General features: G+C 63.5%; 5 protein-coding genes and 1 long non-coding RNA gene across 19 annotated transcripts in view; 4 read left to right on the forward strand and 2 right to left on the reverse strand.

The window, feature by feature from the left end:
- SRMS (src-related kinase lacking C-terminal regulatory tyrosine and N-terminal myristylation sites) overlaps nt 1-5,560 on the forward strand; it is an 8,467-nt gene extending 2,907 nt beyond the window's left edge. Inside the window, exons 2-8 of one of the 5 annotated variants that reach the window (XM_030309184.1) lie at nt 913-1,034; nt 1,503-1,666; nt 2,302-2,485; nt 2,593-2,751; nt 3,211-3,392; nt 3,483-3,639; nt 3,765-5,560. In XM_030309184.1, coding sequence (XP_030165044.1) covers nt 913-1,034; nt 1,503-1,666; nt 2,302-2,485; nt 2,593-2,751; nt 3,211-3,392; nt 3,483-3,639; nt 3,765-3,958 — 1,162 coding nt within the window. In that variant the 3' untranslated portion in view covers nt 3,959-5,560. The remainder of the gene's footprint in view (nt 1-912; nt 1,035-1,502; nt 1,667-2,301; nt 2,486-2,592; nt 2,752-3,210; nt 3,393-3,482; nt 3,640-3,764) is intronic. The other 4 variants (XM_030309187.1, XM_030309189.1, XM_030309186.1 and 1 more) reach the window with 4 other exon arrangements.
- A 367-nt stretch (nt 5,561-5,927) lies between these two features.
- On the forward strand, nt 5,928-16,280 carry PTK6 (protein tyrosine kinase 6). 3 transcript variants are annotated; one of them, XM_030309190.1, is made up of 8 exons: nt 5,928-7,508; nt 8,961-9,082; nt 9,392-9,552; nt 10,025-10,178; nt 11,217-11,378; nt 12,481-12,662; nt 13,916-14,069; nt 14,302-16,280. In XM_030309190.1, exons 1-8 carry the CDS (start codon nt 7,279-7,281, stop codon nt 14,487-14,489), a joined length of 1,353 nt encoding a protein of 450 aa, XP_030165050.1. In that variant the 5' UTR covers nt 5,928-7,278; the 3' UTR covers nt 14,490-16,280. The 3 variants fall into 3 exon arrangements, with proteins under 3 accessions (XP_030165050.1, XP_030165051.1, XP_030165052.1); XM_030309191.1 differs by having other exon boundaries at nt 12,481-12,787; nt 14,302-14,417; XM_030309192.1 differs by lacking the exon at nt 11,217-11,378.
- PPDPF (pancreatic progenitor cell differentiation and proliferation factor) lies at nt 16,168-17,702 on the reverse strand. Its single transcript, XM_030309193.1, is given in 7 exon segments — nt 16,168-16,576; nt 16,653-16,749; nt 16,849-16,875; nt 16,878-16,914; nt 16,916-16,926; nt 17,094-17,175; nt 17,595-17,702. Coding segments are annotated over 6 exon segments (342 nt in total). The 5' UTR covers nt 17,149-17,175; nt 17,595-17,702; the 3' UTR covers nt 16,168-16,461.
- An 11,801-nt stretch (nt 17,703-29,503) lies between these two features.
- LOC115509873 lies at nt 29,504-32,943 on the reverse strand. Its single transcript, XR_003967510.1, has 2 exons — nt 32,287-32,943; nt 29,504-29,797 (listed from the first exon to the last, which is right to left on the reverse strand). It is a non-coding gene; the product is annotated as an uncharacterized LOC115509873 (long non-coding RNA).
- A 2,472-nt stretch (nt 32,944-35,415) lies between these two features.
- Nucleotides 35,416-44,397, forward strand: EEF1A2 (eukaryotic translation elongation factor 1 alpha 2). The gene is made up of 8 exons (XM_030309195.2): nt 35,416-35,502; nt 36,840-37,061; nt 38,733-38,912; nt 39,328-39,624; nt 41,074-41,224; nt 42,476-42,732; nt 43,372-43,606; nt 44,229-44,397. The coding sequence occupies exons 2-8, from the start codon at nt 36,918-36,920 to the stop codon at nt 44,354-44,356; spliced, it is 1,392 nt and encodes a 463-aa protein (XP_030165055.1). The 5' UTR covers nt 35,416-35,502; nt 36,840-36,917; the 3' UTR covers nt 44,357-44,397.
- An 11,828-nt stretch (nt 44,398-56,225) lies between these two features.
- KCNQ2 (potassium voltage-gated channel subfamily Q member 2) lies at nt 56,226-110,504 on the forward strand. Of its 8 annotated transcripts, none has more exons than XM_030309196.1 (17): nt 56,226-56,521; nt 72,927-73,017; nt 73,679-73,805; nt 74,198-74,373; nt 75,118-75,243; nt 78,110-78,220; nt 78,911-79,006; nt 83,658-83,752; nt 84,888-84,917; nt 87,732-87,800; nt 90,976-91,004; nt 98,235-98,423; nt 98,968-99,076; nt 99,410-99,541; nt 101,267-101,374; nt 103,925-104,048; nt 104,306-110,504. In XM_030309196.1, the coding sequence occupies exons 1-17, from the start codon at nt 56,226-56,228 to the stop codon at nt 104,996-104,998; spliced, it is 2,601 nt and encodes an 866-aa protein (XP_030165056.1). In that variant the 3' UTR covers nt 104,999-110,504. The 8 variants fall into 8 exon arrangements, with proteins under 8 accessions (XP_030165056.1, XP_030165057.1, XP_030165059.1 ...); XM_030309197.1 differs by having other exon boundaries at nt 98,971-99,076; XM_030309199.1 differs by lacking the exon at nt 101,267-101,374.
- Nucleotides 110,505-120,710: the final 10,206 nt, after the last annotated feature.

Here is a 120,710-nt window from a genome sequence, read left to right on the forward strand (position 1 = left end):
CTTACAGGAGGCAGGCCTCCTGCCACGGGGTCCCCAGAATCTCCGGGAAGCAGCAGCCTCCAGGGTGGGAACCTGACTCAGGCGTAGGGCTCCCCGACCTGGGCCTTGGGAGGCAGACACAGGCAATGGGGTGGGGCCTGGTGCCTTTCCATTTTCCTTCCAAGGATGTGGAGCAGGGAGCTGCACCTGGTGTGGCCCAGGTGGGTTACGGCCCAAACGGGTGTCAGATGGGGGAGCCCCGGGCAAGCCCTCACCCCCTGCCCCGCTCCACACTCGGGTGCATAGGCTCCTGGTATCTGGGCACCCGGTGCTCGGAGCATCTCAGCGTGTGGAGGGCCGGGGGCTGGGGCCCCTCAGAGGCAGAGGTGTTTTGAGCCCCTCCCGCCTCTGCAGGCCTGCCCAGCCTGGCTCAGCGGCCTCCTCCAGGGCCTTCCCGGCCAAGCTACCGTCAGCCGCGCCGTCCTCCCCTTGGGCGGGTGGGCTCTGCCTGGCCCGGCTGCTCGTGGTCCTCCATACACCCCTGCAGCCCGGCTGGGACCGCTCCCCGGGGGCCCTGGTTCCTGGTGCCCCCCTCCCCCGGGCAGGTTGGGCCGGGGCCAGGGCCGGTGGTCATTTTACGAGCAGGGCTAGTGGAGAACCTGAGGCTGAGGAGTGTGGACAGTGTCTCCCGACTCAGGTCCCTGCTGGTGGCCGGCCCAAGTGGTCCCCCTGTCCCCTCCCCGACGGCTCCAGAGGCTGGGCACCAAGGGCTGGGACAGATGCAGACCTTGGGCCGGGACCCTGCACTGGGCCCTGGGTGCACCTTGTGCCTGGGAAGACGGTGGGAGCCGGGCATCGGGGCCTCTGACCGGTGTGGGGGCAGGGGTCACTCAGGTCTGGGCCTGCTGGTGACCACCCACCTGCCCTTCGCAGCTGGTACTTCAGCGGCATCAGCCGTGCCCAGGCCCAGCAGATGCTCCTGTCTCCGGCCAACGGGCCTGGGGCCTTCCTCATCCGACCCAGCGAGAGCAGCCACGGCCACTACTCACTGTCAGGTAACGTGGCGGCCGCTTGCGCCTGTCCCCGGGCTGAGCCTGCGCCAGAACGCCCCTGACCTTGGGGCAGGTGCTCCCCAGGCCTCGCTGGCCGCACGTCGAGCTCGAAGGCACCTGCAGCTGGTCACCTCTCAGCTCACCAACCTGCTGGTTACCTTCCCTCCTGTGCCTCTGAGCTGCCCGGCCTGCACGGCCGCCCGGCCATCACTCACCCTCCCTCCCTTCTTCCGCTCATTCTCGGACTCTCCACGTGCCCTGGGCTCTGTGCCCTGTGGCCAGGAGCCCCCAGTGCCCCTCTTACTGCGCCTCTGGCTTGCGGCTGTCCACGCTCCCTCCTTTTCCGTGAGGCCCCTGAGGCGGGCTCCGAGCCCGGCCCGTGGAAGGTTGTGGTGGCCATCTGGTTGGGCTGGCGGGAGGGTCTGGGGCAGGCAGCAGCCGGAGGAGGCCTCCATCTCTGTGCGCTCACAGTCCGGGCCCAGGCCAGCGTTCGCCACTACCGCATCTGCACGGCGGCTAACGGCCTCTACCTGCAGAAGGGCCGGCTCTTCCCCAGCCTGGAGGAGCTGCTCGCCTACTACAAGGCCAACTGGAAGCTGACCCACAGCCCGCTGCTGCAGCCCTGTGTGCCCCAGGTGGGTGGGCCAGTCCCGCCCCCGCCCCCTGCCCAGCACACGTGGGGAGGGGCAGAGGGGGGTGCGAGCCAGGCAGCAGGCCCAGGCCAGTCTCTGAGCGCGGCTGCAGGGGTCTGACACGGCCCGGAGCACTGGGGGCCCTGCCTGGGGTCGGGTTTGCTCTCACAGGTACTGCGTCTCTATCTCCGAGGACTTCTGGTGCCCGCCCCCCCCATCCCCAGTTCTGTGGGGGGCAGGTGAGGGCCGGGACAAGTGTGGGGAGGCGTCTGGGGCAGGTGCCCACAGCAGCTGTGCGCCCCAGGAGGAAGCTGTAGGAGGAGACGCCGGGACCGGCTGCACACCCGTGCCAGAGCTGGGGCCCCCGGGCCACCACGCACCAGCCGTCCTGCCAGGGGCCAGGCAGCCATCCAGTTGCTCTGGTTTCTAATGACAGTCTGGCCAGGCACAGTAATGAGTGCGCGTGGGTGGGCGTCCACCTCCCGCAAAGGGGCCACTTAGAGCCCGGAGCCACCGGGGCTAGACTCCTGGAGCTCAGCACCTGGCTCCCCAGGCCTCCACCAGGCCGGCGTAGGGCGAGCGCCGCGGCACAGGTGCTGGAGGCCGGCGCTCCAGGGGGAACTGTCCCCTCTGTCCAGGGTGCAGCAGGCGGAGGCCCCGAGTGCCCCCCACCCCCTCAGCAGCCTCTCCTGCGGGACGGGTGGGAGCGGCCTCGCTCCGAGTTTGCCTTGCGGAGGAAGCTGGGTGAAGGCTACTTCGGGGAGGTGTGGGAAGGTCTGTGGCTCGACTCCACACCGGTGGCAGTCAAGGTCATCAAGTCAGGTGGGTGAGGCCTGCCCACCCCTGTCCGCCCCGCCCTCTGACCCCTCTCGCCCCGGGGCAGCGGCAGGGTGGCACGGGCGGGGCCTGGAGCGGTGCCTCTCCTGCAGCCTACGTGAAGCTGGCAGACCTCACCAAGGAGATCCAGACTCTCAAGAGCCTGAGGCACGAGCGTCTCATCCGGCTGCATGCCGTGTGCTCTGCCGGCGAGCCCGTGTACATCGTCACCGAGCTCATGCGCAAGGGCAATCTGCAGGCCTTCCTGGGCAGTGAGTTCCGCCCCCGACCAGGGGCCGCGGGTGACCCAGGTCTCCCTGCGCAGCCACGACCGTCGGCCCCCTTCTCGGCTTGGGCCTTTCACGGCGTGCCAGGCTCGACTGTCAGGGCTCTGGCCCACAGCGGGTTCGGGCCCCGGGCCCGTGCTGTGCCTTGTGGGGGCACTCGGAGCGTCGAGGTTCCAGGCTGAGCGGGTGCACAAGGGGTGGGGCCCGCCCGTGTCACCAGCCCTGCGCGCCTTCCCTGCCTTGGCCCCCCTCTGTGTCTGGTCTCTCCCGGGGGCCCGGGTGGGTTGCCTCACTGAGCGGTCCCTGCACAGCACAGTGACCCTGCAGCCTTGATGGGTAGCCCTGCCCTCAGCCCCTCTTCAGGGTGAGGAGGCTGAGGCACAGGCGGAAGTGACCGGTGAAGACGCCCGCCCCCCTGATGGCCCATCCCGCCCCGTCCCACAGGCCCCGAGGGACGGGCCCTGGGCCCGTCCCTCCTGCTGGGTTTTGCCTGCCACGTGGCCGAGGGCATGAGCTACCTGGAGGAGAGGCGCATCGTGCACCGCGACCTGGCCGCCAGGAACGTGCTTGTGGGTGATGACCTGGGGTGCAAGGTGGCCGACTTTGGCCTGGCCCGGCTGCTCAAGGTCAGTTCAGCTTGAGACCACCAACCCCGCCGTGGCTGGGAGGCGAGGGGGCCGCTCCGCCCCGCCCACCACCGGTGTCCCCTCACCCAGGAGGACATCTACTCCCCAAGCAGCGGCTCCAAGATCCCCGTCAAATGGACGGCGCCCGAGGCAGCCAACTACCGCGTCTACTCCCAGAAGTCGGACGTCTGGTCCTTCGGAGTCCTGCTCTATGAGGTCTTTACCTACGGCCAGTGTCCCTATGAAGGTGGGCCGCAGGGGGGGCCTGATGCTGGCCGGGCAGGGTCTGGCCAAGAGCTGGGGGGAGGCGCCCACGCGGAGCCCTCAGCAGAAGAGAGCCCCCCCCCCAGCCCTCTCGTTGCCCCTCGCCAGGACTGAGCAACCACGAGACCCTGCAGCAGGTCACCTGGGGGTACCGGCTGCCGCGCCCGGCGTCCTGCCCCGCCGAGGTCTATGCGCTCATGCTGGAGTGCTGGCGGAGCAGCCCGGAGGAGAGGCCCGCCTTCGCTGCGCTGCAGGAGATGCTGGACGCAGCCCGCAGGCGCCTCCACCCCGCCCTCACGTGACCTGGGGCGCTGGACGCAGGGGCTGGGGCCACTCCTCCCCGCCCGCGTGTCCCCGCAGGACAGCACTGGCCGCCAACACACACGGGTGCCGGCGGCCTGGAACCGACTCTGACCGAGGGCCGAGGGCCCTGACACACACACTGACCCACACTGTGCGTGTGGACGGCTGACACACGCAGACACCCGCTGACACAGGAGGGCATGATGGCCTTTGCCCTGCGTGACCCGGTGTCCCTGCCGAGGGAAGAACTCGGCATAGAAGTCCAGGTGGGGGGATGCGCTGGGCCTGCCGCCCTGGACGCCCTCCACCCCCTCCCGGGTCGAGAGCCAGAGGCCGGACTTCCCAGGGTTCTGCAGGGCCCCCCTGTGGCCGATGTCGGGCTGGCGGGCAGACCCCAGGCGCTGGGCACACACGGCCCAGGAACAGACCCCGGACACACAGGAAGGCAGCAGGCACGCGATAAATGCACACCGAGCTGACTCAGACACACGCACAGACACGCGTCACCCACAGGCCGCAGCCCCAGCCCCGGAACAGACCCGGAGCTGTCATGGCCCACCAGCTGGTTCATCGTGGCAGACAGACAGCTGGCCCCATGAGGCCCAGGCCCCCGGCCCAGGATCCTAGCGCCCAGACCGGGGACCCAGAGGAAGCATGACTTCTGGGCCACTGGCAGGACTCTGTGCCGGCCGCGGGAGCTGTGTGATAGCCCCTTCCATCTCCCTGGGGCCAGAATTGAAGGGGCAGAGGGAGGGACTGGGTCAGGCCTTGGGAAGGTCTGGCTGGCTGGCTCTTTCTGGGGACGGGGCAAAGGTCAGGGAGGCAGAGTCTGGGCCTCAGCGGCTCAGGGTCCCGGGTGCTGGCCTGCCCGTGCAGGGTCAGGCAGGGGTGGGGTTGGATGCCACGGTGTTCAGGCAACTGGGTCACAACCAGGTCTCTGGGGAAAAGGAAACGGGCGGTTTCCAGCGTGTGACTGCTCCCCCAGCGGCTGATTTCAAGCCACTGTTGATGTCACTGAATGAGGAGCTGGGTGCTGGGAGGGGAGGGGGGACGAACAGCATTGCTTCTCAATCATCCTGCCCAGCTCTGGTCACTAAGAGACGGACAGACGGAGGGCCGGGGGCCGGGCAGGGGAGATCTACGCTCAGGGTCTTTACCCTCCACTCCTGTGCCCCCCATGATGACAGCTGCGCCCCGAAGGCCTGTGGGACGGAAGGACAGAGGCGGCTGAGTCTGCTTACCGTCCCCTGGAGAGAACCGCCCATGTGCACAGTTCGAGGCAGGGGTGCGCCTGCTGAGGCCAGTTAGCCCCACCCCGCTTGACGTGAAGTGTTGGGGTTTGGAGCCGACGGCTAAGAAAGAACTCTTGAGGTGTTTTTGGTGCAAAAGGTGGTTTTATTAAAGCGTGAGGACAGGACCTGTGGGCAGCAAGAGCCGCACTGGGGTTGTGGGGGGTGATGGGTTATATAAAATGTTCTATTCTATGGAGGGGAACGTGACGTTAGGGCTTCAGGAAATTGAATCCGTAGGTTCCTGGGAATTTGGCTGTTGATAAAATGGCTTTTTTCCTTGTAAATCATTAAGACGGTTGTAGACTGACAGACTCGTGTCCTGCGTGACCGTGATCTCTACCAGTTATCTGTTTGTTTGCTCCTTTTCCTTTGTTCTGGGGGCATGGGGGAGGGGCCCGAGGCGGGGGAGGGGGTAGCTTGTGCTCAGCCCTCAGCTGGCCTTTGTTTCCCACATCACCACTGATGACAGGCCCTGCCCTCGGGCTGGCAGGAGGCTGCGCAGGGCTGGATGGTGGGGGGCTTCCCAGAGGGGAGGGTGCTGAGGTCACCAAGGGGAGGGCCGCACAGAGGGAGGAGGGAGGACACGGCAGGGCCCGGGTGTGAGTCAGGGCTGAGCGGGGAGAGGACGGGGGCTCCTTACATTGGGTGCCGGCAGTGGGCCAGCCCTCACGGGGGGGGGGGGGGGAGGGGGGGCGGGAGGAATGGGTGGGCTTGGCGGCAGCCCCAGGTTCCCCCACCCCCCACCCCCCGGTCCTGCCCGCGACAGACGGAGGAGCAGGTGAGTGTGGCGTGGGGCCGGGCCGTGGCCTCTGAGGGAAGGAAGGGAGGGAACAGCTGGGCTTGGACCAGACGCAGGTGTGCGTGGGGGTCACCGGTGCGTGCCTGGCGTGTGTCATCAGCCACAAGCTGGACGGGTTTGGTGCTCAGGGGCTTCCAGGTGTGGCCCGGGCAGAACCGGGACGTCCGTGCCCAGGAGCCGACTGGAGCAAATGGCCCCACAATGAGGGAGGCCTCGTGGCTGGTTGGGGGGGGGCCTGCCTTGGAGCCCTGGGCGCGGGAGATGCCTCGCAGGCCCCGCCCAGCCGGGCCCCCTCCCCACCCTGCTCTGCCAGTAGGACTGTGACCTTACTGAGTGACCACACTCCTGTTCTTGACCCTTCCCTTTCCGAAAGAGGGAAGTGCCAAGAAATCAGGCTTAGTATCTGGTTTTCCCTGGTCGTTGTCCTCCCGGACCTCCCATCAAGGGGGCAGGCTGGGGCAGGCCGACCACGGATGGACGGCGCACCCGGAGCCCTCCCCGCGCCCTGGCTGCCGGCTCCCCTTGGGGGCTGGGCCCCGCCTGCCCCCACCCCGAGGCCTCGGTGCCTCTCCCTCTTTCCGGCGCCTGCCCACCCTGTCCTGTGTCTTGGAGGCCAGCGCAGCTCCCCTGGGTGGTCGGACGTCTGGGGAAGGGAGTGTGTGGTGGGCCCCCAGGGGTCAGCCTTCAGGGAGGGGATGGAAGGCCACACCCACCGGGGCTCCAGGGGTGACTCTGGAGAGCTCAGCCCCAGCGGCCCCGGGGGTCGGGCAGCGCTGATGTGCCCACGGGTCTCCAACCCCCCTCTCGCTCACTCCCACCTAGGTTCCACTCACACCGGAGCCCCGGTTGCTAAACCGGACCCCAGGGAGACCCTGTCTGACCCGTTACTCGTCCCCCCCCCCCCCCGGGAGGGCGGGGGCTCAGGTCCAGCCACGCGACCATGTGGTGGGCACGCTTTCCAGGGCAGGGGGGCGGGAGCAGTACCCAGACTGACTTGGCCTCAGTGGGCAGGAGGACAGGTGGAGCCCAGGGCAGAGGCCCATCCGGGCTGCGGGTGCGGCCCGCCTGGCTTAGCCGCCTCGGCACCAGGAAGTGGGCTGGCTTTTCGGCCGGGCGGAGGTGGCCTGGCAGGGCGGGCCCCACCCGCCGTTCCTAGCCACAGGTGGTGCCGCCACCAGCCCGGTGACAGGTGTTGAGGCCAGGAAGCCAGTCCTGCCGCTGACCCGCCATGGTGTCCCGGGACCAGCCTCACCCGGGCCCCCGGTACGTGGGCCTGTGGGACTTCGAGGCCCGGACGGACAAAGAGCTGAGCTTCCGGGCCGGGGACCTGCTCCACGTGGCCAGGAAGGGGGAGGAGTGGTGCTGGGCTGTGCGGCTGGACGAGGCGGGCAGGGCCCTGGCTGAGGGCTACGTGCCCCACAGCTACCTGGCCGAGAAGGAGACGGTGGAGTCTGAACCGTGAGTGTCCCCATGGCCCTCGTGGGTCACCCCAAGGCCTCCCCCACTGTGGGCCCTGTGGCCCCTCGGGAGCTCAGGGTAGGGCAGCCCTCAGGACAGAGCTCTGCACTGCTGCGGCTGGGATCTGGGGAGGCCGGTGAGGATAGGGGACATGGGACTCCATTTCCCTAGTCGGGGCCAGACCCCACCACGCTGGTCCCGGGAGAGCTGACGAGGCTTTCTCTGTGCCACATCTGGGGATACAGAGCCTCAGAGGCAGGCGGCCCCTTCCCTGGGCTCCCCCACGGTCACTTGGAGGTGCCAGGACCCAAACAGGACAGAAGGGTCCACGGTGGGCTTCCGGGCCGGCCGACAGGGATGTGGTCTGCGTAGGCATCCGAGGCAGGGACTGAGCCTTTTGGGGAGCAAAGCTTCGCTCACCCTCCAAACAACCCAAACCAGATGCATGACCTAGTTAGAGGGAGCAGGAAGGTAATTGCGACATGCCGGGTCTGGGCGTGGGCCGCGGGCTTTCCCATCACCGGCAGGGGGGCTCCCGGAGGTGGTGGTTGGTCCCAAGGGGCTGCCCAGGAAACTTGGGCCACAAGGGCAGCCTGGGGCGGGCGTCCGCACAGCCCCCCGAGCTCTGGGCCCGGACGGTCCAGCGTGAGAGGCCCCAGGAGCTGCTGCGAGCCGGTGCTGTCGCACGGTGAACGGGCGTGGGGGTTTCCTCCTGCTGAAGAGGGACGAGCAACAGGGTCGTAAACCGCACAGCTTCAGAAGGCAGGGTCCGGCCACGGGGATCGTGCGGAGGTGGGCGTGATTGGTGCTAAGGCCCCGAGGTCCTGAGAACCTAGTGCATTTGTAAAGCAGGAAGGAAGCAGGGTGGTTGCAGGGGTGAGCCAACGAGAGAGACTCCAGAGGTGCTACCTCGGCCAGGCTCAGGGTGGGGCGTGGCCCTCACGGGGCTCCCCGCGGGGGCTTCCTGTTCCAGGGACCCCTGCAGGAAAAGGGGGAGCTGAGGGCCGAGCAGCCGGCAGCAGAAGTCACCTAGGTAATTCTGCAGACCCCACCCTGCAGCCCAGAGTCCGGGGCTCGCCCGTGCCTGGGCACCGGTGTGTATGAGCAGGCGTGAGTGTGGTATGCGTGTGTGAGGGCACGCGTGCAGAGCCTTGCCGCTCAGACGCCGACCCCAGGCCCCACAGTCCCACAGCAGAGCGTCTGTGGCCAAGGTCACGGAACGTGGTCCCTCTCACGGGACAAGATGGCACATCTCTGGGACAGGAGTGGCTCTGAGCCCACAGACAGGGGACTCCCCGGGCAGGCCTTTCCTTGGTGTCCGGACGGGCCATTTGGGGGCTGGGATTCAGCGTGGGCAGGGTGGGAGGAAGCGGGGGCAGAGAGGGCAGGGGACGAAGGTCAGTGTGGGCTCAGGACTGCCCCCCCCCCCCGCCCCCGCAACCTGCCCTGCAGGTGGTTTTTTGGCCGCATCTCCCGCTCCGAAGCACTGCACAGGCTGCAGGCAGAGGGCAACACGGCCGGGGCCTTCCTGGTCAGGGTCAGCGAAAAGCCGGGCGCCGACTATGTTCTCTCAGGTACAGCCTCCCTGGCCCTTCTCCCCCCTCTGTGTCCCCCGTGCAGTTGACCCTGGGGCCGCTTGCCCCCAAACCCCGCCCCGCTGGCCTATGCCTCTCTGCCACAGCCAGGACCTCCCTCCGGCGGGCGGACACTCGGCCGTCCAGGGCGGCTCGTCCCATTGGTCCTGGGTCTGGGTTTTCTCCCAGCGCCGCTGGGCGTGCCGGGGGCGGGACGCGGGGCCCGCGAGCGCTTCTCGAGAGGGGACCGTGATGGTGGGCGCGTGTCAACGCGCGTCCCTGCCTCGGCCCACCCTCCCCGCACCCCAGTGCGTGACGGCCAGGTCGTGCGACACTACAGGATCTGGAGGCGTGCTGGCCGGCTGCACCTCAGCGAGGCCGTGTCCTTCCCCAGCCTGTCCGAGCTCGTGGACCACCACAAAGCCCAGAGCCTGTCCCACGGCCTGCGGCTCACTGTGCCCTGCTGGAAGGTAGGGCCGCCTGCACCTGCTGCCCCCACTCGTCGCCCGACTCCCTCTCTCCTGACGTGGGTGGGGGGGGCACGGGGACACCTGGCCGCAGGGACTCTGGCCGTCTCCAGCCATGTTCCCACAGAGCGGGGTGTGGGGGCAGGGCCGTGCCTTCCTTTGCTGGGTCACCCTTGCCCCTGGGCCAGGGAGAGGCCTGTGCTCCTGCCAGTCCCGAGTCTCTCTGGGGCAGTGGGAGCCTGGGGACAAGAGCTCTGTGGGACTGGCACTCAGGTGGATGTCACTGGCCTAGAGTGGGCAGGTGAGGGTGTCTGCAGCACATGGCTGGGGTCACCAGGGCAGTTCCTGGGAAAGCCTGGCTGCGTGCTGGGCCCTGGGGCGTTGCCCTGAATCCGAGGATAGATCAGGGGCTCCCATCCTGGGGTCAGAGTGGGTGGGCTGGGTGATGGGCACGGCACCCTGCCTGTCCCTCCAGCATGAGCCCAAGCCCCTGCCCCACTGCGACGACTGGGAGATGCCACGGGAGGAGTTCACACTCTGCAGGAAGCTGGGGTCTGGCTGCTTCGGGGAGGTCTTTGAAGGGCTCTGGAAAGACCAGGTCCGAGTGGCTATTAAGGTGATTGCTCGAGGTGAGTGGGCCCCAGGCCAGGCGCCCCAGCAGGGACTTCGGGCCTTGCTCCCTGGGGACGGGCGGGGTGGCCAAGCGTCCCCGGCATCCCCCGCTCCACCTGCGGCTGTGTGTGCATCGCATGCGTGGTCTCCAACAGTGTCCACGTGGCGTCTTCCTTTCAATGAGCATGTTTTTACCGAAAATGCGTTTATTTTATGAAAAAAAATTTTTTATGTATATTAATTTTTGAGAGAGAGCGAGAGCGTGCATGAGCAGGGGAGGGGCAGAGAGAGACACAGAATCGGAAGCAGGCTCCAGGCTCCGAGCTGTCAGCACAGAGCCCGACTTGGGGCTCGAACTTGTGAACCGGGAGATCCTGACCTGAGCCGCAGTCAGTCGCTTAACCGACCGAGCCACCCAGGCATCCCTAAAGGCATTTGTTTTAAAAGGGAATTTTAAATTCTTTTCTTTTTAAGTTTAGTTTTATTTATTTTGATAGAGATATAGACAGCAAGCACGAGTGGGGAGGGGCAGAGAGAGAGAGAGAGAGAGAATCCCAAGCAGGCTCCATGCTGTCGGCACTGAGCCCGATGCGGGGCTCGAACTCATGAACCCTAAGATCATGGCCTGAGCCAAAATCAAGAGTTGGACACTTAACCGACTGAGCCCCCCGGGCACCCAGGCAATTTTAAATTCATAACGTACATGGAAAGCTATTAAAATAAATAGATCACTAGACATCTGAAAGGGTTCGTCTAAAGTCTCCTGTGAACCCACTAGAGGTTTGGACCCCCCGCTTCAGGAATTGGGGCGGGGCACGTGGGGACACACCCGGGGGGTGAGCCACTCCACATCAGGCTGGGGACAGGGCATCAATGCGGAGCCCGGTGTGTGGCCAGCGGGTGGTGGGTCCGGCACAGCCTTCACGTGGACGATGTGGGGCGGTGCTGGGGCGCCCCGGGGAGGGCACCCACGTGTCCCGAGCCGCTGCCGCGAGCGGGCGGGCGGGAGGAGGCCGGGACTGGGCCGCACCCACGGAGGCCGCCTGCCCCCGCAGATGACCTCCCGCACCAGCACACCTTCCAGGCGGAGATTCAGGCCATGAAGAAGCTTCGGCACAAACACATTCTGCCGCTGTATGCCGTGGTGTCCGTGGGGGACCCCGTGTACATCATCACAGAGCTCATGCCAAGGGGAGCCCTGCTGGAGCTGCTGCGGGGTGAGCTGGCCGCGGGGCCGCACTCGGGGCTCCTTTCCTGGGGATGAAAGTGACATGTGCTTGAGGGCGTGGGAAACTTGCACAAAGAAAGAGGAAATCCACGTGGGCTCAGTCGGTTGAGCGTCCGACTTCGGCTCTGGTCACGATCTCGCGGTTCGTGGGTTCGAGCCCCGCGTCGGGCTTTGTGCTGACAGCTCGGATTCTGCGTCTCCCTCTCTCTCTCTGCCCCTGCCCTGCTCAACTCTCTGTCTCTCTCAGGAATAAACATTTACAAATTTTTAATAAAAAAAGAAAGAGAAAACCCAAATTGCGCCCGTACCAGGGACAGGACAGCCCGGGGGCTCCTTGACAGCCTTGCCTGCTTAAGAAATGATTTCAAATATCCTGTGGTAAATGCACCATCCGTTCATCTATGGAGGTCAAGTGAGATAAGACTAGACAGCCAGCCCTCCATCCCCATTAACTGAGACCATTGTGTTCAAATGCCAGGCGTGGCCGGCCCACCTCTTAGCCTGGGGGACACGCCGGCCTGGTTCTTACGGCTTTTCTTTCTAGAAGGTGCTGACCTTCTTCTGGTGTCCGAATGTGCACGTACACTTGCACACGCATGTGCACAGACACCCTCATGTACTACAGACACACACAGACACGCACACACTTCAACATGCGCGGACTCACAGACCTCGTCATCTGTACCTCATCGAACACCCAAAGCGAACGCGGCCACTGCCCATTAGCTGGGGCGCCGTTGCCAAGAGCCCTTCTCCAGAAGGCGGCCCCACCGACGGCACGCTACCGCACCCACGAGCTGTGCCTGTTTGGCGAGTCCCCTCTCGTTGAAGCTTTCTGAGGTTTTTAGTCATGTGAATAACGTTGTGATGAGCTTCTCTGCACCGACACTTCCGTGTGGATTCCCAGGAAGGGAACCGGGGAGTGGGGCAAAGGGCACACGCGTGGACCGCATCTGGCCTTCCAGAAGGGCCATGACAGGTGCACTGTTCAAGTCAGGCAGCCACCCTCTGTCCCAGCGGCACACAGGGCCGGTGGAGGGGAGGACATGGCCCCCTGCCACTCTGACCGTGGCCTCCCCTGGCCTCTGCAGGCTCTGACGAGAAAACCCTGCCCGTCTCGGAGCTGGTGGACCTCGCATCACAGGTAGCCGAGGGCATGTGCTACCTGGAATCGCAGAATTACATCCACCGGGACCTGGCGGCCAGGAACATCCTTGTGGGGGAAAACAACATCTGCAAAGTCGGGGACTTTGGGCTAGCCAGGCTCATCAAGGTAGGGCCCGGGGAGCACGCAGGACTCCCTCTGCGCATGGAGCTGGGGCTCAAGGGAGGCCGGCTGAGCAGCCACGGGGCGGGACGCCGGAGTAGCGTCCAGCGTCCAGTAGCGGCAGCTCCCAGGTGAGGCCCAGGGCGCAGCCCTGATGGGGTGGGCAGGCCTCTCCGGGGACTGAGAGCTGGAGGGGCAGGGGGACCCCCGGAGGAGAGAGAAGCCACACGGGGGCCGGTGGGGCGCTCCTGGGCGGGTGGGCACCTGCTCACTCTTTCATGGTGTCTTGCGTTCAGCGCTCAGCGAGGGGGAGAGGGTGGGAGTGGCTTGTGAGCTTAGGGCAAACGTCCCCCCCACAGAAGACGCTTTTATCGTGGAGGGTTCTGAAGACAAACGTGGACAAACGGTGTAACAAAGCCCCCTCCCCAGCCCCATCCGTGTCCCCTCCTTCCACGTTAGACCCAGGTCGACACGTGCACACTGAGACTCCAGACAGAAACAGACACAGACACATTTCTGACAATTAACGGGACTCCTTAAGGTCATCACATGCCCCCTCGGAGCTACGTTTCCAAATTCCCGAGAGCCAAGAATTCATTTGTTTGCTCCCACTGCCTGACCCCTTCAGTCTGTGCTCCCCTGCGGCTCCTTCGGTGCTGGGCCTGGCTCTCTGGCTCCCTCTTCCCAGAAACCCCCCTCGTGGCAGGGCCTTCCACTCAGGGTGGGGTCTGTCAGTGGGCGAGTGGGTTCTGCCTCAGTTCCCCTGGCATGGTGGGGCACTGATGGCCAGAGTCCAGGGCCCTCCACTCAGGGGCTGATATCCTGATGCTGTAGTCCTTGACTGTAGGCTGGGTACTTCTAGAAAGGCATTTCCCTCATTCGCTTGGTGGCCAGCCCATCCGGGCTGTCTCTATGAGCCCATGGTTTGAACACACTGGCAGGCTCCAGCGTGGCAGGCACTGTCCCTGCTCGTGCTCACGCTGGCCGACCTCTGGGACACGGATACCACCTGGGAGGGCCACGTGTATCCCAGTGCTTCCTGCACACCCCCCGCCCCCAGCCCCTGAATCTGGTGGCCCAGGGCCTGTCTCCCAGTGCCAGCACCACCTCCCTCTAGTGGCAACCGTCCATCAGTGCCCAGTCTGCTCTGGCCCACCGCGAACCCTAGCTCCCCACGTGCGTCCCCACGTGCGTCCGTGCTGCGGGGCCAGAGCCTGCAGGCTGCCCCGTGGCCTGCCCCAGCACGTCTCCGCTCGCAGGAGGACATCTACCTTTCCCACGGCCGCAACATCCCCTACAAGTGGACCGCTCCGGAGGCCCTGTCAAGAGGGCTTTACTCCATCAAGTCGGACGTCTGGTCCTTCGGGATTCTCCTCCACGAGATTCTCAGCAGGGGTCAGATGCCCTATGCAGGTACTGGCCCCCAACAACGTCCCAGCTGTGGGCAGGTGGGAGGGTGCCGCCACCTGGACTCGGGGCGTGCGCCACACAGAGCGCCAGGCTGCCTCCCTGGGGCGGCCTCCAGACGGCGTCGGGAGGGTGCAGGGGATGCAGAGGGCAGGAGAGCGGCCCAGGGTTCCCCGGGAGGGTGGAAGACGGTGGTGAGGGGACAGCCCCTGCAGCCCCTGCTACCGGCCCGCCACAGGCATGTCCAACCACGAGGCCTTCCTGAGGGTGGACTCGGGCTACCGAATGCCCTGTCCCCCGGAGAGCCCACCCGCTGCGTACAAGCTGATGCTGTCGTGCTGGAACAGGGACCCGGAGCAGAGACCCTGCTTCAAAGCCCTGCGGGAGAAGCTCTCCAGTGTCAGCAGGTACGAGAACCCGCTCTGAAAGGGACACCCCTCTGGTGCTGCCTCTGAGGCCACGAGGCCCTGTGAAGGGGGGCCCGGGTGCCGCCCTGGACCTCAGATCAAGGGTACGGGCGGACGAAGGTGTGGACAAGTTCGCAGGACCGGGCTGAACGCTTGGGGGATGGAGATCCTCCAGCCAGGGGCCCACCCTGCCCCGGGGCTGGGGGAAGCAGTCCCCTTGAAGTCGGGGGGCTGAGGCTGCCCATTCCTCCTGTCTGCTCCTTCAAAGACACCAGCTCCTGGGAAGTGCCGGGACTCTCCACAGCCAGCTCTAACCCTCCAGGAGCCTGGCCACTCTTTTTTCCAAAGGGAGTGGACCTGTCCCTGGTCCTGACTCAAAGCCCATCAGCTGTCAGGACCAGGGCGCAGCTCCCCCCGGTGGGGCATGGGGAGGGGCCTGGATTTGGGGCGGGCTCACCCTGGGTCACCTGGCCTGTGTGCAGCTCCTGATATGGGGCGACATGGCCTTCTCAGTACTCTGTGAAAACGGGCTATTTGCTGGTGGGGCACTGCGGTCTGCTACCCAGGGCCGTGGCCATCAGCAGCCGCCACCAGGAGTCCTGAGGGCCTCATCTGGACGCTGTAGCCAGGAGACTGGGCACCTGCCCCCACCCTGGGTCCGTGTGAGGTGGGAATGAAGGCCTCCCCTACAGGCCTCAGCACGGACTACTGGCTTTGGGAGCACAGGGGGCCTGGGTAAGACTGCACCGACCCTGCAGCCTGCCTTGACACGATGAGGGCAGACACGACAGAGGCCCTTGAGGGCCATCAGCTACACGGGATGCCCTGGATTGGACTGAACCGTTTCTAGCACAGAGTGGGGGCGGAGTGGCCAAAGAGGAGGCTGGGCTCCCTCAGTGGCCCGTGGGGCCCCTAACTTCATACCAAGCCCCCATCCACGCCCTCCCTAAGCTGCCCCCTCCTGCCCAACAGACCCGGGCCAATCTCTGCTGGCCACTGAAGGTGTGTGGACACACAGTCCACCAATCACGCCCGCCCGTGGAGGCTGGCGGAGGATGACACAGCCACACCCTCCCAAGGCTGGAGTTCGTCCAGAGCCGGGTCACCAGTGGTGGGAAGGTCCCTTGGGAACGCCCCCCGTACCACTTACGACTCAGTCTTAATTTTGGGTCCCCGCCCCCAGAGTTGGGGGACCCTACCCAGAGCGCGTCCTGCAACAGGCTAGAAGAGACGACACCCTCACAGGAAGGCTCCGGGAGATATAGTCCGGCCCCGTGAGCTGCACACCAGTTGGGACAGCTCTGGTACCGGCCCCTCACTGCCCTCCAGGGTGTCAAGGGCAGGGGCCCTTGCCAAGGTCCTTCCAGGGGGCACCAGGTTCCCTCCAGCCGACGGCCCCTAAACCCACAAGCAGAGGCCCAGGACCCCAGTGGCTGCCCCGGAGCTTCTTGTCCAACCTCTGAACTGCCTGCTTCTTCCAGGCCCCCCACCCCTTCTCAGGTGCCAAGGCTCCACACTCTCTGCGGTGGCTTGCCGCTGTGAACCTGGGCCAGACCCAGGAGGTGGCTCCCCAGTGAGGGAACCCAGGAAGGCCCAGGGAACAGGCCAACTCTCCACCTCTGCCAGGAAGTGAGGTTGAGAAACATCAGCTTCTCCCACGGGCCCCGGGGGCACATGGTCACACACACCATCAGGGCTACTGGCTGCTCGGTTTATTTTCCACTTGGTGCAAGGCACACGGTTACAGGGTGTCGGGAAGGCTTGCGTGTGGCTTGGATAGTAAAGAGTGGGGTTCTCTCGACTTCCTTTTGGTGTTTTGTTATTTTGATATAAAAGAACCCAAGTGCTTCTCCCGCAGCCCGCCTAGTCTATGGGGGGGGGGGAGGGGAGGAGGGAAGGGAAGGAGGGAGGGGGGGAGGGAGGGGTAGGGGGGGCGGGCAGGGGACGGGCGCTGATGAGCCTAGCGCCTCCCGCAGCCTGGCACAGGCCGCTCAGGACTGGGGCCTGGTGTTGGCTTTGCCAGGCTGGCCACCAGGCTGCTTCCTCATGGCTTCCAGAGCCAGGTCGCAGGCGATGGAGCCGCTGGACGCCTGGGGAGGTTCCGAGCTGGGGGAGAGCTTGGGGTCAGGGGGGTTCCACCTGCCCCCACCTCCCATGCTGGCCCCCAGGAATGTGGACTCACCGCTCTGGGGACTCCAACACTGTAGCCATGAACGGGAGAGTGGACTTCCCGAAAAAGAAGCTTGCCCACCAGTGACCTGGGTCAGCCTTGGGGAGACCTGAGACAGGCAAAGTAGGGTGGTGGGTGCCCCTGCGTACTCCTGGTGGGATCCCTCCACATAGCGCCGCCCACCGAAGGGGAGTGGCCCTGCGCTCACCGGGGTGGTGAGGGATGGCTTCCCCAGATACTCCGCACTTCCGCAGGAGCTGTTACTGGAAGTGGAAACCCAGGCGGCCTGGAGAAGAGAGGCCTGGTCAGCTCTGCAGGCACCGAGTCCCCTGCCCTGTCCACCAGGCCAAGCGCTGGCTTTGCTGGCAGCACAGCGGCAGAGCCAGCGCTTCTAGCGGCCCACCCCCCGCCCCGACGGGACCTGTAGGGCAGAGGACGAGGGGGCTGACTTACGCCGGTAATAGTCGTGGGTGGCCACGAGCGAGCCGCTGGAGGGGATGGCTGCCATGCTGTCGCTTCTATGGCCGGTGGAAGCCTGCGCACACAGGGGTCGGGGAGCCCCCCTGGTCACCCGCCGGCCCTCGGGAGGGGCGTTCCCCACTCGGGTACCCGCCCCCACCCAGACTCCGGAGTCCGCCACGCTGAGTTTATTTCCCGAGCGGAGGCGGAGCCCGAGCCCGGAACTCCCCGCCGCCTTCATCGCGCAGGGCGCGGGCGGCTCCAACCGGCCCGAACCGGCCGCGCGGAAGCAACAAAGGCGCTTTGTGCGCGGGGCCGCGGGCCCGGGGCTCCGGGCACCTGCCCAGCCCGCCCGGCCCGTCCGGCCCTAGCCCAGCCCGCGCCCCCGGCCGTCCGGCCTTCCGTCCGCCAGTCTGTCTGTCCCGCCAGCCGTGGCGCACGGGGGGCGCCCCTTCGGATCGCTCGACCCCACTCACGCGCCGCCCGGGTCCTCACCTAGGCGGCGACCCCTCGCGGGCCTCGGCGCGCGATCACGGGTGGCGGGGACGGGGACGCTAGGCCACGGAGCCCATTTGCAGACGAGACCGCCTAAGGCCGCTCCACGACCGAAGCGCGCGCGGAGTGCGCACGCGCGGCCGCGCCCGCTTATATAGCGGCTCCGCGCTCGCGTCACGGGGGCGAGGCCAGACGAGGCCCCGCCCCGAGACTGGCCCCGCCCCGCTCGTCCAAGACACCCCCCCCACTCCCGACCCCCGCCTCTGCGAGGCCCCGCCCCGAGCCCGGCCCCGGGCCGCTCCAGTCCCATTGGGCCCCGCCCCTGGGTCCGTCCGAACCCCGCCCTTAGTGGCCTGGCTCCCGCAGGCTGGCCAGGGTTGCAAGTGCCGACCTGCGGCATCGGTCCGGTCTGGGGCCACCTGGGAAGCCCGTCTCGGCCTGGCCTGGGATTGGGATGGTTAAATGACCTCCCTACCCCGTCCCGGAGCAGTGCCTGTCCGGCCACCTCCCCTGTCCTAAAGAGACCCTCTCTCCTGTCCCAGAGCAAGGCTTGTCCACCCTTCCTGAAGCCCCGGGACCCCAGGTGGTCCAACCTGTCTCGACCTCTCCAGCCCTTCAGAGGCGGTGGGGGCGCTGGACGTGGCCACGCAGGCCCAGCCCCTGCGGTGCCTTTCTCCTTCAGCCTTCTCCACTGGGGACAGAGCCAGTCCCACTGTCACCCAGGACAGACTGGGGCCTCTGCTCTGCGTGCCCAGCCCTCCAACCAGATGTGGGTCCCCAGCAGCTCCCTTCTCTGCCTCCGTGGGCTCGGAGTGGTGCCTGGAGCCCTCCAGCTGGGCTGTGGCAGACGAGGCCCTTCCGGGGTGTCCCTCTCCCAGTTCTGGTGGCTCTGGGACCCACACCCCAGGCCTCCAGCTTCAGCCAGCATCCCCCTGCTTGTGAGCACAGCTTGCAGGGGAGGGTGGGGGTGGGAGGGCAGCGGGCCAGGGAGGGGGCCTCATTTGAATGAGGGGAGGTAAAGAACTGCCATCTGGGGATGTCTCCCCCAGCGGGAAACAGAGGCCCCCTTTTTGGGGCAACCACAGAATGTTCCCTGAAGTGTCTGGGGCCTTGCCACACCCCGGTTGGTCAACCAGGACGACAACTTCCTCTTCTGTTGTGGAAATCAGCCCTCCCCCCAGCCCCTCAGCTCCTTGTCAAAGGCCCCCGAGCCCCAACCTCCCTCTGCAGGGAAAGGCAAACTTGGCTTTTTGCATTCTAGGCCCTGGCTGGGTGTCTCTTCCCTGATGGTTGGGAGGGTCTTGAGAAGTCCCTGCGGGCATCAGGGAGAAGCCAGGGAGATCTCATAATGCCTTCTGCCAGGCCCTCCCCATCTTCAGACCCCGGCAAGGACCCCTCCAGGATTCCTGGACCTCAGTCCAACTTCTCACCCAGCAGACAGGAAGTCAAGGCCTCAGGAGGGGAGGGACCTGGCAGCCCCTGGATGTGACCCTTTATCTGGCTGGGTGGGGGGTCGAGGCTTCGGACATTCTGACCAGGACCTGGCTTGGGCAGCGGTGTGGCCCAGGGCACTGTAAGAGGAGCTCAGTCTGGGTAATGCCCACTCCTTCTCCACCTTCACCCTCTCTTCCCCGTGGGCGAGTCCCCTGCTGGCAGTTCCGGGGGGCTCTCACGCAGGGGGTCAACCAGGCCACACGCATGGAGGAGACAGCCTGGCCCCCGCCAGCTTGCTCTCATTTCACCACAACCCCAAGCCACCTTCACAGCCGACGACCTTCCCCTCTCGTCGACTCCCACTGTCTCCAGTTTCCTGTCCCTGCGTCAGGCTGATTCTGGATCATAAACTAGGTGTGACTTGGTGCGAATCACATTTAATTGTTAAAAGACATTTGTCATCCTCTACCTCACCCTCACACTCACCACACCTCGAGCCCCTCCGTCAGGTTAGTGGGTCAGTGGCTGTCTGGGGTCCGTGCTGGGGTGCTGCCATGGGCTTCAGTGCCAGCCCCTGATGCTGGCCTGGAATGGGCCAGGCCCATGTGCACCCCCCCCAACTCACGGGGTGCCTGTGCCTTTGCCTGACTCTTCCTCCCCTGAGAAGCACCGGACCCCCCTCCCAAGCTAGGGGCAGCTCCTAGGAGGCTTGGAGCATGACTAGATTTGGTGTTTTGTGGTCCACAAAGGCGGCTGGGGTGGCTGGGTGCCAGCTCTGTGCTGGGTGCTGTGGGGGAAACCGAGGCCAATAGCACCTGCACTCACTGCACAGTAAAGACACAGAGAGCGAGGCAGGGATGCTGGGGAGGGGTTTCTCATGCCCCCAGGAACACAGAGATGGGCCTGACTCAGACCTTGCACCGTTCTGGTATTAGTACGTGGGTTTGTTGAATATCTACTATGAGCAAATGGCTGAGCCGGACAGGAGTGGAAAGGCCAGTCCAGAGTGCGGGGGGACCCAATGCGGTGAGGCAAGACAGCAGAGGGGGTGTCAGCTTTAAGCTGAGATCTGAGGAAGGTGGAGATGGGGGCAGGGACCAGCAGGGACACCCTGAGACCCAGCTCTCAGTGCTGCCGGGCAAGAGCAGGGAGGCTGGTAGACCCTGGGATGGGGAGGGGCCAGGCCGGCCCACTGGGGCCACCGAGGGTCACTCGTAAGGCAGATTGGTCAATGTACTGACCAGGAGGGAGCAACGTTCTAGTAAGACCCACAGACCTGTGGTCTGTGGCTGAGTGTGTGACTGTCTTGTGGTATGTCTCACACACGCCTCCAACAGGACTGTGGTTTCAGGGCTTGAGGACCTTGGACAGCGCTTATGGCCAGAAAATGGGGTCTGGGCTTGGAGGTCAGGCCACAGTCTCTGAAGCAGTGGGGTGTCTGCTCTGAATCCTGGGCATGGTGGTCACTCAAAAGGGGCGCAGCTGGGGTTGGGGGGGTGGCAAAGGCTGATGCTACTCCGGGGGGCCTGGGTGGGTCAGAGAGAGTGTCCTGGGGGTGGGGAGACACCAGTGTGAGCAGGAGGAGGGCAGGCTGGGATCCCTGGGGCAGACCCATCCTGTGGGGGGGGGGGGTCTGAGCGGAGACAGCTGGGATTGGGGGCCACCTGGAAGGATGGGGCCAGCTTGGGGCTCCCAGGGACAGAAGGGCTGCCCAGCCTCTGCTGGGAGGGGCTTGGTGCTGGAGGCCGGTGTTGACGTTGCTTTCCCGGCTGAGGCTCGTCTGTCTGTTCTTCCAGAGAGTACTGGAAGCCTACTGTGTGCCTGGCAGTGCAAGGCCTGTGTGTGCAGAGCTGGATGAGTGGGAGCCCCTGCTCTCCCAGGGCTCAGTCCCAGGCTCAGTCCCCAGAGCTTGAGAACGTGCTGTCACAGCCCCCAGGGCAGGGAGGTACACAGGCCCTGGACCCAGAACCCCTCGCACACTGGGCTCAAGGTGCGTGGAGGTTGAAGCTATGTCCTGCCTCCTGGTGGGGAGCAGCGGGCGAGGCGTCCTTCTGCCTCCCCCCAAGTGGGCACACCAGGCACGGCCCTGCAGGCTGGGCAGTCCTGCCCTGAGGCCTCAAAGCTCCTCCTTCAGCTGTGCTCACAACAGTGAGGGCCCTGACGCAGCTGCTCCCCAGGGACCCAGGCCTGTGCCTCTTGGGGGCTTCTCGGGCCTTCTTAGGCCTGGGCATCTGGGGCAGAGGGTTCTGGGAGAAGTGTAGAGGGGCCAGGCAGTTGGGGTCCTGACCCCCTCCTGCAGAACCTCCAACCCCAGGCACGGCTGCCTCCATCGCATGGACAGAAGCTTCAGACTCTCACAGGAGAGACCCGGAGTGGTCAGGCCGGCCTCTGTGGCTTGGAGCTGTGACTTCTTGACATTTTGTCCCTCTTTCACATGTGAGCACTGGTTCTATGACTTTTTATGACTTGGTGCTTTTCACTTCAATTTGACTAGATTTGCTTCCGTTCACACTGACCCTCTAGCTCCAGCCAGCCAGGCCCTTCCTCAGGCCACAATGACGCCCCACCTGGCTGGGTGCAGACATGTGCTGGGTGTGGATGCCAGGCAGAGCCTGTGAGCCCCCCTCTAGGGCTGAGGGCAAAGCCAGCCATGCCCAAGAGTCACTTACCTCAGGGTCGGGGACCCTGTCTGGGGGCCCGGGCAGGCGGGGCACTTGGCCGCCACCTGGCTGTGGTCACCTCCCCTCTGGGGCCCCCCCTTGTAGAAGTGTCACAGGCCAGGCTCTCGGGAACAGAAGTGAGATGGAGACTGAGAGGCAGGGCGCATGTTGGGTGGGGGGCCGCGGGGCCAGTGGGGGTCCTTGGCGTGAGAAGGGACAGTCAGGGGTAACCTGCATTGGCCCCCACCCCACTCAGACCAGCCTGGGGAGGAGTCCTGAGGCGAGGCAGCTCTGTGGCCTGTGACCGAGGCCAGCCCTGCGGGAGCTGTCAGCAGGGACTGTGTGCTGACCACCCCAGCTGCGCAGCGAGGCCTTCCCTGGAGGAGTGCGTCTCCCGTCTCCCCAGGCCACCCTCCAGCTGTCCGCTGGGCCAGCTGACACATCCCCAGCCTCACCGGCATCTTCAAGAACAGAAAATCTGAAAGGAGGCGGGGTTTTTTTTTTTTTCTTTAAAGTGTAAACAGAAAAGCTACATTTACTGAGCCAGGAGGGTGGAGGCTCTGCCAGTCCCCCCACTTACTAAGTGTCAGGGACCCAGAAGGGGGCTTGTGGGACAACCTGGTTACAGTGGGGGCCCATCGCCACTGGTGCATCCCCAGCCCGTGTGCGGACTGCGTGGCATGGCCTGAGGTGGGCGATGCTCCTGTCTGGTGTCCACCGAGGCACCGAGAGGAGGAGTCAGGGCCGCTGTCCTGCCGGCCGGCCCCCAGGTGTGGCTCCGACATGGCGGGGGGGGGCGTCCCCAGCTCTGGGGCCATGAATCTGCCTCCACCTGCTGCTGGCAGCAGGACCCCCACCCAGCCAGCCGCTCAGTATCTGGGCCGGGCGGTCGGAGCTTGGACAGGTCAGCCCTTCCCTTCCGCTGGCTCTGCGGGGAGTGTGGCCGTGTGCCTGGAGGGTGATCGCGTGCTCAGGGTGCACAGGGCTGGGTTCTGTGTCGGGAAACACCCGAGCTTCCAGCCACTGGGGAAACGGTGACAGAATAATCACTCAGTGGGGCAGAGACGTGCGTGCTGCCTCGGGCTGGTCGCACAAGGTGGGCGGACATCTCTGCTGAACACCAAGTGGCCGTCCCTCTCGTGGCCATAGGCTCCCGCAGGGTGGCAGGGAAAGGCTCAGGCCCCAGGGGTTGCTGGGACTGGGGCTCGAGTCCCAACTGTGTCACAGCCGCGTGACATCTGGAGCCTCCACTCCCTTCTGGGGAGATGAGAGGTCAGGGTAACGACCGTGCGGTCCTAACAGGTGTTCCGTGGAGACGGGCTGGGAGAGGCAAGGCTCACAGCAGCCCCTCACAACCGGGCACTGTGGCTGTGCGAGCGTGTGGATTGTCACCCTGGCCGCAGGTGTTTGCCCTGAGGTGAGACCTGTGCTGAAGCCAGAGGCCAGGGCTGGGGCCCTCAGGGCTCAGCCTACTCCTGGGGAATGAGGGTCCCCCCGGGAGCACAGCAGCCCAGCCCCAGCCCCTGGTGCCCCAGGCAGCAGCTTCTGCAGGCTTCTCCAGCACACGCACTGGCACCTCTGTAGATGGAGTCACCATTTGCAGAAGAAAATAAAACAGCTGACTGATATTTGGTGAACAATGTGGGGGCACTTTGTGTGGCCGGACGATGTCCTCGGGGGCCGCAAGCCCCACCGCTGTTCCCGTTTTCCTACCTGTAAGATGTAAACGCTTAGACCAGCACTGAGCACGTAGTGGTGAAAGTTAGACATGATCTTTATTAACAGTGCTTTTCACTGCTGGGAATAGCCTAATTTGTTTACTTGTTGGTTAAACAAAATCTACAGGAAGAGAGTTTGTGTCTGTCGTGCGCCCAACGGCTAAGAAAGAATCGGCCATGTAGTAGACATTCAGTAAATACAGCTGATGAAAGGATGAATTGAGTAATGAAAGACATTACAGATTTCGGGCGTGAAGGAGTGAGGAGGTCAACAAACGTTCTCCCCAGAATGCGACTATACACCTGGAAAAAACTGTCAGAAACAACCGTTTTAGTGCTCAAGGCACACAACAAACTGAAAAGAGTTCATTCATCAAGAATTCTGAGTTTCAGGACAAAACCCAAAATTACTTGGCATAAAAGCCCCAGGAAAATCTCAACTGGTGTGGAAAACAATAAACAGGCCTGGGAGGCCCAGATGCTGGATGATCGGACTCAGGCTCGAAAGCACCTGTTACCAGCAACCGGGAGCATTCATACCGTATGCTGGGGACCCAGCATCCGTCCATGACGACAGCTCGGAAACGAGGATCAGAAAGGTTTTCAATCTAATACAGAGCACTGGCGAAGAACTCATGCCAAGTACGTTCAGCATTGTGCACGTTGGAGAAGGTCTGCACCCCCCGTCCAGGACTGGGATGAGGCAAGGACATCCACTCTCGCTACAACTCCTCCACACCTCCTGGGAGTCTTGGCCGGTACGATAAGGCAAGGAAAAGAAACACAAAGCCTATGGGTTGAGACTGAGAAATACAACTATCCCTGCTCACCGACAACATGATGCTCTGTGGTCACGGAAAATACGCCAAGCAGATAGAGCAAACGTGACCGGCACGAGGCGGGGTCAGCCATATTGTGACACGCTAGCAATTTACAACTGGAAGCAGACATTTTTTTATTTTTATTTTTTTAAAGTTTATTAACCCATTTTGAGAGAGAGAGAGAGAGCGCGCGCGCGTGTGTGTGAGTGGCGGAGGGGCAGAGAGAGGGAGAGAGAATCCCAAGCAGGCTCCACGCTCTCAGGGCAGAGCCTGATGCGGGGCTCAATCCCATGACCCTAGGATCATGACCTGGGCCAAAATCAGGAGCCTGACACTCAAACGACTGAGCCATCCAGGCGCCCCCAAAACATACCATTTTTCATAGTTACCCTCTGTCCGTGAAGCACTTAAGTATAAACCTAGCAAGACGTGTGTGCCCAAAGCGAAATGCCAAAGGAAGATGTCAAGCCAGACCTAGTAAACGGAGACTCAACACAGCGAAGACCAGCTTCCTCCAAACTGATACACAGACCTAGGGCAATGCAAGCCAAGTCCCTGCGAGATCAGTGAAAACAGACAAGCAGGTCCTAGAATTGGTGTGAAAAGACAAATAAGCTACACTAACCGAAACATGTTTGAAGCCTAAGAACAAGGAAAGATCGCGGTACCCAGATCCTTTCATGGAGGGTAAGTTCTAAGTTCCCAGAACATGGACGTCACCGTTTTAGAGCGCGCATTTTCGCACATTCGCAATGTTGTGCAGCCATCACCTCTGTCTAGTTCCAAAGCATTTTCATCTCCCCAAAAGGAAACCTTGTGCCCACCAAGCAGTCCCTCCCCCAGCCCCGGGAACCACCAATCTGTGTCTGTCTCCGTGCAATCAGTGTCTGGCTTCTTTCCCTCAGCCTAGTGCTGTCCAGGTTCATCCACACTGCAGCACGGATCAGTACTTTCTTTCCTCAAAACAACGTCTATTGTGGTAAAATACGCGTAACAACATTTACCACCTCAGCCGTTTTCAGTGTGCGGTTCAGTGGCGTTAAATGTACTCCCAATGTTGTGCGGCCTCAGAGCCACCTGCATCGTGGTGGATTCATCCGCTGAAGCTGCGACTCTGTCCCCACTGACCCCCGTCCCGTGACCTGTCTCCCGGCGGCCACCTCTCGGCCCTTTGTCCCCGGGACTTTGGCGTCGGCATCTCCTGTCTGGCTGTGACGGGGGCTCCCTCCCGTCTTTATTTCCTCTGGTTTAACTTGTTCTCCTCCTCCTAGTTCCCTAAGTCTGAACGTTACATTGTTGACACGAGACCTTTCTTGTGTTTTCACGTGTGTTTATCGCCATAAATGTCTTCCTTCCGGTATTTTAGCGAGTCTCTTGTGTTCTGATACCTTATGTTTTCCTTTCCTCTCCTCTCCGAGTATCTTTGGAGTTTCCTAGTGGTGTCTTCTTCTGGAGTGTGTTGTTTAGTTTCTACAAACCTGTAGATTTTCTACTTCATCCTATTGTGGTTCAAGGAGCTATTTTGTGGATCTATCTTTTAAAATCCAGCAAGATGCAGCCTGGGGCCTGTCGTCGGCTCTCCGCTGGAGACCGTGCTGCTGGAGACTGTCCTGCTGATGCGTGCTCTGTGTGTGTGTCTTAGACCTGCTTGGTTCATCATGTTAAGTCCTGTTTCCTTACCTTCCATCTGATTGTTTGCTCGTTATGGACAGTGGGGTACCGATGTCTCCAACAATTGTTGTAGGAATGCCTGTTTCTCCCTTCAGTTATGTCAGTTTGGGTTCATGTATTTTTTTTTTTTAAGTACAAGATCTTTTTTTTTTTAATGTTTATTTATTTTTGAGACAGAGAGAGACAGAGCATGAATGGGGGAGGGTCAGAGAGGGGGAGACACAGAATCTGAAACAGGCTCCAGGCTCTGAGCTGTCAGCACAGAGCCCGACGCGGGGCTCGAACTCACGGACCGCGAGATCATGACCTGAGCCAAAGTTCGTCCGCTCAACCGACTGAGCCACCCAGGCGCCCCTGGGTTCATGTATTTTGATGATCTGTTATATAGGTTCACAGTGCCTAATAATGTTCAGTATCTTTTCGTGTGCCCATTGACCATCTGCAGATCTCCTTTGGATAAATGTATATTCATATACCTTGCCCATTTTTTTAAAGTTTATTTATTTATTTTTGAGAGAGAGGGAGAGAGAGAGAGACAGAATGTGAGCAGGGGAGGAGCAGAGAGAGAGGGAGACACAGAATCCGAAGCAGGCTCCAGGCTCTGAGCTGTCAGCACGGAGCCCGAGGCGGGGCTCGGACTCAACAACCATGAGATCGTGACCTGAGCTGAAGAGGGACACTTGACCGACTGAGCCACCCAGGTGCCCCTCCCCCTGCCACCCATTTTTAAATTGAGTTGTAAGAGTTCCTTATATATTCCGGACACTGGACCCTTACCCAACATGATCTGTAAATATTTTCTCCCATTCTGTAGGTTGCATTTTCACCGTCTTCATAGTGTCCTTTTTTGCACAGAAGCTAAACATTTTCAAGTCCGGTTTACTTATTGTTTCTTTTGTTGCCCATGTATTTGGTGCCACATCTTAGAAACCACTGCCAAATCCAAGGTCATGAAGGTTTACACCTGTGTTTTCTTCTAACAGTTTTACAGTTTTATCGGGCTTTTGATCCATTTTGAATTAATTTTTGTATATGGCACGAGGTAGGGGTCCAAATTCATTCTTTCATGTGTGTTTATCCAGTTACCACAGCGCTACTTGTTGAAGAGACCATGCTTTCCACACGCTGCCTGAGTCTGACAGTTGCTATAAGACTATAGTAATCAGGTCAGCATGGCCTTGGCAAAGACACGGACATAAATCACTGTGACAGAAGAGCGTCCGGAAACAGCCCTCCCACACACATGCCCGACGGTGTTTTGAGAAGATGTGAAAGCAATTCGACAGAGAAAGTATAATTTTTTCAATAGGTGGTACTGGGAGAACTGTACATCCTTATGCAAGAAAAGTAACACTTGACCTAAATCCCACACCTTCTATAAAAATTAACTCAAAAATGGGTAATGTCTCCAGGTGGGGCACATAGAACTTCACGGCTTTGGAGGAAAGTATGGGAGAAAATCTTTGTGATCTGGGGTTAGCCAATGTCAAAAGCATGAAAAGCATGATCCGTATAAGAAAAATATTGATGAATGGACTTTATCAAAATGGAAAATTTTGTGCTGTGGATACAAGTACAAAAAGAGAAGCCACCGGTGGGGAGGAAATATTTGCAAATCAAATATCTAACAAAGATTTAAAAACATTTTTTAACATTTATTTATTGCTGAGCGACAGAGCATGAGCTCTGGGGAGGGGCAGAGAGAGGGAGACACTGAATCCGAAGCAGACTCTGGGCTCTGGGCTGACAGCTCAGATCCTGTAATGGGGCTCGAACCCACACACCGTGAGATCACGACCTGAGCCGAAGTCGGACACTTAACCGACGGAGCCCCCCAGGCGCCCCTAGTTTGGCAGTTTCTTAACAGGTTAAACACACACCTGTCACACGACCCAGCAGCCCCTACTTCTGGCATTTGCCCGAGAGAAACCCAAATGTGTTCACACAAAAACTTGCGTGCAAATGTTGCTGCATTCATGACTGCCCGAACTGGAGACAACTCAAATGTGATTCAGGGGAGAAGCGGGTAGATAACCTGTGTTCTCGCTGTATATGGAATTTTATCCATCGATAAAAAGGAACAGAGGGTTGCGACACAGCGACCTGGATGAATCTCCAAGGTGTTATGCTAAGGGAAAGAAACCCGCCCCAAAAGGGACATGGTGTAAGCTTCCGTTCACATGATGCTCCCAAGACGACGCCACAGTAATGGAGAACAGCTCAGCAGCTGCCGGGGCAAGAGGACCATCTAAGCATAAAGCGAGAGCGTGGAGGAGAGTTTTGGGGGATGGGACAGTCTGTGTCCTGATCAACGTGGCTACAGTCATCTGTGCGTGTGTTAACATTCATCCAACTGGGTACTCCCCAGAGAGTCCCTTTTCTGTGTGACAACTTAAAAAGATAAAAACAAAAAATAATTCAAAAAGCACAGCCACCATAGTAAAAATGGATTCAGGCAAGAATCATCAATGAGTGTTGGGTTGAAAGAGGATTTCGATGAGGAACAGGGTATCTACAGAATCCAAGGTGCATCCTCATTAATTAGCTCATACTTACGAGGGGAAAATAAAACTTTGCTACAGGAAAAGCTAGCGGCCACCACCGTCACTGGGTCGTCGGGGGTGACGTCCCCGTCAGGGAACTAACCGACGTGAGGCACCTCCCCTTCGGATGCGTTGAGGGGAATACGTGTTGCTCGGCGGGGATTCCCACCAGGAAAATAAAACTTGAACTCATTCGTGCAGAAACATCAGAAGCTCCAGAAGACGGAACTCTTCAAAGCAACTGGCCTCAACTCTTAAAAAACGTCAGTGTCATAAAAGACACAAATGGCAGAGGAACTATTTCCAATTAGACGAGATCGGGACATGTGACTTGGGAAGCCAGCGTTCGGTCCCAGACCGGGAAAAGCTGCCGGGGCGGCTGGCGCCATGGGAACAGGGCTTGTAGACCGAAGTGTTGTGTCAGTTGGAAGGACGCAGTCGAGTGCTGAGGGCAATGATTTACGCAGCCCTTTCGCAAGTGGCTTGGAAAAAAGAATATGCGTAGACACACACACGGAGAGTTGCATAGACGCACACAGAGAGGATTGCATGGACACACACACAGAATTGCATGGACACACACAGAGAACGAGAACGCCGATGGGCAGGCATTGACAATAGGGTACCGGCGAAGGGCGCCCGACGCTGGGGGCACCTACTCTTGCAACATTTCTCTAAGTTTGCAATGATTTCAGAATAAAAAAATGTACATGTGTGGAATCTACTGCCTCCGGCCACGGTGAAGTGGCAGGTGGCAGGCCAGCCCTGTGTCCACGAGGAAGCGTGGAGCTAGACCCCATTGCGGCAGCCGCCCCAGGCGGTGGGGGGCCCAGGGAGTAGGGCTGCGGGTGGAGGGAGGTGGGTTCAGCGGACCTACACTCGCAGGGTCACCCAAGTGGGCTCAGGCTGAGGCTGGGGCGCAGGCCGGCTGAAGCGCGGGGAGCGGCTCGGGTCTGTGCCTTCTGGCTGGGAGAGCCTGGGGGGTCACGGAGAGCAGACACCACGGTCTGTGTCCTCGTGTACTAGTTATCTATTGCTGCATAACAAATGATCACAGGTTAGTGGCTTTACAAAACATGCGTTTATTGTGCACACCCAGCTCCCTGGGTCAGGGGTCCAGGCACGGCTTACTGGGTCCTCTGCTCAGGGCTTCAGACGGGTGCCACCAAGCCATCAGTTTCCTTACGAAGCTCGCGGTCCTCTTCTAAGGTCACATGGCTGCTTTCTTTGGCTGGACAGCTGGAGGCCACTCACAGGTCTTAGGGGTTCCTTGACCTGTGGCCCCTTACAGGCCTTCTCGCATCTTGGTAGTTCTCTTCTTCAAGGGCAAGAGGAGAATCCCTCGTTCCGGTCTGTCTGCCGAGACAAGGTCTTAAATAACGTAGGCCAAGTAAGGGAGTTATAGCTCACCCCCTCTGTCATGTTCTGTTGGCTGGATGCAAGCCACAGGCTCTTTCTGCCCTCAGGGGGAAGAAGTTACTCCAGGGCATGAATCCTGGGGAGGGGGGGTGAGTTGAGATCAGAGCCAGAATGTCAGCAGACATCCCATGCTGGGCACCACTGGTATCTGGACCTGGCTGGGGTGGAGAGACCTTCTGACTTGTTTCTTTAAGAGATAAGACTACAGGGGCACCGGGCTGGCTCAGTCGGAGGAGCACACAACTCTTGATCTCATGGTCATGAGTTTGGGCCCTACGTTGGGGGTAGAGATTACTTAAATAAATAAAATAAAAAAAAAAAAAGAGAGAGATGGGGTGCCTGGGTGGCTCAGTCAACTTTGGCTCAGGTCATGATCTCACGGTTTGTGGGTTCGAGCCCCGTGTCGGGCTCTGTGCTGAGAGCTCAGAGCCCGGAGCCTGCTTTGGATTCCGTGTCTCCCTCTCTCTCTGCCCCTCCCCCACTCACACTCTGTCTTTCTCTCTCCCAAATAAATAAACATTAAAAGAGAGAGAAGAGTACCACCTACAGTAATGTCTACTCTAGGACCAATCTAAGAAAAGTTAAAGCTGAGCCTCGTGAAAGGCTGGGGGACCAAGACTGAAAGTTGAATCTTATCCATCTGAGGAAAGTTATGTTGGGTGTTCCACAAATCAACACCAAAAAGCATGAGAACAAGCCCCTACAGGCCCAGCGATTGAATGGCCACTAAAATAAGAACCCACAGTCTCCAGAGGAAGATAACAGAATCCAGAGTCTTCACAGAACGTTCAGCATTCAGCCAAAAATTACTAGATGTGCAAAGAAATAGGAGAATTTCCTCATACCAGCAAGGAAAAAAGCCAGCGATCAATTAATTTTCTCTCAGCGGTGAATTTATCCTTCAGTGCCTGCCCTATGGAATGATCTGCTCACCGTAAAGCAGAAATGCTTCAGGTAAGTCTGTCCGTCATCACAGAGCAGGTCTTGAAGCGGGAGTTTCGAGCCAAGAGGCGGTGAACAGATGACGGTGCACACCTGTGGCTCCGAACCCCATCCCCGTGGCGTCCTCGCACAAGTTCACACACAGCGGCACACGGCAACCTTATCGTAGAGCGACACTGAACGCGGAACCCCGTACGGCAGTGAGAACAAACAACTACCGTGTAGACTGTGTATGTGAAGTCTGAGAGTAGACAACATGATGCACGGTCTAAGAAGTCAGGACAGTGGTCACCTCTGAGGGCACGAGGGAGTGTTGTGTTTCTTGATCTGGGTGGCCAGGTACCTTTGTCATTTGTGCACTTTTCTCTAAGCATTTCCAAGGACAGTCCCCGCACCCCCCCAACCTTTTCTCTAACCAAGGACCAGCTTCCTCAGTCTTGCCAGCAGGGAGGGGGTCTCCCCTGGGGCAGGGCAGGCTCTGGACCTCCACCATTGATGGATGCCGCCAACAGCCTCCTGCGCCCGTCACCCTAAGACACCCACGAGGCCTCCTGCTCTGGAGGCAGGTTATTCCCAATTGGCCTGCCGAGGGTTTGCTCTACCTACGAGGTGAAAACATGGGCCCAGGGTTGCTAAGGAGCCTCAGGATCCCCAGGGTTGTCTGCCTGGAGACACTCCTCCTTGAACTGAGCACTGAGGCCTCTCCCTGCAGCACCTGAGGAGTGGGCAGTGGGTCTGTAGACCCTCCCCAGGGGCTCCCTCCGTCTCTGGGCCCCACCATAGGGGCTGCCCCTTCTTGGCCAGAGAGGCTGACCCATCCCCTGGGCTCTCCAGTGGCCCCCCAGCCTGCCATGGACCACATGGGGGGGGGGGCTGGGCCCCCCCTCCTCCTGGTGCTAGGCCGGAGCCCTGGACTCTGGGGGGCTCAGAGGGCAAAGCTCGCCAGACCCCTTCCCCGGTGCTGGCGCTGGGCTTAGGCCCGGCAGGGGTGGAGCTCTGGTGGCGGCAGGAAGCTGCCCTCCCAAGCACTGGTGACACTAACCCGGGCTCTGGGTGGAGCTCTGCTCCTTCGCCATGGCAACAGCGCCCCGCTGTGTTGCTGGGGGATCGGCGGCCCCAAGTGCTGGTGGCTGGTAGGGCAGGCCCGGCTGACCTTCCCTTCCCTGAGGGGCTGCGTCCCCCTCTTCGGGGCCTCCCACCCTCCAGACACGCTGGGTTTCTTAAGGTGGGCCGTTTGGGGGCCTAGACTGTCTAGTAAGTCACGCCCTGCACCCAGTTCCACTCGGCCCAGGGACCGAGCCCAGGGCTGGACGTTCGGTGGGGCCCCTGCCTAGCCTTGGGGTCTAGTTGGGGTGCAAGCGGCCGGCCCGCCACCCCCCCTCCAGCCCCGCCCCGGCCCTGCCACCAGGCCGCGGCCCCCAGGCCCCGCCCACCGCCCCGCCCCCTCTGGCCCCTACTTCTCTGATTTGGGGCCAGGATCTCACTTTTCCGAGGGGAGCGCAGCAGCCGACAGTTCCTCCTCCATGGACACCACCTAATGTGCGGACTCATGGGCAGCTCAGTTCCCTGGTTGTCCAGCCTGGGGAGCTGGGGGAGGGAGGACCTTGACCCCAAGGCCGTCCAGGGTCCTGCTGCCCAGGTAGGCTGGGAGATGAGATGTGACTGACCCCGCACGTGAGGGTGAACACCGGAAGTCCTGGGGACAGACAGGAGCCTGTGGCCCAAGGCCAGGAGTTGAGGTCATTCTGAGACACCCCAAGGCTGGAGGGTGTGCTCAGCCCTGACCCCCATCCTGCCCCCAAGTCACTGCCCGGGCAGCAGCTCCCAGGGTGACCACTGGCCTTGGCCCCGCAGGAAGGCACATGCCCAGCTGGTCAGTTATGCATTCGCAGGTTATTATTAACCCAGCAGTGACATCACCAGCAGCCAATAGGAGGAGGGTTTATTTCCAGGCTGACAGCTTGATAACGGTTAATTTTAGCTGGGTCTTCTTTCCACGGGCTCATGAAACCTCAGCCCGTCAAAGTGGGGGCTGCCTGTGTCTCCCCAAACAGCTCCCAGCTGGGGGTAGCTGGGGGCCACCGGAGGGGACAGAAGGTGTGCCGTGAGGCGGTGGCCCCTTCTTTGCTCCCCCTCCCCCGCCCTAACCACCCCCTTGGCTGCTCTGGGGGCCGTTGTGACTAGAGGCTCGGATTTGGGAGGGGGGGGTTGGGGGGAGTTGGAGGGGGAGGCGTGGCAAGCCTGACCTGGGAGGAGGGGAGGAGCGCAGGCGGGAACCGGTTGGCCTCTGTCCAGGAGTGACACTGGCCGGACTCAGGCCTTCCAAGCTGCCGGCAGGTTCCGCTCTCCTTGCTGTGTGACCTTGGGCACTGTGGCTTGTCTGTCTGTGCCCAGCTGACTCTCGGTCAGTGGGTGCCCCGCCGCCTGGTGGGCCCACCCAGCACTTGATGAACTCGCAAGGCCTGGAGGCGGGTTATTTAGTATTTGGTGTTTGGTTCTGTTCGGTGACCTGTAGTTATTAAATGCTGTGCAATGGTGAGGAGGTGTTAGTTAGTTTGGGGACTCTGCAGTCGTACGGGCTTGTTCAGCACTGTCGGTGTCTTATTATGCAGTCTCACCGTCCAAGAGAGCTTGAGTGTCGCCACCTCACCCAGCCTCCCAGGGCCCTGCAGGCTGCCCCGCTGCAGGTGCACGGGGCGCCTCCTGGGGACACAGAGGCACCTTGGAGAAACCACCTGGGACCCCTCGGGGTCAGCGTGTAGGGCCTTCAGGGGGGATGCTGCATCCCACCGGCAGTGGCTGCTCCCCCGAGCAGCACCTCCCGGCACCGGCCTGCCCCTGGCAGGGGTGTCGCAACGTGATTCGGTCCCCACCAGGCTGACGGCCGTGGGCAAGCCCAGAGTAGGTGCGCAGTCCAGACCTGTTGACGGGGAGCGGTCTGCAGGCAGCCCGGGGTCCTGGGCGCTGGGGGTGCCTCTGGGGAAATGGGGGTGGGCGTCTCCAGGGACCTGGGCCTCCCTCAGCCTTGGTTTGGCCCATCCCAGCCTCAGCCAATCCCGATGTCTCCCAGACCCCTGCTAACCTTCAGGCGGGAGGGACGCATTAAATATAGAGGGCAGCTGGGCGGGGGGGGGGGGGGGGGGTGGGTCTCCGTTTCTTGCCAGGAGTTTATTTTTAATTCCTGGCTCCTGCGTGATAGTATCAGCAGCACTTGGAGGTGCCCGGAGTCATCTGTGAGCCCCTCCCTGCCTGAAAGGGCCAGGAGTCCGTCTGTCTGTGGGTGCAGACCTTGGTCCTGTGGGGCAGGTCCCCCGTCCTCACAGCCCAATGGGACAGCCTGTCCCTCCCTCAGAGACCTCTCCCTGAGCAGGGGAGACCTGCTTGCTCCCCCCACCCCCACTGTGCTGGGCCCCTTTCCCCCCTGACCTCTGAGGGTCCCATCTCTGAGGGCTCTCTCAGCCACTGCCCCCGTGCAAGGAGCTGGGCACTAGGCCTCTGCTCTCACCCACTGAACACACATTTCTAAAGACCCTGCAGTCACTAAGAAGAATAAGACAGGAGCGGTGGCCGGACGATGGCAGATGAGGCCACGGGGAGAGGTGCCAACGGCGGAGAGGCCTGTAGACTTGGTTTTCACACAACACAGCGCTTCCCCGTCCCTCCCCTGAAAACCCATTTTGGCCATTGCCCTGGTCTGCCCAGGACCCTCAGAGGTCCCCCATCTGTGGCCTGGGACTCTGCTTCCCTGGGGGCTCCTGCCCGTCGTGCACACCAGGGCAGCCCAGGAGGCACCAGTGGGCTCTGGGAACAGACCTGGGTGCTCCCTGCACGGAGAGAGGCCCAGGGTGAAAACAGTCCTTTCCAGAAGCCTCGGAGGGACGGTGGTGGAGGTGGATCGCCTCAGGCCTCAGGTCACTCTGCCGGACCGAGGGGACCCTGGACACACCATTTTCAGTCTGTCCCACGCGGCTGGACTGGGGGCACGCCAGGGTGAGGCCACGTGGCAGGCACCCAGGCACAGGAAGCAAGCAGATTCCAGGGTCTCGGGGAAAGGACCCATTCCGCAGAGGCCACACTGAGGAGGCAGAACAGAGGCTTGTTAGTGCGTCGGGCACCAACCACGTGGAGGGCCAGGCCAGGGCTCAGTCCCTGACCTCAGTCCCTGCCCCCTCCTGGCCGAGGCCTTACCTGCTGCTACCCTGGCCCCACCTGTGTTTTCCGCTACCTGGGGCTGACCCCTGGCCTGAGACCTCCCTCGGCATCTGCAGTGCCCTCTCGCTCTCTCCAGGAGCGCCTGAGCCTGGCCACTCCGGCTCTGCCTCATCTGCCCTCCATCTCTGGCGGTTTCTCGCCCGCCGCCTCCCTCCTCTCCGGCTCCCTCCCCCCGTCCCCCTCTCTTCTCTCCGCGCCTCCCTGCCTGCACTCCCTCCGGTGCGTCCGCGCCTTTGTCGCTCGCTCCCTCGCCGCATCTTTCTGTCGCGTCCCTGCCGCGCCCGCGCGCGTCCGCCGTCCCCGCATCCCCGCATCCCTCGCGTCCCCGCCCCGGCCCCGCCCGCCCCCCTCCCCCGCCGGTACCGCATTGCCGTACTGCAGGGGCGCGGTGCATTGCGCCCGCTCCGTCAATAGGTGGACCCCCTCCCGGAGAGATAAAACCGCCGCGCCGGCGCCGCTAGTCCCTCTGGCTGAGATCTCGGCTCTGGGTAAGGACGCTCGGCCTCCGGGTCTCCGGCTCCATCCCCAGCTTTCCGCAGAGGGCCCTCTCTCGGGGCACCGGACCTGGAGGCAGAGAGGGGCCAGGGAGGCGCCTGGCCAGGCTGCGCTGCTCGCCCCGGGCTTCGGCCAGCCATCCCACGCGCCCGGACCGGCACCAGGGTTCGGTCCCCGCGGGCGACAGGGGCTGGGGTGGGGGCACCGCGGTGGCGCTTGTTTATGCGGTGGCGGCGGCGGGGGGAGCGGTCTTCTGGGCGGCGGCGATCGCCCTGCTGCCGCGACCTTGGAACCGGCTGGGGCCCTGCGGGGTTGGGGCAGGGTCGTCCTCGCTGGGGGCTGCTGGAGATGCCCGCGGAGGGGGAGGCCGTGAGAGCCCGGAGGCACTCGCCACCCTGCCCCCACCGGGTGGGCCTAGGGGTGTCCGCTTGGTGTCTGCACCCTAGGGCGCACTGTTTCCCTCCCCCAGGCACCTGTCCCCTCCCTGGCTGCCCGGATTTCTTCACTGACCTCCAGGATGGGGCAGGGGCTGTGACCTGGGTTCTGACCAGAGGGAGAGGGGGAGGGGGTGCCCCCCTGCCCCCACCAGGCTGCAGGCACCGCTGTCTGGCTCTTGCTGAGCTTGGCTGCGGGGCCAGATTCTTCTCTCCTCTTTCAAAGCCGGCACCCCACTCCCTTGCCCTACCGTCTGCCCCCTGTCCGGGTCCGGGGAGGGCCCAAGCTATTCTAGGCCCCCTGTCTGGGCACCACCGCCTTGCCGGAGCTCTGGCCCAGCCTGTCTCCCCTGGTGCCAGCCTGCCTGGCAGGGATGAGGGGAAGATGGCTCCCTCTCTGCTGGAGGAGAGGAGTGGGGAGCACTGACCGTCTCTCCACCAGGCGACAGCTACGCTGGTGGGGGTGGGGCACAGCAGTGGGCCTGGGACTCCTGGGAGGGGAGAAGCATCAGGGACAGAGCCCCGGAGAGCGGAGAGCGGAGAGCGGGGCAGGGTGACTCATCACCGGGCTCCTGGCTGGTCATGGGGCTCGCCCAGCTTGGCGCTCCTCCCCCGCCTTCAGGGGGGGTTAGCCTCCTTCATGGGGGTGCCCTGTGGGCACAGCACCCCGATATTTACTGCAGATTGGACTGCTGGGGCTTGCCACCTGACCCGAAAGGGCCAGGCCCAGGCTGGGGGGTGGTCTTCCCTCCCTACTAAATGTGGGAATGCGGCCCCTGCCTCGGGGCCAGGTGTGTGGGCAGGGGTGGGGGTGTGCTGGCAACCTGTGCAGGGCAGTGTCTCTGCTGGCCTCCGTCTGAGGCTCTCTGTGGCCTGTCCCCCACCCCACCCCACAGAATCACTGCCCGACAGCCCCCTCATCCTGAGCCACAGCGCTCCAGCTCGGTCCGGCCCCTCCCCCCACCCCGGGCAGAATGGGCAAGGAGAAGACCCACATCAACATCGTGGTCATAGGCCACGTGGACTCCGGCAAGTCCACCACGACGGGCCACCTCATCTACAAGTGCGGAGGCATCGACAAGAGGACCATCGAGAAGTTTGAGAAGGAGGCGGCGGAGGTGAGCCTGGGGGCCCCTGCCTTTTTCGCCACACTGAGGGGACAGCTTCCCGCCTCGGAGGCCGGGCTGGCGCGTCCCTGACTCCAGGCACAGCTGATCTCCTCCAGGGCACGAGGGCGTGAGCCCTAAAGGAAGCCGCGTGGGGGACAAATATCTGAGAGAGTCCAGGTGGAGTGGCACGGGGGGGGGGTTGCCTCCCTCTGAGGATGTGCTTGGTGTTGGCGGGGGAGGGGTGGCCCGCTGGCTCTGCCCCTGGGGCAGGGGAGGTGGCCTGGACGCAGCATTTCTGCTGCCCCCCGCCACAGCAGGCTCCGGAACTCTCTGCCACACTGGACTTGAGAACCTGGAACGGGTGGGGTTCCCGTGTCCCCACGGCCGAGTGCTGGGGCTGCAGGCACTGCTGCCCTCACTTGTCCCGGGGCTGGGCCACGACTCAGGGTGGCTATTAATAGCTCACCGATGGGCACCCGGCCCCGGCCCGGCAGCTCCCCTTTCTCATGCTGGGCTGGGCTGGGCTGGGCTGGGGAGGGCTGCTTGTCCAGGGCGGCACTCTTTGCGGGGGGGGGGGGGTCCTGGTTGCTTGGTGAGGATGAGAGGGGCCCCGGTGACTGAGCTTTCTCTCAAGTGGCAGAGACCCCCGAGTGGGAAGTGGTCACGGAGTGTGGGGGTCTGCTCTTTGCGGCCCCTGCCCCCACCCCTGGGCTCTGGGAGAAGCCCCCGTGTGGGGGGCTGTAAGGGTCCTCTCCTGGATGACAGAGGGGTGGGGGCCAGGGCCCAGGAGGAGTCAGTTGCTGGCCTGGGGTGACCTCGCTCGGAGTGTGTGTGTGTGTGTGTGGGGGGGGTGCTGGGCCGCCTCCCTCCGCGCCTGGGCCCAAACGCTGCGTCACTCCCTCCTTCCCTGCGGGTTTGGCGCTGGGGGGAGGCCGTGGGTGTTTGCAGGATGTCTGATTCAGGTCTAGCTGGGTCCCATCTGGGTCCTGGCAGGGCGGCCCTCCTGGCCGGGCAGCCTCACATCAGCCCAGCCGGGCGGCAGTAACCACAGCTCTGGGCCCGGCACGGGAGGCCTCGCTGGGCTGGGCACAGGTGTTTGCAGGTGGGGCGAGGAAGGGGAGGAGGGGCCTCAGAGCTACTAGGAAGCCTTGGCTGTCTGTAGAAAGAGCTGGAAAGCCCGGCCCTGCCACGCAACCTCATCCAATTTCCTTTTTATTTTTTGTCTTAAAAAAAATCACAGAGGGGTTTTGGGCTTGACACGTCGACAGTGGTGTTGCAGGCCTGTGGCTGACGCAGCGATCTGCGCCTGCGGGTGCGGGGGTCGCCAGCTTCAGATAAAGGGGAGCCCCCAGCCAGGGGAGGGGTTTAAATCGCCTGGGGGCTTCTCCGCAGGCCTGACTCCCAGGCCCTTGCGCCACCTACTGGTGGACATTCAAATGGCAAGCATCGAGGTGGCAAAGGCCAGACCTGGGGCCACAGGATGGCAGGGCTGAGGTCGAGGTGTCCCTCAGAGGTCCTTGCATCTGACTCCCTCGCTCCGGAGATGGGATCGGGGTCCTGGGGTTCCAGTGGGGAGCGAGGGAGGCTGTCACCCAGGTCTCTCCGCTGTGACATGCTGCCGTGGTCCAGGGGCTGAGTCCCAAGCCCCTCCCTGAACCATCCCCCCACCCCGCCCCCCAGATGGGGAAGGGCTCCTTCAAGTACGCCTGGGTGCTGGACAAACTGAAGGCGGAGCGGGAGCGCGGCATCACCATCGACATCTCCCTCTGGAAGTTCGAGACCACCAAGTACTACATCACCATCATCGATGCCCCCGGCCACCGCGACTTCATCAAGAACATGATCACTGGCACGTCCCAGGTGGGCAGGGCTGCAGGGGGCCGAGGGGGCACCCGTTCAGTACACACCTGGGGACCCGGGAGCCTTGAGGGGTAGCTGGGTTTCCTCTGCTCCCTTGCCAGGGCACAAGGAGAGAGAGGGAGAGGAGAGGGAGAGCGAGATAACCTCATCACACCTGGACAGAGTCCCCCACAGAGCTGACCAAGGGCCCCATCATCTCAGCTAGGCAGAGGTGCCCACAGGGACCGCTGGCCACTGTCAGGGCCGCCTTTGCAGACAGACAGACCCAGACACCGTCAGGCCATTCACACGGACAGACGAGCCCCTGCTGCTGCCCCTAAGGCCCAGAGCCCGAGGGCCCGTCCCGGGGCACCTGCCTGGCGGGGCCCGGTGCGAGGCGGGGCCCGGGGCTCACTGCACCTGACCTGCCGGGCAGGCGGACTGCGCGGTGCTCATAGTGGCTGCAGGAGTGGGCGAGTTCGAGGCGGGCATCTCCAAGAACGGGCAGACCCGTGAGCACGCGCTGCTGGCCTACACGCTGGGCGTGAAGCAGCTCATCGTGGGGGTCAACAAGATGGACTCCACGGAGCCCGCCTACAGCGAGAAGCGCTACGACGAGATTGTCAAGGAGGTCAGCGCCTACATCAAGAAGATCGGCTACAACCCCGCCACTGTGCCCTTCGTGCCCATCTCCGGCTGGCACGGCGACAACATGCTGGAGCCCTCCCCCAACGTGAGTTGCCCGGGGCTGGGCGGGGGGGGGGGGGGGTTGACGGGGCCGCTCGGAACCCTGCCCGGGAGCCCAGGGCACTGGGTCAGAAGGCCTGTCCGCAGGCTCCCCTCAGCCACACTGTGTTCCCTTAACCTGCATGACCCTGGGCACCTGGCCCCGTGGGTGTCTGCCCGGCGGGCCGCCGCCTCCTCGGGGCCTAGGCGCCGTGCCCATGAGGCCAGCAGAGGCCCCTTCTCTGGCCAGGGGTACCGGCTCTGGGCAGGCAGTGTGGGAGCAGCGGCCGCCACGGCCTAGGCCCAAGCGCTCTGTCGCAGGAGGCTCTGCCCTCATGGGGTTAGTTGTCGTCTCCCCAGGGTGTGGAGCGGGCTGGGCTCTGGGAAGGGCCGAGGCCCGGCTCTCCGCTGGCCAGATGGGAAGTTTCTGGCTCCCGCAGCCGGCATCTCAGGGACTCTGACTCAGCGGGAGGTGACGAGGTGGGGCCCGAAGTGGTTTTCAGAACGTGAGAACAAGGGCCTGGACGCAGCGAAGGCAGAGGACGGCGCTGGCCTAGAAGGGTGGCCATTTGCTCCAGCCAGTGCTGCAGCCACCCACACTGAGCTGGGCGGGCGTGGAGGGGGCCCTGGGCCGAAGCTGGGGACCCTGCCCCCGTCCCGCTAGGTCCCGCACAGGATGTCACGGAGCAACCAGTGAGCCGCCACTCCCCACCCTCCTGGCAGGGCCGACAGAACACCCTAGCCCTGAACTTCCCGCTCCTGACCTGCTGCTCAGGGAGCCGTCTGTTGATCTGTGCTGCCGGGAGGACACAGTCCCTGGGAGCGGACTGGGCAGCACTTCCGGCCCCCTCCCCTTCTCCCTGCCTGTGGCCAGCGGGTCGGGGGGCTCCAGGCAGGAGAAGCCCTGGGCAATGCCGGGTCAGCCGTGCCTGGAGACAGGTGGCATAGCGGTTGGGGGCCGAGGCTGGACCCTCTGCCTCTAGCCTGGCCGCCCCGGACTCTGGCCCCTCCCGCTCCGGTGCCGGCCCTGCCCAGGGATCTGAGGGCTGCCAGAAAGAGGGGCTGAGCTGGGCTGGGCTCCATGCTGGACGCTTATTCAGGGGTGCCAGAACCCGCCTCCGTCTGAGTGCGGTGTGAGCAGTCTGGGCTGGGGAAGGGGCGCCCCTGTTTTTTCGCCAGACCTCCTTTCCCAAGGCTTCTGTGATGTTGGGAGTGTGGACCGGGGCTGGGGAGGGTGCAGGGCTGCGCAGCGTCTCGATGGCATGAACAGGCTTAGGGTGAACCGTTGGCCATTAGGTAGCGGCGAGTCCCGTGCTCCCCTGCTCCCCAGGCCCTCTCAGGTCACATGCCTCCACCGGGATTTCCGGAAAGTCCTGGGGAGGCCCTGGGGCTGTGGGGCAGGGCGGGGCAGGTGGAGGCGGTCTCTGCCTCCAACGGACACCTTCTTCCTGTCCAGATGCCGTGGTTCAAGGGCTGGAAAGTGGAGCGTAAGGAGGGGAACGCCAGCGGCGTGTCCCTGCTGGAGGCCCTGGACACCATCCTGCCCCCTACACGCCCCACAGATAAGCCCCTGCGCCTGCCACTGCAGGACGTGTACAAGATCGGCGGTGAGTGACGGTTCAGTGCTGGACGCCCCACCTCAGGCAGCTGGCCCAGCCCACCCTGGCCGGGTCTCCCCCTCACACCCAGCTCCTGAGACCAGGGCCCCTGACAAGGAGGGTTCGAGGCCAAGTTATCTGCCTGTCCCTCAGTGCTGCACACTTTCTGGGGGCCATCCATCCACCTGTCCATCTCCCATCCATGCTCCATCCATCCATCCACCCCATCCATCCACCCATCCATCCACCCCATCTATCCATCCATCTGTCCATCCACCATCCATCCATCCATCCATCCATCTCTATCCAGACGACTGTTTACCCCACACATTCATCTGTCCATCCATCCATCTACCCACCCATCTGCCTATCTGTCCATCCAGACATCCACCCACCCCTCCCATCCATCTATCCATTTATCTGCCCATCCATCCATCCATCCATCCATCCATCCACACACCTACCCACCCTTACCCGTTCATCCATCTGTCCAGGGTCTTTCTCTCTTCAAGTAAGCACTGAGCCCTGTGCCAGGAGTTGGTGGCATAAGGGTAACTCACATGTCCCCTTCCCCCATGGCCGTCCCAGTCCTGTGGGAGACATGACCTACCCCAGGCATGAGAAAGGCTATTCGTGAGATGACAGAGAAACCACAAGCAAACATGAGGCCCACAAGGGGCACCGTGGAGACCCCCAGCCAGGGGGCTCGTGCAGAACGGGGGTGTCACACTCACCTAGCACAGAAAACCGCCACCAGCCTCAGTGTCTGTCATACCACAGCCAGGGATATGGGAGTAGGGTCTCCCTGCACGCACGCTGGGGGACCCCGCATAGCCACTGAGCAGGCACACAGGCGTCAGCGGATCCGTGAGAAGCGCTGGTGCCACAGTGTCCCTCTGGGGGTGGCTCCCTGAGACAGGCAGGCAGTCCTGGGTGGATGACCTTGACCCGCGCTGCTGCTGCTGCCTCGCCAGGAGGGGCCTCAGAGAAGGGAGGGGTCCCCACAGTACCGCCCCCGGTCGAGATGGGCCTCCCTCTGCCCATGCTCCACACCCCCCCCCCCACTTTGCTCCTGCCCAACACCACTAGGGGTTCTTTCTTGTTCAGTCCTTTCTGTTCCCGACAGAATGGGCCAGGGGAGCCTCCACTTCTGTCTGAACCTCAGTGTCTGCCTTGTCTGGGGTCTCCCCCGTCTCTGCACTCTGCCCATGTGGCCACACCTCTCCCCCACCCCTCACAGCCCTCTTTCCCTCCACCCAGGCATTGGCACCGTGCCCGTGGGCCGAGTGGAGACGGGCATCCTTCGGCCGGGCATGGTGGTGACCTTTGCACCCGTCAACATCACCACGGAGGTGAAGTCAGTGGAAATGCACCATGAGGCCCTGAGCGAGGCCCTGCCTGGCGACAACGTCGGCTTCAATGTGAAGAACGTGTCGGTCAAGGACATCCGCCGAGGCAACGTGTGTGGGGACAGCAAGTCCGACCCACCCCAGGAGGCTGCCCAGTTCACCTCCCAGGTGCGCGGCTGCAGGGGCCGGTGTGGCCCGTTCCCTCAAGGGTGGTGGGGCTGTCATCGCACGGTGCTGGGCGCCTGGGAAAACGTAGACCCCCGCTTTACAAACGAGGCCACCCAGGCCTGGAGAGGCTGGATCAGGGCTGAGGGCACTCACGGGAAGAGCGGACACTAGAGGGGCCCGGCCTCTGAACCTCACTGAGGTCCCGCTTGAGTCCTGAACACGTTTTTAGTAGTTTATTGCTGGAGACATCTCTACATTTTTCTTTTCTTCTCGACATTTTCACGGCACCCTCTTGATCACCTCTTCGTGTGACAACGGGTGTAAAAATTGGCTTCCTTGACATATAACCGAAGTGTAATAACTGAGGTCCGCCTTTCTCATCCCCCCGCCTCAGCTCTGGCCAGTGCAGACAGTATGAGTCCTGCCCAGTGGCCCTTCATGCAGTGCACTTGCTGGCTGTTTCCTGTGCTTTGCCAAATGCTTGACGAGGACCCTGGGGTCCATGTCAGGGGTGTGGGTCCCTGACCTTTCCCCACGGCCAGCACCTGGGCCCCTGGGCCTAAAGCTTCGCTCCGATGCCGTCTCACCCCCTCTGGGCACGCCTGACGGCCTTGTGCCCTTGTGCACCTCTCCCTCCAGGTTATCATCCTGAACCACCCAGGGCAGATCAGTGCCGGCTACTCACCGGTCATCGACTGCCACACAGCACACATCGCCTGCAAGTTTGCCGAGCTGAAGGAGAAGATTGACCGGCGCTCAGGCAAGAAGCTGGAGGACAACCCCAAAGCCCTGAAGTCCGGTGACGCAGCCATCGTGGAGATGGTCCCTGGGAAGCCCATGTGTGTGGAGAGCTTCTCACAGTACCCACCTCTCGGTGAGCTGGGCAGGTGGTGGAGGGAGCTGCGGCCTGGGTGGGGCTGGTCCGGCTGCCAGAGGACCACTTCCGGGTGGGGGGTTTGGCGGGGGGGGGGGGGGGTCCTTCAGTTTGCTCCTCTTAGAGTTTAGCAGGAGACCTGCGGCCTCCGTCCCATGAAGCAGCCCTGCCGGCCAGCTCTGGGATGGTGTCCTCCTCTGTAGATGAAGGCCCCGGGCCCCGTAGCCAGTCTAGTGGCAGCATTAGGGCTGACTGCCGGAGCTGGACAGCAGCTGGCTGGCCGCACACACGTCCCTGGGACAACCCACCGGCCTCCGTGCGAGAGCTGCCTCGTGCAGGCTGCCGGCCGGCTTCGTCGTAGCTGTGCCTCGCCAGGCGCGCTCCAAGAGCGTCGGCGCGTCCTTGGACCCCCACACGCCCGGGGCGGGTCCTGCAGTCGTTCCTGCCACCCGAGAACCTGATAGCGCTAGCGTCCCACACTCCTCGGGCCGCGGCCGCACCGCGCCACCTGCGGCCCCGCTGGGCAGGGAGCGGCGGGCGCGAGTGCGCCTGCGCCCGGCGTGTCCCGGCCGGGGCGGGGCCAGGCCGGCCCTCGCCCACCCCTCACGCCCTCTCCCCGCAGGCCGCTTCGCCGTGCGCGACATGCGGCAGACGGTGGCCGTGGGCGTCATCAAGAACGTGGAAAAGAAGAGCGGCGGCGCCGGCAAGGTCACCAAGTCCGCGCAGAAGGCTCAGAAGGCGGGCAAGTGAAGCACGGGCGCCCGCGGCGCGACCCTCCCCGGCGGCGCCGCGTACCGGCCCCGCCCCCGGCCCCGCCCCCGGCCCCGCCCCCGGCCCGGCGCCCCGCCCCCCGCCAGGCGCATGTCTGCACCTCCGCTTGTAAGAGGCTCTCGGTCAGCGACTGGATGCTCGCCATCAAGGTCCAGTGGAAGTTCTTTAAGAGGAAAAGCGCCCCCGCCGCCCCCGCTTCCGCGCCCAGACTTCGCCGCGCTCAGTGCCCGTTTTACCAATAAACTGAGCGACCCCAGAGCCGTGTGCGCCTGCTTCTGGGTGGGGTGGGGTGGGGTGGGGTGGGGTGGGGTGGGCGGGGGCCGCCCTGCGCTCTCCCCTAGCCCCTTCCTTCCGGCCCGGATGGCCTCCCGCGTTTACCCAGGGTGGGTGGTGGGGCGGAGGTCCCCACACACACGCTGTGGCCCAGTACTGGAGGCCCGATCCGAAGTGCAGCTGGTCTGGCTGGCTACGGAGGGGGCGAGTTTTGGAATGCCCTCCTGGAGGCATCCAGCACAATCAGTCACTCCGGATCCACAGAAGGGGGCTGACTGTTTTGAGGGTCTCTCTGAGAGCTAAGCGCTCCTCCCCCACCAGTGATTGTCAGGCACACTGGCCCCCGCGTCTCACTCCCCTCCCCAGCCAGTCGCCTGTGGCTGGAAGGCCACCACCACCTACATCCGGCTCCCGGCTCCTCAGCTGAGCCCTCCCCTCGCCCAGGAGCTCCAGCCGCACAAAACCCTAGAGAAAGCCCTGACTTTGGTCATCGAGGTTGGGGGCGGGGGGCATGGCAGGCCCGCCCCTGCCCCGCCATCCCTGCTCCAGGAAAGCAGTCCCAGCCTGTGCCCGGTGTTGGTGTTGCAGAAGGAGCTCGGGGTGGGGGTGGGGGTGGGGGTGGGCAGCTGGGTCACCCAGGCTCACAGGGCAGACGCCGGTGCCTGTGGTGGGGAATGGGCTGGGGGCTTCCCCTCCAGGGTGGGCAGCAGGCCAACCACGTGAGTCTCCTAGGGTCACTGCAACAGATCACCTCAAACCGGTGGCTTAAAATGACAGAGGTGTCCTCTCTTACCGGCCAAAGTCACCACCGGTGGGACAAAATTCAGGCCTTGGCAGGGCTGTGTTCGCCCCAGAGGCTCTAAGGGAGGGTCTGTTCCTCACCTCTCGCAGCTTCCGGTGGCTCCAAAAGTGGCTTGGCTTGTGGCTGCGTCCCTCCAATGTCTGCCCCATGGTCACGCGGCATCCCTTCTGTGTGTCAGATCTCTCTCCGTCTCCTCTTATAAGGATGCATATAGTTGGCTTACATGATAGTCCGGGCTAGTCTCCTCATCTTGAGGTCCAGGATTTAGTCACTTCCGCAGGACCCTTTCTGGCCACACAGGCCCCATCAAGGTTCCCGGGATTGGGAAACCTGCGGGGGCACAGGCAGGCCACCACACTGGGTGAGGCTGCCAGCCAGGAGAGATGGGCCGCGGAGGGGCCGCTGTGTGTCCCCACCTGTCCCAAAGTGAGCATGGGTCTCAGGAAGGCGCATGAACAGCGTGTGATGAGAAGGAAGGGCCGAGTAGCCAGGCAGAGAGCGGTTCCCAGTCTGTGTCCCGGGCAGTGGCACTGGGGGGGCAGAACCACGTGGGAAGGGTCTGGGTTGATCCGTGGAGGCCGCCAAGGGAGATGGCCTGAGCAGGAAAACACAGACACAGGAAACCCAGTCAAATTTGGATCTCAGATGAACAGTGGATAATTCTTTAATATGTCGTATACAGTATTCACACCAGAAAAGTACTTGTTCTTTATCTGAGATTCAAACTGGACTGTCTGTTTTGTCTGCCACCTTGGGAGACCAGGTGCCTCCTGGTGCAGGCTACCGCCACCGGTGGGGGACCCGCTGACCCTGCAATGTGTCTGCTCCAGGAGGCTGTCAAGTCGAAGAAAGCTGTGAGCCGGGGACAGGGTACGAGTGAAAGAAAGCCCCGCTGGGGCGAAAGCACTTCGTGGTCTGTAGTGGTCCCTGTCCTCCTGTCCCAAGCTGTCGCCACCTGGCTCCCTCTGGGAGTCCTGGTCACCTAGACACTTCAGGTGGGACGAGGTCAGGTCCTGCCCACCAGAGGTCTGTGCTCGCAGCCCCTCTGCGGGCCCCGGGTGAGGTGATGGAGGCAGGCCCAGGAAGGTCCAAGCGCCCAGATCTGGAGCCTGGCAGGGCTCCGGGCCTTGAAGCACCCCTGCCTGGTACCAGGCTCAGCGTATGGCCCACGGGACGGGCAGGGGATCGTGGCTGGAGGAGCCAGAAACCTGGGGCCTCAGCCCGGCGGGGTGCGGTGGCTCTGGGCCTCCACAGGGGCAGCACGCCTCCCCGGGATTTTCCCCAGGGTCCAGCCAGGGGGCCCCCCTGCCTCCAGCACCCTGCCAGCAGGACGGCGGGAAGTGCCCAGGCTGTTCCTGGAGCCGCCCACACTCGGAAGGTGGGTTTCTGGGGTCCGGTGGGCACTGGCCACACCTCGGGCTTGAGACACTGCAGGGAGATGAGCCCCCGTCACAGGGGAGGGCTGGGGTGGGGGAACTCGCACAGCCTCTCGTGTGACACTCTGGCCCTCGGTTCTCACCCCGTCACACAGTGACAAACGTGTGGCGTCATCACACGTCACGGCCTCCGGAAAACTCCACATATAAGAGAGAACAGTAGTGACAGAGACAAGGTCTTGGTAGGACTATGGAAGCAGTTTCGACCTCTAGGGCCTTCTAGAAGGTTCTTGGGACCTGAGGGGCCCGGACCGAGCTTTGACAGCCCCTGGTCTCAGTAGCATTGCAGGTGGCAAGGCGCCAGGGACAGAGCAGGTGTCTGAATGAGCGGCACTAAGTGCGTGCTCGCAGGTGCGGCGGGTGGGCTCCCCTCCTGTCTCTGCCGCTGTCCAGCTCCGGAGTGGCCACTGGAGCCCTGGCGGTGGCCTGCAGGAGTCAGGTGGGGGTGCAGGCTTGGGGTGTGGAGGGAGCTGGGGGGCCCTCCTTTGCCCCAGTGGCGGGGGGGCCCTTTCCTACCGCAAGCAGGGGCTGCCGAGCAGGGTAAGGGGCAGGGTCCACCAGGTTTGGGGGGTAGGGTGTCAGCTTGAGGAGCCCCGGGGGCGGCTGGGCGGGGTTGTGGGTGGGGGAGGGTGGGCACCACAGCGCTACGGTGCCGCCCGGGGTGGGGGGGGGGCACAACCGGAGGCCTGGGGGACCAAGCCGGGGACACGGAGTGGCACTCACAAAGGGCTCGTGTGCCTGGGCTGCCGAGGAAGATGTGGAGGCCCAGGGAGGTGCCCTGCCTGCCGGCCACAGGGCTGGCTCCGGCCGGGGCTCAGGGAGGCTACCCCTGAAGTCGGGGCCTTGGGGCCAGATGCTACCACCCTTGCTCGGCTGTGAATAATTTAAAGCAGGACCCCCGGGACCCCATTGGCAGCTTCGCTCTTCACTTTGGGTGCCTCTGAAAAATTCATGAGTCTGTGGGGTCCTGCTGAGCTGGCCAGATCTGATCTGTCTCCTGCCCTTGTCTGCCCGGGGCTCCTGGCGCCCTCCCCTCAAAGCAGAAAGCGTGTTCTCACCGTCCCCCAGGGTCCAGGGTAGCCCTGGCAGTGACAGTTTTGGGTCTGAGCAGCAGTTTCAGACCCCAACAATGGGATTTTGGGGTTTCTCACAAGAGAGCCACCGTCTTGTGGGTGGCCGTGGGTGAGTCCCCTCCTGGGTGCCCTAGTGTGGCTCAGAGTGGGACCACGGGAGTGCCCCTGGTGCGTTCCCAGTGTGGGCTCTGCGTTCCTGTGCGTGACCCGGATGTGGAACTCTGCGCATCCGTGTGTGGCTCCGTGGGGTGTGGGGAGAACTCGGTGGGCGTCGCGGAGCCCTCGGGAGCTGGTGCGGTGTGCGTGTGCACGTGTGTGTGCAAGTGCCTGAGGGTGTAGGTGATGTGCGTGCACACACGAGCACGTGTCCTGGCCCTTCCCGTGCCGCTGGCAGGCTGCCGAGTCAGAGCTGAGCTCCTGGGAGGCATCTGTGGGAGGCCGGGTCCAGGCCTTGCTGGCAGTCCTCTCTGTCCCATAGCCCTGCGGGGAGAAGCTAGCGGGGGCGGGCGCGCCGTCAGGGGTACGATGTCTCGGTTGCTCCCAACGCCGCTGGGGTGAGTCCGTGGGAGCGGAGCACGGTGTCAGTAGGAGATTCAGGGTGCCGGCTCCTTTCCTGGCCTCACTTGCTGCTCCTGGTGTCTCACCGTGGGGGTCAGCGGGGGAGGAGGTGAAAGAGGGTGGAGGGGGCCTCGAGTCAAGACCAGCCCAGACACGGGCTCGTGGGCCGGGAGTCGGGCCGTGGTGGCGGCCAGCAAGGAGGCCCAATCAGCCTCATCACAGCAGGGTCTGGGCCCGGACTGGGTCTGAGCGGGGGCCAAAGCAAGGGTTGGGGGAGGTGACGGCATCTGGGTTCTCCTTATCCCGTGTCCGCCTTGGGCAGAGTGGGTGGGCCCGGAGGGGTCAGTGAGGGCGAGTGCCAGTCAGTCTCTGGGCTGTGGCCCTGAAGAGACTCGGAGGGGTCGATGCTGGCAGCTCTGGTTGGAAGGGGAGCTTTGTTCCCCCAGGCTCCCAGGAGGGGGCTTGGGGGCTGTGGGCTGGCACACAGTGCCCGATGGCCCTGGTGGGGTGCCTGGCCCGGAGAGCCCACCCTGGGATCTGGCGACTGCCAGCCGCCACTCGAAACTGCGCCTGTCAGGCGGGCCGGGGCCCCTGGGTTCCAGGGCTCAGCCGCCTGCACGGTGTAGGGCAGCGCTGAACCAAACGGGGAGCCGGGGGCACGCGGAGGGAGGGGAGGTGGCGCAGAGGGGTCCCGTGGTGGGGGGTTGTAAAATGTCTCCGTTCACGTCCTGGCCTTTGAGCAAACCTCTTGCTCCCCAGAGCGGGTGGGGCCCGCACGGCAGCTGTCTGCACCCTTAGGGCTGCCGTCTGGGTAAAATGGCTCTCCCGTGTCCCCCAGCTTTCCCGGAAGGCTGCGGCCGTCTCTGCTGGGGTGGGGGTGCTCCCGGGACGTTGGGTGCCTTGGGTGCCCTCTCTCCTCCCTGTCTTCACTCTGTGTGTCTCCCGACACCCACGGTCTTCATCTTGGTGGAGGAAGGCAGTACACGCTGTAGATTCAATGCACTCAGAGCCCGCCCTGGGACGGATTCATTTGTGTTTCCTTTGATGCTGATAGAAGTCTCCCTCGTGCCAGGCACGGTCTAAATGCTTTACAAACCTTAACTCATCTCACTGTCGTAACAACCCTGTGATGTATGTACTGTTATTAGGCCCCATTTACAGGCTGAGGAACCGTGGTACAGAGAGGTTCAGCAACTTGCCCAAAGTCACACATGTAAATTAAGCCTCCGAACTGTGAAACTGCAAAGACTCCATTGTTCTGTGATGGGGTGAGAGTAGTGTTTTGTCATCAAGCTAGAAAAAAGCATCGTGGAAGGTGCGGGGCTACTGTGTTATGTTCTGACCACGAGCTGATGATGAGCCCGACCTGTGTGGACCCTCACACAGATGCTCGCCTGCCCAAAGCCCTTGGCGGGGCGCCCTCCTTTCCAACCCCTCCCAGATTCCTGCCTCCTTTCCCATGAAGATGCTCGTCGCTTGGCTTGGGTATTGTTAGGAGCCTTAGGGAGAAAAATCCACGTATTTGCACTATTTTATGTTAAGGTGTGGATGGTTAACTTACCAGAAATATTTGCATTTTAAGAGAAGACCTTGTTAACCTAAATCATGGTGTCTTAACCTCTGCCCTATTGACATCCGGGGATAGATAATTCTCTGTTGTGGCAGTGGGAGGGCTTTTCTGTGCCTTGTAGGAGGGGCCAGTAACACCTGCCCCAGGCATGTTAGACAAAGATGTCTCTGGGGAACGAGACCACCCCCCCCTAGGGGAGAGCGACTGGCCTGATGGATCTCATCCCTGTGGGTAGGACGTCAGGAAGGGATGGGGTCAGCACACCGGAGCTGGGAGGAAGGATGGGGCACTTTCTTCAACTGCAGCCTGTGTGTGGAGGTCTGTAAGAAATGAGGGGAGAGGGAGCCTCCAAGTGGGGAACCGGGGCTGCTGGGGCACCTCCTGCCCCCCCCCCCCAGACCCCGGACACCACTCAGCCGACGCTGCTCAGGGCACTGTGCTGCTCTGCTCCATTCAGTGCCCCCGCAGCCCCACCAGGTGGGAGCCATTTCTCTCCGCCTGACCAGTGAGGGAGCCAGGGCCCTGCCAGCTCGCTTACCTGGTCTGCCCAAGGTCTCAGAGCTCAGATGAGCTCACCAGGCCATCTCAGTGCTGTACTCTGCAGCAACAACACCCTGCCTCTCGTGATGCTATGGGGCGCAGCCTGGTGTCGGGGCGCAGCCTGGTGCTGCTGGCAGAGTGGGTCATCAGGGGCCACCCCAGCAGAGCCCTTGGTGCTGGCCAAGGACTCCAGCTCTGTCTGGGCCGACATGTCACCGGTCTGCTGGCTGGAGAGTCCAGTCTTTCTGTCCCTTCCTCCTAGCTTGGCTCGGTGGTGACCTTGTGCTGGGTGAAGGGGTGGGTGAAGGCCTCTGACAGCCCATGGGTTCTGCCCCAGGTTAGATGGCTCTGTCCAAAGCCTACTGGACATCTGGCCAAGCAGGCAGGGCACTCAAACGAGCCCAGGCCAGCGGTGGGCGGGCAGCCAGGGCCCGGATGCTGACAGCCTGCGTGTGGGGGAGCTGACCACTCTGCTGGCAGGGAGCCAGTCTCCATGGCATTGAGCTCCAGCTGCCCATGTCCTCCATGGTCTACCCCAGCAGCCCCTGAGCCACGCAAGCCCCAGGCTGCAGTCATCAAGGGCACATCCTGGCTCGAGGCTCCAAGCGATGTCCAGCCCTAGAACAAAGTGACTGTCATTCACAGAATGTCGATGAACGGCTTCTGTGGGCTGTGGGTGTGTGCAGGGGGCTGTGAGTGTGTGCAGGGGGCTGTGAGTGTGTGTACTGCCTGTCCGGTGGGGAGATGAACAGGAGGCAGCAAACACGTGACACGGCTCCCTACCACGCTGGGGAACCAGAGCTGAGAAGGAGGGCGGGGGTCCACTTCGGGGAAGGCCCGTAAGCAGGGCCTCCCAGAGAAGATGCCCAGAGACCTCCCTGTGCCGGCGGCTGCGGCAGAGGTCAGGCCAGGGGTTACCCCTCCCAACCGCCAACCTGTGTGTTCCGTGTTCCCTCCTGGAGGGGGCGGCAAGGGGGTGGGAGGGCGTGGGGCCGCGAGCAGGGGGTTCCCTTGAAGGCCCAAAGCCTTGTCCAGATCCACCTCTACTCCCCAGCCCGTTTCCACTGTCACAGGCGACCACAGGCTCCTGGCGCAAGGAAGGGCCTGTGGCTGATAAACACAAATCAGCCCTCATATGATTAGCTGTTCTGCTGGGGGCTGGGGAAGCTTGTTGGGGGCTCTGATCCTTGAAAAAAAACCTATACGTTAGATTTTCATTGACTTTAGCGTGAGATGTTTCAAAAAAATCAATGCTTTTGTATTGAATCTTTTCCTTATTGTCCTGCTCCCCCATGAACTGGATAAATTCAGCCCTTCCTCCTCCTAATGATGGAAAATTCCCCGGAGGGGAGGGCTGGGACTTTCTGTCGGGCAGGCACTTCCTGTTGTCCAAATTACAGAATTAAGACAACAGCTCCGACCCAGGTTAGGAGATTGAGAGCCTGTCTCTTCTCATTTCCCCAAATTAAGTCTTGTTCCTTGGCCTGGTGGAGTGTCCTCTCTGGGCCTCCGCCAGGATCATCTGTTTTCCTGAAGGCACCGCGATTGGGGAAGGAGCTTGGTCCTCCTCTAGTGGGAGGAGGCGGGTGGGTACAGGGAAGTCTGATTTTCAGTGTCTGTCCCCAGTGTCCCCATGGTCACTGGCCCACGGAACTCAAGTGTCTCCAGACACCTGGGCATAAATATCTTCTCTGTCAACAGAGCATCAGGCTGGGGCTGTGCTAGAAGGGCCCCCACGGGCAGGGTGACAGGGCAGCCCCTACTCTACCACGGAAGGGCCAGTGCAGCCTCACCGCTGACCTCCCTCGGCCAGGACAAGCAGCCAGTGGAAGCCTGTTCCTTCTAGACTCACTTCCCCTGCACTCTGATGTCTTCTGGACCCGCCGTCACGTGTCGTCTGTGAGACTAGGGTCGTGACTTCCCAGGACTGCATTCCAGGAGATGCCAAGCCCACTCCCTGGCCTGACCACTGTGGGAAGAGTCACCGTGTAGCTTCTCCACGCTGGCCTGCACCAGCGGCAGCCGTGATATCTACCGTCCACACATTGTGGACCCTGTGCCAGGCTCTGGGGGACACGGAAGGACACACACAAAGGCAGGGGTGCCAGGCTGGGAAGCGGGCTCACAGCCCCGTGTGGTGAGTCCCTGATCGGAAGGGAACATGCAGGAGCGCTTTGGGGGCAGGTGGGGACTTGTGAGAACTCGGAGCTGTCCTTCCGTAAGACGGCAACGGTGGCCAACGTTCGTTTCTCAGCTCAGGAGTCCGATCTCGGCTGCTTGGTGTAGCCAGCGATGTGGGGACGGGAGGAGGAACCGAGAGGAGAGCCAGGAGCAGGGTGCTAGGCCCTAGGTTCTGGGGGGAGTGACCGGAGCTGGAGGTGCTGAAAAGACAGCGCACAGCCCAGCCTGCCCGCCCGCGTCCCGGTGAAAGGTCCCTCCGGACCCGAGCTGGGTGCCGCGTGCATCTGGATTTTTCCACTTCTCTTTCCTGGATCCCACAGTGCAGTTTTGGCAAAGATGGCTTGAGCCTGAAAGTCTTTCCCATCTATTTAAAAAAATTTTTTTTTTTCAACGTTTATTTATTTTTGGGACAGAGAGAGACAGAGCATGAATGGGGGAGGGGCAGAGAGAGAGGGAGACACAGAATCGGAAACAGGCTCCAGGCTCTGAGCCATCAGCCCAGAGCCCGACGCGGGGCTCGAACTCACGGACCGCGAGATCGTGACCTGGTTGAAGTCGGACGCTTAACCGACTGCGCCACCCAGGCGCCCCATCCCATCTATTTTTAAATAAATGAAATTCCTGTCTCTTGTATGGAATTCACCCCAACTGAGCATTTTCAACGAACTGCTTCCCTGGGCTGCAGGGGTGGAGGGCACTGTCGACCAGGTTGCCGACAATGCAGTCCTTGTACGTGGCACAACACTGAAAGCATACATGTTCAATGAGCCAGCTCACTGAAAGGACGTCCTAGACAGAGGAAGCAAAGATCTTCACGCCTTGAGGTGGGCTTCGCGCGCCACAGCCCTTGAGGGTCGAGGCAAAGCTGCGTGTGCAAGAGAACAGCGGCCTTGCGCGTCCCCGGCAGCCTCCCCTCCAGCCTGGCTGTCGGTGCTCCTGCTGGAGGGGCCTCCCCCAGGGGACTGTGAAGGCAACCTGGGGCATGTGGGTCCCCTTGGGGTCCCCGCGGAATCCTGGTCCCCTCCCACCTTCGGGGCACCCTACACTCTGGGATGAGAACAAATGTCACGTTGACGCCTGACTCTGGTCTCGGCGAGCACACAACTCTCCCTGTGGGCCTCCCTGATCTCTCCCGCCTTAGCCTTCCGGAACTTACCACGAAGACAATGGAGACCAAGTTGGTGATGTAGGCTGGGAACCGATGTCTCCAGGTCAGCTTCACCGAGTCCACCTACAACAGGGAACAACGTCGGGTCACCTGGTGGGAACCGTCACGGAGGAGAGAAGTCTGTGCGCACGCGGTGGGGTATGGGTGAACAACTTGGACAAACAGAAATACTAGGAACACCTTTTTAAAAAAATGCTTGCAGGTGATGAGTAAAGCAGACACCTAGCGTCCAAGGAGGGGTCTGGGGTCTCACCGCTATCAAACGATGTCACGCAACAGTAGAAATAGCGTTTAAAAATGTGGTTCGCCTGTGTCCAGGGTGTAACAGCACCAAACACCTTTCTAAAGTAGACGCTTAGACCCACGTCTTGTCCTGGACGCCAGACGGCACAGACTTCGCTCCCACTCAATGCTCATGCGTCTGCAAAAATGATACCTGGGAGTCACTCCTTCATCCTCTGCGAAACGACCCTAACCACGGATCCACTTCACTCTCACATTGAACCCTGACAAGGGGCTCCCCGAGGAAAGGCCATGCCCAGCATACGTGGCACCCCACAAACCAGGGCTTCCTCTTAACAGGATGAGGGGGAACGAGGGCTGCTCAGAGTCCGAGCAGCAGGGCCAGTCTCGGCAGCTTCTTTCCTTTTGCGATCTAGGCCATTGTCTTCCCCTTGAAGTGACCAGGTGGGTCCCCCTTCCTGCGCTTGACCTCAGCGATGGTACACATACTCAAGAAAACTGCAGCCATTTGGGGACATGCTGGCTGATCGCAGCTAATGACCGAGGGGCAGGGAGGTAGGGGTCAAGAGTGTGGTCCCTGGGACACACCTGTGTGCACAGGTGTATGTGGGGCCTAAGTGGCACTCCGTCCCCAACATTCTAGATGACTTACAAATGAGCACTGTGCCTGCATCGACCATTCTGTTTTCCGCTGAATATAGAAAGCTATAGAAAGAAAGGGGCAAACGACACAGCGGACCCAGTGCGGTAGAGCGTGCTGGCTTGTGAGCCTAGTGGCTGGAGAGGACGGTTCAGCACAGGGCCTCTCTCAGTGGACCCCTCGGTGCCGGGCAAATGTGGGGAGAGGCTGGTTGCAGTCGGGAGAGGCACCTGCGGCCAACACCATCCACGGGGGACAGAGGGAGGCTCCGGGGGGGGGGACACGGTGGGGACTGTCAGCATGGAGTGCACGGGGCCTCTAAGTGGCTGAGGCATGGGTCCTTTGGCTTCCCAGAAGCAGGTTCTAGAAAGACCCCTCCCCCCCAGGACACCCTGGCTCCCTGGCTGTAGGAGGCAACCTCTGCCAACTGCCCTCAGGAGGACTCCGTGCCATCTGTGTCCAGAACCTTCCCTCCTGGACTGTGGCATCGGTTTCCCCATTGGCCTCCGGCCTGTGTCTTGCCCTGGGGCCCACCGGCCACCCCCCTGCCGCGGGCCCTTTCTGGGGTCTGCCTTAGAAAGCCCAGGCCCCCCAGGGGCAAGTGTCTCAGGTCTCACCTCTCTGACCACCTTTGCCCCTCTTCCTGCCGCAGGGGCCTCTGCAAACCCTCCTCGCCTTTCCCCTGCTGCCTCCCTTCAGGACTCCTTCTCCAAAGCCCAGTTCAGGTAACCTCTTGGGAAGTGTCTCCAGATGTCTCCCTGTACACTCAGGGGGGACCTGCGTCGAAGGGGTCTTCATGCCTGGCCCACCTAGAGGCCAAGAGCGTAAGTTCCTAGTGGGCTGGGCCTTCACGGAGGGTCCGGCAAGAGCCGGTGCCTGTCTCTCCGTCCTGGGCGTCCCTCCGTCCTGCTCCCAGGCGTCCAGTCCAGGGGCCCAGCTGGTAAGAATCCGACTGGGGCCAGGCGCTCCGATCCACGGAGAGCTGGGGGCCGCTCAGGCGGCGCGCTTGTCCGGCCAGGGGACGACCAGGGGGCCCGATTCCCTCGTCAGGGCACACCGGGCCGCGGGAGCGGGGCCAGGCGGCCCGGGGCGGCCGGACGCCTGGAGCAGCCGGGTCCCCTCCCCCCTCCCCTCCCGCGGCCGGCGCGGCGTCGCTGGGGTTAACGGGGGCGGGGCGAGGCGGCGGGCGGAGCCAGGCGGCCGCAGCGTCCCCGGCGCGCGGCCCGGGCCGGCAGGAGCGCGGAGCCGCCGCCGCCGCCGCCTCGGCCATGCGGCTCCGGGCCGGGGGCCTGGGCTCGGGCCCGCGCCGCCCCCCGCGCGCCTCGCCCGCTGAGCCCGCGCCCGCCGGGGCGCCGCCCGGCACCATGGTGCAGAAGTCGCGCAACGGCGGCGTGTACCCCGGCCCGAGCGGGGAGAAGAAGCTCAAGGTGGGCTTCGTGGGGTTGGACCCCGGCGCGCCCGACTCCACCCGGGACGGCGCGCTGCTCATCGCCGGCTCCGAGGCCCCCAAGCGCGGCAGCATCCTGAGCAAGCCGCGCGCGGGAGGCGCGGGCGCCGGGAAGCCCCCCAAGCGCAACGCCTTCTACCGCAAGCTGCAGAATTTCCTCTACAACGTGCTGGAGCGGCCGCGCGGCTGGGCGTTCGTCTACCACGCCTACGTGTGAGTGCGCGCCGGCGGGGGGCGCGAGGGGCGGTGGGGGGGGGGGGTCTACGGGTGAGTGCGCGCCGACGGGGGGCGCGAGGGGCGGTGGGGGGGCCCACGGGTGAGTGCGCACCCGCGGAGGGTGGTGGGGGGCCTACGGGTGAGTGCGCGCCGGCGGGGGGGCGGCGGGGGGTCTGCAGGTGAGCGCGCGCCAGCGGGGGGCTCGGGCGGTGGGGGGGCCCACGGGTGAGTGCGCGCCGGCGGGGGTCTCGGGGGACGCGGACGCGGGGTCGCTGGGCAGCGTGGGGGGCCTATGTGTGAGTGAGCGCCGGCGGGGTCGCGGGGCGCACGGCGGTGGGGGGGGCTCTATGAGTGCACGCCGGCGGGGGGGCGCGGGGCGGTGGGGGGGGGTCTACGGGTGAGTGCACGCCGGCGGGGGGGCGCGGGGCGGTGGGGGGGGGCCTCTGTGTGTCCGAGCGCCCGTGTCGGTCACGCCGGTGCCGTGCTCTGAGCCGGGGGACCGCGTTCCCTGGCTAAAGCGAAGGGCGGAGACGGTAGTGCGATTCGGAAGGAGTTCTGGGGCCCGGGCGTTCAGGCGGGTGTGGGGGAGCCATCCCCCTACCGCCAGCGGCCTGGTTGGGTTTCATCAGCCCCTCCCCCGCAGGATGGGGAGATGTGCGGCGCCCCAGCCTCCCTTCCTCGGCCCGAGGCCCCTCCCCACGGCCGCTGCGCTGAACAAAGGGCCAGCCGGGAGGGAGGGTGGCGCTGCGGGTCCTGCCACTGGATCTGGACTCCTGGAGGCCCCCTGTAGCCTAGACTCCCCCAAGGAAGGGGGCAAGGCGCTGGGGGAAGGGGCTGGCCCGCTGTTCCTCAACCCCCAAGCCGCTCACTCTCCAGCTAGGGTGAGCCTCAGGGCTGCTGAAATGGGGAGGAGGGGTGTCCAAATATTACCTCCCTCTCCCAGCTCTAGGCTGAGGGTTGTGGTCTGCCTTGCTCCGCGGTTCCTGCCCTTCTCCTTGGCCCGGCCTGGACACCGCCCCCCCCCCTGCACACAGCAGCCCTGACCCCTGTCAGCTGGAGGGGCAGGTATGTGTCTAACGCAGTGCACATTCTGGGCTCTGGAGCCCCTCCTTGGTAGAGTGGTCACCCAGGAGGAGCGGTGCTGCTGGCCCAGGAACGGGCTCTTGGTTTCCCAGGCCCTGTTCAGGGAACTCCTGGCTCCTGGGGCAGGTCCGGTGGTCTCGGACCGGCCTTGTGCGCACGTGAGTGTTCACGTGTGTGGTGTTGCGGGAGCTGCTGCGTGTGGACTGGGCCATTGGCATGCACAGTCTCTGAGCAGGCAGGCGCTCTCTGCCATCCCAGTTAGACTGGGACCGGGACTCGGCCATTTTGTACGAAAGAGGCATTTTGGGATGGGATCGAGGGACGGATTCTGGGAAGGCACCTCCATGTGCCCCCTCGGGACGGGAGGCGTGTGTGCCCCATGCATGTGCCCGTGTGCCTGTGAGTGTGTGCCCTGGACAGATCCTCCGTGGGATGGGGGAGAACACCCCGGGAGGGAAGTGCTGGAGGGGCTGGAGGGGAGGGTGTCTTGGGGAGGGACCCGCGGCCCTGGCAGTTGCCTCGGGCCGTCTCCAGGCCCAGCGCCGAACCACCCGGGAGTCCAGACGGGCGGGGCTGCTCTGGCAACATGAGTGTCCCCCCCCCACCGGCCCCAGTGAGGGGACTGGCTCTTCCCACGTAGGCGTGCTCAGGTATGCCGTTCAGCCTGGGAAGAGCCCTGTGTCTCCTCAGCAGCGGCCCTCCTATCACCACCTCCCTCCCCGCCGGGTGGGGCCAGCTCTGGTCATCCGGGTCGCGGCCCAAGGTGGCCTCCAGTACGTGGCCCGAGCCCGCCCCCAGCCCCTGGGTGCCTCTGCCAGACCCGTGGTGCGGCTGCACGTCCCTGGCTGGCAGGACGCCCTGGGGGGGGTCCCGTCTGTGTGGCCCCGTCTCCAGCCCTGAGTGTCTCCTCCCCGCCGGGGCCTGAAGCAGCCAGCCCCTCCTGCCCCCTAAAAGCTGCAGCACCCAGAACGGGGAGCAGAGCAAAGCAGAGCGTGAGGGACGCCCGAGTCTGGTGGCGGCTCTCGTGTCTGTGGGGTCTGTGCCGGGGTCCACCTCAGGTGTCTGTGAGCCTGGATGTCCAGACCTGCGGCGTGTGGGGGCATGGGGGACAGTGGTCCTCGCTGCCCAGGCGGCCTGCTCAGCCCCTTCCTGCTTCTCTACCGAGGGCACAGAGCTCTCTCCGCACCCCTCCCCCCCACCCCCCCCCCCCCCCCGCCACGCTCACTGGCAGGAGGGGAGCAGAGGTCTCGGCAGCTGCTGGGTTCGACACTTGAGTGCAGTCACGGAATGTGCAGGCCTCAGTCTTCCCACAGTGAAATGGGCATCATACTCCCTGTTCCCAGGGCCCCGGGGACCTGAGCTGCTCTCTCAGGGTGGCCCGGTGGCTCTCCCCGGATGGTGACGTGTCTCCTGCCTGCTTTTGTAGCTCCTACTCAGCCCCCAGGCCCCCAGGTGTGGAGTTCTCCCCCGTCCCTGTGCCCGTGCTTGGGGTCCAGCCCCACCCTGGTGCTGGTCTCCTGCTCGAGGCCCAAGTTACTCGACGGTGCGGCAACCCTCGCGTCCCCTTGCCCGGCACAAGGACTGGCCCGTATCTGAGTGTCATTTGGTTTGTTGATTCATTAATTAAATGAAGTCCAAGCCCCTCTTCCCTGCCTGGCACTGAGTGGGCCTGGGGAAGCCAGTGGAGGGCAGGCACAAGGCCTATACGGTCTGTCCCGGCCAGAAAGGAGTCCTCGGGCCTGGGGCAGCCCTGAGCCCCCTGGGACCACGTTTCTTCTCCTTTTGCCACCACAGCCTGGCTTCTGGAAGATGGAGGTGTGCCAGCCCCTCTGGGTGTCCCAGGGGATCCTGGGGGCAGTGGTTCTCAGAGGTGAGGAGGGAGGGTGGCCGCCCTGTGGCCTCCCGGCTTGGTGGGCCTCAGGCAGGTTCCCCCTCTTCGGTCTGTGGAAGGGGCTTTCTCCGAAGACACGCCTCTGGGACCAGAGCTGTGGCCATCACTCCTTCCTGGTGTGAGCTTTTTGAGACCTGCTTCTGGAGACAGGAGCCTTCCCTGCGTCAGGGGGGATCCGACACCGGCTGAGGTGTGGGCCCTCCTGGGCAGAAACAGCTGGCACTCCCCCCGCCCCCAGCCCTGACGCCCCTGGAGGGTCCCTTCCTCTGCTCGTAGCGAGATAGACAGCCGGCCCCGGCTGACCTGCCCCATGTGACGGCCCACCCAGATTCGGGTGAGCAGCCCAGGCTGCACGTGGGTCCGGGGTGAGGTTGCCGGGGACCTGACCGTGTTGTCAGCACTGGGTGGGGCCCTGTGTTGAGGACCTGGGCGTGTGGGGTGGGAAAGGGGCCAGACTCAGCTGCAGGAGGCCCACAGATTTTCCCCACCCCCCTCCTCTCCTCCCCACTGCCTGCCCCTCCTCACTCCTCAGGCTGGAGCCTCAGGGTTCGGACGTTCTGTGCACCCTGACAGCGGGGGCGTTTTTGTGTGAGAGGGTTTTCGAGATAGAAGGTCTGGAGTTTCCATGACTTTCTCAAAGCGGTTGTGAGCCACAGAAAAGGCCTAGGCCACCTTTCAGGGGTGTGTCCCCCACGCTCGATGGGAGTCCTTCAGGGGGATCTCCTTAGGGTGGTCTCTCTGGCTGCAGCTGGGGGTGGGGTTTATTTTGTGTCTACAGTGTGCGGGTCTCGGATGTGTCCCTGGGAGCCTGGGAGGTGCCCATTCTCACTGGTGGGGAGACTGAGGCCAGGCCAGGTTGAGAGGGTCCCGGAGCTGCCCCACTCAGGCCGAAAGGGGTCTCTTCCTTGGAGATGAGAGTTTGGGGGTACGGATTGCTTAACCTTTCCAACATCTGAAAGCCACTTTAAGTTGCCAGGATGAAATTGCATTTAAAATAGGCCGGGTGGAAAATGCCGGTGACGGCCACGGGGCTGAGCCCGTGAAGTCTGGGCTCACTTGACTGGCTCACTTTTTGTGAGCTGTTTTCTCTTGGGCTCGACTGCCAAGCCCTCTGTGTCCTCAGATGGCATCTGCTGTGGGGCCGGTGCTGGGGGCTGTGGGGCCCCGTGTGACCTCTTGCCCCCCCCAGCAGCAGGCTGGGGTCCGGGGCCTCATGGCCTTGCTCCAGTCCCCTGCGTGGCCTTGGCTAACCCAAGTGGGGTCACACTGTTGGCCCGCACAGGCCGCCTGCTGTCCCCTCCCGCTCATCTGCCACCGGTGGGCCACCTGGGTGGGAGGTGGAGCCTTGGCCCTCAGCCTTGACCCTGAGTGTTGGCCACTCTGTTCCTTGGTCTGACCGAATTTGGGGGTTGAGTGTGGCCCCGGGGCGGTGGCAGGGTCCCTCCTCTGCTGACGGAGCATTCTGTGTTTCCGGAAGAAGGCTGTATTCTCAACTGCTTTCCAGTTGCAGACCTCTCTATAGGCCTGGGGAGAAAGTGTCCACTGGGACTTGGAGAATCTTATGGAAATTTCCACAAAGGTGGGAATGCCAGGAGAGTTGTGGTTTCCAGGGAAACCAGGGCTTAGCAGACCATCCTCGCTGGCCTGGAGACCTCGGGCGTCTTTGCAGAACTTCCCACCCTCCGTTGAAAGTGAGATCACTCTGTACCAGTATAACATTTTTTGATCACTGTCCACTGTCACACGGGGTCAGTCTCCACACACATTCTTGGGTCTGCAAGGCGATAGGGTAGGTGGGAGGCTCAGTGCTGGACAGCTTCACAGATTCAAGCAGAAGAAATATCTCGGTTTTATTAGAAATCCGTACAAGTCAAATATTCCAAGTCCGAAGTCTCAGAAGGAGGGAGGCTCGGCTTGGCTAGTGACGTGGGCACCACTGTGTGTTGGGGACCCTGAGACCCCAGATGCTCACCATGTGGTGGGAGGGCCACCCTGCTTCTAACAAAGCTTAAACCCCAGAAGGTCAGGTTACTGAGCCAGATTACTTCCAGGAGGCATAGGCTGAGTCCGGATGGAGTTCCTTTTTCTTCCTTTTTTAAAGTTTATTTTTATTTATTTTGAGAGAGAGAGAGAGAGAGAGAGAGAGAGAGGGAGAGAGGGAGAGAGGAAGAGGAACAAGTCGGGGAGGGGCAGAGAGACAGGGAGAGAGAGAATCCCAAGCAGGCTCTGTGCTGACAGCACAGAGCTTGACATGGGGCTTGAACCCATGAATTTCGAGATCATGACCTGAGCTGAAATCAAGAGTCGGATGCTTAACTGACTGAGTCCCCCAGGCGCCCCTGGATGGAGTGCTTCCAGGTTGGGTTTTACCAGTTTATTTTAGTTAACACGTTAATCCGCAGATCTTTGTTAACACGTGCGCTCCTGCCTGACCGAGGCAGGCCCCGTGGGTCTCTGCATGAGCGTTACTCGGCAGATGTTCTGGGTCCTTGTTAGTGGAGCCACAGGGCTGCCTTTGGGAGCTGGCTTTCTACCCGTCCCGTAGAAGGTATAAGGTCCAGAGGACTGAGCTTTTGGGACATTTCACGGGAGGCACTGACAACGGGGTCTTGGCTGAGGGGAGGGGAGACCCCTCAGAGGCTTGAACCTTCGTGCGGGACAGGGAAGCCCACGGAGTGCGTGTTCTGTGCCCCCTGAGCGTCTGCCCGAGGCTGGACAGGGCGGGTGGGGCCAGAGGCAGGTCTGGGCGTCAGGACCCGTCCTGTTAGAAGGCTCATGATGGCGGATGGGCCCTGGGCTGTAGGCTGTTCCCCTTCGGGGGCAGAGCTTATAAGGGACATCGGTGACTGGTGTGTGCCCGATGTCTTGTTACCGTGATGGTGCTGGGATACCTCTCAGGTGGCTCTTTTTAAGTATTCTCAAGTACAAATGTTGGGTCGTTCCTGGATGGACGTTGCAGGGGGCGCGTTGGTAGCGGATGTCACCACGTTCGCCCTCGCTGAGGTCATGCTGTCTCAATTCCTCCTATTGGGTGTGTCACTTAACCGCTCACTATTCATGGCGTGACGTTGTAGCCAGTGGAGATGGTCCAGAGGGCACGTTCCTGTGAAAGATGGCGAGTGGTGGGGACCCCTAGCTCTAGGCTCACCTGACTGGGGTCCTGCCTCTACTGACGTCCCGGGACCGAGTCTTCTTGTCTGTAACGGGGGCTAAGAGCTCCGTGTCCATCTCCTGCAAATCATTCGGCGTGGTGTTTGACGTGTGTGGCGCTCACGAAGCTCGTGGCCGTTGTTGCCAGGTCTCCGTGGTTGTGGCTTAGCAAAATGAAAAGCGTCGTCCTGCATAGAGACTGGTCAGACAGGTGGACGACGGTTAGCAAGCATGTCCTGGACAGCGCCCTCAGCCATCTGCCCCTCGGCCCAGCCACGGCCAGTCCTCAGCCATCAGCCAGTAGCCGGGCCTGGATCAGGAGGTTTGTGGCTGCTGTTAACGAGCCCGCACGTAAACTTGAGGCCTCTGACACTTCAGACGCTTGCTTGTGTGTTGCAGGGGGACCTGCTGTTTTCCTGAAGGAAGTTGCTTGCTCTACAGCCGCCTGGGTCCGGGGACACGTCTTCTGTTCACAGCCGAATGGCACACGTCCCCAGCATCCTGAGCCTCCAGACATGGAGGCAGAACGGTTTGGGCTCGAAGAACACCGTTGTGGGTGGGTTGGACGGGCGGACTCTTGGGACCCGAAAGAACTTCGCCGGGGACATCTGGTTTCCACCTGGGCGTCCTGACCAGCCCCCCCCCTCCCCCCCCACCATCCTCGGCTAAGTCATGTAGTGACTTAGGTGTGTGTGGGCCTCAAGGCTGAGCCCACCTTCGACCGCGCCGTCCCCAGAGCGTGGGAGATGCTGCGGGCACGGCTGCTTTCTTCTGCAAGGCTGGAGCTCAGTGGTGCTTTCCAGCAGCAATGCGCTGACAGCTCCAGCAGCCTCTTAAAACGGCTCCTCACTTGTGACGATGCGCCGGGCCGTCGCTGTGGGAGGAGGTGTGTCTTCCTGTTGTGGCTGTGTGGCACCCGTCGACCCTGCCCAGCAAAGCTGGAACAGCTTAGCTGGGTCCTAGGTACGAAGAAGAGGGCCGTGCAGACCTCAGATTGTCCCCAGAGAACAACGTCGTCTGTGCTGGGGGGAGGGTTTTGAAGAAAGCGGTGCTTCTGGAAATGAGTCCCGTTTGTCCTTGTCCCTGGGGCCCCTTTCAGCAGCTGGGCCCCACCCTTCGCGGTGGTGATGCGTCGCACTGATCCGTTCGTTCTCAGCTCGCTTTCCCGGCTGCTGGTGGCACAGTGGTGAACCCCCGGAGTGAGTTTGCTCTCCTTCTGTAGTTCTTGGGGAGGTGCGTGCGTGTCAGAGAGGGTCAGCAGTGGCAGAGATGGCTCTCCCTGTAGCCTGTTCCTCATGTGAATTTAAAAAGCCGGGGCCACAGAGTTGGAGGGGAGGGGGTCTACGGGCTGTTCAGTAGATGGACTGGTCTGGAGCTGGGGGCAGGGAGGGCTGGAGTTTTTATTGTTTGAAGCTGGTCTAGGTCATGCTGAAGGCCCTGAGGACTGCAGGGTCCCTGGACTGGGGGCCCTCCGGCTGAGCTGCCCAGGGGCAGCTGTCCGCTCCACATTTCCAGGGGAGTAGGTGCTCCTAGAATGATTTGCTCTCAGTAAGTTTGTGCGGCTTTCTCTGCAAGGGTCTTGCTGAGCGTGGCAGGATGGGTCCTCGTGGGGTGCCCAAGGGGACTAGGCTGGGGGCTCATTGTGGGGAAGGAAGGGCCTGGTATAGTCACACTGATGGGCACTGGCTGTGGGTCTGAGTGCTGATTAAGGAGCCTCTTGTCCCTAAACCAATCCACCACCAACCCTGCCATACACCTGTAGCCTCACCCTTTCCCGGTGCAGAGAGGGGACTGTGGCCCTTGGGGATGCTGGCCCCAGTGCGGTGTTGAACCTAACCCTTCCTCTTGCCCCCCGGACTCTGGTTCCTGCGAGCTTCAGTCACAGGGGCAGTCAGGTCTCAGAAAGGGGGTCCTCTGACACTTCCCCGAGTCTCCAGGATGATGAGCAGGGGTGGGAACAGGATTGTTTTCAGGTGCTCCACACACCTGCTGTCCATCAGCCCCCAGATGCTGAGGTTAGGACCCCAGGCGAGTGGTCATGGACTCAAGGCCACTTGATGGTAAGTGGGGCAGCCGGGATTCAGGCCTGGCAGGTGCTGGGTCAAAGAGGTCATGGCCTTCTCCAACAGCCCCCACAAATGGGAGAGGTGACCTGACTTGGGGGGGGGGTTCTGGCTTCCCCCCCCAGCCACCAGCTGCCCAGAATCTTTGTCCCACTGCTTAGCACCTGGGGTTGGTTGAAGGGAAGGGATGCTGGGGGGACAGGGCCCTGGCTTTCCAGGCGGCTCCTTGCAGAGACCATGAAGGTTGGGGCCACGGCTGCTCCCCTTGGGGGAAATGGGGGATGGGTGTGTTCCGGGTCAGCCCTGAGCCTGACTTTCATCTCCAGGACGTGCTGCAGAGCTGAGTGTCATTAGTCTCTACTGGTTATCTAGCCTGAATACAATTAGGTCTCTAATTTTTTTGGATTACTTGGAATAATGTTGTAAATGTACAGAAAGTCCTACTGGGAGTCATTGGGAACAGTGTACCCGGATGTCCGTTAATCATCTGTGATGGTGGCAGGTCGGCTGCTCACAGTGGATGGATGGGTAGTGCCGAGTGAGCCCGGCCGCAGAGGGCGTCCCCCTGGATTGTTCCTGGTGGCCTGCAGGGTGCGGCCGTCCCCTGCCCGGCTGCACTCCTTCCCCCTAGGTCTTGTCTGCTTTGCTCTTTCCGTCCACGGAATTAGAGAGCTTAGAACTTGTGAGTTTGCTTTTCCATTTAGGCTTGGAAAAAAATGTTTGAAGTGTTTGGAGGAAAAGGCCAGTTTCTCCTGGGACCCCAGGTTTGTGGGGAGGTGGTGACAAGCTGCGGGAGGCGCAGAGAGAAGCCAGTTCACTGGGAGAGGATGTGGAAGTGCCGATTCTGGCCCAGCAGCCGACGGGTTGCCGCAGGAGCCTGCTGGGCCCATGGGAGTTTGTTCACCCACAGACAGAGCCTCAGTGAGCCTCCCTCAGGAGGGCAGGGCCTGACCCAGTGTGCTGTTCATCACGTGCACAAGGGCAGAGCAGGGGAGCATTTTGGAGCTTAGGTCCCAGATGGGATTAAGAAGAAGGCAGGTGGGTTTCCCTTGGCCTATCCCAGGCCTGTGGGCAGGAGAGGGTGCTGGCCATGGTGCTGGCCATGGTGCTGGCCATGGTGCTGAACAGAAGCCCACGGCCCTGGCCCTTCATGGGCACCAGCCAAGGCCCATGGGGCGTGAGGGGCCCCTTGGCCCCTTGGCTGGTGCTGGGGAAGGGGCTGGGGAGGCTGCACAAGCACCAGCCCTTTTCACCTGGACCACTTGCTTGCATCTCCAGATTTAGCTTGTGCTCCCAGCGATCCTTTCTTCCCAGTTAGCATTCTTGCCTGCGTGTCTGAGGCATGTGTGGTTTAACTAGCCAAAAGCTGAATGAACGTGGCATGGACGGAAAGCAGGTGTTTCAACCCTGCCTGAGTGAGGGGCGCCAGCAGCTTCTTAAACCATTGGGTATGGTCTGTCGTCTTTGCTGATGACAGAAATAATACACACCCCTCGTGGGGAGCTGGGAAGATACAGTCAAACACGGGAAGAACGTTTGTGTCACCTGATTTATTTTCAGGCATCTGTGCCCATCCTATGCGTTTTTTAAACGAGATAGGATTCAGAATTCTCTAATCCTTTTCCACGCTAACGACGTATTGTGAAGTTTCCCTGTGGAATTACATGTGCCTGTTTGGCGAGCACTGGGCTTTGTGTCTGTCATAAGAGCTCCTGGTGCTCCCTGGGTGACAAGGTGGCCCTGTCCCTGACTCCCCTCACCTTGTGCCCTCAGTGGCTTATAGCTTGGGAGGAGACAGTGGCTGTGGGTGCTGGCCTGGAGAATGGACCCCACGCACATGCCTGGGGGAGGACTGGGACCAAGGAGGGGGCATGTTAAAAAGGGGTTCTGCCTATGGGTGAGCCTCCTGTCACTTGGAGGCATGTGAGTGGAGTCCAAGAAAACACTCACTAGGGATGATTTTAGGGGACCGGTATGCCAGAGCTGTGAGCCGTGGGAGCACAGGGGATGGGCCAGCCCAAGAGCCAGTTGGAGGCTCTTCAGGAAGAGTCTGGGGGAGACTGACCCTGGGGGAGGCAGGCCTGGCTGTCCCATCAACATCAGGGGGCAGTGGGGCAGGGAGGCAGGTCTGTTGGTTCCTGTGCTCATGTAGGGAACGTGGGATGTTTTGTGGGGCATGGTCCTAACTGATCCCACTGCTGAGCACCTTCTCCCCAAAAGCTGATGTCTTCTCAGCAGATGACAGTTCTGCTGTGTCCTGACCCCAGAGCTCACATCCACAGCAGTGCTGGCTGCCTCAGAGGAACCCTCCTTGTCCTGCACGAGGCTCCCCTGTGATTGTACGGACGGGCATGAGTTACCTCCGTCATTTCCTCTGGGGTGTGGCCTTGCTGGAAGTGAGCCACATCTACCCTGTTGTGGGTTCCTGTGTGGCCAGGCTCCTCAGACAGGGCCAAGCCCCTCCTGTTCTCAGGACCCCCATGCTCTGCCTTTGGAAGCTCTCTGGGTCCCTCTAGGACACAGGCCTCCTACCCACGGGCCCCTTCTTTCCAGTTCTTTCCAGTGGTGTTTAGAGACTGCTCAGGATGCACCACTGAGCCTTGTCTGAATGGGGCCAGGGGCTGCTCTCCAGTTGGATCTGACCTCACGAGGGCCATCTTGGCTGGCATGCGTCAGGATGCACATGCCACCCCTGTGTGTGGGTTCTGGCTGTGTACTCGGGGGCCAGCAGAGAGAGCAGGAGAGGAAATGAATGGACCCCTGCTCAGAGGGTACCAGTGTAGGAAGGCTGGGCAGCCTGTCAGAAACCTGAGGACAAGGAGGAGGCAGCCCTATGGTGGATGTGCAAGCAGGAAAGAACTCCAGGCAGTAAGAGGAGTGTGTGCAAAGGCCCTGGGGCAGGGAAGCTGGCTTGCGGAAGCTGAGAAATAAGAGGGGAGCGAAGCACACTTCCTATCTCTGGTGGGGGTCTCTGGTGGGGGTGGCAGGTGTTTGCAGTGGGGCATGGTGGACACGGGACACAGGGTGCATCAGATGGAAGAGCCAAGATGAGGTCTTTGGAGGAAGGGAGACACCTAGAAGGGTTCTGACTGGAAGCTGTGAGCCTGGAGGAGGTCACAATCGTCTATGAGAAGGGTGGGGTTGGGGAGGCAGAGAAGACCCAGGAGTCCAAAGTAGGGACTGCGGCGCAGCCCCTGTGTGGGCGGGGTGTGGGGTGGGGGGAGCCCCTCGGCTGTGCTCGCGTGAGCCAGGTGGTAATTACCCCGGTCTCCCAGGATCGAGCAGGAGGCACCTGGGGAAATGGCCTTTGTTGTGTGCTGAGCCAGCGGGCTTCCTGCCCGGGCCCCTTGGGTTCAGTCCCTTTGCACACCTCCCAGTCCTGGAGCACCTGGCGCTTCACCAGGATGCTGGCTCTCTTGGGGAGGGGGGCGAGGTCTGCAGTGGGCAAAAGGGGGGCTGGGGGCCCCTGTGAACTTGGGGCTTCTGATGGGTGGATGACTAAGGGGCGAGGCTCAGGGAGGGAGGGACATCTGACCTGCATGGCCCCCTGTCCAGAGAGACCTTGGAGGGACCTTGGCCATCCTGGGGTCACTGGCCAGTGGGGGACTTCAAGGGGTCCCCTGAGAGCACCTTCCTGCCCTGGGTGTTGGGAGAGGAAGGGGCATTCGTGTGAAAGGTGTGGCTGTGGGGTGGCCACGGGCGCCAGTTGGTGGATGGGTGCAGTGAGGTGGGGGTGGGGTCTGGGCAGGCCAAGGCTGTTTATGGGGGACTCAAGGGCCAGGCCAAGAGCCGGACCTTCTGAGGTCTGGGACTTCCTGAGTTGAGGCATTCGTCGCACCTCCATCACCTCCCCAGCCTGAGGTGCAGGTAGGTGCCACCAAGAAGCCTCCGTTCTCTGATTAGCAGGCTCAGGTGGGCTGGGGGCAGGCCGCGCCCACGGGTGAGACTTGGCTCCAGAAGAGGGGTCTCAGGAGTGCGGCCTTGGCCTCCCTCCAACGCTGGCGGGATCTCAAAGTGATTTTTCACATCTGGTTTACGCCTGGAGCAGCCGTCAGCAGTCCGGGCTCCGTCGCTACTGGAGATTGCAAGTGGCAGCGTGTCCTGCAGGCAGAGCAGTTCATTAGGGGCGAAATTAGATTCCGGGCTGTAGCGCCGGCTGCAGTCCTAGCGGACGAGGTGAGCGGGAGGCTCCCGCGGCCCCGCGGCCAGTCTGCTTTGGGAGGGCCTGCTTTGGCCTCACACTGGAAGCTAGCCCAGCCCCGGGCCCTGCTGGGCTTCTGGGCCACCCAGCCCCCAGGGAGGCACAGCCTGATTGGGATGGACATTATTCTGGGGAGAGGGAATGTCTACAGCGGAAGACGGTGCTCAGGCTCGACCCTGAACGGCCACGGTGAGCTGCTTCAGAGCCTCTGTTTTCCCATCTGTTAAATGGGTGAGAACATTTTCTGCCTTTAGGGTTGTCGTGGGCCTGGTGCAAAGTAGACTCACTGTGAATTCTAGCCTGGAGGGGCGGGGCTGGATGTCAGAGACCCTTCCCCACTTGCTGAAGAGCAGCCGGTGGGGGCCGGAGGGACAGCGGTGTGCTGGCAACCTTCTCCGATCCCGGCTGCTCCCTTGTTAGATGGTGATCTCACTAAGTACACAGACGAGATTAACAGCCCCAGCCATCTCCTGAGTTAGTCTCTGGAGGCTGTGAAGGGGTCTGGGGCGGGCCTGACCACGGGGGCTTTGCCCTGCCAGTGCCGAGGGACCCTCCCAGTTGGCCCCACAGCAGTGAATCAGGACTGAGGAGCCAGGTGGCAGGGGTTCTGTCATATTTTCCCAGAAAATAAATAATTCCCTGCTGCCAGATGGGGCGAGGGTGTGGGACGGGGAGACGGAAACAGAAGCAGAGGAGTCTCTCCCCGGAGGTGGGCGCTGCCCCTCTGTCTCAAGTGCAGGGGCAGGCAGAGCACGCATGTGCGCACACCCGCACAGGCGCGCGCACGCCCGCACAGGCGCGCGCACGCCCTCACCCGCGCACACGCCCACAGAGCGCACCCCGTGACGTGCAGGTGTGGCTGCAGGCTGACCACCAGGAGCGGCCCCTCTGGCCACTGTGACTGCCTCCGCCGTCCTCTGTCTCTCCTGTCACCTCGCGTCTGCTCTGGGCCCCTCCCCGCACCGCTGTCCGTGTGTCAGGACCCCAGCCCTCAGGACCCTGCCAGTCCTCTGCTCAGAGCTCGGGCTGTGGCTCACATGTCCCTCCTGGCGTCTGGCTGCGGTTTCTCCTGCTGCCCGGTGCAGACAGTGTTTGCTGTGGGTCCTGGGGCGCAGCGGCAGGCAGCCAGCGGGGGTGTGCTTCCAGCCAGAGCTGCGTCTCCAGGTGGCCCGCTTCCTCGCTGCTCGTGAGCGTCATCTGAGGTCCCTTGTCACCCTGGCTCCCCCTCCTCACCCCCCCCCCCCCATCCCGGCCCCTGGAATCTGGGCTGCTTGAGATACTGGTCTCCTTGGCAACCGCTGCCGGAGAATTCGCGATCATAACCGTTCTCGGGCTGCGGGGAAACCGCCCCATTCTGGCACCGGGGACGCTTCCTCCCTCCTTTCTTTCCCTGCAGCCTGGACGGTTCCCAGGCTGGAGGGCATGAGAAGGCCCTCCCCCACCCGGGCCTTTGGGTGCCGGAGAGACCAGGCTGGGATGAGCCTGTGGGGTGGGTAGAGCCACTCACCTGTCCCCATCAGGAGGAAGCAGACCAGCCATCCTGCGCCAGCACAGCGCAGATTTCTATCTGAACGTTTCCTCATGAGCCACGTCGGTCCTCGGGGCCTGGAGGGGACACACTCTGAGCACGTGGCCGTGCCGTGAGGGGCCCCCGCGGTGGTGCTGGTCTTCCCTGTGCACCGTCCCCAACACCTCTCCTAGGGCGAGGGGTGGGAAGAAGGGCCCCTTCCTCCCACAGCTGTCAGGAGCCGGGACTGAGGGTCACGGGGTCACTGAGGGAAAGGACTGTGGGAACACTGGCCATTTGCAGACCCCTGAGCACCCACAGGAAACTCCAGGTCTGCCCAGGGCCCCAACCGCTGCAGCCCAGGGGCCCCGCCATGGGCTGCGGGGCTTTGGTGACTTGCAGGAGGCTGGCCCCTCCTCCAGGCTCCCCAGGGCTGGACCCCACCCACGTGTCCCCATCACCAAGGCCACTGTGCTCTGGCATCATGAGGCCAGAGGCAGAGCCCTCTACCACCTTTCTGAGACTCAGTGTTCCCCTGTGTAAGGTGGGTATGAGTGTGGATGTGGCAGGGGGCGTGGCAGGGCACCCTTGTCACCAAGGTGCCTGCAGGTGGGAAGAGGCCTGGAAAGAAGTGCACTCCCCGTTGCTCAGCGGCCTGCAGGGCCAGCTGGGGAGCGAGCAAAGGCTCTGGGATCTGTGGGAGACTCGAGTCCTGGGCCTGGAGGCTGGGCGGGTGGGCGGCCTCTCCCCGTGGGGATCTGCTTGTCTTTGCTGCGGGTGTGGGGTGCCCCACGTGGCTGCCTGCCTCCTTCCTCCTCCTCACGGGTGGGCGGGCCCCACCCCTTTCCCCCGCCTGCCGTCTGTGGCCACCTGCTCCAAAACCTCAGAAGCCGGGTGGCTTCTGCTCGGGTTCACTCTGCTCACCTGGTGGCCTAGGAACATTCACCGTGTCTGGCTTCGGGTTTTTCTTCTCCTGTATTGCTGGTGTGGCCCTGGACATCCCAGTCCCTGCCTTCTGGGAAGGGCTCTGCGTCCGTAGAGCACGGCCAGGCCATTCTGGAATGTTCCAAGATGCCAGTCAGAGCTGCCCTCGGGAAGCAGGGCCGGGAGGGCCCGGTTGCTTTGGGACTTGGGCCTTCCCTTTTTACGTCAGGGTAATGTTTTTGTACAGTGTGAGTCTGAGTGTGGACTCTCCGGGTCCCCCCACATGGATGACAGTGGCATCAGGCCCATCAGGCCCCATTCTTTAGTCTCGTTGGACTTGCCCTCTGCTGAGTCCTGGGACCTCCTGTCGTCCCTTTCTCTGGACCACCCCTTCCCCTCTCCCTTCTTGGCCCCACCGATTCCTTTTTGCCTTTGTGGACACCTTCTCAGGGAACCCTGCCAGATTTCATGTCTCCTCTGGGCTCTCTGCACCTCTGCCCCGGGCCAAGCTGGGCTGGGTGGCCTCCTTGCCGTGGGCTCTCCCGTCACCCGGGCCTCTGGGGTCCTGACCCAGAGCCCTGGAGTCTCCGGGTCCCCCATTCTTGGCAGAGGCACTGTGTGTAAATGCTGCTTCCCCACTGACTGAGTCGGGAAAAAATACCACCAGGCAGAGAATTATGAATAAATATAAGACACATGAGATAGCTGGACGTTTTTTTTCCAGCGCTCGGTTAATTGAATAAATTGTCTAATGAGCAAAGGAAATTAATTGTGGTTTTGAGATGTGACTGTTTCTTCGCGTGGTTTTGTGTGTGCCAGCGGGCACCGGCTTTGCCTTCGTCATCTGCTGTCCGTGCCTCTGCTCCGGAGTGGGGTGCGCGCCGGGAGCGCCCTCACCAGCCACGCTCCTGGGAGGGTCGTGTGTCTCTGCACGCGGTTGCCCATCTTCGGGGAGCGTGGGGCCGACTGCCCGAGATGCCCTGGGATCCGGCCGAGGCCCTGACGTCTGGGGGCTGCGTGTGCCGGCAGGACGTCCAGCTGCAGGCGGCCGGGGGGCAGGGCTCGTGGCGGACCACGCAGCAGCCTCCCCACTGTGGTCTCTCCCCCTGGCACGTCCAGGGTGGCAGTAACACACGGGAGGGGTGTGGTGTGCGGGCCCCTGTCCGGCTTCCCCACACTGTGTGCTTTGTGCCCTCAGACCCCACCTTCAGCCTTTGGACAGACACCCTGGCTGGTGTCAGATGGGGCCTCCTGGTTCCACCTCTCGGGAACCGATGGGTCTTCTGCGCACCCGCTGGGTGCGGCCCGGACGCGGGTCTGCGGCCAAGGCCCCGGGGCCGGTGCTCCTTGGAAGATCGGCGGTTTCCGTTTCGGAGCCGAGAAAGGGATGTTACGAACAAGGAGGATGAGTTTCATTGAGGGATGTCCACGCGGTAGCCGGTGTCCCCCCGAGAGCCTGGGGGCCGTCTCAAAGCCCAGGGCTGTTGAGGCAGGAGTCCCGGGGGCGCTGTGGGCGTGCGTGCGGCGTGCTTTTCCCTGGCCCCTCTGTGGCGGCCGCTGACACCCTCTGCCTCTGCCCGCAGCTTCCTGCTGGTTTTCTCCTGCCTCGTGCTGTCCGTCTTCTCCACCATCAAGGAGTACGAGAAGAGCTCCGAGGGCGCACTCTATATCTTGGTGAGCCCCCGCGGGTGTGCAGCCACGGAGGCTGTGGTCGCTGGTCCATCCCCATCCCTCCGAGCCTCTGACCCCCCCCCCCCCAACCTGCTCCTGCATGAGCCTGGCCTCCCCCGCAGAGATGCCCCCCCCCCCCCCCCCCCACTGTGGCCCGTGGACCTGGTGGACCTGGGCCCCTTCCGGCCTCACCTCCTGACATGAGCCATCTCGCAGCGTCCGCCACGACTGTCACAGTGCTCCCACCCACTTCTCCCCACACACGGTCCACCCCGCTGCCCTCCCTGTGTCCCCACAGCATCTGACAGCCACCCCACTCCCCCACCGCTTCCCCCCCTGCTCACTGGAGCCTGAGGGCCCAGGCGGCCCCCTGGCCCCGAGGTGTGGGGTGTTTCCTGGCGGGCGTGGGCGTGGGACGGGGGTTGAGAAGCTGACAGCAATTGACAGGCAGGGGCGGGCGCCATGGCAACCACAGAGCGATGTCTCCGTTGCTGTTGGCGACAGAGGGGCCGCTCGAGGAGGCTGATCCGGGTCCAGAGTGTGGGACCCCTCCCACTGACACCGGCCCACACAGGCCGGGTCCCCCCACCCTAACTCCCGCTCAGCCAGGCTGGTCCCAGCCCTGACGCAGGCCCGGGGGTGGCTCAGCGCGGCCTCTCTGCAGGAAATCGTGACCATCGTGGTGTTCGGGGTGGAGTACTTCGTGCGGATCTGGGCGGCCGGCTGCTGCTGCCGGTACCGCGGCTGGAGGGGGCGGCTCAAGTTTGCCCGGAAGCCTTTCTGCGTAATAGGTGAGCGGGGTGCGTGTGTGCACGTGTGTGTGCACGTGTGTGTGTGTGTGTGTGTGCACGTGTGCATGCAGGCGGGGGCTGCCGGCTCCGGGAAGAGCTGAGTGTGTGTGGGCACGGGAGGCGGGCTGAGGCTGAAGCTGAGGACTGGCTCCTTCTGGAAGTTTCTCCCACCTGCCCTCTTGGCATCCGAGCCTGTGGTGAGCTCGGCCTGGTGGCGGGAGGAGGGGACAGGTGGCAGGACGGCAGCCGTGCCGGGCAAGGCTGGACCAGGTGGACGGCCGTGGCGTCCCCGTGCTCCACGCGTCCACGTGGCTGGGGGCCCCGCCCTCGTCTGCACCGGGCACGGAGGTGCAGGGGGCCGGCCCCGCCTCGAGCCGCGACGTCCCCCGCAGACATCATGGTGCTCATCGCCTCCATCGCCGTGCTGGCCGCTGGCTCCCAGGGCAACGTGTTCGCCACGTCGGCTCTCCGGAGCCTGCGCTTCCTGCAGATCCTCAGGATGATCCGCATGGACCGGCGCGGCGGCACCTGGAAGCTGCTGGGCTCCGTGGTCTACGCCCACAGCAAGGTGAGCGCTGGCGCGGGGTCGCAAGCCCTGCTGGACCGAGCCCAGGGGGCGGGTCAGCTGGGAACCAGCCCACCCCCTCTTCTGGGGGCGTCTTTCCGTGACCCGGTCCGTCTGGCCGTCTCTCTCCGGAGCGGCTGTTCTGCGGCTCGCTCTGTGCTTGGTGGGTGAGCCTGGGTCTGTGCCGCCCGGGCTCACAGCGGCTGCCCCGAGGTGCCCCCTGCCCCACGTCCTGGCAGGAGCCCAGCCCTGTGTCCCAGGCAGCCCCCCCCGAGGCCCACACTGCACCCCGCCAGCCCAAATGGCCTCCTTTGCTGTCCCTGTCTGAGTCCTGAGGCTGGACGGGGCGGGGGTCTGTCCCCAAGGAGGGCAGCCAGTGGGCAGTCGGGCTGCCTGCTCCAGGCGTGGGGAGGTGCGACAGGTTCCCAGCAGTCCCAGATCTGCAGCGGGAATGCCTCAGGATTGTGGGGGTGCTCCCCATACCTGGTGGCCGGGGTGAGCTGGGCTGTACTGAGCGGCCGTCCTCTGGGTTTGGGTGAGCAGGCGCGGGGGGCCACGTGGCAGAGGGACCACACGGGCCAGGACCACACACACCATCCCTCCCGCCCCCGCAGCAGCCCTGTGCTAAGGGCCATGCGGCCAAGCGGGTGCCGGCCTGGGCTGCCGAGGGCTCTGTGGGGACAGAGAGCTGGATTGGGCGTGGTGCCTGCTGGGGCCAGGGAGCCAGGATGTGACCCTCTCTTTCAGGAGCTGGTGACTGCCTGGTACATTGGCTTCCTCTGCCTCATCCTGGCCTCGTTTCTGGTGTACTTGGCAGAGAAGGGCGAGAACGATCACTTTGATACCTACGCTGATGCCCTCTGGTGGGGCCTGGTGAGTCCTGGCAGCTGGGGTCATCGTCCTTCACTGGGGACCCGCTTGCTTGGCACCGCCTTCCTTGGGGGCCCTCCTCCTGCTGTCCCCCACCCCACCTCCAGGACGTGCCCCCTGCCCCCAGGGCATGGCAGAGTCACAGGGGCTCTCTGGCTGCAGAGGTCTCTCTGGGGCTGGGCAGTGGGCGGAGAGGCCCTGCCTGGTCACCCACCTTCCTTACTGGCCACCGATGTGTGAGGCCTCTGTGCTGGAGGGAGGAGGGGACAGCCCTTCTGTCACACGGAGAGTCTGGAAAAGCGAAATCGAGCCCCTGGCCCTCCTGGGCCTCACCTTCCGGGCTGCCCGTCAGGGCAGGCAGAGAGTCTGTGGGCCCACAGCCCCTGCTCACGGCCACCCAGCTCCCAGGGCCCCGGAGCGCCCCTCCCCTGTCACCCGCCTCTTCCTGGGCCAGCCTCTGAAGGGGCCCTCCCACCCTGCATGGGGTAGCGCTGTGTCTGTGGCCCTGCCCTGTGGGCGTCATCCCCATCCCCATTAGCTGGATGGAGCCTGGCCTGGCTCCTCGCCCGAAACCACGGATGTCCCCAGGCAGGGTGCTGGAATGCCCCGAGGGTGCCAGGCGCTTGGCCTGGGGATGAGTGGCTGGTCCTGGGACCCCATGCCCCCTTCCACAAATGCTGGCTGCGTGGCCTTGGGCAGATACTTCAGATCCAGTGGCGAAAGGAATATGTAGCTTTTACACGCATCTCAGTGAGAACGCACTTTGTCCAGGATCATCTTATCGATTGCCGTGCAGCCTGGAGTCTGTGTGCTGTGCCCTAGCCGAGCGGGAAGGAGCAGGGTGGGCCGTGGGCCAGTTGCCGGTGACCAGGCTTGCCCTGCCCCAGGCCTTGTTCGTGGGCCAGGGCCTTCCCATCTTGAAGAATGGAACCGAAACGGCTACTTAAGTGTTTTATCCAAGTAGTACTTAAACACGATGAACAGTGTGTGCGTGTTAGAGTGACCACGCAGTTCCCCGCACTCCCTCCCCGCCCTCTGGGCAGGGCTCCTGTGGCTTTCTGGGGTTTGCCTCCATGCTCCCAACAATATGCTTACCGCTGCTGTTTCCGGATTTAAACTTCGACGTGAATTATTCACTCTGTGCTGTGACAGAATGAGGTGGTGCCCCGTCCCCTGTGCTCGTCATTCTTGGAAAACGTCCAGCCTGAGCCTCCCCTTTCTTCTGCCCTGTAGGCCTGCGCGGCTGTGGGGGACCCTCGCGGGGTTGGGGAGTCTCCACAGCTCGTCCGCCCAGGCCCGCCCGATGCCCCCCTCGAATCTGCCCTCATTTTGGAGGAGCAGGCCGATGGCTTTCTGAGAGTTTTCTCAGACCCGGGCGTCTGCGAGGTCCCACTCCCACGCCCTCCCGGCTGTCGGGAGCCACACTTCCGGGATCCTCTCCCACGTGTTTCTGGAATGTGGCCGGGTGGGGGGTTCTCCTGTGCACGTGAGCTACCTCGTTGCCCTCCCTCCGGGCCCAACGGGCCTCAGGATGTGTCCTCTTATCTCTGTCTGTCTCCTCACCCCTTGTCCGGCCCCGAGGAGGCGTCTGGAGCCGTACATCTCCGCCTGCTTGATTTTAATTTCATTTTCAAGATTCCTTTGTCATATGGATATGATTTCTTCTGTGTGAGGACCAAGGTGTCCGGCCACAGAGTGGCCCCGTGGACTCCAGGTTTCTTCCCACCTCCTGACCCTGAGCCCCTCCTCCAGGTCCTACCCTTGCTCTCCAGGCTTCTTTGCACAACTTTGACGTTTTTGCAGAGAGTGGTGGTTTGAAGCGTTTCCTGTCTTTAAAATACGCTTAGTTTATGTTAAAAATCTTAACTGTAATCCTCACACAAGGTGAAGATTCTACCAGGGAAGCTTTATGGTGAGAAGTGGGTCTCCTTCCTGCCCACACCCACTCCTGGCTGCCCTTCCTCATTACCTGTGACTTTCCAGAACTTTCTGCACTGGCGGGAATGGGGACGGTGGCCCCTCGCCTGGGCCTGTTTCTTGCTGTATGTAAACAGGCCCTGAAGGTCCTACCCCCGGGGCCTCCATTTACCCAGGGCGTCTCCCAGACTCATGGCAGGCCCTGTGCAGCACCCGGGGACAGCTTCCAGGGGCTGCAGGTGGGTGGTGACAGGTGCCCCTGTCCCCAACAGCGTGAGCCCATCCCCACTGGCAAGTCTGCTAGGGGCCACCTGGGGCTTGCTCCACGGGCAGCGGGCCCTCCTGTGTGCCCAAGCACCCCTCTGCGTGGGTGCTGTTCTCCCCACTGTACAACAGGGCAGCTTGCACTCCGGCCACACCTCTGGGGACCCTTCCCGTTCTGGCCTTATGTCACCTCCACACGTCCCACCACACGGTCCCCATCCTGTCCCCATCATCTGTCCCCCGGGGCTCCTGCTCAGCACCATTCCTGTCCAGCCCCTGACTCTGCACTTCCTGGCTGCTGCCTGGCCTTGAGCCCAGAGCTGCCCCCGCCTCCGTCCTGGGGGAGGCCGCTTGATGGGTTCTTCTGCCCTCATGCGTGTGAAATGGTAACACAGGCTTCCGGTGACCCCCACATCCTGCCCTGGCACGTAGGGCAAGACAAAGGATCCGGAGAGTTCTGATGTGGTTGTTGCAGGGGGGAAGGATGGTGATGGGGACCCTGGTCCCCTGGGCCTCGTATGGGTGGCGTGGGAGGGTGGTCCCATGCCTGTCCAGCTCACCCCGAACGGTGTGGGAGGTCGCTGCGTGTAAGACTCCCGGGGGCTTTGGAAGTGTCCAGCTCAGGGTTGCAGGTGTCCACGGCGGTCACTGCCAAGCTGGCCGAGTGACTGGCCTTGCCGCCCTACAGATCACTCTGACGACCATTGGTTATGGGGACAAGTACCCCCAGACCTGGAACGGGAGGCTCCTGGCTGCAACGTTCACCCTCATTGGCGTCTCCTTCTTTGCTCTTCCTGCGGTAAGTCCTGTGGCCCCTCTTGCCTTGGCGAGCCCCCGGGTGGCCACACGCAGCTTGGGGCACCTGTCCACTTGGGGTCCATGGGACGGGAGCGTGGCTGCCAGCAGGGTCCCTGGCACCCCAGGAGCCGCAGGCAGCAGGTATGGTGCAAGGACACCCTTTCCCGGGCTGTGCAGGCAGGGTGCGGGTGGCCTCCGTGGGAGCACACTGACCTTCCTCCAGCTGTGGCTTCAGACCCTGCATCTGTGGTCACTGTCAGCACCTCCCAGCCCTATGGGATTGACCAGTGGGGTCCCTGTGAGCCAGAGCGTGCTTAGTGGTGATGAGGCTGCCTTGTCAGATCTCCGGCGGGGGGAGGGGGGTGTTTCTGGTGTCACTCACAGCTGGACAGGTCAGAGGGGTGGCTGGTGGGGACACAGCTGTCTCAGGTGGCTGCCACCCAGAGCTTGGGCTGCACTTGCTTCAGTGCAGGCCAACCGGGAGGGAGGGTAATCTGTGGGCCCGGCCCACTCCCACAAGGTGGAGGTTTTCCTTTACCCTAAATCCGAGTGTTTCTCCCCAGCATGGTCCCCAGGTGATGGGCGACTGAGGAGGAGGGAAGGCAGAGCCGGCGAGGCCCCGGCGTGTGCAGGCTGGGGCGGGGGTGGGGCTGTGGTCCCCAGCACGTGGTCTGACCCTGATGATCTGCAGGGCATTTTGGGATCTGGCTTTGCTCTGAAAGTTCAAGAGCAGCACCGGCAGAAGCACTTTGAGAAGAGGCGGAACCCTGCAGCGGGCCTGATCCAGGTGAGTCCAGGTGGCCCCACATGGGATTCCCGGGGCGCTCCTGGCACGGCCCTGCTAAGGGGGGGCCACCTTGGCCCCTGTGTCTCCCCTGCCCCGGCGACGTGCACGGCCCTTGTTCCTTTGCAGGAACGTGTTGGGCACGGAAGCCAGGTGCAGACAGCCTAAGGCTGCAGTACCTGTAGTGACACCCGGGGGGTGGGGGGGAGGGTGTGGCGTCGTCCTGCGTGGGCCCCGGGCCCTAGACCAGGCGGTCACAGGTACCCCTGACGTGCCGCTCACGGGGCCCCTGCCGGGCAGGTGTGGCGTCTCAGCTTCGCTGCCCGCTCACACAGCCCGTCCCACTGCTGGGGACACAGGGGGCCCTCGGATCTAGCAGTGCCTCCCGAGCCTGAGCAGCAGCTGCCCGAGGGCCCCTCCAAAGCCCATGGCGCCGGCGGACCTGGGGAGCCGTGGTCTTCCCTGGGGACAGCCTCCTGCGCGTGCGCACAGGCGGCGTGCGCGTGCGCGTGCGCACAGGCGGCGTGCGCGTGCGCACAGGCGGCGTGCGCGTGCGCACAGGCGGCGTGCGTGCGCACAGGCGGCGTTCGCGTGCGCAAGGCGCGTGCGCGTGCGCACAGGCGTCGTGCGCGTGCGCTTGCGCACATCGCGTCTCGTCGCGGTGCGCACAGTCGGGTGCGCGTGCCACAGGCGCTACGCCTCGTGCGCGTACGGCATGCGCGCGTGCGCGTTTACCTTTCACCATAAAAGCTGCAAGTGGCCATTTTTCAAACGCGAAAGAGCGTGAGCAACAAGGGCCACGGCCTCACCGCGCACGTGCACGTGGCGCCGAGGTTGGAGGCCCTCTTAGCAGCCGCACGCCTGTCCTGCTTCCCCCCGTGAGTGTCCTGCGTGCCTGTGCCCCGTCAGGACTCAGGCAGCTCAGGGGCGAGGCTCGCGTGTCCACCCGGTGGATGGACACTGAGCTTGTGGGCGGGGCTGCAGGGAGTCCCAGTGCACGACTGGCGCGCGGTCACGGGCGATGCCTCGGGGGACTGCTGGTCGGAGGGCGGTGCCTGATCCTTCTTGGAGACAGGTGGTGGGAACGCAGCCCCGCTGCTCGGGATTACAGGCTGGGGACAGCTGCACAGCTGCGTAGCTGGTCACCCGGCTGCGATTCCCGGCGCCCAGAAGGGAACAGACCAGCGGGGAAGCCCCAGCAGAGGCCCGGGCCCTCTATGCTCTGGAAGTCTCCAATGGTCTGTGTCCTTCTGGCAGCTAAGGTGCCCGGGCAGGTATCCACCTCATTGCCTTTGCACGTGGTCCACAGTTTGCCAGAGTGCCCCCCCCCCCCCCCCCCCCCCCCCCCCGCCAAGGGAATGGACATCCTCCCGGAGGGCCCGGGACAGGCTCTGAATAGCAGCGGGACAGGGAGGGCATCCCCTGCCCTATGCTGAGGTCCCCACAGGTGGGCAAGGTGCTCTGGTGTTCTCTGTGAATCCGGGTTGAGGGTGGGCCCAGACGGGGGCCTGGAGAGGGAGGGGCAGGAGGGACAAGACCCAGAGAGGGAGGGAGGGGAGGGCAGAAGGAGATGCCCCAGGCTTTGCTAGGAGCGTCCAGGAGGATGGAGAGGTTGGGGAGGTTTGGAGTGTGGGGTTTGGGAAGCCGGTCAGCCCTCAAGGGCAGGTGCGCACAGCGGCTGGCCAAGGCCTGGAGTGGAGGGGTGAGGCCCTGGCTGGACGCAGAGGTGCAGGAGGAGATGTGTGTGCAGAGGATACCGGGCCCTGAACATCACAGGCAGGGAAGGGGCAGCATGGGGGCCCCGAGCCGTGGAGAGCCCGTTGGGGAGTCCCCGGGGCCGGTGGGCAGGTGATGGGGAGGCACCGCTCAGACTACAGGAGCAGGGGTCCGGAGCCTCTCTTTCAAGACCCCACCTTCGAGTCGAGGGTTTGGATTAAAGCTTAGGGACCAAGGAGGTCACTGGACGCGGCGGGGGACAGAATTCCGGCACCTCATTTCTGTGCTAAAGGCACACGGATTAGCAAACCTGTCCGGATCCTGTTTTGGGGACTCAGGAGCCAAATCAGAATTTTACAACAACCAGGGGAGGGGGTGCTTGTGAGCACAGGGCTGTGGGCTGTGTGTGGGGTTAAAGGCACCTGCCTGCCCCTGCCCTCCGCCCTGGGGAGTCCCTGGCGTGGCCTTGTTCCAGAAGGTCAGCACAGGGCTTTGCCTGTGTTTTGTCCGCCTGGAGACCTCAGGGCTGGAGCGGCCCCGGGGCTGTGAGCGTTGGTAAGAAGGTAACCGCGGGGTAAATGTCAAAGCCGGCCGTGGTGTGCTTTTGACTTGTGACTCGTCTTTTGTTTCTTCATGTGATTTAAAAGGCAGACGCATAGGGCAGTGATCACAGATCCGTTTTTCTGGCGTGCAGCGTGTAGAGATGTAAGGGGCTCAACACCAGGGGGTGGAGGAGAGGCAGGGGGTGGAGGAGGGGCGCGTTTGCGCGCCGTGGCAGCTAAGCTGGTTCAGACTAGATGCTTGTGTGAGACGCTCACCGTGAGGCACACGGTCGCCATTAAGAAAACAATTGCTAAAAATTCAGAAGAGGCTCAAGATAACCTAGCAGAAAAAGCGAGCACCGAAGGCAGAAACGAGGCGCTGGGAGCCCGCACACACAGAGGGCTCTGTCCGTGACCAGTTTGCACGTAAGTGCACCCCCCTCTCCCACTTGAAAGGCAGCAGTTGAGAACGGATTTGAGATGTGCCTGGCGGTGTGCTGTCTGTGGAGACTCCTCAGACCCAAGGACAGCGACAGGCTGAAAAGTGCAGCAACGAAGACAGGAACCCCTCAGGGAACGGTGGCCCGAAGGGGGCTGGGAGGGCTGTGGTCGGAGCAGACAAAACACACTAAGGCAAACACTGTTAAGAGAGACCAAGGAGGTGATGACAAGAGTCCGACTGTAGGGACAGGGGTAGACGTGTCCACACTGGGGGCAGAACCCCAGAGTATGTGCAGCCAACACCTGACAGAATTACAGCGCGACCTAGATGCTTGTGTAATAATAGCTGGAGATGTCAGCACCCCCCCCCCATCCTCGGTACAAGGACGCAGGATGTAGAGGACCTGCAAATACCCCCAGGGCAGCCCCCACATCCTGTCAGCCCCACGGGAGTATTCCCAGGATAGACCATGTTTTAGGCCCCCAAACAAGCCCCCAAACTGTGATGTTGCAAACCTCCAACGGGAAAGAATGTCTCTGACTGCTGAAGATCCAATTTTAAGAGTGAAGTTTTACTTTCATGCAGAATTTACTCAAAATGGGCCAAAACCTAAATTTGAGAGCTGAAACTATACAATCCTTGCAAGAAAATAGGCGTAGAGCTCCATGGTTTTGGTTTCTCAGATCTGATACCTGAAGCGCAGGCAGAAAAGAAAAATACGTGGGAATTTGTCAAAGTTAAAACCTTTTGTGCCTCAAAGGACACTGTAGAGAGAGTGAGAAGCTAACCCACAGAAGGGGAGAAAGCATTGCAAATCCTGTTTCCGGTAAGATGCTGGTATCCAGAACGCATAAGGGGGCTCCAGCAATCGAACAACAAAAAGACAAACCAGTTGGGAGATGAATTCGGACAGACGTGGCTCCAGAGAAGATGTCCAGGCGGCTAGTCGGCACGTGAAAAGATGCTCAACGTCATTCATGAGAGAAACGCGAGTCAGAAGCGCCTCAGGCGTGGGAATGTGGCGGGAGCGGGCTGCTGGCGCATTGCTGGCGGCGGGTGCAGGGGCAGCCCCTTGACAACCCCGGGTGCCTCAGAGGGGTAAGTGCTGCCTTACGTCACAGCAAACCCCCAGGTGTGTACCCAGAAGAACTGAAAACAGATATTCGACCAACAACTTTTCCGCAAACATTTGCTCCTGGGGATTCACAGCAGCCAGAAAGTGGAAACGACTCGAATGTCCGCGAACAGACGAACAAAATGCGGTGTTTCCGTGCCGTTGAACGTTATTCGATCATTAGAACAGAACGCTAACACTCACTACGATGTGCACGGGCCTTGAAACCTTCGTGAAAACAGCCGGTCACGAAAGGCCACGTGTTGTGTGGTTGTGTCCAGGACAGGACGCCGTAGAGACGGGTGCGGTGATGCCCGACGCCCCCGCAGTGGGGCGTGTGCCCCTTTGGGGGATGCGATGTGGAGCGAGATGGGGGTGGTTGCACGGCAGAGTGAGTGGACCTGTTGCCCCCGGATTGCGCGCTTTGAGACGGCGGACCCTGTGCTCTGTGTATTTCGCCACAATCGAAAGGAAAGGGAACGGGAGCCCAGGCCGGGCTGAGGCTGGGCCACTGCACTGGGGAGGGTCCGGCTGTGTGTCCCTGGCTCTGCCCCTGCCCCCCGGCTCCTGAGTCACCCCCCGCCCGCACCCAGGGTGGCGTCCCCATCAGGCTCGGGAGCGCAGGAGTGGCCACCGTGGCAGGTCCCAACCGCCAAGGGTCGGGTGAGGCGGACGACGAAAGGCTCGCTGTAGACGGGCTGCGAGCGTGACCTGTGGTGGCGTGTGCCCCTCCTCCAGAGGGTAAACTGAGGCGGGAGTGGGGCCGGATGGGGCCCGGGCAGGGGCGAGGCCTTCAGGGGCGTGGGCATGGTCTGACCCTCGCCCGCTTCCCATCCGCAGTCCGCCTGGAGGTTCTATGCCACCAACCTGTCTCGCACAGACCTGCACTCGACGTGGCAGTACTATGAACGCACGGTGACCGTGCCCATGTACAGGTACCGCCCGCCCGCCGGGACCCCGCCCCACGGCACACCGCCTGCTTGTCATCGTGTCTGTTCTGAAGCCCCATTTTTTGGTTGTTCATTATTTCAATTGAGTTTTCCTTTTTTTTTAAACAACGTGTGTACTTTCCACGGAGTTCTGTGTGTGATTTATTTCGCAGCATTAATTTTGTTCTTTGTTTTATAGCTCGTGGCTCTTACTTTCCACCTCCACCCACCCTTTGCTTCCCTTCCTTGCTGTGGGTCACGTTATGTTGTGAGCATCGTGAAGACAGGCCCCTCCCGAGAACTCGCGGAGGCCGGCGGCCCGGCGTAGTGCCCACCAGGGCGGGCCCCGGAGCTTTGGAAGTGAAGGGTAACCTCTGTCCTTCAGCGAGGACCAGGGTCTCTGTGTGGGGGGGCCACGTCGAGGCTGTAGGAGCAGGAGTCCCCAACAGCACAGAGCACACAGACGCTCGAGGGCGCCTTGGGTGGGACAGAAGGGCCGGAAGCCCGCGCTGGGGCAGTTGGTGGAGGCAGCGTGGTCATCAGCAGCTGGCAGTCCCGGCCACCCCCAGGATTTGTCTGTGCTGGGCTCTGGCTTCGAACAAGGTCTGAGGCGAGGGGGGCTGGGGACCCTCGGGGCAGACACTGCCCTGCAGGCCCGTCCTTGCCTGGGGCGGGTTGCGGGGCGAAGCTGAGCCCGGGGCGTCCGAGCCCCTGGATGTCCCTTACCTGTACCTACTGGTGTCCAGCCAGGAGCCCTCACCGGGAGAGTGGGTGGGCTGCCAGAGCGGGTCGGGGCTCTGGGCTGGGACGACGTCCCCCTGGGGATCCTGAGGTAGCGATGTCCAGGCAGGGTACCACCGCCCCGCTCTGTCACCTGGGCAGAGGCCGTGGCCCCGCCCCTCCTTCAGCAGCCACGCTGGCGGGCACTCTCCGGAACGTCCCCCTTCCCCGGGAGTGCTGAAGGCTCTGGCTTTCCCGGCACCGTCCCTCGGGCCTGAGTGGGCCGACCCTGGCGCTAATTTTCTTTGTTCTGTTGTTTCCCCCACTTTCCTCAACCATTTGGTTAATTTTCTTTTTCTTATCCCGTTCTTTTAAAATTTCCGTTCTCTTCCCTTTGTGTGTGTGTGAAAACACTTGAAAGCTCGCAAACTCAATCCTACGGGGCCTCCAGGTAGGAGATGCATGGGACGGACAGCGTGTGTGGTGTGGTTGTTCTCTGTCTGGGACGGTGCAGGGCCGCCCCGGCCCCCGGCCCCCGGCCCGCCCCGGCCTGCAGCCCTGTACCCGTGCCCAGCCTGTGTCCCCCACGCCGGGCGCAGGCGCTGCCCTGGTCCCCCTGTGGCCTCCCTGCCTGGAGCCCGGTTCCCCCCTTGACTGGTCCCCTCCCCCGTCAGCTGCTTTCTCCGGCTGGATCCGTCTGTCCTGCCTTGTCTTCTGTTCCTCGTCCTGCTTCTGCCTCGTCTCAGTAGCTGAGCCCCTCCCCGCCCTCCCCCCTCCCCACAGGCCCCTGTGCAGAGTGCAGAGCGGGTGGACACGGCTTCCGCTGTCCCAGCCAGGGGTGCTCCCTCCCTGGACCCGGGAGCCGTGAGCGCTGTCCCAATGGCTGTGTCTGCACGGGGTGGGGGTGGGGCTCTCACTCCCGCTGACCTTTAGCTGCTGCACAGGGCAGCGTCTCGGCAGGCCCTTCCCTGTGGGATGGGGGGGCATCGGGCACAGGCCTGCGGACCCAGGGCCCACCCTCCCTGTGTAGACCAAGCCTGGGATCCCCCTGGCAAAAGCTCTTGCCTGTGGTGCCCTGCGTGGGGACTGATTGAACGTTCCAGAAGAGGGGGGTGCTGTGGGGGCAGGGCCGGGCAGCCCCCGAATCCCACGGGCATCTCCACCCCAGCACCTGCCCTTTACTGGCCGTACACCCCAGAGACCTCGCCCAGAGGAGAGGGTGGGGGGTCAGTGTACATCCCCCCGCCCCCCTGTGTACTGACCCATCGCTGCCCGGGCAGTTGGGGGTTCCCTGCTACAGGCCTCTCTCCTCCCTTGTCCGTCTTGTCCAGCCGGTCCCTGGCCCCCGTCTGGAGCAGCCTCTCCCCGGCCTGGGTGGTTGGAGGTGTCCTCTCGGAGCTGGCTGACCCCCGGCCAGCCGCCACTCTCTCCTGTGGGGCACCCCCTCATGTCCCTACTCCGCGTCCTCCACAACCGCCCTCAGCGTCATCGGGGCTGTGTGCTGCGTGCACGTCCCTGCCCGTGACCCTGCCCCTCTGTGTTCTGTCCCCTGCTTCTGTGTCCAAGGCATGACGTCCTATCTGCGTATCTGTGTGTCCCTGAACTTGGACCTGCGTGTGTGGGGGCCGAGTGGGGGGTGCTGTCCAGGGTCTCTGCTCCAGGCCCAGGGGTGGGTGCCTGAGGGGCAGTGGGGAGGCCAGTTCTGTCCCCATGTCCAGTCCTGGGGCCTCTGCTGTGCCCATGCCGTGAGCCAGCCTGACTGCCCACATACCTCCTGCTTCGTCCTGACCCACTGGGACTGGGACAGCCCTGCGGGGAAGGGGGGGGGGGGGGGGGGAGCGAGCTCACTGGTCTCCCCTTCGCAGCCAGCTCTGAGGCTGTGACCTCAGACCAAGGGCAGGCCGCCCTCAGGGAAGTGTGGTCGGACAAGGAGGGGTGTGGAGAGGCCTGGCCGTCAGCACAGAGGACCCAGGGCAGCCAGCAAGCCTACTGTGGAGGCATGGGGGAGCCATTGAGTGACGTCACGTGAAGGCGGGCGGTGGGTGGGGGGGTGGAGCGGATCACACCTGATAGCGGGTGAGGGCTGAGCCGGAAGTGGCCGTGCCCTCCACACCAAGTAAAGGCTCCGACGCTGATCCTTGACCAGGGCCAAGGGGGGTCTGGACGGGGCAGTGGTCCCCAGGGTCAGGAAGGACAGGGGCTGAGGACAGGACAATAGGGATCGGGGCTGAGGCTGGGTGGGGGGTCTTTGAGCATGGTTTTAAAGGAGTGGTTGGACTCCACTTGAGGACGAGTAGGGGTCACAGAGCTGGGTGGGGGGTCACAGTGCAGGATGGGGGCTGGGTCAGGAAGGAGCAGGGGCGTTTCCTCCTTACGCTGAGATGAGAAATGTGTGAGGGCAGAAAGTGGTGAGCTCCCGAGTCAGGGGAGGGTGGGTGAGGAGGGACAGAACTTGCCCCAGGAGTTGGAGGGACTGGGGTCCCCCCCCCCCCGTTAGCCCCTCTGGTCCTGCGGCTGGGGTCGGGGAGGCCCGAGGTCCCCCAGGAACCTGGCAGGATTTACAGATCTCTGCCTTGGTGTCAAGGCGGAGACTTGACTGTCCCCTTGGCTCCTGTGGAAGTCCTGCCTGGAGCTGCCCAGTGGCCACGTGGGCGAACGCCCACCTGCGGGCGGGGGCTGGGCAGCAGGCTGTCCTGGGTGGGCGTGGCCTGGCCTGGGAAGAGGGGGCTTGGAGCAGAGCCTTTTCTTCCAGCTGTCCAGGCCGCCCATCTGCAGCGGGCTTCTCTCTGCCCAGCAAAGCCCTTTTCCGTGACCTCGGTCCCTGCCCTGGCTTTGCAGGGAGGGATCTGGGACCATGAGTATGTTGGGATGCTGTTTGCAACGGTACTGCCCCTCGGGGTGTTCAGGGATTGGGAAGGGAGGGGAGACAGTACAAGGCCCCCCAACCTGTCCTCCGGTGCCCTTCTAGACCCTCCCACACTCTCCATGGACGGCCCGGGTGTTCCTGCCCCCTGCCGTGCATGTTGCTCACCGCCCCCTCCAGCGCCACGGACCCAGGAGAGGTGTAGCCCAGAGAGTGCGGGTGGCCCCCCAGGGCCACCACTGCCGGGGAGCCGTCCCCTCCCTCTGCCTGGGACAGGCCACACCCATGCCCCCAGCATTAACACCGTAGGTGCCTGTGTGTGCAGTGGACGCTGGTGAGAGCAGGGTGAGGGTCCCCCAGGCCTAGGCGGCCAGAAGCTCACTGTGCCTCTTCTCGCCACAGACTGATCCCGCCGCTCAACCAGCTGGAGCTGCTTCGGAACCTCAAGAGTAAATCTGGGCTCACCTTCAGGTCAGCAGAGGGCGCCTGGGCTGGAGCTCAGGGAAGCGGGGGGGGGGGGGTCTCAGCCCTCCTGGGGGTCCTCGGTGAGGGGCAGGCAGCCACAGGAGGTCCCCGGCACTGCTGGCCACGGGGCCTGGTGGTCTTGGTGGTTTCCAAAGCTTCTGCTGACCTGGTTGAGGCTCCGATCTCCAGAGGGTGGCCGGTGTGGGGGGTGGGCACAGAGGGTGCTGCTCCGTGTGGGGCCAGGGGCTCCTCCCGTGGCTGGCGTGCCAGCCCCAGGCGGGGGAGAGTCCATCCCTACATCTCTCTGGAGCAGCGGGCGGACGCACACGCTACGGTGCTGGTTCTCTTGTAATCCCCCCAAATCTGCGACTCGAGTGCAGGGGCACAGAGCCGGGTGTGTGGAGGAGTGGCCGCCTGGGCCCCCGCGCAGAGGGCTGCCCCGCGCGGCTTGCCACCTCTGAAGAGGGGTCAGCGGGGTGTGCCGCCCGTAAGGGTTGAGCGGTGGCCCCCATCCCCTGAAGGTATGTCTGCGCCCCGGAACCCGTGAACACAGCCTTCTTTGGAAAAAGCTTTGCAGGTGTTATCATGTGAAGGATCTCAACATGAAACCATTCTGGATTAGCATGGGCCCTAAATCCCAAGACAGCGTGCCTGCGTGAGGGGAGGCAGGAGTGGGAGGGATGTGGCCGGGGCCCAGGATGCCTGGGCCACCAGGAGCTGGGAGAGGCAGGAGGGACACCCCCCCCAGGCCCCGCCCGGAGCCTCAGGGGAGCTCGGCCGCCCCAGCTCGACAGAGTAGCTCTGTGTTGTGTAGGCTGCCTGGTTTGTGCTCCTGTGCGGCCTGGCAGATGAGTGCAGGTCTGTAACCAGATGTTAGGAGCCTGTGGCACTACCCACGGTGCCTGGGATGGGATATGGGAGAGGACGGTCTGGAAGAAATGGAAAAAAGACACAGGAAAGTCCTGGGTTCCCTGGAGGAAATGATTGACGGGAAACACGGCCGTGGGGGTGGTTCCAGTAAGAGCTCCGGGGAGTGAGGAGCGTGGCGGGGACGGTCTGGTCAGGGCACAGGCCGCTGGAGGGTGCCGTACGCGCTGCTGGTGAGGTCTTGCATGGAAATGGGGATCGCTGGCTACGGGAGGAAGGCCACTCTTGTCACAGACGGTGGCAGACAGGCCGAACCTCATGGAAGACACTGTCTGGGGCGGTGAGGGGAATTGAATCAACCTCAGAGCAGAGAAGCCAGTGCCTGAAGACTCGGGGCCGCGGCCCCGTCGAGACCGCGGGGGACAAAAGTTAGGAGATGCGCTCTGGAAGGAGGGTCGTGGGCGGGGACAGCCTTGGTGGGAGAGCTCCGTGTGTTGACGGGCGGGTCTAAGCTCTCTTGGCAGAGGCGGTAAGGTGGGTCACCCGGAGAGATGTGTGGGAACCCTCCTGCACAACTGCCTGTCCCCGTGGCGTGTGCGGGAGGCCCACGCGGCTGTTAGGAATTTATAGCAGCATGCCCTGGCCGGCAGGGACAGACAGACTGAGCGAAGGAGGGCTTGGCAGTCTGGGGACCCGCGGGCAGGAGACAGGCTGACGGAGTTCCCCAGCCACAAACACGCTGGGCCTTCGGGGCGAGGAGAACGGCTGGGGCCCGGGCGGGTGCGGGGCGGGTTCGGGCCGGGGCCCCTGGAGACCACGAGGCTCTTGTGACCAAGAGGGGCTTCCTGCTGGGTCTCAGACCTTGGGCACTGGTGACCCTTTATGCCTTCCAACTTCTCCCTGTTTGGGTGGGCCTGTCTGGGCCTGTCTGTCCTGTTGTATTTTGGGGACAGATCACTGGTTTTCTAGAGTTGACGGGTCCCCACCTGGAGAGGACTTTTACCCAAGTGTGGATCACGTGCACTTTTCCTCGCGCCCAGATGAACGAGACCCCGCGGTTATGGGTTCTCTGAGCTACTGAGCGTTAGTTGAGATTTGGACGTAGGGCTGATACTGTCATGGGTTGAGACTTTGGGGTGTTGGGGTGTAAGGTGGACATGAATTTTGGGGTGCTAAGGCACAGACCGTAGTGGGTTTAGTGGTGGCCCCTGGAAGATGTCCATGCCCTTGAACCGTGAGTGGACCTCATTTGGGAAAGGGGGGTTTGAAGAGGTAGCTAAGGATCTCAAGGGAAGGTCATCCTGGATTGGGGTGCCCCTAGACCCAGGGACACGTGTCCTGGAAAGACCAGCCACAGAAGATAAGCCCCGTGACAGGGAGGTGGAGACTGGAGGGACACGGCCACAAGCTCAGGAGTGCAAGGGGCCCCCAGGGGCTGGGAGAGGAGGAGGGACCCCACGCTCCCCCAGGCGGGGAGCTGCGGACCGACACTTGGATTTCTGACTTTTGGCCTCCAAACTGGAAGAGAAGCTCCCGTGGTTTTAAGCCGCCAGATTTGTGGGTCTTTGTAATACCGTCACCGGAGACTCACCGGGCGGCTCTTGGCGTCTGAGCTCCAGGGCGGCTACAGGACGGGCATGAGGGGTCCCACGGAGGCCTCTGCACCCCGCGTCGCTGGACTGTGGGTGGTCTGGCACCCCCCGTCGCCTCTGGTGCACGGATCTGCCAGCCACAGCAGGACGGTACCTGTTCTGCCAAGACTTTGGACACGCCCCGAAGAGCCCACTCGGGTCACCTGAGGTTGCCCCGCAATTCAGCCGAGGAAAGTCCAAGCCGCCAGCCTTCCATTCAGTTCATGAAGAGCGTGGGCCCTGGAAGTCACCTACCCCCAGTCGGGGTGCGCTGGAGAATTGCCCTGGGCCGAGCCAAGCACAGGCCCGGGACCACAGCCCCTTGGCCTCTCCGCTGGGAAACAACACGGAGAAGAGTGACCCCAAGAAGCCACAGTGGGAGCCAGAACTGGGGCAACTGTCCGTCCCGAACCTTGGCTGTGGAGCCGGAACCCTCCGGCGTTTCCATCTACGCTCACTTAGTTAACGTTGGCGGTTCTCATTAAAACGTGTGCCCCTCACGTGGGCCTCGAGCACTTCCAGAATTCCCTCTTTCCTCCAGGACCTGCCTCCTCGGGCCCTCCAGGGGCTCTCGGGACGGGTGGGCCTGAGGTGGGGCTGGGGGGCGGGTCCACCGGGCCCTGTGTGGGGTGGGGTCCGCCTGACCGACCTGCTGCTAACAGTCTTGTCGCTTCTGTTTAAAGGAAGGAGCCTCAGCCGAGCCCTCTCCAAGGTCAGTGCCCGCTTGCCCCCGCTGCCCCGGGTATGCTGCCGTGCGTGGGGGCTGGCCCCTCCGTGTCTGTGCACTGTCATCGCGGGCCCTGTGCCCACGTGTGGAACTGTGTGTCTGGACCCTGCCCGGCCACGCTGTGGGCCCTTAAATCACTTTGCCTGTGCTCAGCGCCCCCCGTCCGCCCCTGGCCCTGAGGCAGGAGACCTCTGCGAGCACCCCTAGTCCGGGGCAGGGCCAGACGCCCTCTCCCTGCCTCATGCCTCTTTGGTGGAAACTGAGCCCTGGCCCTGTGAGTGTTGCCTGTCCGCCCTGCAGGTGCCGCCTTCCGGTGTGCAGTCAGGCAGGTTAGAGATGGGGTCGCTCCCAACCCCACCGTGTGCGGGGACTCCGAGGGCTATCTCTGCTGGGAGCAGAGAAGGGCTGATAGCAATCTGATGTTTTCCTGTACTAAGAAGAAAATCGACTGTTTCATGACTTCCAAGTCTGATAAACCCCAGCCTGCCTGTGTATCACCATGCTGAGCTTGGGGTGCGCCCCCCCCCCCAACACCCTGCCGCGAGTCTAGTCCCTTCTGGACCGCAGGCCACTTAACTGGCCACTCAAGTTAGGCTGAGCTCTACCCTCTCCATGCACCGGGGGAGGGCACGCTCCTCCCCCACGTTCCCCCAGAGGGGGTGACAGAAGACTGGCCACACTCTTGCCCCGAACCACCGCAGGAGCAAGGGTGACCAGCCCCTCAAAGCGGCTAAGAAAGCCGACCCTGGACCTGGCTGGTTTACCCGGCACACAGACCCCGTGCTCACCATCAGGGGGGATGCAGAGCACATGCCCAGCACGGCCGGGCGTGTGGGGGACCAGGGGGGCTGCCCCCCACGTCCTCAGTCCCCATCGCTGCTGCTGTGTCGGCCCTTCCGCACCCTGAGCCGGGGGAGCGGGCCCGCAGCTCTGCCCCGGTCCATCTGAGGCCCCCCGGCCTCATGCGGCCTCTCGTTCTCCTCCCACGACTCTCGTCTCAGCGTCTCTCTCTCTCTCTCTCTCTCCTGCCCTCCCCCCAATTTGGACCTCTTGCCTGCCCCCCCAAGTGCCTTTAATCTTGTCACTGCCCTTCTTGGGCCCCTTTCACGTCCGTCTGTCTTTGGGGAGGAGGTGGCTGACCCTGAAAGCAGGACTCAAGGTGAGGACACAACGGGAGCCCTCCCCCGGGCTCTCCGGTACGTTCCGTGGCTCCCCTCTCCTGCTTTCCGCACACCACTCCTCTGTCTCCTCCCTGTGTGTCCATGTGTCCCTGCCTGCCCGTGACCCAGTGGCTTCCCCAAGGGCTGGCCTGGCCCAGCCCTCCTCCTGGCGCACCCGGGCTGAGCCCTGGGACAGAAGGCCTCTCCTGGGACATACACTTGTCAGCTAGGTGACGGAGGGCAGCATTTCTGTCCCCTCACTCGGGGTGGCCACAGATCCCCTTTTCGGCAGCCAGAGCACCGTAGGGATGCCAGAAATTCTTCTGCCGCCAGGGCCCCCAAGGGGGGGCCTGTCCCGGGGCTGCCGGGCAAGGGGACCCTGTTCCGTGAAGTGCTAATGGGGGTGTGGTTCCCCAGCCCCTCCCGCATGGCAGTGGGAGGTAGTGGCCTCCTGCCACCTGCCACCTGCGTGCCAGGATCCCGCTGGCACGCACCAGTCTGGGCAGGTGGATGGGTGGGCACAGGGACCCTCACTCAGCTGCCGTGAGACCCCCTCCCAGTCCTGGCTCACGACGGGCATGCGCCCCAGCTGTGTTGGGGTCCTTGGCTGGGCCGGTGTCAGACCAAGGCCGTCTGTGCCCGGGCAGGGTGGGGGGGCAGGCCGCGGGGTCTCGGGCTGTGCCGCTCTGGGTGTGTCTGATCTGCCCTTTGCCCCATCCCACTTCTCACTGCCCCCCACCCCCCGTGCCTGGAGGAGACCCCCCCCCCATTCCTCCAGCTGCTTTCCCCTTGTCTGTGTGGGTCCCTCCTCGTCGAGGCAGCCACGTGCTGTGTCCGAGTGCCTGTCTGTTCAGTCTGGTCTTGGTGAGTGTCTGTGGGTGCCTCTTCCACTCACTCAACCCCCAGGCCCCCTGGGCGTGCCTGCCCACCCCTCCCGGACCCTTGCTGTCTGCTGGCGGTTCTCAGACCGGCCCGGAGCTCCACTTGGCTGCTGCGGGCAGGAAAACCCCAGCGCTGGCCTGAGCCCCGAAGGAATGGGCCCCTGAGTTGGGGGGCCTTGAGCCACGAGGCCCGTGGGGCAGCGCTCAGGGGCCGTGGGTACCCCCCGGCTCTGGTCAGGCTCTCAGCGCACTGTCCCATGGGGGCGCTGCTGGCCACGTGTGACCGGTTCAGGTTTTACTACACACGAGAGCCAGTCCTCCGACGCAGGTGCTCAGGAAGCAGGCAGCGGGCGGACAGGTGGGTGGTTATGTCTTTGGTGCAGCTGGGAACGTGTCCCCAGGCAGTGTTGGGCCCTTCCGGGGGCCGGCGTCTATGCTGGGAGTTTTGAAGGCAGCAAAGCTGTTTGGGGGGTTGGACAAAGCTAAGGTCCTTCTAAGGCGCTGGAGGCAAAGCCCATCCCCCATCACCCTCTTGCCCTGGACAGAGCCTCCGGGTGGTGGGGGCTGGGGCCGTGTGCAGGCCCAGGGAGCCCCGGGGGGCGGGGGAGGCAGCAAGGTGCTCTCAGTCTTTAGCTGTGGTGGGACTGTGGCTGACGTAAGGGTGTGCCTTGGGCAAGAGCATTTGCCCCAAATTCGAGGGTCTTCTGTGGACAGAGCTGCTAGGGGGCGGGGGGGGGGTGGTCCGGGTCCTGGGGATACTGAGTCACAGGGAAGTTTGCCCCCGGGACGTGAGGGCACTTTCTGATACAGCTGGACCCCGTTCCCTCACCGAGAGGACCCCACAGGGAGGAAGTCCCCCCTGGAGGGAGGGGGCTGGGGGGCCCATGGCCCTCGGCCCCCGGGCCGGCATGGAGCGCTCTGGGCAGTCTGAGCTGTGCACTGGTGGGAGAGCTAAGTGTTGGGGACCGGAGGCGCCCTGTGGGGACGCCGGCAGGTGCCGCCAATGTTTGTGTGTGGACGTCGGGCAGCCCTGCCTGGGGCTGGGTTGTGTGAGCAGGGGGGAGGGGAGGGGTCGGCGTGTCTGGTTCCTGTGCCCGCGGTTTTGAGAGCAGCTGTCTCAGGCCATAGCTGCAGGGGTGGGGGGAGGGAGGGTGGCCTCAGGAAGACCAAAGACTCTTGTGTGTTTTCACTTTTGCTTAAAAATGTGCACGATCTAGTGCAGAGAGATCTGGGGCCTTCGGGGGAGGTTTCGGGGACCGCAGACCACTGGGGGAGCCTTTTCTGAGCTGCCGGCAGGCCCAGCCCAGCCCAGCCCAGGGCTTCAGCACCGAGACCCAGACGGACCGACTTGGGCGGTGCCCCCAAGGCCCCTTTGCTGAGCGTCCCTCCAGGGACAGGCAGCCGCTGGCTCCTGGATGTGCCGAGGCCACTGCTGACCGGCGGCTGGCTGGGCTCGGCAAAGCCTCGGTGATCAGTTTGTGACGCCAGAGGTGCACGCTTTCCCCCCCTAAAATGTGTGCTTTCCGGAATCCTGTCCATCTAGAACAAGCCTTTTGCCAAGTCTCGCCCCGCGTATTATTTTTGGTTGGCATGAAGATAGCAAAAAATAATACATTTTTAAGAAGACGTGGCCCAAAACTCTGACTCTGGAAGGAAAAGGTATTTTTGGAGGAAAAAACGGGAATTTTTTTCTCCAAAAATAGGGCACTATTTTCTTTTCCAGGCCGGCGGAAGACTCTCTGTGCAGGCCCCTCACTGTCATTGCTCAGACCAAGTGCGGCTGCTGGACCCTGAGCCCCAGGGCTGCATCAGGGTCGGCGTGGTGCCTCAGTTTACCTGTGCTTTCTGCCCGCTTCGCCCGGCCCAGGCCCCTCTGGGCGCGCCCAGGACTAACTGTGCTCTCCTCATTTCCAGTAAAGGCAGACCGTGCAGAGAGCCCCTGTGTGGATGCTGCCCTGGACACTCTAGGTACCGCGGGCGTGTCGCACGGACCGACCATTGCTGCACGGCTGTACTCCACCTCCTCTCCCGCTCCAAACACTGCTTATTAGAGGTTCTAGATGAGTGAGGGCGAGGCTGGCACCCCGCCCCGGCCCCCCAGGCCCAATTCTGATTGGCAACTCGGCCTCCACGGCCCCTCGCGGCGGAGCCCCGGGCCCCCTCTGATTCCAAATGACGGCCGGTGACGGTGCTGGCTGCTGGCGGCACAGATGCTTTTGTCCCCAAGCCAAACGATGCCCTGCTCCAAGCAGGAGGTGGGGGGGGGGGGGCCGGCCAGGGGCTCTGAGGCAGGAAGGGCGCCGGTGGTTTCCGGGGTCCTCATCACTCTCCGGTGAGCCTTCCCTCCGGGGCTCGCCATTCTAGCACCTCTACTATGCACCGAGGGTGGCCACTCCTCCCCGGCCGCCTCACCTGCGGGAGGCATCTCCGTCCTGTGTGTGCGGGCTCCCCCGTGGCCCTGCACACCACCAGACGCGCCGGAAAGCCAGAGGCCCACGGCACCCCCCTTCCCCTACAGGCTGGTTTTGGGTGGACCGGAAACGGCCCCCTGCCCCGTGGGCTCCTTGTCCGCACCTTTACTCTCCGTCCACTGTCTGCTGTGGGGTGTGTGGAAGCGTCTGTCCTGCTTGCTCTGGGTCCCCACCCCCGCCCCGTCCCCCTCCCGCCTGCCCCCCTCCCCGGCCAGAGCAGCACGCAGCCCCACGGCGTGTGGGCAGCTGCACTCGCCTGTCATCTTGTGCATGTGGCGGTGCTGGCCCTGGGCGCACGGTGTCGAGCGGCGGGCGTGGGGAGGGGCTGTGCAGCAGGACCAGGGGCAGGGGCATGCTTGCCCACCTGCATCTCTGCATGCCTCGAGTCCCCACCGGAGGCGGCGCTTGGGGGACACTCGCAGCTCCGGGACCGGAGGCGTTGGGCCCCGGCAGAAGCTGCCCGCTTGTCCAGAGCTTGTGTCCAGGGGGCTTCTGGCCACAGGCTGGGCCCTCGGGTAAGGGGCCGTGGTCAGGCTGCTGGGGACCAGACGGCCAGTCCAGGAGCCCAGGCCAAGCTCAGCCTCACGGATGCCCCGTCATCGTTCGCACTTTCCCTGGGCATCCGTGGTCGAGCGCGGGCGGGAGGTCCTCCCCGCGGATGCTGGCTCCCTCCCCGCTGAGCTGGGCCCCGGCTGTGCAGACCCAAGCGTGGCCGATGTCGGTGCGGGCCTCCCCCCTTCCCCCTCCCCTCCCCCGGGTATTTAGGGTTTCGCTGTGGGCAGCAGGCAGGGGAGGAGAAGGCTGGGGCTTGGCTGTCTCCCCCAGACCCTCCGGAACCTGCTCCCTTGTCCCGTGTGAATGCCAGAGCACTGGTGCCAGGAGAGACCGCCCCTGCACACCACACGGCGGTCTCGTCCAGGGGTCTCTCCGCCGGAGCAGGTGGCCAGAGCCCCAGCCCGCGTTGGTTTGCTTCTGTCCTTGGCTTGTGAGGTTATTAAGGCAGCCCTTCCCTCGACCCCTGCTGCAGCAGGGGGCTGCGTGGACACCTGGACGTGGGGCGGGTCTGGGGGGCCGGGGGCCGGGTGCTGCACACTCTGAGCTGTGCATTCTGGGCACCCACATGGCGGCCTCTTGCGGCAGAGCGGTCCCTCACCGGTCTGCACATTCCGAGAGCTGGGACAGCAAGGCCTTCCTGTGGCTCCGTCCTCGAGACGGCTGCGTGGGGCCCAGCTCGGGGGCTCAGCGGGGCACGTTGCTTCGTACGGTCTCACTGGACCAGCTGTTGATCTCCGTTGGGAAGGAGGAGGTCGTCTGTGCGGAGGGCCGCACGGTGCCTGGATTCCGGCGTCCCTCGCACCCCGTCTGGCCTTCTTGGCCGTGTGCTGGGCACAGCCGTTACGGGCTCGGGCCGGTGTCTGAGCCAGCAGATGCCTGCTCCAGCCGAGTGGGATCCACACCGCAGCTCAACTTCTAGCTCTTACGGGCTCCTTTCTTCCCTTTTTCCCTGTCCTGGGGAGACCTGCTCACTAGCAGACGGGTGATCTCAGCTGCTCGGGGAGGTGGGAGGGGATGCCGTGTCCAGGCTGGGTAGACCAGGCCACTGGCCGTCTCTTCTCCGTGGCCAGTCATGTCTGCGCCGTCTCAGGGACCTGTCTCGGCTGTGGGTTCTGGTTGGGGCCGATGGGGGTGGCTGACCCAGGGGAGCCACAGTGGGGTCTGGCGATGTCTGAATGGTGAGCAGGTGATGGTGGCTTCCCGGTGACAGCAGAGGCCCCCGTCGGGCCCCGGGAGCAGCGCAGGGCTTTGCTCAGAGGCTGTTCTAGAAAGTTCTGTGGCTCTTTGCATGTGCTGGGTGTGAGCAGGTTCACAGTTCACAAGAGCCATGCTCTTCCACAGTGGAAACTGTCCAGTGGGAGGAAGCCAGGGGCCAACTGGTCCCTGGGCCTGACCTGCCCCCGGACCACAGTGACCCACTCCTGTCTCGTGGCTGCTGCCCAGAGGGTATCAGACCCAACTGCACGGGGAGGCCCGAGGACCCCTGGCTGGCCACGGTGGCCCCTCCCTGTGGCACGTCCCTTCCACCCCCTGGAAGTGTGGGCGTTCAGTTCCCGGATGCATCCTGTATGTGGGGGCGGGAGCCTGTGCTGGCCCTGGTGCCGGGGAGAGGGGACGAGCCTCACAGGACACCCCGGCCCCCTCCACGCTTCCCTGCTTCCTGCCCTGCTCCAAACCTTTCTCCAGGTGGCTCCCGGGGTTTGGCAGAGGGGGTTTTTGGCAGCTGTGGACCTCACCCCCCTCCAGACCCTGGGGCAGTTACGGGGTATGGAGGGGCAGGCAGGGAAACCAGAGAAGGTTGCCAGGGAAAAGCCACACCCACGGGGCATTTTGGGGCCCTCGTGCCGCAGAGTGTCACCGTGGGGTTGGAGACCTGGCAGGACAGTGTGGAGAAGGCCCAGCACCTTTCCGTAGCCCCCAAAGTGATTTAAGAGTCCACTGCCCCCCCCCCCCCCGCGGCCATGCCGAGCACTGAGGGGCCCTAGGGGCGCCCGTGTGTGCACGTGTCGGCGTGGGCTGTGAGCGGGACGTTGTGGGTGTGAGTGTCCTTTGCACAGTGACTTCTCTTGCTGTCTTTCTGTGTGTCCGCCCCTGTCGGTCCTCGTGGGAGCAGTCAGAAGGTCGTTTGAAAGACCGTGTCTTCTCCAGCCCCCGAGGCGTGGCCGCCAAGGGGAAGGGGGTCCCCGCAGGCCCAGACCGTCCGCCGGTCACCCAGTGCTGACCAGAGTCTGGAGGACAGTCCCAGCAAGGTGCCGAAGAGCTGGAGCTTCGGGGACCGCAGCCGGGCACGCCAGGCCTTCCGGATCAAGGGCGCCGCGTCCCGACAGAACTCAGAAGGTGGGTCAGGGCCGCCGTCTGCCTGCGCTCTCGCTGCCCCCCGAGCACCACCCGGGGCCCCGGAGCCCCTTTGAGCAGCGACTCTCCTCGACTCTTTCTTCTGAGGTGCAACTCCCGTAACTGTAAGGTCAGCCACATCACAGTGAGCACTTTGGTGGCAGTACGCTCAGCTTTCATTCCAGCACATTCTTTGGCTCGGAGCAGACCTGCACCTGTAAGGGCCCCTCCCAGCCCCGGCCACTGCCAGGCTGCTGCTGCCCGTGTGCCTTGGCCTCCTCTGCACTTTTCACACAAGCGAGTCACGTGCTGTGTGCTCGCACGCCCGTGCTGGGCCGCAAATCGGCTTCATGCCTGTTCGTGGCTGGACGATCTTCCATGGTTTCTGTCCACTTTGAAGCCGTCCTGTGAGCCGCTCGGCTGAGGGGAGCAGGTGGGCTGGAAGGTGGCTTCCCGGGGAATCAGGGCGCTGCTCGGGGGAGGGGGGCGGCCCCTCTGCCCTCGGTGCAGCTCCGCCCCTCACGGGCCGCGTCTCGCCCCCGCCCAGAAGCGAGCCTCCCCGGGGAGGACGCCGCGGAGGACAACAAGAGCTGTAACTGCGAGTTTGTGACCGAAGATCTGACCCCAGGCCTCAAAGTCAGCATCCGGGCCGTGTGGTGAGGGACTCAGCTTCCGCTCCTCCCTGGGTGCGGGCCCTCTGGGGGCTGCCGGTGGGGAGCGTGTGCTCTGGTGAGACACCTGTGCCTCGTGGCTCCCGTGGCCCCTCATGCCACGGCTGTCACCTACCCGTCCTGGGTGCAGAGCACGGAGGCTACTGGCGGGGGGGGGGGGGGGGGGGGGGGGGACAAGGGTCGTCTGCACCCCGGGGCCCGGGAGTGGCCCGTGTACACAGAGGGTGGGTGACCGGCCCGGATGATCGTGGCGTCGGCCGGTGCCTGTTCTTGGGGGTGCTGGGTGGTGCGCGGGGCTCATGGCTGCCCCCACCCCAGCGTGATGCGCTTCCTGGTGTCCAAGCGGAAGTTCAAAGAGAGCTTGCGGCCATACGACGTGATGGACGTGATCGAGCAGTACTCGGCCGGCCACCTGGACATGCTGTCCCGCATCAAGAACCTGCAGTCCAGGCAAGAGCCCCCCCCCCCCCCCCGCCGCCCGCCAGCCCTGGGGCGTGGAGGCCGGGGCCTTCTGGGCCACAGCTGGGGTGGCTCCGGAGGCCGGGGGGCTCCGGCGGGGTGGCGTCCCTCAGGGGCCAGCACGGGGGGTGGGGGGCGACGTGGGGGTCCTCGTGCCGCCCCCAGAGGGGGGGTGGCGGACGGGGCTGTGGGGACGCGGTGGTCGGCCCTGCCTGCCGCCGCCTCCGGGCCCTTCCTCTCGGGCCCCACGCCGGCCCTCCGTGGGCCTTCTGCACACCCTCGTGTGGTCTGTCTGTTGTAACCTTTCCGTTGTCTCTCCCTTCTCGCCCTCCTGCCCCCGCTCTGGTGGGCGAGCGTGTACGTGTGTGTGCATTCACATGCACGTGTGCGCGTGCGTGTATCGTGTGAACGCACACGCGCGCGTGCACGGGTGTGGGCACCTGCGGCCACGGTACAGGTGCACGTGTGTGCACACGTTATGCATGCGTGTGGCGTGCGCATGTGCCTCTGTGTGTGCTGTGGGTCCACGCATGTACGTGTGCACCTGTGCACACCGGTGTGCGTGCGTGTTGGGGGTGAGGGTGGTTGTCTCGAGAGAGGGAGCCGTGGGGCTTTGCGAGCCCCGCCGGGAGCTGCTGCTTATTCTAGGACAGGGGCTTGTCCACCCCCGTCCCTCACGGGCGGCCCCCTGCGTTCCAGGACACGTGTGAGGGGTTGGCCTCAGCAGGGCACGTACACGCGTGTCCACGGACCCGGGCGCACACCCGAGCACAGGCGCGGACACATGCACACACGTGTGTGTGGTGTAAGGAGCCCACGTGGCTGTTGCCGTGGTCTCCCCGGAAGTGAGTCACACGCTTCCGCCAGCAAGAGCCCCGCCCCTGCCCGTGGTCCCTCAGACTCCACTGGTCTGCCCCGGCCACCTGGGTCCTGGCTGCAGCAGGGTCCGGACGGTCAGGGGACAGTCGTAGGGCTCAGCCAGCTCCCCAGGCCCTGACGGTAGTGAAGTCCTCGTCCTGGGGTGGTCAGTGTGCCCCTCCCGCACCTGGACGCCAGGGAAGGGTCTCTCTGGGCCTTAAGCTGCTCCCGTCGGGCAGGTAGCGGGGGGTGACCCTGTCCTCCACACGGCTGAGGCTGCGCGGTCAGCTGCTCACCGTCCCCCACCGCCCCCGGGCGGCAGCTAGACCTGTGCCGTGCACGTGGGCATATGTGAGGTGCGAGTGTGTGCGTGTGCAATTATGCACATGCAAGCAAACGTGTGCCTGTGCAGCGTGCGTGCAAGCTGAGGCGTGCAGAGTGTGGACGTGCACGTGCACAGGGGTGTGTGAGACAGAGTACTGCAGCGGCTCGGCCGCTGGGCCTGTTCCCATGTCTCTCTCACCGAGGTTGATTTTGTTAACCAGGCTCCTCTGTCCTACCCGCCCCCCTCCCCCTTCTGACCGGAAGAACAAAGCACATGGGCCGCCCCAAGGACCTGGGATACCTGCCCCTCACTGGCAGGGCCCCACCGTGGTTCACCGGCACCCTCGGAGCCGTGCCCCGGCTGCGGTGGCTCCGGCGCACACACCTGCTGGCCCGGGCAGGCCTGGGGCCAGCCACGTGGTTGCGGGCCCCCCTAGTTCTGGGCTCGCTCGGGCGCCTCCCAGGTTAGGTGAGCGCCTTCCGCGCTGTTTCACGATGCATTTGGTGGTGTCTCTTTTCTTGTTCACTCGCCAGGATAGATATGATTGTGGGCCCCCCACCCCCTTCAACTCCCCGGCACAAGAAGTACCCCAGCAAAGGACCCGCGGCCCCTCCGAGAGAGTCACCCCAGTACTCACCTAGGTCAGGACGCCAGCCCTTCCCGCCTTGTGTCTGTGGAACGGCCAGCCCCCTTCGCTCCAGGCCACATGACGGCAGCACCTGGCCTGTATCCCGACGGGACATCGGGGAGGCGGGGGGGCTGCTCCTGGCGGGGGGGGGGGTGCTGTGTCAGGGTCCCGGGGAAGCTTTCCATGGGGGGCTCCTTTCCACGGACATCCCAAGTGACGTCTAGCCTGGGCGGGGGCCCCCCAGCTGGCGGTGTCCTTCCCACCCCAGCCCCCCTGCCCCTTCCCCCTGCGCCCTCCCTGCAGCAGGGCTCACCCGGGCTGCCTCGCGGATCTGAGGAGCGCCTGTTGCTTCTCCCGCCTTGGAGCCACCCGGGTAGAGTAGTAAGGAAGCCCCCCCCAGGCACCCAGCACTCGGCTGGGTGCCAAGGGGACGCGTGACAGTTCACCGCGTCATCTCCAGTGGGCAGAATAGTATGGAAGCCGGTCCCGGCTGATGGGCGGAGTGGAAGGTGAGGGCACGGTTAGGTGGGGAGTTCACAGAAGCAGCTGTTCTAGTGACGAGTTCAAACTTCGGTACCTTTCTGCCTCCTTGGGACAGATGGTGGCCGTAACCTGTGGCCCTTGGGCAGGGCTGCTCAGCTGAGGGACAGCGGAGCCCCCAGGGCAGAGAGGAGGGCCAGGGCAGATATGCCCTGGCCTGCTGGCAGCTCAGGGGCAAAGGGGCCCAGGAGCATCCCGGAGGCCAGCAGGGACACTGCCACGTGGATCCAGGCTGGCCCCTGGAGGGACTGGTGTGTTTGACCCGTCCTCCCCACGTGCCAGGGTTTCTGCACGCGAGGCTGAGGGTCAGCATGCTGGACCTCTCAGCCTGATGGCTCTTCCGTCAGAAAGGGGTCCCTGACGAAGGAGGCCTGACCCAGGGCAGCCTCTGACAGTGTTTGCTGGTCCGCTGCTCTGCCCGTCCTCTCCCGCCTTGAGACGCCAGCCCGTCCTGGGCATGGTGCAGGGGGCAGGGGGCAGGGGTGCGCATCCAGAGCCGTGAGCTGGGAAGGTTCTGTAGCCCTCGGAACTGCCCGGGCCTCCGGACCGGCTGCAGCCCCAGGACACGCAGATTCTCACAGAGAAGGGGCCGGAGACACAGCATGGGCACGTGGGGGTTTAGCCTGACCCCGCAGCCCGAGGCCAGGGGGAGGGAGGGCACAGGCCCCTTAGAGGCCCCTCCCCCAAGCCCCGGCAGCGTCAGCTCCAGGCTCCCAGGGGGGACCGGCCAGGCAGGTGGCCCGTCATGTGGCAGGGGTGAAGGCGCTGAGCACCTGTGCCTGGACTGTGTGGACACTTGGAAACACCAGGGAACCCTCCTCCCTCTCCACTGGCGTCTGCTTGGAGCCCGAGGGTCCCCCCGCTGCCCCCCGCCCTTCCTGGTCCTTCGTGCATGAGTCAAGCATGAAGTTCAGACAGAGCATGAGGCTGTACTGTGGCTGACGCAAGCCTGAACCCCTCTTCTGCTTCGTGCAACAGAAAGAGAACGATCCCCCCGAGCCCTGCTCCCCATTCAGAGGCAGACAGAGCAGCCCGTGGGTGAGGAAGGAGGCCGAGACGTGGCCCCGGCCAGCTCACGTGGCCTCCTGCACCCCGAGACCTGAGGAGTGTGCCTCGTGCTGGAGGCTCCCGACCGCCCGGCGGGGGTGCCGTTTGCCGGGCCGGTCGGAGGGCTGACCCAGCGGCTCGCACACAGCCCGGGCCTTTGTTCCCGCGTGAGCCCCCGCGTACCTGTGGGTCTTGGCTCAGTGTCAGGAGCCCACACCGCAGCGGTGGCCCCTTCCGAGCCTGTCGGTGGCCCATCCCGTTCGGCCGGGGATCGTACCGATGTCCTCCTCCCAGATGGAAACCTTCCACCTCCGGCCGCCGTTCGGGACCCGTGGCCTCCTTCGAGTTGAGCTCAGCCGCGCTGTCCGTCCCACACGCGCGAGCACACGCGCACACACACACGTGCACACGCCCAGCGAGCACACAGACTGGTTGGCAGTGGCTCTGTCTGCCCCCACCCCGTGTTGTGCGTTGGCGGTTTCCTGTGTTGGTCTGTGTCCCTCCCTGTCCGGTGTGCATGGAGCCGCGGCCCTCATCATCTGCTTCTGTTCCTGCCGCAGACGTGGAGCTCCGCCCTCCCCAGGCCGCCCCCCCCCACCCCCCTCCCCGGGTTGGGCTGACTGAGGTCACATTTAGAGGAGTAAAGCTCAGGGGAGGGGGCGGGGCACGGGGGGCAGGGCAGCTGAGGGGTGAGCGGTCCGATCCCTCTCCACTTTACTCCTCGTTAATGTGCCGCCCGCCGGAACGCAGCGGGTGGGAGCAGACCCCTCAGGCTCAGAGAGCAGGGCGAGACCAGGTGCCCCACGTCTACCTGCCCTGGCGCCCTGCTGCCCCCCACCCCCCACGCCCCGGGCGGCTCCGGGCCCAGCCCGGAGCCTGGATCTGGGGGCCCATGGCCTGGCCCGGGAGGAAAGGGCCACGGGCCCCGGCGCACCCACCCGAGCTCATGCTGGGGGGTGGGGTCTCTTCCCGGCAGAGTGGACCAGATCGTGGGGCGGGGCCCGGCGATCACAGACAAGGACCGCACCAAGGGCCCAGCCGAGGCCGAGTTGCCCGAGGACCCCAGCATGATGGGCCGGCTGGGGAAGGTGGAGAAGCAGGTAGGAGGGCCCCCCAGCCCAAGGTGGGGGGCGGGGGGGGGGGGAAACGGGGGAGGCCACGGCCCTTCCTTCCCTCTGGACGGTTCGCTCCAAGGGGTGGACCCACGGTGGACAGCAAGGCGGCCCAGAGGCCACACAGGCTGGCGCGTGGGGTCGGGGGCAGAGCCCCTCGTGCGTTTGCTTCTGCGCCCACGCGGGGGAGGGTGCCCGCCCGCCTCCCGGCAGCTCCAGGCCTGGTCCAGCGGCCCCTGTTTCAGGTGTTGTCCATGGAGAAGAAGCTGGACTTTCTGGTGAACATCTACATGCAGCGCATGGGCATCCCCCCGACGGAGACGGAGGCGTACTTCGGGGCCAAGGAGCCCGAGCCGGCGCCGCCCTACCACAGCCCCGAGGACAGCCGCGAGCACGGGGACAGGAACGGCTGCATCATCAAGCTGATCCGTTCCGCCAGCTCCACGGGCCAGAAGAACTTCTCGGCGCCCCCGGCCCAGTGCCCGCCCTCCACCTCGTGGCAGCAGCAGTGCCACCCGCGCCAGGGCCACGGCACCTCCCCTGTGGGCGACCACGGCTCGCTGGTGCGCATCCCGCCCCCGCCCGCCCACGAGCGCTCGCTGTCCGCCTGCAGCGGGGGCAACAGGGCCAGCACGGAGTTCCTGCGGCACGAGGCCGCCCTGCGGGACAGCGACACGTCTATCTCCATCCCGTCCGTGGACCACGAGGAGCTGGAACGTTCCTTCAGCGGCTTCAGCATCTCCCAGTCCAAGGAGAACCTGGACGGCCTCCACAGCTGCTACGCGGCCGCGGCGCCCTGCGCCACAGTCAGACCCTACATCGCGGAGGGCGAGTCGGACACGGACTCGGACCTGTGCACCCCGTGCGGGCCCCCGCCGCGCTCCGCCACCGGGGAGGGCCCTTTCGGCGACGTGGGCTGGGCCGGGCCGCGGAAGTGAGGCCGCCCGCCCGCCTCCCCCCGACTCTGGCTTTCCAGGTCTGCAGACGGGACGCTCCTCAGCGACGTGGGCGGGGGCGCCTTGGTCTCGAGAAGTGAAGTCCGGCAGAAGTTATTTCTTAACGAGGGGCCGCCAGGCCGGCCGTGCCCTCTCTGCAGACCGCTGGCTGGGGTGTGAGCAGGGGTGATGGCAGAGGACAGACCCCTGGCGGTAGGGAAGAGGCGTGCGGTCAAGGAGCAGGGCCCGGTGAGGGTGGCATGCCGCGAGGGGCAGGATCGGTGGCCTTGAGGCCCGCGGGGAGGGAGCTTGGGCCGAAGGAAGCACTGTTGCCCCGTGGGCGCGGCTTGGTCTTGTCCCTCTGTCCCCGCGAGGCTGGCACGATGACGCCTTCTCTCCAGGGAGCTGCTGGCCTGCAGAGGAGGGGGTGAGACCTCAGGGCCTCCCGGCCTCGGCTCCTGTGGGGAGGGGCCTGCTCCACAGGCTTCTGGAACGGGGCCGTTGCGGGGGGCTCTTGCAGCCACCGGAGGCCTGGGGATGGGCACCCCCATGTGCTCCAGGCCACGGCCAGCACCAGATAGAGCCCCGTGTGCAGGGAGCATGCTGGGTGGTTGCGGGCTGGTGTTTCTCGGCCCCAGGGCCGGGTAGGTCATGGTGAGCAGGTTCATGTGCTGTCTTTCCCTGGGGGCCCTGCCTCACTGCTCCCCCACTGGTGCCTCAACAGGACCCAGGGCAGGACGATGCTATGACCCCTGGGGAAAGCCTTCAAAGCCCCCCAGAGGTTGGGGGGCCCCCTCCCCCCGTGGAGCTGAAGCAGCCCTGTCCTGTAGGGTGCCTCCTTCGTCCCCGCTGCGGCTGACCGTCCACCCACCCGCTCTGCACTGACTGGTCCCTTGGCTGTGACTTCTTGGTATCCTGGGAGTCAAGGATGACCGTCTCCAGCCTGAGCCTCAGGGAGCAGGGGCCCTTGTCTCCTGTGGCTGGCACCGTGGCGCCAGGAACAGCAGCTCTGAGCCAGTCTCAGCAGTCTGTGGGGTGGGAGGCATCTGGCATTTGGAAGCGCAGCCTGGGCCCCTGGCTATCTCTGCGGCAGTGACCCCTGCGTGTGCTCGGGCTGGACGCGGCCAAGCCCGCTATGGAGTGACTTCGCCCCAAACACTAGGTCCTGGGGGAGCTCTGTCATGACTCGGACCAGAAGTGGTTGGCGAGAGAGTCTGCCTTTGTCCTCGGAGAAGGGCTTGGAAAACAGTATCTGAGGGTCATGTGCCCCGGGCACGAGGTCCAGGTGCTCAGAGCTCTTTAGGGAGTGATGTCTCTTGACCGGGCAGGGGCCATTGCTGTGGGCTCTGTGCCTGTCCCCTCCCCTTGCCAGGACACCCCAGGTCCCACCATAGGCGCCTCTTGCTGGCCGGGCAGCAGGTGTCTGTGCTGGGTCTGTGTTTGCCCACAGCAGAGGGCGGAGGGCGGAGGGCAGAGGGCACAGGCTCAGAGGTGGAAACCGCTGTTGCTGTCAGGGTCCAGCCTCCGGGAGGGGAAGGTGTGGAAGTTGCCACGGGGCCCCGGGAAGGAGCGCCTCTGGGGCCGTGCTGGCTCCCTCATGCTGAGGACCGTCCTTCTCCAGGGCTGTGTTTCTCCGGCCTCGGGCCTCAGGGTGGTGGGAAAAGTCCCTGCCCGTGCAGACGCCGTGGGCCTTGGTGTGGCCTGTGCGGAGTGGCCCGGGGAGGGTGCCTCTCCCATCGCCATCTCCCTCTGGGCTGAGCCCCCTTCGCCCTCCCGGCACGGGGGAGGGGGGTTCCAGCTGCAGACCGCCAGGCAGGGCAGGAGCGGGCGGCCCCTGAGCCAGGCAAGGCCGGGTCGGATCTCGAGGCCCTGTGAGAGTCAGAGCGTGTCGCCAGTGACAGACCCGCCTTGTTGGGTCTCGGCCATCGAGGACTCCACGCCCTGGGTGGAGACGCCTGTTGTCCCGAGAGAAAGGTTGCTGTCCCGTCCCACATGCTCCCTGTGTTGTGTGTCCCTGCAGGCGGGAGGAGCTGGCCTCAGACGTGCTCCCTGTCCACAGAGCCGCTGCACAGGGGGAGGGGTCTCTCAGGCCGCAGCAGGAGGGGTCTCAGGCATGTTCCACGTCCGCAGGGGGGACGAGAGGCCTCCTGCCTGAGACCTCTGGCCCCTCCGAAGGGAGGAGGCACCCAGCTCTGGGGGATGGTTTAGGGGCTCGGCTTTGGGAGATGATGTCGTAGAGGCCCCCTCTCGGGACGCCCGGACCGAGGCCTGGGCGGTGCGTGTCCCTCACGGCACCCACCCCCTGCCCCAGGGTCCCACCCTCCGAGAAGCATAGCAGGAAAAGGCTGGAGGCATCCGCAGGGAGCTTGAGCCCTTGGTTGGGCGTGTGCGTGATGGGAGTACGGAGCCGGCCGGTCACCCTTGGCACATGTGGCAAAGGTTTCCTAAGACAAGGGCACTTGTTAGGCCAGAGTATGTGCCCCCACCAGCCCATGGCCCTGTGCTCATGTACACGCTTGCGTACGTGCAGCACACGCACATACACAAGCACACCCACGGGGATGTAACTTGGCACACACATGCTCACGTGCACGCACACACTCATGTGCACACACACTCGTGCACACGTACACATGTGCAGCCCACCAACACATGCACACAATGCGCACACACGGGCTCACTCATACACACGCTTACAAGCGCACACGTGCGCACACACACACACAAACTTCACACGCACACGGTCACCCGCACATGCTCACACACACTCATACACACACAAGTTCACATGCACACGCTCACCCATACACGCTCACGTGCACGCGTGCACATTCGCACACAAGCTCACACATGCACGCTCACCCATACGTACTCGCACATGCACACGCCCACGTGCATGCACTCTCACACGCTTGCCCAGTGTGCGTGCACGCCGCATTTCTGACCTTGGTGGCCCTTTGTCTGACTTCTCTCTCTGGATCTGTCTGCTTTACGCCCTGAGAAGCTAACAACTTCGAGTGGCAGGTGGCCGGCGGTCCCGGGCTCCTGGGCAGGTCTGGCAGAGGGGCCACCGGGGCCCGTCAGGGGCCCACGCGCCTCACGTCAGCCGGCCCGGCGGCTGTCCAGAGCCTCCGTTCGGCCGGATGCCGCGACGTGACTTGGGCTGGGCTGGGGAGGCCCGGGTGTCCGGTTGTAACCCTGGGGCCCTGACCTGCTCCCTCTGCCCTCCCTGGCCACACGGGCGTCACCCTGTCCCTCACCGGCACCCTCTGGCCCAACATCTCCTGCCTGCCCACGTGAACTCATGAGCCATGGCCTCGCTGGGCCTCCCTGGAGGATGGAGGGGCCCTGGCCAGGTGGCAGAGGCCTCCCTCGGCCTGCCCGCCTGGCCCCTCGTACGGGAGGGCGCTCCCCTCGTCGGGGGCGCTCGCCTCAAGCCCGTTTGGAGGCTGGAAAGGTGCCTGCGCTCTGGGACCCCACACTGCAAAGGGTGCTCTGTAGAAGCCCATCTGGTTAGAGCGGGAACTGCCCTGTGGCTGCCCCTGGTCCCCGAGCACACGAACCAGCCAGGTGGGGCAGCATCGTGAACTAACCTTGTCCCTTGTATTAGGCTCACGGATTCAGCACGTTAACACGGGAGAGAAGCGGGGGGGGGGGGGGGGGGAGGGGGGGCGCCCTCTCTTCTGCTGGCCCTCACATTCAGGGGGCGCCCCATAAAGCAGGTGCCCCTGCCTCTGCTGTTTGTGGATGGAACTCGGCCCTGAGACCGTTCTAGATGCTTCCTGAAGCCCAGAGGTGTGGAGGGCTCCTGGGAGGCCTTTGTAGAAATGCTGACTCTTTGTATCTATTTCGTATTCACCCCGAACTGTAAATAGTGTACAGACCGTGGTGCAGGCGTTTGTTTGCCTCTGACGTCATGCTGCGAGACCAGAGTGACGACAGTGTCCCCGCCCTCTGATGTCACAAGCCCTTGAAATAAACACGGTGTGCAGAGGGGCAGTTTGACAGCCCTTGGGGGGCTTGGGGACATCTTGCACCCGAGCAGGGTGGCTGGGTTCCGAGCAACAGGACGGCTCTGTGCCCCTGGTGCCCCTCCCCCCACCCCATGCTCCCCGGCTCCGAGGCAGACGCTCCCTTCCCCGACTGACTTGCTGTCTTGCGTGGTCTTCCGCTGCCTCCGGTGGTGGTGTGGACAGACCTGCCCTCTGTGACCCCGGAGCCGGTCCTCAGGCCACCTGCTTGGATGTACCAATGCTGGGTGAGGGGCGGGAGGGCTGGGTAGGGCCCAGGAGTAATGGGCTACCTGCTTCTAGCACCCAGGGGAGCCTGTGTGGCTGATCCCCGGGGCAGGCTCCTCTGGGCCCCTGCTGAGCACTAAGTAGGAGAGACGACCAGGGAGGGCTTCCCCGTAGGAGGTGGTGTGGTGGGATTAGGGGCTTGCACCTCTCCTCTCTCCAGGGGACCTGGGAACACCAGCTGCCGAGGCCGGGACGCTGCATAGCCCCCAGAGCGTGCACGAACAGGGGCCACGGGTCACGGGATATGCCATCTTGTGGGGGTGGGGGCTGACCGCAGACGCCAGGAGGAGACGTTGGAGGGAGAGAGGCTTTAGCAAACAGGGTAGAGACAGCACGGAAGAGACACTCCCTGGAAGGGGAGACCCTCTGTCAACCTCTCCAAGGCACCTGTGGGACCGGAGGAGCCGGCTGACCTCCCGTCTTGGACCCCTGCGTGGTGTCCCTGGCTGGCAGAGGACGCCAGGGAGACCCTCAGGACCGGCAGGTCAGGTGCTGGGGGAGGGGGCCCCGAGAGGGGCGGCCCACACGGCCGGCCCTCCCCCGCCACACCACACGCCCAACTCTGGCTGGGTTTCATAATGTCGTTGCCTTAATGCACGTTGACGGAAATTCACCGAGGTCGCCCCATGCCCCCCGGCGTCTGCCGGGCACCGACACAGGACCCCGCCTCCTCCTCCCCGCCGGCTCCGCAGATGGACGCAGAGCGGACGGCGGACCCGGCACCAGCCTTACGTCCGCCGGGCCCTTCCGCGCCCCGTCCCGCGCCCGGCGCCCCGTTCGCCGCCCCGCAGCCCTTGTCCGCGCCGCTGCCTTGGCTGTCTGCACTTTGTTCTTGCTCCAAAGAATACTCATAATGCCTTCAGTACTGCCGTGTACTTTCCACCACTCGTACGCGCCCCTGTACCATTGCCACCGGCCTTTCTTCTCGTGAATGTGTACCACCGCGCACTTGACCCTCGACTTGTGCATTGTCCGTTTTCTAGGGATAGACGCCCAGGGAATGAACTCTAGTTTTCTACGGACCAGCCGAGACGCTGACTTACTCAACTCACTGTCAGGTTGACGCTTGTACCTGAGAGCGGGGCCCAGTACGGCTTTGCCCAGGACCGCAGGGGTGGAATCTGGCAGCAGGGACGCATGTGGAAAGTTCCAGAAAGTTCTACTGCCACAGGGACCTGTGCACTTAGTAAAACACAGTGATTCAACCTGCACGGTGTGTGGCCTCTTTCGTCTTGCACGCCGTCTCGGGGCTGCTGGCCTCTGGCCCTGCTCGCAACGGGCCGGGCGGCGTGAGGCCTCTGTGCTCCACGGTGGGACTCCGACTCTCCAGGGTCAAGGCCTTGGGCTCTGTCAGTGTCCTTTGCTGCCATAACACAGGACCGCAGGTCGTCAGCTTAAGGCAGTAGGAATTCCTGGGCCCGAGCCCGCCAAAGCCCCTTCCCGTCCCTGCTGCTGCCAGAGGGCCGTAGGCTCCAGAGCCGTCCCGGGAACCCTGGAACCTGCACTGTGTGGCCCTTGGGTGTCTGGGCCAGCACAATCCACTCTGCCCAGATTTCTCTGCAGCTCTGGGGGTCCTGGTGAATAACCCTGCTCCCATGTGCTCTGGGGGGGGGGGGGAAGGAGTCCCTCGCTACCCCCTCACACACTGGCCCCCTGCACTGCACGGAGGAGGCTGTGGAGGAAGGCAGGAGCCTGCCCGTGACCGCCCTAGCGTCACCGTGGCCATGGGAGAAGAAGGTCGTCTCTTGCATTCGATGGTCTTTGGCTCATTTCTCTGCGCCAAGAAGTTTCGCTCAGTTTCTCTAGAATTGTCACCTAGGGCTAGGGTTAGGTTTGGCTGTGACTAACAGAGAAGCCTTAAGTAACCATGGGTTCAACAGAATAGACTCATATTTGTCTCTCATGGTCCAGAGGGAGGCTGTCTGGACTAGTGTGGCCCCCTGGTGCTAGGGACCCAGGACCCTCCTGATTTGTGGCTGTGCTCTACATAACTTTCTCCGCAGGGTCACCTCAAGGACCAACATGGCTGCTTGAGTCCAGCCATTACATCTTCATTCCAGTCAGCAACAGGGGGTGAGGGAAGGACACCCTGTCCCTTCAAGGACCAGTCTCTGAAGTTACACACACACACACACACACACACACACACACACACACACAGTTTCTGCTTACTTCCATTGGCTAAAACCCAGTGACTATCTGTACGGAAGATCAGAAAATGTGGCCTTCATGCCGGGTGCCATGTGCCCGCCTATGCTCTCTGGCAGCCCACCCGGCCCAGGTTCTGCTCCCTGCAGGGCTCACCCGCCCTGGGTGGACACTGGCTGCCAGACCACAGGGTGCAGAGAGTAGAGTGGGGAAGAACAGGGCAGAGGGTGACCCCGTGGTCCCCGCTGCTCCCCACACATTCAGGCCTGCCTTGCCACTCTGCGCCCAGCCCACGTGGCCGCACAGCCCTGTGTGTCAGGCCAGCGGCGGCCGGGGCACACCCGCCCCCCTCCCCGCCCCACTATGTGGTGGGAGCACGGATCACCACGTTCCCCGGGGCGGGAACCAAGGCGGGAGAGGTAAGTAGGGGCCGGTTTGTGGCCCCAGAGCCTGCGTGGAGAAGCGGCCAGAACTCACAGGGGAGCCCGCCCCCAGCTGAGCCGCCCTCTGTGTCCCGGCCACAGGGGCCCTGGTTTCTGAGAACGTCTGCGTGTTCCTTGTCCCCATCGCGGTACGCCAGACACAGGGCTGCCTCCCGCTGTCTCCTGGGCCCATGGGCCCCCTTGTCCAGTGCTGGACACTGAGGCCAGCACCGTGGGGGACTGGACGCTGGGGCCAGCACCGTGGGGGACGAGGGGGAAGGCTGCAGATGGTGGAACCGGATCTGGGCAGCCCGTGGGGGCGGCTGGGACGAGGGCAGCTGGCGTCCTGACTGGCGTCTGAGACTGGGGGGGGAGGGGCGGCTGCAGATGGGGCACAGGGCGGGCGTCCTTGTGGAGCAGAGCGTGGGGGCAGGTTGCGGGTGCCTCTGAGTGTCCGAAGGTGTCGTCCCCGGGGGCACCCAGGAGTGCGTATGATGTCTGGCAGAGGGTCAGTGGGGCCGCAGTCAGCGGGAGGACGGGACGGGGGCAGATGGGACGAGGGCGTGGCTCGAGGGAGGCTGGTGGGCGAATGCCACTGCCCGCGGCCGCCTGGACACCCCCTCTTGCCCTTTCTGGAGCCGCTGCGTCCAGGACGCCACTAGGGGGCAGCGCTCACTGGGAGGAGGGCCGCCCGCCGGGGCCAGGCCAGGCCCAGGCCAAGGGGACTCCGAGTGGACCCTCCAGCTTCCCGCCTGGGATTCTGGAACCTTCACCCTGGGTGGAGACCAGTCCCTGTCCCTCCCCCACTTGCGACTGAGGTTAGAGTCAGACACAGTCCACAAACGAGGCCAGTGTGAGCTCCTGCCGGGAGAGCTCCGGCCTCCAGGTGGCCTTGGCCGAGGGGTTATCGCCACCTCGCTGGCTCGTGGGTGAGCACACGCGTGTGCAAGATGGGAGGCCAGGCTCCGGGGATCCGGATGGGCCCCGCAACGTCCGTGAAGCAGCCGACAGGAGGGGGTCCTTGTGGAGACCCGGGGGCGGCACCGGCTTGGTGGGGTGGTCGCAGGCCGGCCCGAGCGGCCAAGCCTGGGTCAGCGGTTCCGCTGGGCCCTTGGAGCAGCCTGGACCCAACGCCGGGGGCCCCTGGAGGAGCCGCTCCTTACTGGGACTGCTGTGTCAGGCTTCACTGGACCCAGAGCCCGGGGCACGAAAGGGGCACCAGCCCAGGCCTGTCCCCCGACCTCGGACGCCAGCCCTCCCGGACGGACCTGTTATAGTCTCACTTTCTGGAAGCTCCCAGAACAAACCTCCCCTGACCTTCTCCGGACGCCCCTCAGCTCCGTCCCCGCAGGCGCACGAGGCTTGTTTGCTGACCTTTATCACACGCCCCGGGCCCGGCTCCACTCCGCAGAGCCCTGGCGGAGGGAGCAGCACCCCAAGCTCCCGCTCCCTCTCCTCTGAAAGCACCTTTACGGGGAGCACGGTGGAGTGTGGCGGGGGTCCACAGGGAGGCCCGAGGGGGCTGTGTGAGGGGGCAGCACCCTCCTCCCCGCCGTGGGCACCGTGCCCTCCCTCCCGCTCCGCCCCGGGGCTGGGCCTCCCCCCACCCTCCTCACCTGCTCCAGCACCAGCCAGCCCCGCCCCAGATCCTATGGGTCTGAGCAGGCCTCAGGGCGGGCATGGGGGGCTCCGAGTGTTGGGGGCAGAGGGCCTGGGGATCAGGGGCTCCCTTGCTGAGCCAGGCCGGGTAGTCTGGGGATTGTCTGGGGTACCTCGTCCGGTGCCCTGGCCTCAATGCCGTCGGGAGCCCACCCTCTCCCCTCTCGAAGACTCTCCCGCGGCCCCTGTGCACCGTGCCCACGCCGGGCTCCCAGTCGCCCCCGTCTGCAGCCGTGGTCTCTCCCTGCTGTCCCCTCGTGACCTGCTGAGAAACCCACCTCGCCCTCTGCACGCACCCACCTCCCCCTGCACCTTCTCCCTCCAGCACGGGTGCGGAATCGAGACCCGGGCTGGACCTCAGAGTGGGCTGCAGGTGGCCACAGGGCCCCGGGCTGCTCGGCCAGGGCGGGGGGCCGGCCAGGCGGCAGGTAGGACCCAGAGCCAGCGGGGGCTCCTCCCAGCCCCATGCACCTGCCCCTAGCTGTTAAACCGGGCAAGTCGGGGTCCCACTGTGAAATTTCGAGCTTTCGCAGGCAGGAGAGAGAGTTTACTAAGAGAGAGGAGGGACCCCAGGGTGAGCCCAGGGAAAGGCCCGTTCGTGCCTCACCCAACAGAGGGAAGGCCACGTTTCTTCCGTGTGTGTGCACGTGCCCAGCTTCCCCACCGAGTCCGTGAGACTTTCTGTGCTCCCCTCCACCTGGCCGGCCCTCTCCTCCTCTTCTCCCGGCCTCAGTCTCCTCCTTCAAGGCTTCTGCCCCTTTGGCCACGCACTCCCTACTCTGAAGTCTTCCATGGCTCCCCAGTGCCTGGAGGGGGAAAGTCTCACCCGGAGCATCCTGGGGGGGCCTTCACCACCTGTCTCTCCAGCACACCAGGAGGGCTCCACTCTCTGTGCTGCCCCCTCCCTCCTTCCCTGCCCTCTGCCCTCCTCCCAAATCCTCCTAGGCCCGCCAGGCCCTCCTCCGGCCCTGCCTCTTCCTGGGGGTCCCCACAGCGCTCTGCACCGGGGTCCCTCCCTCGTCCGGACCTGCATCCTGCAGGTGACCTGTGGCCCCTTCGTTCTGCCCTATCCCGTTCTCTGAGGACTCCGCCTCCTGAGTGTCTTTTCTCCAGCCAGGCCCAGGTCCCTTCGCTTGTCCCTGGCCTGGGCGCCCGAGTCCTTGGGCACATGCTAGGGGTGGACTCCAGGAAAGTTCTAGAAGCCCGGCACTGCTGGGTCCTCGGGAATCCATTCCTGGTTGCGGCCATTATCTGGTTTTATAAGACGCGAGAAAAGTAACTTAATTTTCAATTTAAAAATGAAATGGTCTAGCTCATGATATTGGCCTTTCCTTCTGTGCAGAGGAAGGTGTAACATCGAGGCTGGGGCCTGGCTTGTTGCCGACACTTTCACATGGGAACGGCCGAGGCAGGCTGAGCGGGAAGGGGTCGGCCGGTGGGCGGCTCGGAAGACCGGGGCTGTCCCAAGTGCCTCTCCGCCTGGAGCGACCCTGGGTGGCACCCGCCGGGGTGCGCAGTCGGCCAGTGGACCAAGACGGGGCCCGGCCCGGAGGACGCCGAGGGCACTGAGGAGCAGCGGCCGCAGGCGCCCCGGGTCCCGGGCCCGCGGGAGCCTCAGGGACACGCAGAGCTCTGGGTCGGAGGAGCTGGGGGGCAGCGGTTTGTGGTCCTGGTGGCAGCCTTCGTCTCCCTTCCCCAGACGTCACCTCCATCCTCTCTGACTCAGGACACGGTCAGCCCTGCAGTCCCAAGACTGGTGGTCACTCGGCCTCCGTTGCCCCAGCCTGTCCACTGCCCTCAGATGACCTAGTTTTCACACCCGCGTTGGCCGCCTTGTGGTAATTCAGTCACCCACACCCTCCTCGGCGTGGAGCCCACAGCTGTACCCAGGGCCCCAGGGCCCCCTCCCTGGCAAAGGCCAAAGGCCCTGTCCCCTCCTTCATTCCAGGTAGGAGAGCTCTTGTGATGCAGCCAAATTAAGTCCTGGGCAGCCTGTGGTCCACTGACACCTTCAGTCTTTTTCTCGTGACCCAACTCCAGCCCAGGGCAGCGAATTCAGGTGTTGGTTTGGCAACTCTGGGTCAGATGTCACTTTGTACCTATTAGCTTTTGTCTTCTGGGTCTGGACTCAGCAGACCTGATGTTGTCATCTGCAGCCCTGCTCTTGGAGGGAGGCTCTCGGGAACACTGCTCCTGGGGCCAGATTTCCCAGACTGGGCTCTTGCTCTGCACCGGAGACAACAAGGCCTGAGGTTGGCTCCCTGTGGCTTCACAGGAGGGCGGTGGCCCCGAGGCCCGGGGGGCTGGACGAACGCCTCCGGAGCCACACGGCTGGAAGCAGGGCTGTCCCTGACATTCAGAGCCGCTCACGTTCATCGCACGCTTGGTCTGACATTTGCACTAGAATCGGTCTGTGTTAGCCTCCTCCTTGCCGCTTGCACAGACCAGACCCTCCTGGCTCTCAGGCATTGAGAGTCCGAGCGGCCACCCTGCCCGTGGCCTGCCCTGTGCAAGGGAGGGTCTGGGGCCCTGGACCCCCCAGGTGCAGACCCAGCCTGTGGGGGCACCTGGAGCCTCTGCCCTGCCCTCCGACCTCATACGGGGTGCTGGAGGGCGGCTTCTTCCCCTTCTTCCCGAGGGGGCCTGGTCCCGGGTCACCTTCCCCGGTGCTCCCTCGTGTCGGCACCCAGCCCCCGCCACCTTCCAGGGCTCAGGGCTGCTGGGTGCTTTCCGTCCTGTCCCAGAGCCAGCACACGCGGTGCCCAGCGAGCCGCAGTCACCCGCTCCCCTCCCTGCAGCAGGGTAATGCACCTGTGCCTCTCCACCGGCCCTCTCCTGGGTTCCGCTGTGCATGCAGCAGGCGCAAAATGAGGGCCTGCCAGCTCCGGGGGGAGAGGCTTGCCCCCTGTAGATGGGTCCAGCTGGGGCTGGGGATGGGTTGACACGAGCGCGCTGGGTGGGAGCGCCCACGCTGCCCCTGCTCCTGTGGGTTTGCTCGGGAGGGACCCTTCCCGCAGCCTCGCCTGCCCCCCTTCCAGCTTCTGATGGGGTGGGGCGTGGGGATGGAGGGGCCGGTTAAGGGGAGAAGCCCAGGGGAGGGGACAAGCAGGGCCTGAGGGGGCCACCGCTGAGAGCCTCTTCCGGGATGAGCCCCCGCCGGTCTTCGTCCTCCACTTGCCATGTGCCCTGTGTTCCCAGCCCCCTCCCCGTTCGGGAGAGGAAGCCGAGTGTCCAAGAGCCTATCCTGGCCAGAGGCGCCCGGGGAGAGGACGGCAGTGCCCGGAAGTGGCCACCGGGAGGTAACAGAGCGGGTTTGAACGGGCCTGTCTGGCTCTGCCCTTGAACATGAGTGTCAGTGACGTGGCTGACAACGGCCCTGAAGGTGTGGGTGGGACAGAGCGTTTCTGGGAAGAGGTAGGTGGGTGGGGTCCCAGGTACCGGACCTGATTCAGGGGGGTCCCTGCAGCCACCTGGGGAGGTTCAGGCTTCCCTTCGGGAGCACGAGGAGGCCCGCTGGGGTTCGGGGAGCCCCGCCCCACCACGCTCTCTGAAAACAGCGCTGGAAGCAAGAATCCGTGAGGCAGGGCTGGGTTCTTCCTCCTGTGCACGTGAGACCTGCCTCCGCACAGCCAGAGGAACCCCCTGTGGGCACGACGGGGCAGGGAGGACAACGTGCCTCCCCTCTGGCTCTCCCTTGGGACGCTCGCCTCTGGAATCCAGCCGAAGCCGCGTGGGGAGGCCACGGGAAGGGTGGCCCCCCGTCTGCCTGAGGAAAGCCTTCCGATGCTTCCAGCCCCCAGCGGAGTCCCTGGACACTGGGGCAGAGACCACGGTCCCTGCTGGGTCCTGTCCAGAGTCCCGATCTACAGGAACCGGGAGACACAGCCCGTGCTTGCCACTGTGGCTGTTTTCTTCTAAAGTTTTATTATTTCTAAGTGATCTGTGCATCCACCATGGGGCTCAGGAGCTGCATGCATCACCGACCGAGCCAGCTGGGCGCCCCTGGTCGTCGTTGTTGGAAGCCACTGGGTTTTGGGGTAATGTGCTGTGCGGCCACAGATCCGCAAGTACAGAATCACGGGATGTATAGGGCGTGGCCCCCACGGCACAGGCGGGAGGAGCCGGGCGGCGTGAAGGCAGCTGGAGAGCCGGGCCGTCCCAGTTTGCTGGGAGCTGTCGTCATGGATACGTGTCTGCATCCACCGAGGTGATGCGTGGTCTCCTTCTCGTCTCAGCCCTGTGCCCGGGGTGAAGTGAGGCCGTGATGCTGTGCTCCATTTTATGTTTTACGTTTTGCCGGACCCCGCGCTCCTGGGCGCCGTCGCGTGCGCAGCGTCTGGTTCCGGCATCGGGCGGTGTCGTCGGGCGGTGAGTTGGGAGGGGTGTTCTGTCTTTCTGGGAGTGATGGTGTGAAAACTCCCTGGAGCTTTCCGGGGAGGCTCTTACCTTCCGCACATGGGGCAGTTCCGACGCCCCCTTCCGCACGGCGCTCTGTAGTCCGTGCTCCAAGGAGCTGGTCATCTGGGCTCAGCTGCGGAGCCCGGCTGGCGACTGGCCCGTCGAGAGCAGGGGAGGGGGCCGTACCCCTGAGGCCTGTCCTCCTCCTCCCTCTCTTACGGGAGTTCTGGTCTGGCTGACCTTTGCCCCCTCGTCCTGCTCTCCTGAGGGTTTCTCTTCCTCCTCTGGGTTCCTCCCCGCGACCGCAGCTCCTCCAGTAGAAGCACGAGACCCAGCTTTCCCTCGCGCTGCCTCACGGCCCCCCTCGAGCTTTGGTAGGCGTTTTTCATTTCCATTTTCGCCCCAAATATTCCCAAACTCCCCCCAAGACTTCCTCTTTCGTGGGTTCCTTTTGGGGTGTCTTCACCGTACGTACCGTTCTGTTTCTGATTTCTACTCGGGTGCCCTCGTGCTCTGGACTGCACTTCGTACTTCTCTGTGAGCTTTGTTTCAGGGCCCAGAAGACGCCGCGTCTCGCTGGACGCCCGTGTGCGATGCTGTGGTCCCGGGAGCGTCATTAGCCCCGGTTGGCTGACGGTGTTGTTCCGGTCATCTGCGCAGCCCGGTGCGGTGGCTCCGGAGGTGCCCAGCCTGGAAGCGGCACGGCGGGGTGCGGGGCAGACGCCAACTCCTGGTGCACGACAGCCGTCGTCCCCCAAACGTGGGGGTGGCAGGTGCCAGCGCCCACAGGCACCCACTGACCCGGGGCCTTTCGGGACAACGCATCCTGGAAACAGGGCCCCACTCGTGGTCACTCTTGCGACTTGGCACCTGGGAGCTCTGGGAACATTTGGGGTTCCCTGGGGCTTCCGGATGGTTAGGTCTGGTCTGGTGTTGAGAGAGGGGCCCCCAAGTCCGAGAAGATCACACGCCTCAGAGCCTGGTCCCACGAATGGGCTCAGAGCCCCACAGAAGTTTCCAGGAGGTTCCTTGGCACCTGAGTGGCCACTGCCACCTTTGTCCAGGGTGTGGCTCTTCCAGCAACTCCCCCGACTCCAGGGGGCCCGGGTGCAGCCTGGCTGGCGGCTGGCTCGCCCCTTCCGTGCCTCCCGGCTGCAGTCCCTGCCTGTGGTGTCTCACAAGGTCACGACCCCCCGCACGCGTGTGGGGAGCTGATCTGTCCTGGGGAGGCCGGGCCCCCCAGCCCCAGGCTGCTGGGAGGCCCGTCGGGGCTGGTCTCGAGGGCAGGCGAGGGAGGGGGGTGCCCGGTACTCACCCAGGCTGCACTGCCCCCGAGCAGGGGGTGCCGGGCGGCTCCGACCCCCACCCGTGCTCCCCGCCCTTGGCAGTCTGCACTCCCGGCCTCGGGGAGCAGGTGACGGGAAGCAGGTGAGGGCGCCTGGAGAGAACTCCAATCCGGCTTCTCCGTGGAAACAGTCAAGGCATCGCGTGTGGGTTTTATAATTCAAAAACACCAGACGAATCTTCTGACATTTTACCATCGAGAAAATAAGGCAGGGCGGAAGAACCAGGCGGACGAGGCAGCGAGACCCGCCCGGGCGGGGTGGACGCCTAGGCTGGGCCCGGGCCAGGCAAGCGCTTCGGGAAACCGAGTCCCCGTCATCTGTGGCCGTGGGGAAGGGCTGGCCCTCGCCTCCCGGACAGGAGGGGCCGCACTGCCGAGGATGCGACTCAGTTCTGTTCCCCAGGCAGCGAGACGTGACCTGGTGCATATTTTATGTGCCTTTTTAAAACACTGGGCTGCGGCCGGTGCGTGATCGGCAGACAGAGTGCAGGGCCCACGATGCACAAGCCGACAGGCGTGGCCCGGGGGGGAGGGTGCCTTTGGCTGCAGGACCCCTCGTTTGAAAGCGGGGGTTGGGTCGAGGGCAGATAGGCCTGTCCCTTGAGGGAGAGGCCTGGGTGACGGCTCCACACGGTGACAGTGGGCAGGGACCCAGCTGCAGAACCACACAGGCCTCTTGGTGCGAACAACCCGGGAACCAGGGCTCAGATGTCTCACTGCGGGGACTGCCTACACTGGGGGCAGAGTGCAGCTGGGGACTTCTTGGTCCTGCCCAGCCCCCTCCGCCCCAATGCCCTCCAGGGCCAGCAGGACTGCGCCGCCCTCTGCCACGGCAGGGCCCGAGCTAAGCAAGAGCCCCAGTTCTGGGAGGGTCGGTCACCCTTCCATCTTGATAGGACCAGGAGGTCCTGACTCTCCAGTTTGTTCGCCTTTCCTTCCAACAGTCTTACCGACTCTGTGCAACTCACGCTCTTTAGGACAAGGGCACAGACCGGGACAGCTGTGGACAGTCAGGATCCATAACCCAGCCAGCAGTGCGTGCAGGGTCCTGTGGTGACCACAGCACTGCCCCCTGGCTCCAAGCCCAGAAGTCCCCCTCCCGGGGGCTCTGCAAGACCACAGGCCCCTCCTAGCAGTGTGGGGGCTTGGAGACAGTGGGGTCCTGGCCTCTGCTGGGTCAGGGTCTCCCGCCAGCAGCCTGGGGTGGGACCCTGGTGCTTCTCCAGAGCTAACTGTCTGCATCTGCATTTTCCAGCAGGGAGGCCCTGTGCTAAGAGCCTAGAGGGAAAGCCCATCTCGCGCCTGTACGTGAAAGTCCTTTTTTAAAAAATTTAAGTTAAAAAAAATATTTTAATGTTTGTTTTTGAGAGAGAGAGAAAAAGCATGGAGCATGAATGGGGGAGGGGCAGAGAGAGGGACACACAGAATCCAAAGCAGGCTCCTGG

Source organism: Lynx canadensis, chromosome A3, assembly GCF_007474595.2.
Source record: "Lynx canadensis isolate LIC74 chromosome A3, mLynCan4.pri.v2, whole genome shotgun sequence".
NCBI lineage: Eukaryota > Metazoa > Chordata > Mammalia > Carnivora > Felidae > Lynx > Lynx canadensis.

Bases quoted from the DNA above. Each gene is read 5' to 3' on its own strand.
- PTK6 (XM_030309190.1), top strand. From the start codon at position 7,279: ATGGTGTCCCGGGACCAGCCTCACCCGGGCCCCCGGTACGTGGGCCTG. The intron at 9,083-9,391 runs GTACAGCCTCCC...CCCGCACCCCAG, and splicing joins CGCCGACTATGTTCTCTCAG to TGCGTGACGGCCAGGTCGTG. The intron at 9,553-10,024 runs GTAGGGCCGCCT...CTGTCCCTCCAG, and splicing joins TCACTGTGCCCTGCTGGAAG to CATGAGCCCAAGCCCCTGCC.
- EEF1A2 (XM_030309195.2), top strand. From the start codon at position 36,918: ATGGGCAAGGAGAAGACCCACATCAACATCGTGGTCATAGGCCACGTG. The intron at 38,913-39,327 runs GTGGGCAGGGCT...CCTGCCGGGCAG, and splicing joins TGATCACTGGCACGTCCCAG to GCGGACTGCGCGGTGCTCAT. The intron at 43,607-44,228 runs GTGAGCTGGGCA...CTCTCCCCGCAG, and splicing joins CTCACAGTACCCACCTCTCG to GCCGCTTCGCCGTGCGCGAC.
- KCNQ2 (XM_030309196.1), top strand. From the start codon at position 56,226: ATGGTGCAGAAGTCGCGCAACGGCGGCGTGTACCCCGGCCCGAGCGGG. The intron at 79,007-83,657 runs GTGAGTCCAGGT...TCCCATCCGCAG, and splicing joins CTGCAGCGGGCCTGATCCAG to TCCGCCTGGAGGTTCTATGC. The intron at 99,077-99,409 runs GTGAGGGACTCA...CCCCCACCCCAG, and splicing joins GTCAGCATCCGGGCCGTGTG to CGTGATGCGCTTCCTGGTGT.